The sequence below is a fragment of the Malus domestica genome, chromosome 08 (assembly GCF_042453785.1).
Source record: "Malus domestica chromosome 08, GDT2T_hap1".
NCBI lineage: Eukaryota > Viridiplantae > Streptophyta > Magnoliopsida > Rosales > Rosaceae > Malus > Malus domestica.
Window position 1 is genome coordinate 5,334,493 of NC_091668.1, and position 139,698 is coordinate 5,474,190.

The following is a 139,698-nucleotide window of genomic DNA, read 5'->3' on the forward strand; positions in this document are numbered from 1 at the left end:
CAAATTTGATGGGGATTGGCACCAAATGATTCCATTAGACTTTCAAAATTACCTTCTCTCAATACATGTGGAAGGTATATCGATTTCGTGTTCCATTAATCAAAAATAATTTTTCTCAATCAACATGTCTGTAGTTTCATTGGTTAGGGTTTCATTCAATAATTGAGGGTGAGATGGGTTTTGATAGTTGAAGAAGAGAAATAATACGCTAAAGGTGATTTGGGGTGTATTTAGAATTTTTTAAAATTTTTTAAAACCTAATAAGGTCAAAATTGTCATTATATAGTGGAGTAAATAAGTTATTTAATATTAAATTTTAATGTGGTGTGCATTTAACATTTTGTGGAGTGCTAATATAAAAAACCTTATTTTATTGGAAATAGACTTTATCTTATTTCATCAGACGTTCACACTTAAACAAACTTACAAATCTAAGGCAATAATGACATGTTGAGGATTAGTTCAAGAAAAAATAAAAATATATTTATGAATAGTAATCGTCCGTGCTCTACCTCTTCTCAAAAAGAGTAAACTTGCATAAAAACAATTACTCTCTAGAATGAATAATAACAACAATTTCATTGCCTTACCCTTACGCTTGTCCTTACCCCTTAAAATAGGTGGACTTACCCCCTTATGGCTTGTTTAGGTAACCGTAATAAAAATATGAGGAATCAAATTGATGAGGAATTGAATTGAGGAGGAGCTGGAATGAGAAGAAGTCAGAATTGGATTCCTGTTGAAGTTGTTTACTTAAATGTTCTGGAATCGGAATAGAAATGATACTAATTCTCAAGGTTCTAAAAAACGCTAGGCACTAGTTGGGATGGGGCTTAGCGCCTAGATAGACTAGGCGGATTTAAGTAAATATACTATATATCATTGGTACTTTGATGGATTTGATGGAATAAGATACAAGTTCAAATGATACAAATATGTAGTACTTTAGGAAATATTTTTCAAAAATGATATGAATTTATGGTGCATTTAAGGGGGAATAAAGGTGCCAAATATATGTTTAGAAATCATTTAATTTTGAAAACAAAATATTTGACCAAAAAAAGAAAGTAATCAACAATCTAAAACAATTACATAAAAAAAAAGGGAGGGTGGGAAACTAAGATGCATAGAAGAAGGGAGGGAATAGAAGAAGGGAGGGAGGTGGGGCACCATTAATAACATTTAGTTTTTAAGGTGCTAGCAGTCACCTCCTTTACACGTGTACAAGCAAATAGGATGCCAGGTGTCCCATTTTAATTGGACAATAGTTTAAAATATATTAAATATGAAAAAGTGAGACTTGATAGTGGGAAAGGGATGGTCACGTGGGGTGAGAATTGAAGAGAGAGAAACTCAATTTTCTCTTTTCTTCTCTTTTTCGCTGGAACTTAAAACCCATACTACAAGCAGTGCTTTGCATTCCTCCTTCCTCACTTTGAAAACAGAAAAAGGAAGTGAAACGCCCAGACTCCCTTGGCACCCGCCTCCCTTCCCCGATTTTCCTCCCGACTATAGGTTAATCGCGGCGGTTGACCATTACCTAGCGTCTAGGCCGATTTTTAGAACATTGCTAATTCCATAAAGTTGTTTACTAATTCAGCATAATCGAAATATAAATCAGTATGATTATGAAAATGCCCTTGTTCCAAATCAAATATTTTATATACTTTGTTTTAATAAAATTTGATATAATATATAATAATAAGAAGAAAAAAATTAAATTGTTTTTTTATTTCATAGACACACTAAAATGCTTTTGTTTATTTATTTATAAATTTAAGTATTTACTTTAATATTTAAATTTTCTCGCTCAAATTATAGTTTCTTCTCTTCGGCATATGCATGAAGTTGTGCATAATGTGAATGAGCATGGAAATAAAAAAAGTAAGGAGTTGTGCATAATTAAACTAGGGTTAATGGGTTTATAAAGGATAGTCTTGGAAATAAAAAATGTAAGTGAGGGAATAAAGGGAACAAAAGTGTCATTCCGATTGCCCAAGCAATCAGGATTTGGATTATCACCTACATCTAAGGAATCCCAATTCCACCAGTACAAGGAATTGAATTCCAAAATTTGTGTGGACCCCATTGCTTTTTTTATTCCTCAATGTTTGTACTTCGTAATCGGAATTCAATTCTACATTTTCATTCCGATTACGGATACATAAACACGCCTACGTAAACACGCCCTTAGTTAGCACATCGTCAACTATAGTGTGCACATGTACGTTTAATTCTTTTAAATCCAAAAGAAAAAAAGAGTGAACAAAAGAGAATGAGTTCTAACAAAATAGAAAGCAAAATAATATCAAGATTAACTAAAAATTATATACTCTATATAACTGGAGTAAAAAATGATAATTATTCTTTATGTTGATAGCTACCACTTTCATGTTCATTAGAGCAAGTCAATCCCTAAAAATGAGATGACCCAAAGTCCATTTAATCTACCAAAATGAATAGTAATTGACTTGATTGAACAATAATTGGCCAAGTGTATCTCCATCCCTAAAAAATGAGCTAGTTCAAAGTCTAGTCAATTCATATTAAAATATTATTAATTTGTTTTATATATAATAAAAAAATTTATTTTTATTTTTGGATAGAAATTTTAATCAATCTTGTCACGTCATGTGTCATTTTTTGAAAGTACAATTTTTTTGTAGAAGATGGTTGGGTGTATATAAATCGTTTAATTTTTTCTATATTTTTAAACATTTTTTATAATTTTTTATTAAGTTAATTAATCTGGACCGTTGGATTTCAAAAATGTTGAAATCCAACAACCCAAAAGTGGACACGTGGCCCATTGTGAGATTCTGACATTTTTTGTTTTAAAGTCTGGAATGCGCGCCCACGCGCCCGTGTATCCCACACGCCAACCGCAAAAAAAGAATCAGTTGTGGCTGACATCATGTTGACGTCAAATAGGCCGGTTCCTCACTCAGCACATTCTGGGCCGATCTATTTTGTGGGGTGGAGTGGGATTTTGGGGTGCCAGCCTATTTTTTTACACTTTGGACCAGCCTCCAAAGGAGGGGTGAACTTGCTCTAAGGATTATGTAAGGAGGAATTTTTTTTTTTTAATTTGTGATGTTTACACCTTACATTTAATTTCTACATTATATTATATACAATTATGTATACAGCTTGTAAATAATGTCATACGATACAGTCCCATTTTGTTGAGGGATTCTCAAATAAAATTATTTGAGTGAACATCTTGTGGTGATCATTCTGTAATTTTTCAAACGGTCTAAACCGTCTATAGTTTAATACACCATTCATATATTATTCTTGCAAAAAATAGACAAATTCAAAATTATTAAGACATCTAATTGTACTGAAGAAAGATGTCGCACTTGGTGCGATGGCAAGTGCCTTCGCCCATGAGCAGTAGGTCTCGGGTTCGAGACTTGGGAGCAGCCTCTCTATAAATGGGGGTAAGGCTAGCCGACATTCACCTCTCCCAGACCCTGCGTAAAGCGGAAGCCTTGTGCACTGGATACGACATTTATCTAATTGTACTGAAGAAATTAGATGAATACATTTTTCCAAAAAAAAAAAAACTACTTATTAGCATTTAATCTAACGGTCAAATGGTTTCGAATTTGGTGAATTTTGGTATAGATGATCTTTGAGGGAATAGCTAAAAGAGGGAATGTTGTATTGTTATAATATGGTGTTGGGTCCCTATATGAACGCCCAAACTCTAACCATCTAGTAATTTAATATGGTAGTAACCAGTTGCTAAATTTCAATGAAATCAGAAGTCGTTTGGTTATCGGATTGTCACATGATAAATAGATGCACACAATGTTGTTGATAACAATAAAATTTTCACTAAAATAATTAAAGGGCTAACAATTTCTGATTTGAGTGATTTTACAAAGTTAATCTATTCATGATGACTTGAAAATTGATTTTTGGTACATTTTAGACACTTGGAAACTTTAAACTCAATTTTTTTTTAAATAACCATATATATATATATATATATATATATATATATATATATTTAAGAGTTTTTTGAAAGTTTAGAGAAAGGGAAGGTCACCCAATTATAGGGCCGAAACATACCACGAGCTTCTTTGAAGACTTACTGAGGGGTCTTGGCTTCTTTTTTCGCTTTTACATATCTTCCACCAAGAAAGATTACCGGTGTGGTTCGAATTTAGGCCTTAATCTAATGAAAAAAAATGACCCTTACGAAATCCTTATTTCAACAAAGGTTGATAATCAAAATCTCTTACATGCGAACTTCTTTTATCATTATAGTAATAAATCTGCACATGTAAGTCGTACATAAACCATAATTATATATTGACAAACGGGGTCTCATATCAGTCTAGCAAGAGAATGTGTAACACGTTTGGGTTCTGCTTACCTAATTCTAATTGTTAGGTCATGAATTCGTCCACGTTTTCGTATCAAATACCAAAGAGGAATGCATGGAATTAAATAGGATCAAGCACACATAGGCATCCTCTCTGCCAAACTAATTTCCAGGACTCTTGGCAGCGGACCTGACTTCTCTGGCCTGCCCTGCTACTTCCCATACACTCATATTCCCTCTTATTTGTGCAGTCACGGTTAAACCACATCAACATTTTATATTACTATTGATTTTTATCTTATTATCTCTATAAGAAAATATCAATATAAATGTTGACGTGACTTAACCGTGACTGCATAAAATAGGAGGAGATGAGAGTGTATGAAAAAATAAGAGAGCAGAGAAGCCGGGTCCCTTGGTAGAGCAGCCTCATGGCCACAAGACCGATAATCGCGAGAACAAATAGTCATTAACGCCCTTCCTAAATGCTTAAATATATCCTTCGTAACATCAACTAGTAACTCAATTGATCTCAAACAGAGATACATATAATTAATCGAATAAGGCACCCGACAAGCAAATTATGGCAAAGAAAATCTAAATAGAAAATTCGACCTTAAAATTCGGCGTAAGTTGTTCTTGTTATTATTATTGAATAATTTGATCTGACTAATTGAACCCAGTACATATTTGGCAAATGCTGGAGAAAACAAAACCAAATTGAGCTTCAAGACAGAAGAAGAGTAAGGGAAATGTAATGCAAGGATCCTAATAAATGGAAAACCTATTTGCTTGCTCAGTTGTTCTACCCAAAAAACGAAAGAAAAATGGCCCCATTTACTTGAGGTTTTGACACCAATCTGATTGTTACCCTCTGCGACTCAACTGAAATTCAACGCGGGGGAGGATGGAGAATATGGCTCTTGAAAATTAGATTAACTTATGTTTGAAAAATCAAAATAATAAATATTCAACTTGTCAATTCCTTCAACTCTCCATAATTTATTTTCTCACAAAATTCTTATATATAGTTTATAAATTAACTTTGACCTGCTAGATGTGGAGATCATATTAGTAGCAGACTATATTGATGAGTTATTTATATTGGGATGAGATCATGAGATATACGTTTAAGTTTTTTTTTTTTTTTTTTTTAAATTTTTTAAATCTGAAACACCGTTACATGGTGTTTTCATTCCATTTATATTATAATACTGTTATTTTTTAATATACACCAGAAATTAGACATATCAATCATATCGTTCACATATATTATAACACGTGAAATAATACAAAACGTAACATGTGTTCATACTATCTAGTACGCATAAAACTTTCTCGAGATCATTAAGAAAATAACTTTCTTTTTGGTAGAAAATAAAAAAATTGTCTTGACAAAAAAAAAAAAAATTGTGAGTTTCCTACGATCTTAGTTTCATTGGTTGTCTTCCTCATCTAGCTAACTTTCAATCCGTTCACACTTTGATTGAGACTTCTAAGTAAGTTAACTCAGTCGCTCTAGCTTCTTCTTTCGTTTCAGGTCCCAGCAGATCCCTGGCCACCTCACCCACCACTTACATTTGATTAGTTTAGCCAACTAGGGTTTAATATAATTTTAATTTTTTTTTGTAGGGGTGAATTTAAAGCATTCAATTAATTATTATCTTCGACAATAAAGTTTTTTCTTTCCGCCATGCAGACTAGTCGATCATGTACATTTTGAAAAATTAGATTAAGAATTCGAATAAGGTGCCTTTATTGGCACCAAAACTTTTAAATAAATTAACGCAACTTGATCCACTAAATTCCAAATTCATCAAAAATGAAAGAAAATTAAATTTAATAAGGTATGGTGTACCGGCACATGAAACAAATTCTCTCCATTAATAAAGTATGATGTACCGGCACATGAAAAAATCTCTCGTTTTATCCACTCCACCTGATCTCCAGCGTAGACCTCAAGTCCCACCCCCACCACCCACAACGGCACAATTCCTCTCTCTCACAAATTTTGGGGCGTCGGTCTATCAAAAGCTTTGAAGTTTTTAGTTGGACAGGGGTAGTGTGCTATCAATTCACAAATTTTCATGGGGATTTTGAATTACAAGTGTTCGGAACTTTTGATGGGGATGTGGAAAAGTGTTTAAACATATTACCAGAGGGAGCGCCGTTGTCCTGATTGAAATTGTGAAGAACCACCACGTGCGTAGTTCCTGCAATTATATTTAAAATTAAGAAAACTAACGAAAAGTCCAAAAAAATTTCTCTTTTAATGAAAAGTTATTTTTAAATGTATAGTGAATAGTACCAGGAAAAGTTATAAATGTGGTTTTTCGTTAAAAATGAACAGTACCGAAAGTGTTTTATTAAAACTCCCAAAAAATTATACAGTGATCGTGGAGGTGGTGGGGGTAAGGATGTCCAGGGGAATGGGAAATTTGGAATATATCCATTTTAAAGAGCACTTATTGAAATATAACCGGTTTTTTTCAGTTCTTATATAACTAACCAAAACAATGTTCAAAAGACTTAATTACCCATAGACTAAAACTCTCTTCCACCCAACATTGTGATATTTTTTTTACTTTGAACCTCATCCCTTTGTTGAAACACCAGGGTCCATGCTGCACTACTCTATTAGCTCAACCCAAAAGCAATTAAACCAAGAGATCAACACACCAATCACTTGGCCCCAGCGAGTGTCACTTTTTCTTACCACAAAGGCACAAACCCTGCAGTTAACGTGGTCCACCTTATGACGAGTTTCATGATTACTACCGTAGAAGTAATAAAGTAGTTATTGAGCGATGTGCGAGTCTGGTAGAGGTATTCGAGACTTCGAATAGTAAAATTCATTAATTGAAACGAAGATGAGGGGGGTTTAGAGAGGAGAAAAACTAGAGTTTAGAGGAGAAGAGAGAGTTTTAGTTTTAGGACAGTCTAGTCTTTGAACATCAACTTTAGTTAGTTTTGTAAGAGTTGGAAAAGGTACTTTATATAAAAATACGTGGTCTCTGAAATAGCTATATTTTCAAAGTTCTAAAGCTAGAGAGAACTGAGCATGTTGGTTGGGTAATTAGGGAATCTCGATAAGATATAGATTGCAGTGGACAGAGTGGCATCGTCATATTGTAATCCCTGTGCATCTGTGGAGCATACTCAGATGGACAATCAGCCTTTTGAAGCAGTGCAACAGATTTATTGCTTTGCGGTTGATCGACTACGGACTTAATTCATAAGAGAAAGTACATCCTCTCCACAGAAGTACCATCAGATGATTTGATATATTAGCTCAGGGGATGGGTGGTGAGCTTTTTTCACAATTCACTTTCTTAGCATCAATCAACTCATGACCATCTTTGGAGTACGTGATTCAAACTTAGACGTTTACTCTCCCGAGATTTTTCCGTCCTAAAAACATCATCCAAACGAACACCATCCTTAACAAATATAAAACGTATCTCATCACACATCGATAACAAAATAATTTTTTTCTCCCATATAACTTATGAGACGGAACCTTACTTCTAATCTCCAAATAAAATGGTACGCTAATTTAGAGCCAACGGCCCAATAAATATATCCGAAGGAGTTCGAAACCAAATTTATGGATTCCAAACTTTTGTTCATCTTCCACTAAACCTACCCTTGGAGTTAGTAATAGGACACTTTCTTCAGTAAAACATGTTTATATTAATTAATTACTATTGTGGTGTTTTGGTGGATTAATCTAAGAACAAGTTGCCAAAAAGAAGAAAGGGTTCTTAGAACTGGATCAGATCTCTGTTCACCGTGCTACCAATTTCTAACCGAGAATAGGATATAATGGAGGCAAATGGCGCCATAATGCTAGACCAACTTTTGATATCTTCACATGCGCAGCTCCAGCCTTTTCTCCGTGTGATTTTTTTTAGCTCGAAACTTTTAACTCCTTTCATAACTTTTTGTAGTTAAAATAAAAATTTTAACCGTACTCTTTTCATAAATTTTTTTGGCTCGAACATTTTGCATCATAGTTTACAATAAAGGCTTAAATGTTGAATGGTTCATGTGTTTTAATCATTGGGTTAATTTAGTCTCTGTATTTTCAATTTGGCTAATTTGGTCCTTGTGTTTATTTCTGTTAGCCAATTAAAGACATTTTCATATAATTTTTGTGAAAAAAAATTTATAAACTACTATAAACTTATTTATAAAATTATTTATTTGATTTGAAATATTTAAATATGAAATAAAATAAAAATTAAAAAGAAAAATTATTCTCCTCCCAACTCCTGACCCTTCTCCCTAACACCATCCCCTCTCTTTTCTATGTCACAACCTTAATCATTTTTCAAATTGAAAGTTTTATCTCTTATATGTGTTATTTCTTATTGGTTTGCATTTTTTTGTAAAGAAAAAAGGTAATTGTATCTCTTATGAATTTTTAACATAGATTGAATGAAATGTCCTTAATTGGCTAACAGAGACAAACACGAGGACTAAATTAGCCAAATCGAAAGTATATGGACTAAATTGGCCATATGACTATAACACATAGAACATTTTGACTTTTAAGCCTACAATAAAATAGAAGAATATGCATCAACCCTACACCATCTTCATGTAATGGCAAAAAATCATGCCTTAATTAACCGATATGGTCGATGGACAATAATTAAGTTTTAACGTGTACACTGCGATATAATCGTCACACTTATTTCTCCATCATCAATAAAAGTTAGTACTTGATGACAAAGACCAAATAATTCACCAATATTAATTGTGTACGTTTGAACCCCTTGCAACTTCAAAGTGATTTTAGGGTTCTTGCATGGTGAGTTAGTAACGTATGCCATATGCAAATTACATCCATCTATTATGTTTCATGCGTATTAGCTAGCTGCAAATGTGAAAGAACCTATATTTACTACAAGAGTTAAGTGCCAAGCGACAACTGCAGCTCGTTCTTTTATTGTGAATGGGGTCGAATCGATCGATCGATCGAATTGCAATCATTTCGGTCAAAGAAAAAATTGCAGAAACAATGCAGATTGGTAGCGGAGCATGGTAAATAATTATGGCCGTACTGCAATGATCAAAATGTAGTAGAAAAAATGAGAACATAATAATTAATGTGACCAATAAATTAGAGCCGGCCCTCAGAATTAGGGGTGCAAAATAGCAAAAGCATAACCATAACGAGTTGAACCCAGTCATCATGCACGAAATGGTAGAAAGCCTAAATCAATTTGGAAGAGAACTTTGGTATTATCTTGCACATTTAATATACGTACACATTTTTATTTTATTTATTTATTTATTTGGAGAACCTCGATGGTACGATGAAAATTTATTAATATGGAAAAAAGAAGTTACGTCTAGTCAGGAGAGAACATAAATCTTACCCCTCATAAAGCAGGAAAAACCAAAAATACAAGAAGGAGGAGGAGGAGGGGGTGAGGTGGTGAGGGGGGAACGAGGGGAAGGGACATACTCCTTACCACTATTGAAAAAGAAAGCTTAGGGATCCTTCCGAATCAGAGGCCCTATAAGGTGGCATCTTTTGCACACCTTTAGAGCTGGCTTTGCAATAAATTGGACTCCTATATTTATCTTATAGGTATAGACTATAGTCCATGTTCATTAAACAACTAGAAATTCATGTCACTGGTAGAGTAATCTAGTAGTATTTTTTCTATATGTAATTGTGAAGTTTTAGATTTAATTCATATGAATTGCAAGTTCAATAATAAATTATTGTTGACCTATTGTTTAGTTGACTTATCCCAACTTCTATACCCAATATTGTTATATTAAAAAAAAAAAAACTTTTAGAAACTCAAAATATATCTTATTTTTATTATTCCATTGATCAAAAACAAAATTCATACATTTTACATAGTTGATGATGACGACGATTGAAAATTAAAACAATGGAAAGGGGAGGAATTGGATCCCATCCGCGTGCACTTTGTAGGAATTCATCTTAGTCATTTATCGTGTATCGTACGGTTAGAAATCATTTAAATTTTTTATTTAAAATTAAACATATATATATCTGACAAAAATTGACCGCTTGATATACGATGAACGGTTAAAATGTAAGGATCTAAGTTTCTTATAAAATGAATCCGGATGGATCCTCTTCCGCAAAGGGGATGGATGTGCCTGTGATGGGACAGATTTGACCCCAATTGTAATATTTGATTTGGACGTTGTACTCGGACAAATTATTCAATTATTGGTGCCTTTTCCTTTGTTGTTTCACACGAGAGGAAAAGGTAAATAACTAAATAAATATTGTAGAAGGAAAAGGGCAACAAACTTTCAAATTTCCAAGTCCCTACTGGGAAAGTTAGCTTGTGAAAGGCCCAGGAAAAAAATATTTGGAAATTGGAATGGTTGTTGAATCTTGGATGTGGAAGAATTTGAAGACCTTGTCTTAAACTTTATAGACAATATAATATTAATCCAACATGATCAATTGTCCTGTCCATGATCACATGACCCATGATTAATATTAAACAAAGCCCCCACTTAATCTCTACAGACTACGGTCAATAATTATTACAGGTAGGATCTCCTTGGTTCTTTACAGCACATGCAACCTCAGCCTCAACTACAATTTTTTATTTTTTATAGAAAATATCGACGTTAAATTTTTGTTTATTGATATACTAAATGTATTGTGGTTGAAGTTTTCTAAAATTGAGTTTTTTTTGTTATTTTATCCTTATTTAATGAAGATATTTCATAAAACGATCAAAATGATTGACTCTGAACAAACATAAGGACTATTTTTATTGATTTCAAATCTTAGAAATTAAAGTAAGAAGTTATAACAATCTCTCAGAGACTATCTTGGCTAAAAAGTCTAAAATCTAAAATATAATAGTATAACATTGTATTTTTTAAACAAACGATAGTATCTACACTAATGGGGTAGGAGAGTGAGCTAATTCTTACAATGCGTTTGCCATAATAATGTGGTTCAACTTTGCCTTTGGCGTAGTATCTACACTAATGTAGTGAGGAAGTGAGTTAAGTCTTACAATGGGTTTGTCATAATAATGTAGTTCAACTTTGCATTTTGGCGAGAATCGAGCATAAGACATCTTACTTACAAGTGAAGAAGAATACCATTAGACCATAGTACTAGATGTCAACAGTATAACAGTTATGCTAATTTTTTTTTTCCTAAAAGCAGGTATTGGTAATTAGTATATGTGGTTCCAACAAACAGGTGGATCATTATGAGATTTAATTTAGATCTCTCACCAGGAGGATCCTCTCCCGATCCTTTTTATGAGGATCTTGAGATTCTTCAAATTGTATTCGTTCATCGTATATTGTGCAGTCATTTTTCCTCATGTACTATTTATATTTAATTTTAAATGATTTATGGTCACACGATGTACAATGAATGAACACAATTTGATGATTCTTAGGAGAGGAGCCTCATTCGATCTCTCTACCCTTCACTGTAAGTATACATGATGACACTGATTAAGATTCCAATTCTCTACATAAAATTATGCTGAATTTTGAAAAATATTGAACAGGTGGTCTCTGACAATGTGTAAAATATTGATATGGTTGGAAATAATGATATACAAATTAATAAAAATAATTCTTAGACTCTCTCCTATAAGAAAGAACACAACACGACGCAGCTGCCCCCACACAATAGGAAATAAATCTGTGATTGTCGCTAAAGACTAAAGGAGTTGCAAAAAACAAAGCCAAAGCAGAGACTCTGGTATAGAAAGGGACCGGAGGGGGTAAGCAGTTGCAGCAATAGTAGCTAGCTCCCCAGTTATGGGAAGAAATCCTTGTTGTTCCAAGGAAGGAGTGAAGAGAGGACCATGGACTGCTCTTGAAGACAAAATGCTTGCAGATTACATCCAAGCACACGGTGAAGGAAAATGGAGCAATGTTCCAAAACAAGCAGGTGAATATCCGAGTCGATGATGTCTTTCATTTCTATGTTGTATCAACAACTGTTGCCGTTTGTGAGATTTGAACCCATGCCGGGCTATGACTCTAAATTATCATTCTGATCGTAATCCTTTATTTCTATGATCCGTTAATTTATTTTGTTGAAATAAAAAACACGATGCAGGGCTGAAGAGATGTGGGAAGAGTTGTAGGCTGCGGTGGCTGAATTATCTGAGACCAAGCATCAAGCAAGGCGACATTACAAAAGATGAAGAAGACCTCATCATCAGACTCCACAAACTCTTAGGCAACAGGTCTTGTCTTGTCCTAATTGCTTCAACTCACAATTTTTCTTCTTCTTTTGAAATAGGTTAAATTAACAAAAAATAAATAAAAAAATCTCAATTGTTGAATTGATCAAATTTAATTATCAAAGACATACTACAAAACTGACAACTTCATGAATAGGAATTTAAAAATTGACCATTTCTACAAAAAAAAAAAAATCTTCTTCTTTCCTTTTACTAATTTAATTAGGGTTAAACTTTGTGATTGGTGTAGATGGTCTCTAATAGCAGGGAGAATTCCAGGGCGAACAAAAGATGAAATCGAGAATTACTGGCACAGTAATTTATGTAAGAAACAGCATGAGGATCATATATTATCATGTAGACCCTCCGCCTCCACTGAGATCGCAGACACAGTACAACAGTCAAAAGTTGAAGTGCAATTAGAAAATGACCCCAGTTGCAATAATAATTTTGCATTGGGGTCCTCCATGCTTTGTAATTTAACTGACATCATGGCAGAAGAGTCTGAAACAAGTAGTGGGTCATTACTGTCAGCATCAAAGTCGAGGGAAGAAGATCGTTCCAGCTGCTGGGAAAATATTTTGATGGAAGACTTCCACACGAGGGAGATGAGCCTCTCTGAGTTTCTGGATACTGACTTTACAAAGCTAAGCAATGTGTTTGGGTTTGGGATGTGTGATGTCATGAGTAATGAGGTGTTACTTGAAGGAGAATCTGGCTATGGATTCTGACGATGGATCTTAGATGCATGGCTGCTTAATTTCACTGACTTAGAGGAATAATGGATGATTATGTGCTAAATAACAAATATGTATTTGCCAAATGGCATTGTCGAAATCCTGTGTATTATATAGCACTGAATAAATTAGTTGCCTAGGGCTTTGCTTCAGACTTGTGCTATGCGCTTTAGAAAATAAAAAATGCAAGGAGTTTGTAGCTTCAAGTCTTTAAGAATATATTTCTTTGCATCCCGAGTGAAATTTTATTCGTCGCACAAAGTGATACTGTTTTTAAAACCACAATTTTCTCAATGTCTTTCTCTACTTTCTTACCTCTCCTCTCTTTCCCTCTCCCCAAATCTGATCCTCTCTCACACACTCATTCCTCTCACTTAATCTCTCTTCTATATCTCACTCTCACTCACTATCTCATCTCTCTTTCACTATCTCCTCTAACTCTCTCACACTCACTTCTCTCTCTCTTTCTCTCTCTCTCTCTCTCTCTCTCTCTCTCTCTCTCTCTTGCCAAAATGTATTTTCTCCCCAAATTTTAATTTTTTTTCATTACTATGTGTTTTTGGAGTTAATTAATTGGGTTTGGCGTGGGGTGGAGTTTGGGGTATGCCAATTTTAGGGGAGATTATGCCGATTTTTTGGTATTATTTTATCTTGTTTGTTGGTTATTTGGCCATGTTTGTTTTGTTCGTAGGGAATCATCGAGACTTTGACGGCGAAAGTTGAGGATTAGAACACTATCGGACCATATCTCCCGCCACTACCACCACAATAGACTTGTATTAGGATTTTATTATTGTACTTTGTTAATTTATATGTATATTTTATATATTGAATAATTTGATCACTATTTTTCATATGTAATTTTATTTGAATATATCAATTTAAATTAAAGTAATTAAAAATAAATAAAGTCACACAATTAAATTAAATTAAAAAAGTAGAAATTCGAAACATCTTGCGCTACCAAAAATTTCGTCGCACAAACAATTAATATAATTAAATTGAAATAAGAGAAATAATAAAACAAAAAGTCAAAAACCTTGAGCGACAAAATATTTTGTCGTGCAAACAATTAATTTCGTCACGCAATGTCTATTTAAAAGACTTAAAGCACTCTATAGATGAGTCTTTAACAATGGGAACTTTGAAAGTTGTGAAGACAGAGCCCTAACAAGTGAAGATAGATATGATATAGAAAGTCTATCTTCATCTGCTTTCTTCTCAAGTATGATGTATGATGAAAGAGTTATTAATAGCATTAAAGCAACCACAATGCGTGTGAATTGTGGAGAAGTGACTTAGCTATCCTTGAGATCATATGTCAACTTAAGAAGTTTGAAAAAAATAAAAAATAAAAAATAAAAGAATTGCTTCTAGAAAGAGAGAAAAAGTTATTTCTTACAACGGTATAGGCAAATTAAGGCCTATATTCGAAGGGAGTTAACATTCCTTGGCGGGGATTCTAGTGAGGCGTGAATGCCTAAGAAGATAGATAAAGTCTATCTTAGTTGTTCCTTACTTCTTAAAGTGGAAAATGTGATCGACATAATGATTACATTAAAAGAAACTACAATTATGAAAGAATTGTTGGGGTATGTTAAAAGTAATTTGCTAATTTAACGACATTCAAGATGTTAGGTATGGCAATGTTAGAGACCTTACAAATACCTTTAAATGTGGGAGAAGTCTACTTCCAAGTGTTAGCAAATTATTGAATACATCCTAACCTATGTTTCAAGGACTTAACATTGGAAAACAACTACTCTCATATGATATATAATTTTATAAGATGGATTGTGCACACCACCAAAGATAGTCAACCTAGTAGTGGATCCAATTATAAAAGGATTGACTAGAGAGTCAGTTGATCGTTGAGGGGAATGAATGCAATATAACCAATGAATCAGCCGGACGGAAACCTAACTTAGTTGATTGGAGATCCCATGGTCTAAGTTTAATAGGCAAACTAGTTGGGCATGATTCAAAGAAGTTAACACACTACATACCTCATTCCTATGGTGGAAGAAGTGTGTTGTCTGCAGAAGTTTTAGGGTGTATATTTATACTTAATGACAGTGATATCTTATAAATAAGAGGAGTAGAACAGACTATTCTTAATCAGTGGTCATCTATGTGAGAGTAAAAATGGGTCGCTTCTATGAGTATGAGATGACTAAATTCTCTAAAGCTTTTATGAATTCGGGATTTGTTCAGGACCAAAATGAACATAACCGTATGAAGCGTAATATATTAGGATTAGTGATGTGTGTTGCTTATTGTCTCGGTTTACTATTGCGGTGAATAGTTTAGGATCTTCCATATCCACTGTTTCACCAAGTAAATCCAATAAGTATTCATTAGGCTAGGTTCAAGTTCAAAATACATCTCTCTCGATGCATCCCTTGTCCACCTGTACTCTTAAATTTTTCCTGATTTTTCATTCATGTGGGGAATTGTTGGAAATTATATATTATAATATTAATTTATAATATTTAATTTTTGTATGAATGAAAAATAAGAGTAAAGTATTATAGTTGAAATCAAATTCATGAGTTGCATCTGTTAGTTGGAACTTGGGGCAACAGTCAAAATGTTTCAAAAGGGGTGGCTTGAGTTCTATATAAACTCAATTATTATACTCCTCTAAATAATCAAGAGAATAAGTGTAGAGTTTTCTCCAATGTCTTTTATTCTTTATGTATAGGCCTGGATAATAAACTGTATTATAATGTGATATTATAGTTATTCGATCCCTTAAAATGTTAAGAGAGTACCAATAATTGCTTGATCACTTATCTCTTTTGAATTAAGTTGAACTTACCCTCTAGCTCCTTATTGCATGATTTGGTTCAAAAACCTCAATCATGATTATGTGTGTTTATTGTACAAACAAATTCTGTTGTTTTATGTACTGCGTCTGTTTTCTGGTACATAATTGTGGATTGGATTAACTTTGTTGCTATTATTGTACTACAATTAGGGTTCCCATCCCGAAACCCTAACTAGAAAACAGCTTAGAACCATTGCGAGATCCATAGAGAGTTGTGTTCCTATTCCTAATGTTAAATAAAGTTAAAAAATCATACTACATCAGTCATCTCACAAAATAAATAACAATTTATATCAAATGTTTCCACTTCTAATTGTATTGAGGCATTTCCAGAAAAATTCCACACCTATTAATTGCACTAGTGTTTAAATTGGAACAGTATCAATATGATTAGTGTTGATCTCGGTTAATCTCTCTGAAATTTAACACCTAAACCCTAATTACAAAACAGCATAGTGGAACCAATGCTTGAGAGACAGTTATGAGCAGATTTTCAGAGAATGCAGTGGCTGAACTTGGACATTATTATAACTATAATTGTATCTCCAATGCTAAGAGAAAGATTGAGTTTGAGATCAAAATTTCTGCACCCAAAATGAGTGTGGCATCTCTATGACTCTAATCATTGATAAACATATTAATAAACTTAAACTTCGCTTAATTTATTATCAGAAACTTAATATATGTCAGTTTGTAATTGGGGTCATAGAAATGTCACATCCATTTTAAATGCAAAAGATTTGATCTCACTAAGTTTTATCGCTGTTAATTGTAATCCCTTATTTTATCAATAAAGTTATTTAAAGAGGAAAAAAAATATACCGTGCATGAATTCCAGGCAAATATTGAAATATAATAAAAATATATGATAGATTATAACCTTGGGTGTCCAACAACGATTTGAATTGTCACGCCCATATGCAGTGCCCAGAATTTCACGTAAACGAACAAGCCCTTTCAATGCACGTAGCTGTCGTAGCCCACCACAATCTATATGCAGGAATGGTGGCGGTGGAGGAGAGATTTTCAATATGAATCATATGTCATTATACAAATATAAAATATTTGTGTTAAAAATTAACTATTTTTCTCACCACTAGAACATTGGTGTACCATTCGTATTGCGAGCACACTGAAAAATTATTTTGGTAACACAACATGTAGAACAACTACATTTATATATCGTGGCTATTTTACATGAATGGGGATCTTCTCCGGATCCTCTTTGTGAGGATCACGAGAATCCTTCAATTATATTCGTTCATCGTATATCATGCGGCCAATTTTTGTCATGTACTATTTATATTTAATTTTAAATAAAAATATTTACATTAATGATTTCTCATTACACGATATACGATGAAAAATATGATTGGAGGATCTCCAGAATCCTTACAAAGAGGATCCGAAGAGGATCCTCATTCATTTTACATATGGGAGTAGTTAAGTGCGACACTGTAAGGATTTTTGTGGGATTTTGGGGTAAATGTGACATCGATTGTTACTAATTTATTATGTTATCATACGTAAATGTTAGTCAATATTATAACATAAGATTATAAAACGCCAATCATGTTGTTTGTTTATATATGAGGATGTCACATCCAAGATAGTTTTGTTATCCATTTTAGCCAACACAATAAATAAGGATTCAAGGACACAAAAATAGTTTTCTTTTCATTTAGACCCCGTCAATACTCCATATTTTATGAACAAATCGATTCATAAGAGGATTAATTTTAAAAATCTTGATTAAATACATTACTGATCAAATTAAATATTTTGAATTTTGAAAGCTTCATAAAATGCATATTTTATGAACAAATCAATTCATAACAAAAAGTATCCAAGGCAGTACAAATTTTGGTTAATCATACTTTCAAAGTAGTTATTCTTCTATGTTGATCAACGTGTGAACAAATCATTCCATATCAAAAAGTGTCAAACGTAGTACAGATATTGGCATGTTAGTCTTGTTGAGATGAAGCAAATTCGCACATTCTAATTGATAAAATTGAAAACAACTTCTCATTTTGCTAAGCGTAGTACAAATTCATGCCATTTAGCCAAAATCCAAGTAACATGGCCACTCTTCAGTCTGGCTATGTTTTATAACTATGAATATAATTGTATCGTTCTTGGTTTCAATAAAACCTTTGTCGTCGTCGCTGACGTCAGCGAGTGATAGCTAGAGAGCGAGAGATCAAGTCAAGAAACTGAGGAATTGTCCTCTATGTTTGAGTTCATTCGAGTAAGAGAGGAGAGAGAGGATAAAAAAAATAAAAAAAAAGAGGAGAGAGAGAGAGTAATTGTGTTTAGGAATACATGAACGGTTGAGATCAGTCTCTACCTCATCCAATGTCTCCTTTGTTTTGTAACATATAAAAAATATATTTTTCTTTTCAAGTTTGTTCGGTTCGGGGGTAGTCGGGTAGGGATCCAGATTTCGGGCCAAAAGTCTCAGCCCTACCATCCATTTAAGTTTTGTAGATGTGAATTAAACTAGCTGGTTGACTTTACGCTCTTATTTTCCATGCTTAAACCTAGGCATCTCTTATAGAATATACAAATTAAGGCATTTCACATCTTTTCTTTGTAATGTCCCAATAAAGGAATGTAATTATTCATCTTCGTAGAAAGATGTAAATGAAACATTTATACATTTTTTTATTGGAGATGTTCTCACTCTCTATAAATAATGATAATTTTAAACATCAAACTACCATAAAATGATAATGATTATTCCAACTAATCTAATACCAAGACAAATGAGATATCAATCATCCAATAAACTAATAAACCAAACCTCGGTTTTCTGAAACAAATGCGACAAGAAACAAATAAAAGTTGTGCTGGATTTGGATCTAAAACACACACTAAATTGGGGTCCTCACAGTCTCATAGCAAGAACAAAACTATTTGGAAATTTGTGCTCGTTTGGAAGTAGGGAATAACGCCCTTTCATCTCAGCCACAAAACCGACCAACTTTCATTGTTTTCTAGCCATTTCTTTCACCGTTTGACACAAAATTGTTTTGGTTCCAGGCTTTCAGCTGCAGAATTGTTCGTCTGAATTACAAAAGGTCTGTGCATTTCACTCTGATTTTTACTTTCGTCCCATTAATTTATTTTGTTACACTTTCGTCCTTGTCGTTTTTATTATTTTTATGTTTTTTAAGTTAGGAGCGTTACACCGGTCATCAAATACGACAAACTTCCAGGGTTGTCCAAGTGAGAAGATTGATCGCGTGAAAATGTTAGTGGGTCATGTTAAATACAAGTTTTAAGATAGAAACAAAGCACATGCAAAAAAATCAATTTGTTCATGGAGGCATTTCTTTAAACATGGTGTGTACATGTCAGCAGATAACTATCGGGGACCTGGTCTTCCAATTGCTTTGAGTGGGGGGAAAGAGACTAGCAGCCGCGGTCCGAATCCTAGTGTGTAGCCTAACTCGCTTAATTTTTTATAACATGTATTATGTTTGAGATCAAATTTTTTACACCTAAAATGGGCATGGCCTATCTGTGACTCCAATCATTGACTCGCTTAATTTTTTTATAACATATTAATAAACTTAACTTTGCTTAATTTATTGACAAAAAACTTAATATGTGTCAGTTTATAATTGGAGTCATAGAGAAACCACACTTATTTTAAGTCCAAAAAATTTGATCTCATTAAGTTTTAAGGAAAACTAATGAAAAGTGCTTGAAAACTTTGAGTTTTAATGATAAGGACAAAATAAAAGGTAAAGTGAATAGTACCAGGATTGACTTTTTAGTGTAAAAATGTGGTTTTTCGTTAAAGTGAACAGTACCGGATGCTTTTCGTTAAAGTTCCCTAAGTTTTATCCCTGTAATTGTAATCTCTTATTTTATCAATAAAGTTATTTAAAGAGGAAAAAATATATACCGTGCATGAATTCCATGCAAATATTGAAATTATAATAAAAATATGATAGATTATAACCTTGGGTGTCCAACAATGGAAAGAGACTCTCTCCGGATCTCTTCCACTAAATTCACCCCATCAATCAATCCGGATCCTTTAAATTTGATTCAACGGTTAAAGTTATTATAATTTTTAAAGGGAACCCCTATTTTTAACCGTTGGATCAAATTTCAAGGGTTCGAATTGATTGATGGGGTGAATTTGGTAAAAGTGATCCGGAGAGGATCCCTTTCCTCCAACAATGATATGAATTGTCACGCCCATACAGGCAGAGATGCAGTGCCTAGAGTTTCACTTAAACGAACAAGCCCTTTCATTGCACGTAGCTATCCTCGCCCACCACAATCTATGTTGGAGTGGTGGCGGTGGAGGAGAGATTTTCAACATGATTGTAGCACGCATAATATATTACATGTTATTATATAAATATAAATATTTGTTTTAAAGACTTAATGAATTTTCTCATCATTATAATACTAGTGAATCAGGTGTACCATCTGTGTTTTAAGCACAATAAAAAAAAAATTGGTAACACAGCATGAGTGCCTAGAGTTTCACGTAAACGAACAAGCCCTTTCAGGGCACATATAGCTGTCCTTGCCCGCCACAATCTACGTTAGAGTGGTGGAGATGGAGGAGGGATTTTCAACATAATTGTAACACGCATAATATATTACGTGTTATTATATAAATATAAATATTTGTATTAAAGACTTAATCATTTTTCTCGCCATTATAATACTAATGAATCAGATGTACCATTCGTGTTTTAAGCACAATAAAAAACTGTTATGGTAACACAACATGTAGAACGACTACAATTATACATCGCTGCTATTTTACATGTGGGAGTAGTTAAGTGCAATTTGACGACACATTGCAAGGATTTTTGTGGAAGATATTTTGGGGGGAATTGGATCCTCTCTAAGGCAAGGCCTCGAGATCTTGCTGACCGAACGATACGGACCATTAGAATTTTGATCTAACGATTACAAATAGGAGGGTTCATCTAAAAATTATAATAATTGTAACCGTTTGATTAAAATCCAACGGACTGTGCTTTTGCCTCGAAGAGGATTCAATTCCATTTTGGGGTAAACGTGACATCGATTGGTAGTAATTTATTATGTTATATCATACGTAGATGTTTATCAATATTATAACTTAAGATTATAAAAAGGCAATCATACGTAAATGTTTATCAATATAACGACGTCACATCCAAGATAAATTTGTTATTCTTTCTTGCCAACACAATAATATGGATTCAAGAACACAAAAATAGTTTTTTTTAATTTATTTTTTATCTTAGACAACACTCCTTATTTTCTAAACAAATCGATTCATAAGAGGAATACTTTTAAAAATCTTGATTAATACATTACTGATCAAATTAAACATTTTGAATTTTGAAAGCTTCATAAAATGCATATTTTATGAACAAATCGATTCATAACAAAAAGTGTCGAAGGTAGTACAAATTTTGGTTAATCATGCTTTCAAAGTAGTTATTCTTCTATGTTAATCAACGTGTAAACAAATCATCCATAACAAAAAGTGTCAAACGTAGTACAAATATTTGCATGTTAGTCTTGTTGAGATGATGCAATGTGATTCACATGCTAATTGATACTTGAAAACAACTTCTCGTTTTGCCAAGCGTAGTACAAATTCATGCCATTTAGCCAAAATCCAAGTAACATGGCCACTCTTCAGTCTAACTGTGTTTTATAACTATGAATATAATCGTATCGTTCTTGGTTTCGATGAAACCTTTGTCATCGTCGCTGGCATTAGCGAGTGAGAGTTAGAGAGAGCGAGAGATCAAGTCGAGAAACTGAGGACTTATCCTCTGTGTTTGAGTTTATTCGAGTAAGAGAGGAGAGAGAGGATCAAAAAAAAAAAAAAAAAAAGAGAGGAGAGAGAGTAATTGTGTTTGGGGATACATGAACTGTTGAGATCAAGTCTCTACCTCATCCAATGTCTCTTTTGTTTTGTAACATATAAAAAATATATTTTTCTTTTCAGGTTTGTTCGGTTCGAGGGTAGTCAGGTAGGGATCCGGATTTCGGGTCAAAAATCTCAGCCCTACCATCTATTTAAGTTTTGTAGACGTGAATTAAGCTAGCTGATCAGGTGTTGACTTTACATTCTCGTTCTTCAAGTTTAAACCTAAGCATCTCTTATATAATATGAAAAATAGGGCATTTCACATCTTTTCTTTGTAATTTCCCGATAAAGGAACCTAAATTATTAATCTTTGTAGAAATATGTAAATGAAAACATTTATATATTTTCCTATTGGAGATATTCTCACTCTATAAATTATGAGATAATTGTAAACATCAAACTACCGTAAAATGATAATAATTGTTCCAACTAATCTAATACCAAGACAAGTGAGGAATCAATCATCCAATAAACTAATAAACCAAACCTCGGTTTTCTGAAACAAATGCAACAAGAAACAAATAAAATTGTGCTGGATTTGGATCTAAAACACACACTAAATCGGGGTCTCCTCACAGTCTCAGAGCAAGAACAAAAGTATTTGGAAATTTGTGCTCGTTTGCAAGTAGGGAATAAAGCCCTTTCATCTCAACCACAAAGCCGACCAACTTTCATTGTTTTCTAGCCATATCTATCACCGTTTGACACAGTAAAATTAAAAACAAATTGTTTTGTTTCCAGGCTTTCAGCTGCATAATTGTTCGTCTGAATTACAAAAGGTCTGTGCATTTCACCCTGACTTTTACTTTCGTCCCATTAATTTATTTTGTTACACTTTCGTCCTTGTCGTTTTTATTATTTTTATGTTTTTTAAGTTAGGAGCGTTACACCGGTTATCAAATACGACAAACTTCCAGGGTTGTCCAAGTGAGAAGATTGATTGCGTGAAAATGTTAGTGGGTCACAATGTTAAATACAAGTTTTAAGATATAGAAACAAAGCACACGCAAAAAAAAATCAATTTGTTCATTGAGGCATTTCGTGAAGTATGGTGTGCACATGTCAACAGATACCTACACATGCCAAAACAATATGATGAGTGATACAGAGAGAATTTGTTTGAGTGTTGTTGATGCAATTGTCGAGATACGCCTAGCAGGTTTTACATTAAACATTTGATAGACACAAAAGGAACCCACACCAAACCTTTGGAAATTCCTAAGAAGACCTCACATGTATATTTGTTAGACTCCGTGTAGTCTTGGGATCACTTTGATTTGAATGTCCATCCGCCTCTAAATGTGGAAATCAACTTAGTTGACGAATTGGACGGAAAATGAAAACAAAACTCAAATGCAACCAAAAAGAACTACAAGGACGAAATTGAAAATCCGAGTACAAGGACTTCCAGTGCAATTTAACCTAATTGTTAAACCAACATCCAAAAATCAGATTCAATGCTAATTATAGTTGTTAATTATGCAACTACCCAGATATAATATGCTGATTCCCTACCTGCCTTCCAAGTTCCAAGTTCCAATTACATTTCATTGGCGATATTCCCCCCAATGGAGGACCAGAGAATCAAAATCTAGCCGGCCCTAATTTGTTTTGTAGCTTCATAAAGTGGCATTGCGGGTGCAATTGACAACTAATTAAGGTAATTAACAATACAACCAAGTTCTATGATATCATTAACTAGTGATTAGTTAAGCAAAATCCGTACCTGTCATAACCTAGGTAACACATCACTCCAACTGAAAAACCACCACCATATCAATAGTTTTGCAATTGATCACAGCTTCCCTCTTTTCGGTCGGAGCGGGCGGCCTAGAAGAAAATTTGGACACAAACAAACACTGCTCGGTACTTTTAGCGTTAAAAAGTCATTCATGTTCATCCGCTCATCACAAGTTAATACATGAGAGATTTTTGCACCTCCCCTTTGACCTCATACATTTCCCCTTTTTCTTTTTAACCGTTGGATTGAACACATCATTTCACACACGAAAACTAAAAAATCTGATACCATTTTTTCTGTCGGTTCAATTCTTTAATTTTGATCCTAACCAATCTGTTAAAAAGTTGATTAACAAATTATTCACAAATTTTTAAGTCTTCATATAATAATATTGGATTAAACAACTAAACCAACATATTTCAAAGTCTTCTTATATTAATATTAGATTAAACAACAAACCAACAGATTTCTATGTCTTCTTATAATAATATTGGACTAAACAACAGAACCTTGTATATAAAATCGTTCACTTCCAAAGACAATGGCGCGATAACGTGCAGTTCTGAAAGAAAAGAGGAGAGACAGAATCAAGTGAGTCAGAAATGGGAAGAAGCTCCCGTTGTGAGAAGGATGGACTGCGCAGAGGAGCTTGGACTGATGCTGAAGACCAAATTCTGCTCGATTATGTCAGAGAGCACGGCGAAGGGAGATGGGAGAAACTATCGAGGGAAGCAGGTGAGTTGGCTTCGATTCTACGTACGAGCTTCTTCTTAGTTACAACGCATGAATGTTTATGAAATATGCATTATTCGGTGCAGGTCTGAAGAGATGTGGGAAGAGTTGTAGGCTTAGGTGGTTGAATTATCTGAGGCCTGATATCAAGAGAGGCAACATTACACAAGAAGAAGAAGACCTGATCGTCAGACTCCACAAACTATTAGGCAACAGGTACTTATTGTTACGTAAACCTTGTAAGCTTCGTTAAGTAGTATGTCCTAGTTATGGGTGTTTCATAGTTCTCGGTACATGTAGATGGTCATTGATAGCTGGAAGGCTTCCAGGTCGTACAGACAATGAGATCAAGAACTACTGGAACTCTATCTTAAGGAAGAACGCACAAGAAAACCAATCAGAAAGGTCTAGAAATAAGAGGAAAACCACCGAAGACTTGGCTGCAGAGGCTGCGTCATCAGTAGAGACCGATTCGCATTTTTCCAAAGAAGAAGTCAGACCAACAAACAATGGAATTGAAGAAAAGAATACAGAAGCAGAATCAGATTGCCATAATGGATTCTTACGTAAAACTAGTGACAGTGATATGCCGCGGAACTTCATAACGGATCTCAATGAAGGGCAACTTAGCATATCTGAGTTTCTCCATACTGACTTTACAAAGCTTTGTGAACTGAATATGAAGATTGTTGATTGCATGAATAGCTGTAGAAATGGGTCATTAATGTCAACCCCAACCACCGAAGCTCCTTTGCATTTGGAGGAGTTGCTAAATGATTGGGAAGCTTACGACTTTTATCTGCCCTGAAGTTTCTTTGGGTTCTTGATTCTTTTCCTTTGAGTGTCGATATCAACTAAAATGGCCTAGTATGTTTGCTTACCATGCATCCTTCATCCAATATTTCCCATGTATGGCAAATATCATTTGTGTTTGGTGGTACAAAGGGCAAATTTTCCTAGGCTTTCTTGGTTTAGTTTCTAAACTATACGTCCTTTTTCCGGGAGATAGCTTACAGGATAGGTCTTTTGGGTTTTGCCGTAAATGGAACGCTCTTTTTAGTATTTACTGATTTTGTAAACAGAGAGATCGTTGTGGTTACTTGTCATTTTCATTGCACAATGACCTAATTAAAGCTAAAATGAGTAAATATATACATGAACACGAATTATTAGTTCGATGCATAAGTAGACATAACCAACATTTTCCAATATTAATCAATATGTTATATCCAAAAAGGAAAATTTAATTCAACTTCAAACTCTGTCAGCAACAAACACTACTAAAAAAATGCTTGAAACTCAAGCAAATAGCCAAAAACACATCAAAATTCCAAGGCTAACAAAAGAACTACAGCCTATGATTAAGTGGCGTACCTTCCTAGTTCAGTCCGATGGCTATGCTCTACCTTATTCATCAGAATCATCACCATCCGTGTCTTCTCTTTCATCCATGTTTTCGTCATCCTCATCGTTTTCCTTCTCCTTCCTAGATTCTCCTTGCATATGTTCTACTTTACCATCACCAATGCCATTGAAATCCAACCTACTCAAACCCATTTCGGAGCTTTCAAAATTCCCATTTGGCAGATTATGAGTAACTCCCGTCTCTCTTCCTGCAATAAAGGCTTCTAAAAGCTCCGAATAACCTTGCCTTTGAATGCTAACATCCATGCTAACCGAAGACGAAGATGACGGGACGGTCGGTGTTTTTGAGTACAGCTGACCCAATTGACTAAAATAAGAACAAGTTTTCGACTGAAGAGGACGCTTTTTCGCAGCGTCTTTGGTTTTCCTAAAGTACTTGTTGATGTTCTCCCACTTTTGCTTGCACCTTCTGGCACTTTTCTGATAGCCCATTGAAGCCATTAAAGCACTCACCTCTTCCCAAACATGCCCTTTTGACCCCTGTTCCGCAAATTTCGACTCTACACTACTGCGCACTAGAATCAAAGCCTCGACTTCATTTTGAGGCCATCTGCTATTTGTGTGTTCAGCTTTGGAGGGTGTCAATTCCTCTGCGGTTTCAGGCTCGCTTAAATTATCGGGCTGCAACAACAATGGGGTTTTCCTAGGAGGAAGGTTGACTCTTTGGCCAGTGATTTTCTCAATGTATGAAACAATGAGAGCTTCTCTGCTTGAAGCTATCGCCTGCTCATGGAGTTTGGCAATGGCTTCTCTCTTATGGTTCTCCTCCGCTTGACATCTCCATGCTTCTTCTCTCTCCCTTCTCTCTTTTTCCATTTTTTCAATCACTTCCAAATACTTCTTATGAAGATTCTCTTGGTGATCCACAACCTGCTTCACCAAGTTCTCAAAAAACCTAGTCATTGAACTTAATTGCTCCTTCATTTTCCTCTTCCTCTTCCTCTTCTGAATCTTCGTCACCGACACCTCTTCTCCAATGGAGTCTTCCGATCTGTTATCCACCCTAAATGTATCAGCTGGAGCAGCATTGAGGCCATTAGAATCACCAAAAACCACAGGAAATCCCACATTTTTCGGGCAGTTTTCGCCGGTGAGAGCAGAGCCAGAGCCAGTTTGATTCTGGTTACCCTCCCCCATCTTTGCAAGGTTATAGATTGCTTCAAGCTCACCATAAAGCCTGTGTTTTTCCTCCAAGTCTCTGCATCTCTCCCCTTCTTCCTGCCTCTGCCTGTTGTTTGTTGTGTCGGGGACTACCGTGTCAAGAGGCTTCCAACTGCTGCATTAACACAAACACGTGGGGGGTAAAAACAAGGTCAGCATGAAAAACAGAGAGAACACAGAACAAGTACAACAAAAAAGCACGTAAATTTCTGCAATATCAACAAAATTTACCACATGGGTTCTCTTATAATCCCATAATATTCTTGGGTTTGCCAATTTTTGAATCCTAAGTTATGTGGTCCAGTGTTTTCACTGAGACCAAGCTTGAAACTTAGAGGGCTCGGCTGCCATGGCAGCCTGCTTTCTTCCTGCTGTTCTTCCTGCTGCTGCTGCAGCAATGCTTGGAACTGGAGATGATTCTGTCGTTGAAACAGGTCGTGGGTAATCGGAATCGGTTGAGCTATTTGACTGAGATGACTAAACGGCTGCTGCTGATGAAACTGTTGAAGGAAATGGTTCTGGTTTTGCTTCTGAGGATTGAAGATTGGTAAAACTGATGAACTAGAATCCATGAATTGTTGGTTACCAATCTCTGCTGTTTCAAAATTCGACTGCATATCTTTTTTTCTCCAAATCGAAAACAGAAAATAAAAATGTTTTTGTCGCTGTAAATTTGAAATATTTGCAGCAGGGGAAAGTAGGGTTCTTCTTCTTCTTCTTCTTCTTATTGGAAAAACAAATCTTAACAGAAAGATCTTTTGAAAGGTTCAGAGAGTGAGAGTAGGGAAGGATAAGATTGTGGAGCTCCGAGAGTTCGTCTAGTCATATTATCGTTCTTTGTTTCTTTTTTCGAAATATTTGTTTTGGAATTTGACAATGTTCTTTTGGGTTGTTTGAACAAAATAGCTATTTTGATTTGCTTTATATAAATTTATATAAATTAATATAAATAGGAAAGAAACTAACAACATTGTCGATGTTTTTGTTAACAATGTGATGAAAGAATTCTCCGGTTTAGTTTCTTCGGCACGCGTTTGGCATGCACAGAATGTTTGTTCTGACAATAGTAAAGTTACGCTCATCGCTAACGATCACTTTAAATCAAGTCATTATGCATCACCTGACTTTTTAAACACTGTTTGACACATGTTCGTCATGCGTTGAATGCTATTTGTTGCTCAATTAGACATTTGAACACATCTTTATCGTCAAATTTAAATCAAGTTAGGCATATGTTGTAGCACGTTTCCTGACTTTTAAATACTTAGAAGGCTATATGTGACTCAATTAACCCCATTAGATTCTTTGTCGCCAATTTTGAATCCAGTCCGTATGTGTTATGGCACTATCTGTGAGTAGAGCAATTATCTTCAACCAACTGCATTTCGAATTTTTTTTTATAATTCAATAAAAATATAAATCATGAAATGTTCTCCGGAGGAAATTTGCTTCTTGAAGAGAGATCATTCTTGGATTTCTTCCTCCTAATCCACCAAGGACGGAGATCCGGACCGTTAAAATTTGATCAAACAGCTAAAGTTATTATTTTTAAAGTGGGTCCCTATTTGTAGCCGTTAGATCAAATTTCAATGCTCGGATTCTTGGACTTGGTTCGTTAGGATTAGGAGATGATCCATTTCTTTTGTTCCTCGATACTCCTGATGGATGACATAGTCACGTAGCAACACGTGCGATGGTAGTAAAGAGCTGAAAGGGAAGAGTAATGTTATTCATATCATGTTTTTATATCATATTTCTATATCATCTTAGGTGACATTTGATGTGGACAGCCATATCATTTGAAAAATTTGCAAAACCCAAGGAAATGAAGAAGAAAGACTCATCGTATACCATAATCATCATTTAATTAACTAGTTTTTCTTAATTATTAGTTTATTAAATAATGAACTAAATTTAAAAATCTAATTAATTCAAATGATGTGGCTGTCCACATCAAATGCCACTTAAGGTGGTATGAAAATATGGTACAAAAACATGATATAAATAGCATTACTCGAAAGGGAACGGACGGTAGGCAATCTGATGGGGGCCCACAGTGACACGTGTTGGAGAGTGACGTCCATTTGGAAGCATACGATGTATGTGGCACGTGAACAGGAGAGTACACCGGCCATGCTGTCGACTTGTCTCTAAAGATTAAGTCTAATGACCGGTCGTGATTTCATATCCCATCCAACGGCCAGTATCCAAAGTTTGCAAGTGTCAGTTTGACAATTGTAGGATCGCTGGTAGACGTGTCAAAAAGTGATTGTCGAAACCTTGGCGACAATAGTCGGCTCTCGTTTAGTCATGACAAGGTTATACTGTTATCGTATTATTTTCATGCTACTTGAATTATATATGACGTATAAATATAATTAACAAAAAAAATTTCAATGTTTCGGAAATATGGGCCGCTACAATAAGTGGCATAATACAATTAGTTTGAAATTTAAAAAAAAAATTCATCCAATTGTATTATGACATTTAGTGAATTTGGTTATTTTCTTGACACACTAAAAAATTTCTCATGATTTACACGTGATGTCATGAAGAAAGTATACATGGATGAAGAAAATCTTTTACCTCATTTTAAAGGTGGTTTCTTTTTGTAGAACTGATTTTATTCATTAGTGATTTGCTATCGAAACAACTCACTTTTAATTGATTAATTCTCATGTGGAGCTTCATTTTTTACTACATACTCTACAAGTGGTTTCGGTTTGCCCATAATCGCTCTCAAACGAGTCCTACTGTACAAAACTCATTCAACAATGAAGTTGTTAATGACATTCGAAAATCAAAATGTGAAATTGAAATAATTTTCCAATAACTCTAGGGTACAATCCCTAATGAGGAAAGATTTTAATAAATTAAACTTTGTAATTTTTAAAATTTCACCAAAATAAAAAATAAAAATGATAAAGACGCTTTATTTTTGTCCTGTTATTTGATTTATTTAATTTAATGACTAAAGATAAAACACACTGATAAGAGGCTAAAAATCGTGTGTAAAAATCTCCTCCTTAGAAGCACCTTGGATGACAAGTAGCAGATATACAACCCACTGATTGCATCGCTGTTCTGTTCATCATTTTTTCTATCTTTATCTTTATTTTCAAGTTAATGTAAGTTGCAACTCAGGGTTTAGAGATTTGTATCCTTCCATCTGAAATCGTGTGTTTAAATCTTGGACGCCACTAGGCAAGAACAACCGAAGCTTTAACTGCAAATGGCGTTCACAACCAAATTTAACTGATAAAAGGGGAGATGGGGAAGGTGTGAAACCCCAAGCTAGGTCATGCCCCAAGCTTGTGTCTTAAACATACATACATAAATTGTCATCCCTTTTGTCTTAAACACTTGTCTTCAACCACTTAGTACTACTGTCTAATAGTATTCTTCTTTACTTGTAAGTGGGAGGTATTATCGCCAAATATGAGTTTGAACCATATTATTGCTAGTCCATTAGGAGGCTAGGCCTACTCCTTTTCTCTTAGTGTATATAATATCATATGTTAAAAAAAAAAAAAAAAAAAACACTTGTCTTCAAAGCCGGCTTTAATTTGCTGTCGTGGGTCAAAACGGAAGAACTTTTTATTCGTTTAAACTTTCTCCATCATAGCAGGTTGCCCCACGTGTAGGCCCGACCCTAGCCTAGGGCAGCCAGGGCGACCACACAAGGCCTCAAAAAATTGGGGGCACAAAAAAATTTAATTTCTATTATCATAATGCTATGTCCAGTAAGGGCACGTTTGTTTGGACTCTTTAAGTCTCACTGGACTGGACTGCCTTAGATAGGAGTCCTAGCCCGTGTTTGGCGCAAACAAGGACTATCTTTAATGACGTTAAGTCGGACTCGCTCCGACTAAAACCTTCCCTAGCTGTTCTTAGCGAGGCCGGTCCAAAACTGGAGGATTGCTAATCCCGTCTCTAGCGCCTACGTCGTCTGTGGCGTCGCCCTCATCATCCAGCGAACCCAATCACCAAATCTGGCCTTCTCCTTTGTACATGAGCTGCAACCCCCTTCTCCAGCCACCAAATCAGATTAAATCCCAAATACAGAAAACACCAAAATTTGCGATAAACCCAGAAAATTATTACCTTGGGTTGTAATGCTCTTCTCCATAAATCCGTAGGCATAAACTAAATCGAATTTGGAGATGGAAATCATAAATTCTATTAGAACTTGATTTGGGATTTTTGAGTAAAAGAGATGTGAGAAACAAAAAGAAATACATGTTGATCTTTGAATCCAAATGAAATCAGGTGCAGAATTGGCTTCCTCCTTTGAAGAAGAAAACATGGAGAAATAGGGGAAAAAAAAGAGAGACGGGAGAGGGACGGTTGGTCGGAGAAAAAGGGATAGAAATCAAGGGAGAGGGAATGGAAAATGATAGACCTTTCGAGAGAAAGGCAGAAATATCCTAAAAGAAAAAAATAAATTAATGATAAAATATTAATTGATATGAATAAAATAATATAATATTATAATTTATTAATTATTCTGCTCCTTAGTCCGACACTGCACCAAACGCTTCACTAAGTTAGTCTAGCTTAGTCTAGTCTAAGACAGTCCAGCTTAGTCCCTGCAGCTAGTCCAGTCCGAGACAGTCCGGCGCAACAAACGCCCCCTAAGTGTATAAAAATATAAAATTGGATATTTGTCATAAGTTGTCATTTGCATTAGTGTTTCGCTGTTTTCTTGCAATGGAAATGAACACGGGTTCGAGACTCAAAACTGCCTAATTTTTTATGCATTTATTTCATCTTTGGTTTAAATAAGTAGCTATATTTCTATATGTGCCTTTGACGAAAGTGGTTTTTACAAATTCATTTCAATTAATTACCACCCTTCGGCAAATAATAATAATAATAGTAGCCACCCAAGTTCAGATCAAAATGAGGGCCTTTTTCTTTTGGGAATTTTAACGAAAAACTCCCGATATTATTCACTAAAAAGTCAATTCTGGTACTATTCACTTTTCCCTTTATTTTGTTCTTATCGTTAAAACTCAAAGTTTTCAAGTCATTTTCATTAATTTTCTTTTTTCTTTAACAATGATGTTCTGTTTCAATATAATGTTAGGGTTTAGGGTTACTTTTCTTTCTTATCCAAGAAAAATGAGTTATATTTTTAATAAAATATATGTGGTATTTGGTTTTTCAATAATTTTTTTGGTTCATTCATTGTTTATAACATTATATATAAAAATTAGAGAGCGAAAAATATGACAATTCTTATGAGGCCCCAAGGGACAGTAAATTAGAAAATTATCCCGATAATTATAAGTTTTATACAAAAACACATGTCATACTTTAATTGATTTTTGCTTGTGAAATATTTGTGTACCCTTATCTAATTACAAACCAAAGTGTAATGTTATGACTTAGATGTGAAATCTATTTTTTCGTCACTTATAAATGAGAGGTCTTAGGTTTGAGTTTTTTAAATGACAAGTTCGATACCAAATTATGGCCAACCCATCTTGTTGCTTAGCATAATCCCTCACATCCTGCGATCGTTTTATCAAAGAAAAGTTACATCGGCATGAACAAATATGAACACTAAAACAATTGAGTTTCTTTCTTTTTTTTCTTCTTTTTTTTCCGATGTGGAGTTATACTAGAGCACTTTTTTTGGTATTGCCCCGGGCCTCAAAAATCTCAAGACCGGCCCTACCCACGTGTGAAGCCTAACGGTCACACGTGCTTCATGTCAACCCGTTTGTGTTGTCCACGTATTAGGCTTAAAAATCCACCACACATACTGAGGAGGTGTGTGAGAATGTGATACAAAGTCTCACATGGGTGAGGGACTAAGCCATGCAAGGACTTATGAGAGGTTGCACTCTTCATATTGTCAATTGAATTTACGTTGAAACCTCAACTTTTTTCAGTCATAGCCTTATACTAATTAATCGAATAACTACCTACTTTCTGGTTTATGGATAAAAAAAACTTACAGGGGATGGTGAACCAGTTGTTCTGGTCTGATTAATAGATTGGAAAGTTTAGTCGGACATGAAGGAAAATGTGAACTAGATATAGCTCCTGAATTTCAAAACTTTGCTGGTGATGTTATAGCCAGAACAGCCTATGGAAGCAACTACGAAGAGAAGAAAGTATTTGAGCTCCAAAAAAGCGAACTGTTTTAGTACTTTCCAGGCAAAAGGTATACTGCGACGCACTTATTAAAACCAACAACACTTTATTATGTACTTTTTATTTGCACATTACTACTTGGCTAGGGGCATTCGGTTTTCGCTTTATTAAAGCATGTTTTGAGTTTAAATTTCATGAACATTTCTTAGTCCTAGTTAGTTTTCTCTCTCGGTACAAATTCATACCCACTAAAAAGAACAGGATGAGGTACAACTTGGACAACGAAATCAAAGCAAGATTAAGGGGTATGATCAGCAAAAAAGAGCAAGCAACCATGGAAATGGTGAAGTGGGTGCAAATTATTTGATGAGTTTACTATTACAATGTAAAGAACAAGAGCAAAATAGCATGATAATTGAGGATTGATAACAGTAAGATTGAGCTATGGTTGCAGAAATGGAAACCAAGATAGAGAGCTCGAAGAGAGAGAAAGTAGAGAGGGAAAACTGTATTTTCATTATATCAACAATTATTACAAGATTTGTCTATATAAATACAACCACAGATAGCTAACTCAAGAATCGCCAATACACTTGTGACACATGGCTATTCTATATATTGACACATGGCAACAATCTAATAATATTATCCTCTACACTCTAACATTCCCCCCTCAAGCTCATCCAAGTTGGCAAGAAAAAGCAAAAGAAGATGTCCTACGTCTGCGTGGAAAGAACACACCTGATTTAGTTGCCCTAAATTACATCAAAATTGTAAATCGCTTCCTGCTTAATGTTACATGTACCACAATTACTTGCTATAACAAAACAAAAAAAAAATCATCATCTTTAATGTTACACACGTGGTTAACAATGTGATAAGTGAATATGAACAGCAATTTAAACCCAATTCATTAACCGGATTTTTTGTTGTGTGCAAGTGTCGATGATATTAAAGGAAGTTCTAAGGTAATAGCCGCTCTATACAGGCACACCCAAAACACAACCAATGTAGGAGGCATTTCCAAATCCCAGCTGGGGTTTGAATTTGTGGTGCTGACTATGTTTCTTCACTATTGTCCAATATATTGGGGTGAAAACATCGATGAATTCAATCCAGAGAAATTTGCTGAAGGAGTTTTACCTAAATAATCCCAGAATTTCGAAGTCACCTAAGCTAACTTTTCCAGATTAGCCTGTGCATGGATCCGTGTCTGGCCATATGCGCTTTAATATCACTCGATGTTCGTTGTCAACATTTTTGTGCAGTTGTCACATCCTTTTAAAAGGTCGTACCCAGTGCACAAGGCTCCCGCTTTACGCAGGGTCTGGGAGAGGTGAATGTCGGCTAGCCTTACCCCCATTTATGGAGAGGCTGCTCCCAAGTCTCGAACCCGAGACCTACCGCTCATGGGCGAAGGCACTTGCCATCGCACCAAGTGCGACCTCTGTCACATCCTTTTAGTTATAGTAAAACTAGTTGCTAAATTGAGCTTGACATTATGCTATACGCATGTAGTCTCTATTACAAACTTGGTTACCCGATCACTTTTTTCGCAGGTTTGATGATACTGAATGCAAATGTCTTGCTTCGTTACCCCATCACCTTTTTCGCAGGTTTGATGATACTGAATGAAGTTTTTAGGTTATATTCACCTGTGCTACTTATGTATAGGCACACCTTCCAGAAAACCAATATAGGAGGGCTTTCCATCCCAGCTGCTGTGGTAGATTTGTGTTTTCTACTCTGATTCTTCACACTGATCCAAAATATCGGGGTGGAAATGTTGAGGAGTTCAAGCCAGAGAGATTTGCTGAAGGAGTTGCGCATGGTTTTTCTGTGATAAAAGCAAAGATGGCTCCGGTTATGATTCTTCAACATTTTACTGTTGAGCTCTCTCCCTTATACATTCATGGTCCTATTATGTATATTACTGTGCAGCCACACCATGGAACCCCAGTCATACAGCATAGGATTTAAGATGCTGAAATTGGTGCCCAATAAGTAGATTTGAATAAAGGTTGGATCTTCATGTAAATTTGAGTGCATAAAAGATTGTAAAATATTTAATATCGAGTGCATAAGGTGGAGTTTAAAAATCGCTACCATTTCTTATAATAAAACTAGTTTCAAATTAAGTCTAAAACTATTTTATTTATCGGGTATTGGTCTCATTTTAATTTTCTGCACTTCTTTCATTATTTTTGTCTATTGAATTTCTTTTGATTTATTAAAATTTAAGGCTCTAGAGAGGTGTGTACGAAAATAAATCAGAATATGAAAGTCACTTCTCTTTTAGTGAAGGAGAATCAGAGGAAGGGTATCGAATTTGATCAAGTAAATAATGTGGATAATGTATTGGATATGAATTTACAGCAAATCCAGGAAAATAAACCTCAACTGAAATTATTACGTAGTAAAGGAACAAACATGAAGTGGGATTTTTCCCAGAATTAGCGACGAAAAAAACCCTTACAAATGCACTAATAACAAATTAACAAGTATCAGAAACCCCGAAAAGAATATAAATAAAAACAATGCTCAAATGTCCTGCAAAGTAAACCAACTCTCATCCATTTCAAGGAATTTGTTCAACCACTCCAAATTCAGAGACCCTTCGTCGCTTTTGTCGCCATTGGAGTTGGACATGAAGTTCTCACGATTGAAGGCATCTTCTCTTCCAATTGTCAAACCATTCACCTCCATTACTTTTGATATTCTTACGCTCAGACGACTATTGCTCTGTTTCCGAAACTGCTCTGTTTTGCTTCATCTTTTTGCTCAAGTTAATGAGAGGTTCCAGTAATTCTTGATCTCGCTATCTGTTCAGATTATAGCAGTTCAGAATATCGTGAAAAACAATAGTCTTTCGTTTTTAAAAAGTCACGGCAGTACTGGTGAAGACTTTGACAATTAAATAAGTTTAACTACCTATTTTCTTCTGCCGTTCTAACTCAATAGCCTTTGATTGTCAAAGCCTTTAGCCCGCCATCTAGTTATTATCCAAAAGAACAGGAAAATAACTTGTTACTTGTAAGCATCATCAACCACAACGAAAATCCATCCATTTGCTTATGCAAGCAAAATCTGTTTTTGCAGATGCCATATATTCAACTGCAACTTGCAAGATCACTGCAACGTATCAAATAGTGGAAACATAGTTGAATATCAAAGTGCCTGATAACCTAGATTACAAAATAATAGGAATATTATTAAACAAACAAGAATGTCGAAACGGCTACAAAATCCCAAGAGGCTACATCGTGACTAACTTGTTCTCGACCGAATAACAAGCATGCTACTTATAATAAACTAACCCTAATCCTAAAAGGTAAGAAACTGAAACCCTAATGTTAATGGGCTAAGCCCAGAAAACCAAACATTCAAATAAACCAAAATACTAATATTTTCCAACAAAGATATCATATATGAGATCTCCAAATTAGTCTAATTAATTTAGTTCATCAAATTTGAAAAGGAACTCTTTCCAAAGTTTATGCAGAAAAATATATTGGACGTAACTGTTGGTATTCTCAAAGTTTACTAACTTAATACCAAAAATATTTGGGTGATAAGTTTTCTAATTTTATCACACCTCTCACTATCACTCTCAATACAATTGGACAAAGAAACAAAATAAATGAAGAAGCAAACTTTTTGTGTTGGACAAACTGCACGTCAAACAAGCAAACACTTTGATATATCTAAAAATAGTTTACAAACTGATGGAATAAGAAAGCTTACAAGCTTAAATGGAAAAAGGATTCTGATGGAATGGGAATTCGGATGGGTTTTTCTAAAGCCTTACAAGAGGCTTAATTATACATGCAAAAGTTACAAACCACTCAAGTGCTTTTTAATAAAAAAATACACACACACATGCAATCAATGATGGTGTTTACCATCTTTACACCCTTTCACACATGCACCACCTTTTGATGCACACACATGCAGCTTTTCTAAAAATAGTTTCACCACTTTTCTGAAAAGTGTTCCACTACCTTCGGCTACTGTATTTGACTTGAACTTCCAACACGCCCTCTCAAATCAAAATACCTTCATGCCTAGCATTTCACGCAACAACCGAAATGATTCAACTGGTCGTGGCTTTGTGAAGATGTCAGCTACTTGTTCCTTCGTGTGATAATAGACAAGTTCAATTGTCTTTTGCTTCACGTGGTCCCTTAGAAAATAGAACATGGTATCAATAGGCTTGCTCCTTCCATGTTGGACTGGATTCCTAGCAAGCTTGATAGCTGAGATGTTATCCACATGAATCACAGTTGATTCCACTTGTGGATGACACACCGACTTCAACAGATTTCTTAACCAAATTGCCTCACACACAGTTGAGGCTACAACAATGTATTTGGCTTCACACGATAACAAAGCAATAATTGATTGCTTCTTTGAAGTCCATGAGAAAGTTGTTGATCCTAGAAAAAAACACATAGCCAGTTGTGTTTTTCCTTTCATCTTGGTCACCTCCCCAATCACTATCTGAATAACCAAATAATTTTGCATCTTCACCAAAATTATAAAACAGACCATAGTTTAGAGTACCTCTTATGTACCTCAAAATTCTCTTAGCGGCCAGCCAATGAGACTCCCTTGGTGTTTCCATGTACCGACTCACGAGTCCAACACCATAAACTATATCAGGTCTTGTGATTGTAAGGTACCTTAGGTTTCTAACCAAGCTTTTATACGCGGTTGAGTTTACAAACTCACATTTTCCTTCATTGGACAGCTTCAATCCAGTTGCAACTAGAGTGTTGACAATATTGCACTTGTCCATATTGAATTTCTCCAATATATCTCTCATGTACTTTTGTTGAGAGATGCAGATACCATCACTTTCTTGCTTCACCTCTATGCCAAGAAAGTATGACATTAATCCATTGCCAGTCATCTTAAATTCACTGAACATGGATTGCTTGAACTCACGGAACATTGCTTCGTTGTTTCCTGTAAACAACAAGTCATCTACATAGAGACAAATAATTAAGAACTCCCCTTTTGTACCATTCTTCATGTAATGAGAATGCTCGTATGGACATTTCTGAAATCCATTTTGGTGAAGGTAGTTATCAATCCTTGAGTTCCAAGCTCGTGGTGCTTGCTTGAGGCCATACAAAGCCTTCTTCAAATGATACACCTTTTCTTCTTCTCCTTGTACTTAGAAGCCTTCTGGTTGTTCCACATACACTTCTTCCTTAAGTACTCCATTAAGGAAGGTTGACTTGACATCTAGTTGATAAATTTTCCATTTATGATGAGCGGCAAGAGAGATTAGCAATCTTACCGTGTCAAGTCTTGCAACTGGAGCATAGACTTCATCATAGTCCACTACATACTTCTGTTTGTAGCCCTTTGCTACAAGCCTTGATTTGTACCGATCCACACTCTCATCTGCAGTGCGTTTGATCTTATACACCCACTTGACACTAATAGCCTTCTGATTTGGTGAGAGCTTTGTCAACTCCCAAGTGTCATTCTTCTCGATGGCATGGATTTCTTCCTCCATGGCTATTCTCCAACGATCTTCTTCCACAGATTCATTGAATGAGAGAGGCTCATGGTCTGCATACAAGCAGAAAATGTTGGTTTCTTATTCTTCTTCTTCTTGTTCATATATCTCAGTAAGACTTCTTAGCCTCATTGGAGTTGAGGAGCTGTTTTCTTCACTGGATGTAGGGCCACTCTTTGCATGTCTGTGCAATGGAGTTGTTGTGATTGTTTGAGCAGGCTGTTGCCTGACAGGTGGTACAACTTCTGGTTCTTCAAAATCAGTGGAGATGATATTCTCTTTACTGACTTCTTTATTGTTCCACTTCCATGCATCTTCCTCACTGAAGATGACATCTCTACTAACCACTATTTTGCCAGTTAGTGGGTTGTAAAGTTTGTATGCCTTGGACTCTTCACTATAGGCCACAAACACACATTTTTCACCTCGATCATCAAGCTTTATCCTCTTGGCTTCTGGAACTTGAGCATATGCAACACACCCAAAAATCTTAGGTGTGCAACATTTAGCTTGTATCCACTCCAAGCCTCTTGTGGTGTCATCCTCTTGACACTCTTTATTGGACATCGATTCAACAAATAAATTGAACAAGCTACAGCTTATGGCCACAATTCTTTTGGAAAATTCTTCTCTTTAACCATAGACCTTGTCATGTCAATGATGGTTCGATTCTTTCTTTCGGCTATCCCATTTTGCTGTGGGGTATAGGCAGCAGTCAGTTGATGCCTAATTCCTTGCTCCTTGCAATATGCTTGGAAAGCATTAGAAGTGTACTCTCCACCTCTATCTGATCTCACAGCCACAAGCTTATGGTTACTTTCAGCTTCTGTGAATGCCTTAAACTCCTTGAAGACTCTTAAGGCAGCCGACTTCTCTTTGAGAAAATAAACTCAAGTCTTCCTACTAAAATCATCAATGAAGGTAATAAAATACCTATTACCTTCATAGGACATAAGATCTAATGGACCGCATATATCCGTGTGCACTAACTGTAGTGGTGCTTTTGCTCTCCATGTATCACCAACAGGGAACGATAGTCGTGCTTGTTTTCCAAGCACACAACCTTCACATACTTGGTGTGTGGCTTCAATCTGGGATAGACCACGAACCATTTCTCCACTTGACAATAACTTTAGGCCGTTGAAATGAAGATGGCCAAACCGAATATGCTATTTCCATGACTCATCTTCCATCACACCAATGTTGCAGCTTCCAATCTTTATGTTCAACTTCAACGGGAACATTCAATTCTTTGACATTTGAACACGTGCAATAAGCTTTCTCCTTGCATTCATGAGAGTGAGAAGCATATTCTCCATATGTATAACATACCCTTTCTGGAGCAGTTGACCAATGCTCAGAATGTTGCTCTTCATACTTGGTATGTTGTAGGTATCGGAGATGTATTCTTCTCTACCATCCTCTGGATGATTTTGATCTTTCCTTTGCCTTCAACTGGCAACTTTGAGGAGTCACCAAGACTCACAGATCCATAAGGCCCATCTTTGAGTTCGGCAAAAAACTCTTTCTTTCCACACATGTGGTTGCTTGCACCAGAGTCTAAATACCAAACATCTTGTTGGCTACTGATATCATAGTGTGCTAGTAGGACTGTAAATTCCTCACCAGCATTTCCACTTGATTCTGCTATGTTGACATGCTCACCATTTTTATATGAACATTCATTGGCATAATGTCCATATTGCATGCAACTGTGACACTGGATATGCGTCTTTTCTTGAGTAGATCTCCACTCTTGAGATTGACCTCGGTTTTATGCATAGCCTCGACCTCTTCCTCGGCTACGGTTGGATGAGCTTCCACGACGTGAATTCCATTGTCTACGACCTCCATTTGGTTTGTCAATATTCAACTTTGACTCCAAAGCTTGCTCTAGCGTTGTGGGGTTTGCATTCTTCTGAATGCGTTGTTCATGAACTAGGAGGGATCCTAGCAGTTCCTCTGCAGTCATCGTCTCCAAATTCTTGGATTCCTCAGTGGCAGTCACCACATGCTCAAAGTTGGATGTGAGTGACCGAAGGATTTTCTCCATGACACGAACATCGTCAAGCCTATCGCCATTCCTTTTCATTTGATTCACAATTATAAGTAGTCGAGAGTAGTAGTTTGAAATGTTTTCTCCTTCTTTTACATGAGCAGCCTCAAAATCTGCTCTTAATGATTGAAGTCGAACTCTTTTTACTCGATCTACTCCTTGGTAAATTGTGCTCAAAGTGTCCCCAGCTTGCTTGTTGGTTGTTGCTTCTGCAATCTTCTCGAATGTTGAATCTTCTAATTCTTGATATAAAAGATACAGCGCCTTCTTGTCCTTCTTTCATAAGTCCTTAAGAGTATTTCTTTGATCTGCAGTGTAGGCAGCTTCTTGCTCAGTAGTGGGTTCATCATACCCATTATTGACAACTTCCCATAAGTCCTGTGATCCAAACAATGCTTTGAACTGGATGCACCATCTTTCATAATTTTCTTTCTTCAATGTGGGAACCTGGAGCTGCCCTAAGTTAGATGCCATAGCTACTGCACTTGCCAGAAAGGTAATCTGGCTCTGATACCAATTGTTGGTATTCTCAAAGTTTACTAACTCAATACCAAAAATATTTGGGTGATAAGTTTTCTAACTTTATCACACCTCTCACTATCACTCTCAATACAATTGGACAAAGAAACAAAATAAATGAAGAAGCAAACTTTTTGTGTTGGACAAACTGCACGGCAAACAAGCAAACACTTTGATATATCTAAAAACAGTTTACAAACTGATGGAATAAGAAAGCTTACAAGCTTAAATGGAAATGGGATTTTGATGGAATGAGAATTCGGATGGGTTTTTCTAAAGCCTTACAATAGGCTTAATTATACATGCAAAAGTTACAAACCACTCAAGTGCTTTTTAATAAAAATGTACACATACACATGCAATCAATGATGGTGTTTACCATCTTTGCACCCTTTCACACATGCATCACCTTTTGATGCACACACACATGCAGCTTTTCTAAAAATAGTTTCACCACATTTTGAAAAGTGTTCTAACAATTTTTGAAAAGTGTTCCACTACTTTCGGCTACTGTATTTGATATGAACTTCCAACAGTAACAACTCTGCAACTAGGGTTTCTGATTTTTCAAGGTTGGTAGATATATATATATATATATATATATATAGATATATGCTTTCATTTTCATCCCTAAACCTCAGTCTTTCTGTTCGAATCAAAAGTTTAGAATCTATATCAAATCTCATGCAATAGTTTACTTGATTAGTAAGTAATACTAGTGTGACATGTTCCAAAATATTTAGACAATATACAAGTTTTCTAGAACAACATAACCTAGCTATAGCTCCCTCCTTGTGCTCATCAAACAATCATTTTCGACACGAGCCGAAAATCAACAGGCTAAATGATACTCGAGCAGACTTTAAGCCCGAATTAATTATTATTAACTAACTTATTGAGAAAACACAGTTAGCCACCAAGTTGCAATCCAAGAGATTACAAGATATATAATAATTAATTTGTAAACATGCATCATCAAATGTGAAGAAAATCATATTGCTTCTGGAAGCAAGATCTGATTTGCTTCCTCATGATCGGCTTCGTGAAGAGTTTGTCATAGTACACAGATTCTCAGCTGCCATTCATTATTCAACTGCAAGATCTGCTGCAGATGTTCAAAATCATATATTTTTCTTGACTTTCAAATATCAAGTAGCTAGTGGTTTATATCCCATAAGATGATCCTTCCAAAAGGATATATTAAGAAAACTTTCGTTAAAAATTGGTCAAAGTAACTTGATTCATCCAAATTTTCAAGATTTCTGCAGATAAGTTTATATGTTCCACAAGAAGGACTTGGATTATAACTAATTGTTTGACATTGTCCGAAACCAACTTCATTGTTTTCAACTTTTCATAACTATAGCTATCTCATATGCCGCCAATTTCAAGCTTTGTATCACGCAAAAAGATTGGACAAGATACTACTAGTCTATAATTAGTAGACTGGTGCTCGACATTGAATTGTTAAGTGGGAATCTCATATCGGGGAATTAATTGAGACATTGTATAAGCTATGATCCATGTATTGCGAATTGGTTTTTGAGTGGAAGCCAACTTCAATTCCTTCCCGGTATGAGAGCATGCTATCACAATATCAAATCCCACGCACCACAATATCTTTTTTTTTAAAGTATATTCTGATTATTGAATTATGAAACTACTCCTCGTCTAATTAGCTATTGAAAATGAATGATGATCAAATATGTGCATGTATAAGCAAATTGACTTTGCAATATGAATCATTCATGGGTTTCAAATAAATATCAAATACGCACTCTCAAACTTGATTTGGTGTATACGTACGTTGGATAGAGTATATATACTACAGACAAATATATCTGAAGGTTAATTATATTGAACAATATGTTAGTTCGATAAGTAAGTTTAACACTTCAGTTTAAACCCTTTAATTCTTTGAGATTTCACTTCAGAGAAAGAAACTAAGATTTCAGATAAGGTTTTGATTAATGAGTCTTAATAATGCAATTAAGAACTTAATTAGTCTTATTGGTGGCATATAACAACTAGTAAAAAACAAATCAAATTTTGGACTAATATAAGGGTAAATATTCAAGTGGAATATGACCAGAATCCATAGCAAATCTGGGACATGATTTAAGCAAAGAATTAGACAAGTGTTAGACGTAAGATAATACGAAAGGAAATCGAGGATTAGATTGCAACTGTGGCAGTTTATGACCGTTACTAGGTATAGCTAATTAAGCTAGTTTTTATGTTGACCAAGTCCAAGCGTTTCCAGCTTCGTAGGAAAGAGTATCCTTTGTCATTATCTAGCCAAGTTTTACTAGTTATTGCTATCAATGGTCCGTGAGATCTTGGACCAGGTAGTTAAGATCATATAAATCTTCGACTTTTGATGCATGTCCTTCTCGTTTTACGTATATATATATATCAGCTGCCATATATTCAACTGCAACTTGCAAGATCACTGCAACGTATCCAATAGTGGAAAGATATCATATAGAAGATCTCCAAATTAGTCAAATTAATCAACTTAGTTCATCAAATTTGAAAAGGAACTCTTTCCAAAGTTTCTGCAGAAAAATATATTGGACGTAACAACTCTGCAACTAGGGTTTCTGATTTTTCAAGGTTGGTAGATATATATATATATATATATGCCTTCATTTTCATCCCTAAACCTCAGTCTTTCTGTTCGAATCAAAAGTTTAGAATCTATATCAAATCTCATGCAACAGTTTACTTGATTAGTAAGTAATAGTGTGACATGTTCCAAAATATTTAGACAATATACAAGTTTTCTAGAACAATGTAACCTAGCTATAGCTCCCTCCTTGTGCTCATCAAACAATCATTTTCGACACGAGCCGAAACTTAACAGGCTAAATGATACTCGAGCAGCCTTTAGCCCGAATTAATTATTATTAACTAACTTATTGAGAAAACACAGTTAGCCACCAAGTTGCAATCCAAGAGATTACAAGATATATAATAATTAATTTGTAAACATGCATCATCAAATGTGAAGAAAACCATATTGCTTATGGAAGCAAGATCTGATTTTGCTTCCTTATGATCGGCTTCGTGAAGAGTTTGACATAGTACAGAGATTCTCAACTGCCATTCATTCCAACTGCAAGATCTGCTGCAGATATTCAAAATCATATATTTTTCTTGACTTTCCAATATATCAAGTAGCTAGTGGTTTATATCCCATAAGATGATCCTTCCAAAAGGATATATTAAGAAAAATTTCGTTAAAAATTGGTCAAAGAAACTTGATTCATCCAAATTTTCAACATTTCTGCAGATAAGTTTATATGTTCCACAAGAAAGGACTTGGATTATAACTAATTGTTTAACATTGTCCGAAACCAACTTCATTGTTTTCAACTTTTCATAACCATAGCTATCTCATATGCTGCCAATTTCAAGCTTTGTATCACGCAAAAAGATTGGACAAGATAATAACCGTAAAGCTATATGTTGATCTAGTCAATATAATTAGTAGACTGGTGCTCGAGTTGAATTGTTGAGTGCAAATCTCATATCGTGGGGAATTAATTGAGACATTGTATAAGCTATGATCCATGTATTGCGAATTGGTTTTTGAATGGAAGTCAACTTCCTTCCCGGTATGAGAGCATACTATCACAATATCAAATCCCACGCACCACAATATCTTTTTTTAAAAGTATATATGAAACTACTCCTCGACTAATTGGCTATTGAAAATGAATAAGGATCAGGTATGTGCATGTATGAGCAAATTGACTTTGCAATATTAATCATTCATGGGTTTCAAATAAATATCAAATTATACGCACTCTCAAACTTGATTTGGTGTATACGTGTTTGATAGAGTATGTATACTACAAACAAATATAACTCGTTAATTATATTGAACAGTATGTTAGTTCGATCGATAAGTAAGTTTAACACTTCAATTTAAACCCTTTCCTTAAGAGTTCACATCAGAGAAAGAAACTAAGATTTCAGATAAGGTTTGAAATTAAATAAAATACTACCGCCTTTGATTAACGAGTCTTAATCATGCAATTAAGAACTTAATTAGTCATTGGTGGCATATAACAACTAGTAAAAAACAAATCAACTTTTGGACTAATATAAGGGTAAATGTTCAAGTGGAAGATGCCCAGAATCCATAGCAAATCTGGGACATTATTTAAGCAAAGAAATAGACAAGTTTTAGACGTAAGATATTACGAAAGGAAAATCGAGGATTAGAGTGCAAATGTGGCAGTTTATGACCGTTACTACGTATAGCTAATTAAGCTAGTTTTTATGTTGACCAAGTCCAAGTGTTTCCAGCTTCATAGGAAAGAGTATAACCTGTGTCCGTATCTAGCCAAGTTTTACTAGTTATTGTCATCAATGTTTTGTGAGATCTTGGACCAGGGTAGTTAAGATCATATAAATCTTCTGACTTTTGATGCATGTCCTTCTCGTTTTACATATATATTTTGTTGGGTAATGTAGATATCTATCAATAGTATTTAAAAATCACTCATCTCAATACATATCATACGATGGTTAAAGATTAAAAATTATAAGTTATATGGTGCATATCTATAGTGGCGAAACTATTTATAGACTAGAGGATTTCTAGGAATTTTTGTTCTCAAATGATTTAGAACATATAGAGTATACCTATAGACTGAGAGTGAAGTCATGTACTTAGAAGTTTGTAACACCCCCCCCCCCCACCCAATGATATATATCACTGGCATCCACTACTACATGTCCCTCTTATCATCGAGATTCTACTATCCCGAAATATATCTCGACTATTTCTACAAATCTCTCGTCTCTACACGTATAATGTGCTAAAGATTAGAAACCAAAAAGTTGTTAAGTTGTCCCCGCCATTTGCATGGTTGCATACAACTCAATTACAATCATAACTGACACAAAGTGAACCGTCACGACAAACAAGTTGCTATATAAAATAGTCACGCACTTTAATCATATAGCAAATGAGAACAAAAAAAACTTGATTTCTCCTTTTGCACTTTAGGACCAAATAATAAACCCTGTGTTTTCATTTTCATGGAAACGCACTTCAAAGTTTTCAAAGTAAACGCAATGACAAAAACCTTGGTTCTATCGAAAAAGAACCCCTTTATTTCATTTTCATCGAGTAGGGTTAGATTAGTGATCAATCAAAAGCTTTACCCAATTAATGTACCATTTTCTAATATATCTTTTTGTTGGAGTTACTTGAAATAGTTAGTACCTCGTCAGTGGATAAATTTTTTTTTTTCAAGTTTCCCTCTACTTGTATAATAACATATGACATGTGCCAAATTCCCACACATTGATAATCTTTCAACCATAAGGTCCGATCCTTTATTTTTTAAGAACAAAATGTTGAATTTTAGTTATCGAATGAATGATGATTGAAACGAAGAGGTTTACCAATGGCCCATATTTTGTTTTTCAAGAAAAAAGTGGAGCAATAAACGACAAACCAACACATAAACATCCAAAATAATTACCTAGGTTAAGTTCTTCACTTATATAATCGCATAACCTTTTTCTTTAAGCTGTAAACAACAATTCTCTTTCCAACTTTCTTTTGGGAAAAAAAAAAATCAATAATATATGTTGATGATAAAAGAATTGTAAACTTAAAATTAGGTAAAGGCGTAAGACCTAATTCATGACCTAAGATCTTGAACTTCATAATTTTTACAAACGATTTGCGGAATACGTCAATTATATATCATTCTAAGTAACCATCAAATGTCATCTACAATCTCTATCTTGAGAGATTTGTAGACGAGCCGTGTATGTGGAGAAAATTAGTGTGAGATCCCATATTTTTAGTGTGTATTTGTGTATATTGATTTTACTAGGATGAACCCTAAGTGCTTAGTAAGCATGTTTTTAACCAAGTTAGACACACATCATACCTGATGATTACTGTTACTAGTAAGCTTTTGAGTTGGAATAATGTAGATTAGCACTATGTGTATATTGCATGGAGATGACTAAGTTATGTGCTTAGCTTGCTAGATGATTAAGTTAGGAGGTGGCAATAAAGTTACATGCAAATGGGATGTGTAAGTGAGTCAGGGCATGAGCCGTGGTATATTAGGCAAACTTTTATCCATATTCAGATTATAGATGTGCTTGCCAACATTTCATCCTACAGAATGTGTTGTTTTGCCGTCATTCTTGTACTAAAGGCTCCATGCTTTACTACACGCAAAGCTTTTGAGGAAGTATGCAATGCATGCAGGGTGCTTGCGTAGAGGATGAGGAGAAGGGAAAAGAAAGAAAAGAGAGAAAGTAATTGGTTGTTTTGGTGGGATTTGGTAGATAGTTGTCTTGCTAAGGTTTTATCAAGGTTCTGATTATCAAGGTGCATGAGTGGCTTAAGTAAGGTGCCCTAAAGCTTTTTATTTTTCGAAACCACAAGTTATTGTGGATTTTACTTTATTTCTAAATATCTCTCTATTTTCAAGTTCAGCATGTTTGATTTCGTGTAATTGCTTTTGATGCGTATGTATACATTTTATGTAGAATTACTTGAGGTGTTCATGGAGCATGAGAATTTTAGTGGGTTATCTAAGGGATAAATGGATGCCACAAGGGAACATTAATTTAGAACGGCCAATTTAGTGGTCACGTTGTGAGCTACATATTATCAAAGATAACCAACATGTGAAGAGACGATGTGATATGGCATGATATGTGATGAAGACTTTGATATAATTATACTTTGTTATAGTATGAGTAAAACAGCACGCTTGACTAACATACTACATATTTTACTCATTGGGCAACGGTGGTTGTTGCCCACCCTCATCCTTTTATTTTTCAAATGAGTTATTTGGCAAGGCAAGTGCTAGACAAGCTGGGGTTGTGTTAATGGAGAGATTTAAGGATTTGATTTATTTCTGTACACCCAGTAAAGATTTTGGAGTTATTTTTTTACAAGAGAAGTTTGTTTTTATTTTGACTTTTATTTTTTACTCGTGTGCCTAGGGCGGGGTTAATTTTTCCCCAACGCTGGTATAGGGTGCAACAATTAGGTTTTCTATCTAACCTTGCTTGCACATTAAATGGGGATATGCACCCTAATACGTGTTTTTCATCAGTGTACACATTAGATGGGGATATGCACTATTATAATCAGAGATAATTAACTACCACCATCACACTAATAAACACGAAACCAATTTTCGTAATTTGACCAATAGGATTGCTTCCAAACCAATATCATTAAACCGAATATATCACCCATAGACTACGTCATGTGCTCCACACTAGAATATTAGAATACTCTTACAAAGATTACAACTGAAAGAGAAAAAACTTAATCCGGGACAGTTTAAATGAATAAGAGTACACATCAGAGTCCGGACTGAGATTGCATGACAACATTACCCCTTTTCTGGTTATTCTATTGTTAGAAAATTTAATTAGTTATGCCTCGGATTCGCACTTTGGTTTTGCCTTATGGGCAAGAATGCAAATTGTGGCAGTTTTCATATCGCAGAAAGGGTTTTTAAGTGTGGTGCGAAATAAAATGCTGTACTCGTGCATGATCAAGCTGATCTTGGTCATTCATACTTATACTTGTTGAACAAGCAGAAACGATCAGAACTAACATTCATACAGGTGTGCGACATATATCTTCCTCTCCTTTCAAATGTATTTTTGTTTTTAAATTTAGAAAGTTCGGAGTGCACAGTAAAAAAATTGGAGTGCAAATCTACTATTATTAAAGGGAGAGCAAGAGTTTGAAATTATTATAATAATTTAGGGAATGAGTAGTTTTGAACCCGAAACTCAACATCTTAATCACTAGAATATTTGACCCAACAACACCCTACAGAGCACCCGAAATGCATGGGTATAAAACTAGCTATATAACTTGTAGTATAGAACTCGAACAAACAATTGTCAATTATATGCAAAGCTCCGCCGCATATATATACTTGTGCATGATCAAGCTGATCTTGTTCATTCATACAATATACTTGTTGAACAGGCAAAAACGAACAGAACTAACATTCATATAAATGTCGACTAACATTATCATATTAGTACTTTTTAATGTATAAAACTAACTATATACCTTGTAGTACAGAACTCGATTAAACAATTGTCAATTATTTGCACGCTGAGCTTGTAAAATCTTCTGACTAGATCATGTGATTGACTCCTAATATATAGAAAAATAGATCGTTAAACTTAGGGTTTGACAACACAACAATATATGGAATTAACTAACTCAGAAAACAATGTCAATCCGGTGACTTGTATAAAACAAATGATCAACGTGATCGCTATATAGTTTAGTACCAGAGTACATGTCAGTTTGACATTTGGCATATTAATTTACAAAATAAGTATTTCTTTCATAAAAATAATATTTGAACCAACATAGAGTAACTCAGTGGTTGGAGACAAATTTTAGACCGTATTTCATACAATAGATTCTAGGTTCGATTACTTGCGCTGATGAATGACATGTTGTGGCCAGAGGGAAATTGAAATATCTCTCGAGTCTTCCCGGCCTCAAAAGAGAGTATCGTGGCGAAGCCACGAGCTGATCCTTTTTTTAAAGAAATAAAAAATAATATTTGACCTTTATGGGATAACTCCACTAATACCGCATGTTTTAGCAGGTGTTTTCCAGTGTGATGCTTTGGGTCTGAAATTTTTATTTAATATTTTAGCAGAAGATGTAAACATTTCTATTCGTATCTAATAAAGTCTACTTTTTTACCCCAAAAAAAAAAGGATTAATTTGCTTCTAATTAGTCTACTGCACTTCAGTTCAGGTATCATTATCGCGCGATAAACAGTCTAATATACTTCACTATTTCTTAATTTGGTTGACTTTTGGTAATTATTGTTTTGACTTTTAATGTTTTTATTTCTTTATTTTTTGTCAAATTGACTTTTTATGTTTCAGCAGCATGAACATATCATATAATCGGTTATTACGGGTACAATGTATGACTGCGCATGCCCAACTACATATCTCAACGACTCCGTACCTTCCGGCCTGTGATTTTGTTACAAGCGTTGCTTCATATGCCAAATTAAAAGGAAAGAAAAAGTAGGTTCATAAACAATTAATTATACATAAACCACGACAAGTGGTCTGGTAGAATTATGGTAGAATATGTATACTGTAGCCAGGGGCGAATCCAGGGGGTCCTCCTGGTCCCAGCACCCTACGGAAGTTGGAAGATATAGGAAGAAGGTTGCCAAGGGACCCTATGCCCATCTGGTATGGGACCTGAGCATGTCAACAAACAGTTCAATGAAATGCCCCTTAGGCAGAATTTGACATGCATTGACAAGTGATGCTCAACAGCCATTGGGACAAGCCTTGGCAGCACGCCTTGGTACGTAGGGCTTTACATCATACCGTAAAAATTGTCGATAGAATTCGAAAGATAACGAAATGCCCACCAGATGCTCGACAAAATTCCTCAATAAAAACAGTTCGAAAAAAAATTGAACTCTGCAGGGGCTTGAATCTTTTACATTAAAACCCCATGAGGTTAGACTTCTAGATCCACCATAGATTCCGAATAGAATATTCAAACTATAGAATAATGGAATTATAACATAAGCTGTGTTGACTTAATTAACATTTTTTTTTATATATTGAAGTCTTACAAAGTGCCTGGTCACAACATATGCATAAAGCATTTGTTTCATATTCAGCCTTTTTTTTTTCCCTTCTGAAAAATAAGTTCACCTGGTGATTATGAGATTCGAATGGTGCTTTTGTTTAAAAAAAAAAAAAAAAAAGCTAAAGAGTTTGATTTTATTTTACACACGACAAGATTTCACCACAACTAAGTATCGAGTTTATTAAAAATATATATTATTTTCACATATGTATGAGCCGAACTTGAAATCTCCTATACCAAGTGACGAGCTAGTTTAAAAAATTCTTAGCTGGCTAATAACACATTTATTAATTATTTTCTAGTATAACTATATTAAAATTTAAAACTTTTGTGAGCCAATTACAAGAAGCCATGTGGAAGTTGGACCATGGCAAGTTTATGTAGCCCCTTCTCTGAAAACCTAAATATTTCTTCTATTATTCCAACAAAAGTAAATAAATCTTTCTTCTATTTTAATTACTTAGTCATATGAAATACCATTTCAACTACACTTATTTTTTCAGGTTGATCAATTAGTCTTATTTTATTTATTTGTTATTAATTAACTAACAAATGAAACTCACCTAATAAAATCTTCGTTCGACAACTACTACTTCGTCATAAAATAGTTAGGTTATAGCCAAAGCCGTCGAAGTGCAGCTAATCAGGGTTATTTGAGTTGGTATGGATTGTTCACTTTGCTAGATCAAGACTTATGTTCAAGTCTCGTTGCATGCAATTCCGATTTGTAAAAAATAAAAAAAATAAAAAAAAGGATTAAGACCCCATCTGTAAGTTCCAAAAAGACTTGTAGTATTCCCTGCCTTTGAGGTAAAGTAGCCTCACCTCCACTAAACTTTCTTTAAAAAAAAAAAAAAGCCGTCGAAGTGTACAAGCATTCAGATACGCGTGGTGCTTTTGTTAACTATATTGGAAGATATATGTGTATAAATATCTAATGTCAACAATTGAATAAAAAATAAAATAATTAAGCAATTAAATATGACTAGCAATGCTTAATTAGTTAGGTTAATATAATATTGGCTCATGGACTTGAACTCATCAAATGTCTGTACCATCTGCCTAGAGTCCTAGATATAGAACCAAGTCAGACTTTCTGTTTTCCTTTCGCAATATATAGAGTCTTAAATTCAAAAATAATAGATTCTTAAGTTAATTAAATAAGAGAAAAGTTGACATTTTGGCTGCAACCTTAGATAAATAAACTATTTCCCCTAACTAAATAAACTGAAAATGCCTCACTTATCGAACGCCAATTGTGTTAGCATTGAATAAGAATTTGAACAATTTTTATCTTTGAGTTTTATGCTTGTCTACTAAAATATGAATGTTACAATCATGGACAATTAGCTGAAACTATCATTTTTTTACATTAATTTGGTTGGTTGCAGAAATGATCACTTTTTACAAACGACGACACATATAGATCATATATCGACAACAATAAGATGAGACAACGACAACCCAACGACAATGTAGTGATGACATAGTAAAAATTGATCATTTGTGCAACTAAATGTTAAAAACTGATAATTAATTATAGCTAATTGCCCTACAATCATGTCCTTGTGCTTGCTAATGCACTAAATGTTAAAAACTGATAATTAATTATAGCTAATTGCCCTACAATCATGTCCTTGTTCTTGCTAATGCATATGGTATCGTAAAATTATTGGTTTTCCTTAAGATTTGTAATACAATACCTGAAAATTCGAAATCAACTCGAGATGGTCCTAGTTGATCAGATTCTCCTCTATTTCTAAGTTTTCCGATTCCTTACTTTATATATATATATATATATATGTAACCATACAACTTTTACACATTCTTAAAAAAAATTAAAAAATTAAAAAAAAAAAGCATTAAACAATTTGTGCTTTTCATCATTGGATGTCACATATGAGTGTGTAGTTTCGCAGACCAAAAAAATAGAAAGTTTGTAATTGTACGTATCAAAGATGATTGTTAATTATGCTTGTTTTCTACTGCTACAACTAGGGCTGTTTTTCCAAAAGGATTGGCTCGGAAACCACGTTTTTAATTTTTTATTCGAAACTTCAAAATTGAAAATTGAACACAATCTTCAATTTCAGAATTTTCATAAATTTTTGAATTGGAGTTTTCTTGGAAATTTTATAACATAATTTGAATACAGTTTGCAAGTTTTTGAACACTCTCAATTTTTTTTTGTACATGTAATTTATTGTTTATTTTTTCTAAATATTTGGTATATATTTAGTATAGATTCAAATAATTTGTGGTACACTAGTATTTGTTTTGCTCAAATTGTGGAACACTAATATGGCTATCCATGTTAAATATATAATTGTATATAAGTATGTTTATGTTCGATTCTCACTAAATGCGAATTTGAATCATATTATTGCTAGCTCATTGTGAGACTAAACCTCACGTTGTCTGCCTTAGTATATTTAATATTGTTTGTTAAAACTCCTCGCTCTACCCCTTAGTATAAATAATATTGTTTGTCAAAAAAAGAGTATGTTTTATATAAAAACAATGAACAAAATAGAGGGAACTTTAACGAAAAGCTCCTGGTACTGTTTAATTTAACGAAAAACCATATTTTTACACTAAAAAGTCAATCATGATACTATTCACTTTACCCTTTATTCTGTCCTTATCGTTAAAACTCAAAGTTTTCAAACTCTTTTCATTAGTTTTCCTCAAAATATATTCGAAACTAGCAATAAAATATAAAAGTTAGTAACAAATTACACAATTTGAGTAATAACAAAACACATTCAACCATCGTGTAAATAATAACTAGCTGTCCAAAATAGACGAATAATTAAAACCTGCATGTGACATGCATGCATCATTAAATAACAACAACCCTCTCATTAATTTTGCAACCGGAATTTTTGTAGGTAACGATATAAACCAGAATTTTCTCTTACCAAATTATTATTATTTTTTTTTTTTGGTAAAGCAAATAGGAGGACAAAAATTTGTTGAAAAAGAAAACCAACAACTACAAACGGAGACATAAAGTTTTTTCGCCACAAGCGTCTTACTAGATGATGAGCAACCAATTTTTCGGTATATTTGAAATGTAAGCGCATACAGTGGCGGATCCACAGTGGGGTCATTGGGGTCGTGCGACCCCTTGGAAGCCATGGAAGCAACCTTCGAGACCCCTTGGAGATGGTGGGGCGACCCCTGGTGCGACCCCGTTGCCGTTGGAGTCGTCGGTTTTCTGGGCAGGAGGACGAACGAAGAAGACGAAGGCGCCGTGCGCCAGTTTTGATTTTGAAAAAACCTGGGCAAAACGACGTCGTTTTGGCCCAGGAAATTTTTTTAAATGACCTGGCCAAAACGACGTCGTTTTGGGCCAGGCCGAAAAAAAAAAAAAAAAAAAAAAATTCCCACCGTGTCCCTCCCCATCCCAGCCCTTCCTACCCGATCCCTATACAATTAAAAGCCCCAAATTTTCATCCTTCAACCCTAACTCAATCCCCCCAAATCCTCAACTCCTCTCCTCCATAGCTGCTGCCGCCCCCAACGTGAACTCCATCTCCTCCCTCCTCTGCTGGCGGCTCCAACTCCATCTCCTCCCTCCTCTGCTGGCGGCTCCAACTCCATCTCCTCCCTTGGTTTTTATATTGTGATGTGAGTATTTATTTTGAATATTTTGTATATGTAGAATATATTTAATTAATTGAAATTCAATTCATATTTATCTTGTGAGTTTTTATTGTGAGTTTTTATTGATGGTTTGTTTATATTGATGATTTGTTTATATTGTGAGTTTTTATTGGTTTGTTTTTATTGATGGTTTGTTTATATTGTGATTTTTTATTTTCATTATTTTGTATATGTAGAATGCAAGATGAGATATTTAATTTAATTGAAAATCCAATTCATATTTATTTTGATTATGTTTATGGTTTGTTTATATTGTGAGTATTTATTTTGAATATTTTGTATATGTAGAATATATTTAATTTAATTGAAATTCAATTCATATTTATTTTGATTATATTGATGGTTTGTTTATATTGTGAGTTTTTATTTTCATTATTTTGTATATGTAGAAATTAGAATGCAAGATGAGATATTTAATTTAATTGAAAATCCAATTCATATTTATTTTGATTATGTTTATGGTTTGTTTATATTGTGAGTATTTATTTTGAATATTTTGTATATGTAGCAAGCATTATTATGGAACGGTTTTTTAAGAGAAAGTCATCATCGGGTTCGGGTAGTTCGAATAATGTTGATAGTTCAAATACTGTTGGTAGTTCAAGAACTCCAAGTTCAAGACAAAGTCAGTTAGATGATGTTTTGGGTAATCTTCAAGCGGATCCTGGATTAAGAACTCGAATAATAGATTATGACGCTAATATGAGAGATGAGGTCCGAAGATTATATCTACAAAAAGGACCTTGTCAACCTAGAGGTCATAATTTCCCAATAACTAATATGTCGGGAATTAATCGACGCTTCATTCCCCAATGGTTTGATGAGTTTGATTGGTTGGAGTATAGTGTATCTAAAGATGCGGCATTTTGTCTCTATTGCTATCTCTTTAAAACCAATTTTGAACAAGTGGGTAGTGAAGCTTTCACTGGAGATGGATTTAAGAATTGGAAGAAAGGGAGAGAAAGATTTAAGATGCATGTTGGACCGGTTGGGAGTGTTCATAATAAGGCTAGAGAAGCTGCTACAAATTTGATGAATCAAGCTACACATATTGAAACGGCAGTGAGCAAACACTCTGACCAAACTCGTAAGGCTTATCGCACATGCTTGATTGCTTCAATCAAGTGCACTAAGTTTTTATTGCGACAAGGTCTTCCTTTTCGTGGCCATGATGAAAGTGCCACTTCAAGCAATAGGGGAAATTACTTGGAGTTATTGCAATTCCTTGCAGATAATAATGATAAAGTTAGAGAAGTTGTGATGGAAAATGCTCCGGGGAATCTCAAATTACTAGCTCCTTCCATTCAAAAAGAAATTGTGAATTCATGTGCCCTTGAAACACTTGATGCTATCATGGATGGTCTAAAAGATAAATTCTTTTCAATATTGGTGGATGAAGCACGTGATGTGTCTGTGAAAGAGCAAATGGCTATGGTGTTGCGTTATGTGGATGACAACGGGCATGTAATTGAAAGATTTGTGGGTATCCAACATGTTACCGACACTACTTCAAGTTCACTAAAGGATGCTATTGACACATTGTTTTCTCGCTATGGTTTGAGCATTTCCAAGCTACGAGGACAAGGTTATGATGGTGCTAGCAATATGAGAGGTGAGTTGAATGGCCTTAAAACAAAGATATTGAGAGAACAACCTTGTGCATATTATGTTCATTGCTTTGCTCATCAACTTCAACTAGCTCTTGTTGCCGTAGCAAAGAATAATATAGACATTGCCTCTTTTTTTGCAACGGCTAATAATGTGGTTAATCATGTTGGAGCATCTTGTAAGCGGCGTGATTCACTTAGAGGGCAACTTCAAGAAGAGCTTGTGATAGCTTTTGAAAATGATTGTCTTATAACGGGGCGAGGCTTAAATCAAGAAACAAGTCTCAAACGTGCCGGTGACACACGATGGAACTCACACTATGGTACCTTGATTAGCATCATTTCTATGTTTTCATCCGTGGTTCATGTGCTTCAAATGGTTATTGATGATAATCCCAATGAAAGTGTGGGTGAAGCAAATACGTTAATGAGAGTGATACTTACTTTTGAGTTTGTGTTTCACCTTTTCTTGATGAAAGTCATATTGGGACTCACAAATGATTTGTCACAAGCATTGCAAAGGAAAGATCAAGAAATTGTGAATGCAATGGCTTTAGTGAAATCATGCAAGGAAAAGCTATATTGGATGAGGAATAATGGGTTCGATGCATTGGTTGATGAAGTATCTTCTTTTTGTGAAAAACATCATATTGATGTTCCTAACATGGAAGAGGCATTTATACTTCCAGGGAGGTCAAGGCGTTATGCTCCAATAAAGACAAATCGTCATCATTATCGTGTGGAGCTCTTTATTTATGTCATTGATGAGCAAATTACGGAGTTAGAGGATCGCTTTAATGAGGTAAATACCGAGTTGCTTATTTGTATGACATGTTTGAGTCCGAAAGATTCATTTGTAGCTTTTGATAAACCAAAGTTACTTCGTCTTGCTCAATTTTATCCTCAAGACTTTTCGGATGAAGATCGTTTGGCACTTGAAGATCAACTTGAGATTTATATTCATTATGTGTGTTCCAGTAGTGATTTCTCTCAATTGGAAGGGATTGGTGATCTTGCAAAAAAAATGGTGGAGACAAGGATGCATCAAGTATTCAATTATGTATATTTGCTCATTACATTGTCTTTAGTTTTACCAGTTGCAACTGCTTCAGTGGAGAGAGCATTTTCTGTCATGAATATTGTTAAGGGTCCACTTAGGAACAAAATGGGAGATCAATGGTTGAGTGATAGCTTGCTTGTTTATATTGAGAGAGATATTTTTGCTTGTATTGAAAATGAAGCTATAATGCTTCGTTTTCAAAATATGAAACCTCGTCGTGGACAATTATAGTTTGTAATATTGTTTCCATTATGAATTATGAATGAAAGTACTATGATTTCATTTTCAATATGTTTTTCCATCCTAAATTTTTATTTGAACTTTTACACTGCGACCCCTTGGGGTAAGATTTCTGGATCCGCCACTGAGCGCATACGACATATATCATTACACAATGTTAATTTGCAACCGATTTAAACCTTGAAATGTTCCAATGTTAATTTTCCGAACTCCAAATAATCATGAGAGCACCAATCACTATTTTCATCCGCCTCTGTGCTCCGTGTTCTAGAAACCTTAAACAATCTCTCGAATACGTGCTTAATGTATCATCCAAGAGACGAGTAAAGTTAAGCGAACACATCCCTCAACTTTTCCGTCAAAACTTTTAATCCGATGTGTCATCATAACGTCAATCTTAATCAACAATTAATTACCCTAAACTTACTTCCTCAAGCCCAAGTGGTACAACAAAACACGGCATTTGAAAGGGGATTTCCACTAATAACCACTTAAACCATGTAATCATGCACTACAAGCTTCCAACAAAACAAATATTCCAAAAACTAAATTCTTTTTTTATTTTTTATTTTATATATATTATGTGGAAAGTGGCAGACAGAGCATGTCGATTGGATCTCAACGTCAAACTGGATGTTGAACCTATCCCTCCTGACGTCATTAATTTTATTATTCACTTAATTATTTAATAAATATATCAAATATTTAATTAATAAATCATTTTTAATTCCTCAGGAAGGGTCACACGAGGATCAGCCGCTATTTAAGCGTAAACTCCAAACCGTAACCACCACACAGAGCAAAGCAAGCAAAGACTACCGCTCTCTCTCTATACTATCTGACACGGGATAAACGAAGCTATCTAGAGAGAGAGAGAGAGAGAGAGAGAGAGAGAGAGAGTGAGAGAGTGAGAGAGAGGGGAGAATCGAAGCCTAACCGCCTCAGATATTCTGTTACTGTTATTTTTCCGGCAAAGATGATAGCTTACCTGGAATGCTTCGTCTCCGAATCGAGGCACGACGACGGCGTTTCGAGCCTCTCCAAGGCGCTGGGCCTCCAGGGCACCGTCGCCGACTTTGGCGGCGAAGCCGGGAGAGACTTCGGGGGAATGAAGTCGTTCCCGCCGCTGGCTTTCATCAGGCCGGCCGGCGCCGACGACGTGGCGAGGGTGGTGAAGGAGGCGGCGAGGTCCTCGAATCTGACGGTGGCGGCGCGGGGGAACGGCCACTCGATCAACGGCCAGGCGATGGCGGATCGAGGCCTCGTCCTGGACATGCGTTCGTTGGGGGAGCATCTCCGGGTTGTGAGGGCCAGCGACGGTTCCGTCTACGCTGACGTGTCGGGAGGGGCATTATGGGAAGACGTGCTGAAACGGTGCGTTTCCGAGCACGGGATGGCGCCGCGGTCGTGGACTGATTACTTGAGCTTGACGGTGGGCGGGACGTTATCCAACGCGGGCGTCAGCGGTCAGGCTTTCCGTTACGGTCCACAAACGTCGAACGTTACGGAGTTAGAAGTCGTTACGGGGAAGGGAGAAATTTTTAACTGCTCCGAAAAGGAAAACTCGGAGCTGTTTTTCGGCGCACTTGGCGGACTCGGTCAGTTCGGTATCATCACCAAAGCTAAGGTTCTTCTGCAACCCGCCCCGGACATGGTCGGTATATTTTTTAATTTGTTTCCCAAATTAATTATAAAAAAATGGCTGCATTAAAATCTACGGAGCGTAATTAAGCTTAATTAATTATGTGATTAGGTAAGATGGATAAGGCTGGTGTACACCGAGTTTGACGACTTCACTCGGGACGCCGAGTTGCTGGTGACTAGGCAGGACGACGGCGGCGACTCGTTCGACTACGTGGAAGGCTTCGCATTCGTCAACAGCGACAACCCGGCGGACGGGCGTCCCTCGGTGCCGCTGGATCCGCAGGAGACATTCGACCCGGCCCATCTCCCCCGAACCTCCGGGCCAATCCTCTACTGCCTCGAACTCGCTCATCACTACCGCAACACCGACCGCCCCTCATCCGTCGATACGGTAACTATAACCAACAATTATCTCCTGCTTCTTGCTGTAGAATAACAACTTTGCACCCCCAATTTCTGGCAGTTTTGATCAGATAGCGCTTAATCGTAGTTTGCGTCTTTTACCAAAAAAAAAAATGCAGTTTGCGTCATGGGCGTGGTTTTGGGGGTCCCATGAAAGTACAGTTTTATCTGTGGGGTCCATGCGGTGATGACTGAGTTTTGACCTAGGTGGTTCCTAAGTGGGCCCGCTGCCGCGAGGATTTTGACCTGGAGGAAATGATACATTATTCGTTATTAAATAAATAATAAAATATGTATATTAAAAAATTAATAACTTACAAAATAACATTATTCATCATTTTTCTCGTTAAATGGGAAGTCATGCTCAAAACCGTCCCGCCGGGGCAGTGAAAAAGTCAAAACAGCCCCCCTTCTAGTGTACTCAGTCTCACACGTGTACAAAGCTTGTCGATGGAAGTACGGCTTTATTCCCGTTCGCCATCATCACTCTGTTTCTTTTTCCTACCTTCTGTTAGAAACTTATAATAAAAAATAAGAAAGATTTGAACCCGAAACGCAATATATTGATGTTGAAATTTGAAAATCCGTTCATCGGGAGATCCTCGGCATCATATTTTTCTTCTAATTTCTAAATTTGAAAAAAATAAAATAATATTTATTCATTTTTTCTCGGAAGTGTTTTCGTTCGTCGTTTGGTTCAACTTGAGACTGACAATACGACAGTAGTGTATCTTACTATCTTCCCTTGGATTTTCTGACATGATGCTGATCACAAAAGCCCTTGATGTTGCTCTTAATTACCAAATGACACTCATTCGGGGGTAATATGGTAATTAAAATGCACCAGTAGGCGTCGATGATTGAGATTTTGCTCACGGCATGGTCCCCGCTGTTCCGCAAATGGCCAAAAAGCCGTCGTTTTCTGAAATCTGTAGATAATGAATGTATGTCCTTTGTGTGGTGCGCAATGACGCAATTGCCCTCGCTGTTCGACTTTACTTGCTGAAACCTTTTTTTTTTTTTTGGCAGGGCGTGAACAGATTGCTTGGAGGCCTCGGATTCGTTGAGGAGTTGAAGTTCCAAGTGGACCTCAGCTACGTCGAGTTTTTATTGCGTGTGAAGCGCGCAGAGGAACACGCCAAGGCCAATGGAATTTGGGACGCGCCTCACCCTTGGTTGAACATGTTCGTGTCGAAATCAGATATCGCTGATTTCGATCGGACGGTGTTCAAGAAGATCCTCAAGGATGGGATCGGAGGGCCCATGCTTGTCTACCCTCTCCGGCGAAGCAAGTAAGTTTTTCCCTTCCCTCGTCACCTCTCTATATTTATGATCATTGCAATTTTTAGCGGAAAAAATATTCGGTAGGACAACCAAATCAAGCTAATTAGGTCAATTTCATAATGGGTTATGTCGTGTGCCTGTTGTGTTACACCTGTTTAAGCTTGGACGTATCCATTTACGAAAGGGATTGTTCTTTTGTTGGAGTGTTCGAACATTCAAGCGATGAGATTGTCCTACCAAAATTTTTTCTTTATTATTTTGATATGACGGCGTTTCTTTGTTGACCTTCAACTCTACACGAGTCAATCAGTAAGTCTTAGGTACCACCTTCCCTTATCACTTTAAATCTTAATTTGAAACTTACACACATGCTTTTTCGAGCTGTGTTAACATCAGATGGTCATACATTCTCTTACTTTTCTTACCTCGATGATCACATTAACTTTGGTATAAACCAATCAAAAGTATGTGATATTCGCACCTTTCTACTTTGCTAGATTTATGCTTTATTTGCATGCTATGTAATGTTGACATTTTATCCTCATTTTGTGCTTGTAAAAGATGGTACAGATTATGGACATCATTTTCCGAATTAGATACGCTGACTAAGGGTGAAAACATTTTAAATCGGATGGTGGTTAAATTAGGTCAAATATTTTCTACTTGTAAGGTCATCAAGTGGGACCCCATCGGAGGATTGATGACTGTTGTACCATTTGAACTCTGCACCGGACCCGTAGGAAATCCGGACCCTCATGTGTCCGAAGTTACCATATACGCCATGTGGAGGGCTGGGTAGCGTATAAGCAAACGTAGGAATGACCAGGCCCGGCCGTACAAAGATACAGTGGGCCCCACCCAAAGTAGGATGAAAAAGGGTAGTTCAGTAAATTTAAGCTGGCGCTATCGTATTTTTAGCCAGACAGGAAGTGCTGGAAGGGCCTGCCAAGGGCATGTTGGTCATATGCGGAGAGTTTTTTTTTTTCCACTTTTATGGAAAATTATATTTTATATTCCAGAAATCTTTTGCCATTTCAGAAACGACAAAGAATTTGGTATTTCTCCGAATGGAATTATATTTGATCCTCCATTTTTTTAAATTTACAATAATACCCTCTGGTTTGGTAGAATTATGCAACTAGATTTGATTAATTATTAATTAACACTTAATTACGTGTGAACAGGTGGGATACTCGTACATCTGTGGTGCTACCGGAAAGCGAAATCTTCTACATAGTGGCATTGCTACGCTTCACTCCACCATACCCAAAAGGCCCCTCCGCCGAGAATCTGGTGGCCCAAAACCAAGAAATAATACAATACTGCACCAGAAAAGGGTTCGATTTCAAGCTTTATCTGCCTCACTATCGATCCCAGGAGGATTGGAAGCGACATTTCGGAAGTGATCAATGGTCGAGATTCGTGGAGCGGAAGAAGTGCTTCGATCCAATGGCCATCCTTGCTCCTGGACAGAAAATCTTCTCGAGGGTTCCTCAACCCTAGCTTTAGTTGAATAAATAGTCATTGTCGATGGTTCAGTCCAATGTAATTTTGTTGTCATCTATTTTTCTTTTTTCTTATTGGCGTAATTAGTTTCTACTGGTGGGTCAGTACCCTTGTTGTCAATCGACAATCGACAAAGAATCTGTTGGAGCAATTTAATGTAAAGAAATAGTTTTGAGCAAAAAAATTTGGTCATCTTTCAATTTGTTTCTTTGTAGATGAAAATATTGCCAAAAGAAATGGATGGAAGTATTATCAACTATTCAATGATTTGACCATCATGCTCGTATATTGAAAAGTGGCCAGGATCATCACTTTTGGTTCATTCAATTATCCATGACACTGATGTTGTATTTATGTTTATCGTGCCACGATAAGGAGAGAGTCTGTCCAATAACAAAAAATACATCTTTATTATATATACGATTTCATTGTGGTGAACTCAATTATTCATGACGTTGACGCTTTTGGTATGTGTTTATCATGAATGTTGTGATAATGTGAGATTCTGCCTTAAAACCAAAATAATTGGATGAAAAATACTGCCAAAAGAAATGGATGGAAGTATTATTAACTAGTCAATGATATGACCATCATGCTCCTATATTGAAGTGTGGACAAGGTCATCACTTTGGTTCACTCAATTATCCATGACACTGCCAAAACAGTTATCTAAACCACTTTCCTTCTGCCCAGCTCCCCGAAAACAACGTTTGACTTGCATGTGTTAAGCATATCGCTAGCGTTCCTTCTGAGCCAGGATCAAACTCTTCTTTTGAGTATGATTGGGCCTCGCAATGGTAGAACCTGGTGAACCGGGCGTACTACTTCCCAACCTTTTGTGGACCTTGCTTCTCTTATGATTTTTTCTACTCTACTTTTTTTAATAATGTCGTACTTGTGTTTATTGTGCCACGATAGGGAGAGCATCTATCTAATAATCAAATACACATCTTTATTGTGAACGGTTATGTACGATATTATTGTGGTTAACTCAATTATTCATGACATTGACGCTTTTTGTAAAATATCATGATAATGTGAGATTTTACCTTAAAACCAGTTATATATATTTGATTGTGTTTATCTCTCTAATCACATAAACAAAATCAAGAATAACTAAGAGTCTCTCCGTGATAAGTCCATCTCCTTTTCTTCTTTTGCTTTAGATTTGCCTTTGCTCCCTTTTGAAGTTTAAAACCTTAAACCCTAATGCACAGGCTGAATTAAATTAATTATATTGAACCATTCAATTTAATCCAATTTAATTATGTCCTATATAGGATAATCTAAACTGGTCCTTGATGTTCAGCTGGAGATGATTTGACTTCAACTTGTCCAAAGTGCCACTTCTCTTTCGTTTCAACAAAAAAGAGATGAAAAAAAAAGGGAAGTGTTGCTAATTAGGCGTGTAGTTAGGGCATCAGATTCTCTTTTCATGCATTATAAAAGCTTCCACTTTTTCTCCCAATCGATTTGGTTCTTACTTACCAAACCTCGAGCTTCGCTTTGGTTTGTTTGGTTTCTAGGAAAATCAAATCTATCTTGGTTTTCTCTTTTTATTCCCTACTTTTCCTTCTTCTCCCCTTATTTTTCCTTTTTCCTTTTTATCTTGTTTTTTCCATGAAAAGTAGAGAAAAGTTGGGGCGCGGGTGGCCCCGTATCTGGCTTTAGAAGGCAATTATAAGATCATGATTTCTTGTAAGCTACAATCGAATATGTGATTAGAGGAAGAACAGCCTCGGTCAATTAAATTGCCATGCAAAAAGCATCGTATACGTCCTTTGTAAACGTGCCATGCAAATGAAATCACGTGTTTTACTTTTACTATTTACCTCCGGCGAACCTGAAAGTACTCTGCGTTTTGCATAGCAAAGCTCAAACCATGCATTAAAATCAATAAATTATTGTGGTAACATGTTACGTTGGAAGGTTTGAAGTGTGAACCATGCAAAAGGCTGCAAATATTGGAAAATTAAAGCATGGAAAGGTAACATGTTACGTTGGAATCTAAACCATGCACGGATCGATGAGCTAAATATTTGGCTGTTTACTTTTATTTTGTTACGATGGAAGGGAATCTAACCATTCCAAGTGCTAATCTTTGTTTTGCATGTTAGATTGTGAGTATTGTTGAAGTAAAAAATAATAATAATTAGAAAAAAAGTTTTGTCCGACGAAATGAAGTTGTCTCCTAAAATTCAACGTTAGTACATGATTCATCGCTTAAAATTATGGGTGACGAAACGTTTATAAATAAAAAAACAAAAAATACTTGAAAACCAAATATGATAGGACAAATTTCGTCGTGGAAAGAATTTTGTAACAAAGAGATGTCTTCCCCTAAACCTTAACGCGATAGAACATTGTCGTCTCCTTAAAGTTCTCGCGACGAAAGAGCTTCATCCCTTAAAATCTTAACACGATGAATACCTTTGTCACAAACTTTAGCATGACAAAATTCCTCTTTGCCTGACGAATGAAATTTCCTCAAAAAAAACACTTTTATGTAGTAGTGTCATAAAATGGATAGTTTTATTTATTGATACTTTTTGTATAAGATATGATCACAATTATTAATTTACCACCTGTTAATTTGAGATAATATCAATGTCAATCAGTCATAAGGCACTACCATCCTTAAAACTTTAACAAGTGTCTAACTTAAAATGATTGAAAAATAAGTGAAGAAGATACTTAAGATGGAAAAAGAACTAAATACAAGTCTTCCATCCTCAATACGGAGCCTCTCAACAAGCCTCCATACATGTGAAGGATCTCTTCAGTCTGTCACATGTGTGATTTAATTTTTATACTATCAGTCTTCATGCATGTTAAAATTAAACGTTCAATCAAAAATCAATCGACAACACATAAAGATTTCGAAGATCTTAGAATTTCGATATAGATGCATGTCAAAATTGAATGTTCAACTGAGAATCAGTTGGCAACACGTAAAGATTTTGAAAATCTTACGATTTTGATATAGATCATCACTATTTTTTTTTTATTTTTTTTTAAATACAACGATATATTAAGGGGAGATGGAGTTCAGAAGCCACACACAATGGACAGCCTAATTTGGTATCGAATTCACCATTCACGATTCGAACATAAGATCTCTCACTTACAAATGATGAAAAATATCACAAAACCGTAGTATTAAGTGGCTAGATCATCACTAGTTACGTTAACCCTGAAAGCCTAATGTTCGGTCTTTGATATTACGGCGGCTCCTTGCATGGATTTGTACGCCTCTTCCCAAAGTTAAAGTCCAAAAGGAAAAATCATTGACAATTGAACCAAGATAGTAGATAACCTTTAAGCACGTGAAATTATCGCATGTATTTGACATCTTAATTTCTATTAGCCACAATTAATTCTTCCATCTTGTAGCTAATTTAAGTATTGGATCAAGCCCACCATCAAATATTTGGGCTTTTTATGTGAGGCCTGTTTTGTAATTTTAACCTAGTGAGGGCTTGGGTTTTTGGAGGATTCAAATTATATTTGAAAATTTGAGCCGTTAGTGGGCAGTCCAATGTTGTCCACCATTTTTATGTTAAAGATTTGGGTCAAGATTTTATGGACTTTTGTGGATTTTTCAACATCTTTTTGTCACCATTGATTGTGTCCATTGGGGCCTACATGTTCCCCCTATTTGCAATTTGACCACTCTGTCTAAAGTCCAAGGTTTCCCATATGGGTAAAATGCCTAATCATTCTTAATTATCAAAGTTGAAATTAATCTAACTTTGTTTCCTCAAAGTTAAAAGATAAAAACTTGAGTACAGCAGACTGGGCAGTCGTGTCACGTTGTTGTCGAATTACTCTCACAAAAATCCGATTTTTTTATTTTGATGGTTTTTTCTAACTTTATTGATTTTCATCAAGTTTGTCTGAGTAATTATACTACAACAATTATACGAATATTTGTACCAAAATTGTTTTGAGATTATTGTTTTCTAAGTAAATAGAGAGCGGTAATTGAATTTAGGATACCAGAAGCGAAATATCGCTAAAAACTAGTTGTTGTAGTGAATTGAGTTCGAGATGAGAAGTGTAGATGGAAAGCTGTAAAATTTAGCATATAATTTTTATTTTTCTCATTTTTCCATTTTAGGATATAATAAAGACATTGTGTTGACATATTCTTCTTTTTAGTTAGACATTCATAATCATGCTCATTAAATGCGACCAGATTATTTTGACCCAACCAATATGCTTTCTATGTTATGACCAAAAAGAAAAAACAAAGAACAAATATGCTTTCCATGATTTTTCTTTTAGGAGGGAAAATCATGACATAATATATAGATTTCCAAAAATAAATTATTATTATTTTTTCTCCGAGAAGAACGAACAATTCTATCAATAACCATAATACAACTTGAAATCGAAAAATTTGCCCGACGATTAACTATAAAAAAAAATGTTCGAAATTTAATCCCCAAAACTAAATTGTTCATATCAATTACCTATGAGAATCGAGTTTGACTGGTTAAATTGTAATCTTAGGTTGGAAATAGAGTTTGACGGATTAAATTGCAATCCTCAGGTTGGATATTAGTGAGGAGACTGGTCATCATTTTTTAAAGGTTGAAACTAATGCGATTAGTCATATTAATTATAATTTTGGTTAAAGTTTTTTAGTATTTTTATAATTAGAGTTATATGCAATAGAGTTTGACAGGTTAAATTGCAATCCTTAGATTGGATATTAGTGAGTCTTTTAGAAATGCAAGGAGCATGGTGGGAAAAAAAAAATATAAAATCAAGAAATTGACCATATAAAATAGAAACACAAAAATTAAGAAAACAACCAATGGCAAAAAGGGAAAGAGAAAAATAAAATAAGAAAGAAAAAAATATGAAGAAAAATCAAAACGGCGCCGGACCGTTTGTAATATAAATATTTTTGTTAATCATTTATTCTTTTAAGGAAAGACACTCTTATTGCAAGACTTGCTGTTTCATTTTCAAGTAGAAAAACAAACACACAGAGAGATTATTTTCAAAAGCGCTTTCGAGGGTACAAAAAAGCACCTCACCACAAATAAGCACTTTCAGGAGGATCCCCAATCTGATCTGCTGAATTCTCTGTCTTCCTCTCAAGTTCCCAATTCCATTCTGTATATTCATGTAGATATCGATCAATTCGTATCGAATAACAAAGAATTTTGAAAAAAAAATTCGAATCGGTGGTCCTCACATTTCTAGGGTTTCGCGAGCCGTTTCTGTCATTTCTGCGCCAATTAGGGTTTTAATTTCGGAGGAGGAGCCGGAAGGGGGATGAAGATGCGTCGGATCGCGGCCTAGGTTTGCGGAGGTCCCGAGAGGTTTGCTCTTTCGAGTGCATGAAGATTTGGTGCTGCCTATGCTTCACCCAAGGAGACGAACCAGAAGAGGACGATAGCGAGGCGGAGGCGATCATGAAGGAGGGGGATTTTGGAAATGACGGCAATTCGGAGGGCGCCATCGGAAATGGCGACGAAATTGACGGCAATGCTCAGAGTTTGGGGCTGGTGGGGAATGAGCGCGGCCGTAATGACCATCTGGTATTGTTCGAAGGGATGGTTGAGGCAATGCGTGGTGGTGGCGCTCAGTGGGATGAGTCTGTTTGTGTTGGTGCTCTTGCGTCGTTGAGGGCCTCGATTGGGAACCCTTGGATTTCCGAGGGCGAGAGTAGCTCGGCTGCAGACAATGGCAGTGATCACGATTCGCACCATAAGCGAGCCAAAGTTCAATCCTTTAATCAGTGAGTTTCTCACTGTAGCTCCTTAGTTTTGATCGATTGGTAGATTTTAGATAATTTGCCATTGGTTACCAAAATTTTCACCTTAGTAGTTAGTTGGGGCTGAAAGATTTAACTTTTTTGTTTCATTACGAATAGTTTAGGGGTTTATATGTTTTAGATTATTTGGTTTCAGTATAATTTTATTTTCTGCTGGGAATAGATAACATTACCCTAATGAGTATATGCTATATCTATTATTTGGTTCCATTATAATATTTTTCAGCTGGGAATAACGATACTCATGATTGTCTGCGACATTATTTCTTGCAGTGATTTCCACTATGCAATGGCTATGGCTTCAGGTGCTGGAAATTCCAGTTCATCTGCAGAAAGAGACTACAGAATAAATGAGAGCTCTTTCATTCCATATAAGAGCGAGACATTTTTTCAAAATACTACTCCTAATATTGGCTGTGAGGAGGGCCCCTTTGATTATGGCAGTGGTAAGGATGATGACGGTGATCATAGTGGCACCTCAAAAACAGAAGATTTAGAAGTTCGGATGGATCTTACAGATGACCTATTACATATGGTAAGCATTGCCTTGCGTATATTGCATATAATGAAGGGCTATTATCAGTTTTGGTCCTAAATTTGTTTATTATAAATGTCATTTTCTCCTGATTCTCAGGTTTTCTCTTTCTTGGACCACATTAATCTTTGCCGAGCTGCAATAGTCTGTAGGCAGTGGCGATCTGCTAGTGCTCATGAAGATTTCTGGAGGTGTCTGAATTTTGAGAATCGAAGTATATCTGTGGAGCAATGTGAGTTCTACTTTATTTTTGTGGTATACTGGTAGTAAGTATAAAAATTGAAGATTTATTTGTGCTAACTGCCCAAGTAAGTAGAGAATTTGTACCAGTGGTCACTTATGTGTTTTTCTTTTTCATATTTTGGTAGGTTTTCTGTATGTAATTTTTACTGCTTGTGTTCGGACATGGCTAATGATATGGATAATGCATTTGGGAAATATTCATTTATTAGATTAAAAGTTGGTTGGTTATTATTACTCAGAGTTTATGAGGCATGGATAATGTGTTTGTTGAGTTCATAATATTTTAGTTTCCATTTGTAAATTTTAGTGAAAGTGTAAATTTTAATAAAAGTCTAAATTTATTCTTTGACTAAAAATACTATATGGGGTCAATTTGATATTATATAACTGAATCAGAAAAGTTAAAATAAAAAATTATTTTTTTAACATGTCAAATTGTATGCTTATCACTCATTTTATATGGAATTACAGTTGAGGACATATGTTGGCGGTATCCCAATGCCACAGAATTGAATATTTCTGGTACCCCTGCTATTCACTCGCTTGTTATGAAAGCTCTCTCTTCATTGAGGTAAATTGCTTTTCTAAATATTTATGCTATTGTATTTATTCTTTGATATAGTTTTCAGTTCAAGTAACTTACATTTTTGTTTTTTTTTTTTCTCAGGAATCTCGAGGTTTTAACCCTAGGGAAAGGGCAACTAGGGGACATCTTTTTCCATTCCTTGGCAGACTGTCAAATGTTGAAAAGTTTGATCATCAATGATGCTACTCTTGGTAATGGTATCCAGGAGATACCTATAAACCATGATAGACTGCGTCAGCTTCAATTAACAAAATGTCGTGTTATGCGGATATCCATCAGGTGTTTTTCTTTTTTTTTTTTTAATTAAAATTGAATTGTCACATGCTGTCTACTTGGCTACATTTTTGTGCTAAATCTGATTTTTTGCAGGTGTCCTCAACTTGAAACTCTGTCATTGAAACGCAGTAACATGGCGCAGGCTGTTCTTAATAGCCCTCTTTTGCATGATCTTGATATAGGCTCTTGCCACAAGCTTTCAGATGCTGCAATTCGTTCAGCGGCAATCTCATGTCCTCAATTAGAGTCATTGGATATGTCAAATTGTTCATGTGTTACTGATGAAACTCTACGTGAGATTGCTCTTGCTTGTGCTAATCTCCATGTTCTCAATGCGTCGTACTGTCCAAATATATCTCTTGAGGTTAGTTTGTAGTGGTTTTCGCCATCCTTTTTTTAGTACCAATATTTGTTTTATTTTATTTGACATGCTTCTGTGCCTTGTTTTTGTTTTGAAGTCTGTAAGACTGCCAATGTTGACAGTTCTTAAGCTTCACAGTTGTGAGGGCATCACCTCGGCTTCAATGGTTGCAATATCTCATAGTTACATGCTTGAGGTATGAATCTGGTCTCAAATATCAGTATTGTTTGTCTGTCTCATTGAATGCCTTTAAACATATTAATCTGATTATTACTCATTGTAGGTTTTGGAGCTTGACAATTGCAGTCTACTTACCGCTGTGAACTTGGACCTTCCACGCTTGCAGAATATTAGACTAGTACATTGTCGCAAGTAAGCTCATGTTCTTCCAGTACCCAACACACCCCCCCCCCCCCCCGGTGGAGAGCTTCCCAATTGGAGAGGAGAATTTCTCTTATTTGTTTATAAAATTTTCACCTTGCATGTTTCTTCTGCAGATTTGCTGATTTGAATCTACGATGCATCATGCTGTCATCAATAATGGTCTCTAACTGTCCTGTGCTCCATCGTATCAACATCACTTCAAATTCACTTCAGGTAAGTCTTTTGAAGAACCATTTATATTCTTTTAGTGTTGATTTTATTAGACACATGAAATCTGAACAAGTGGTCTTTGGAATTTGCAGAAACTAGCATTGCAAAAGCAAGAGAGCTTAACCACGCTGGCACTGCAATGCCAAAGTTTGCAAGAAGTGGACCTTACAGATTGTGAATCTTTAACAAATTCTATATGTGATGTTTTCAGCGATGGTGGTGGGTGTCCTTTGCTCAAAACGTTAGTTCTTGAAAACTGTGAGGTTTGTCAATTTATCTCTTCTCATTACCTGAGTTAATACTGTTTGAGATTTGATTACGCTAGCTTATGGGATGGGATAAATTTTGCCGTTTGGAATTATTTATGTATTCTTATGTGACTCTGTAAATTGATGCAATAAACTTGTGAGTTTAAACCATGTTGTCAACAAATGCATGACCTGTTGGTCATTCCCCTGAATCATATTGGGGGTTGTGAAAAACTCTTTGATTATTATTTGTTCCCTGATACTTGGACTGTTATTCAGGGAGGGTTGAACTCATTCTTAATTACTTGTTTGGTCAATTGAGATATCTGCTGGCTGATCTTATCTGCTGGCTGATCTTATGTATACTTCCCTTGGCTGACATAATCTCTTACTTCACCCAGAGCTTAACCGCGGTTCGATTCTGTAGCACTTCTTTAGTCAGCCTCTCACTTGTTGGTTGCCGGGCAATTACATCTCTCGAACTGACTTGCCCCTATCTTGAACAAGTTTCTTTAGATGGTTGTGATCATCTTGAAAGAGCAGCATTTTGTCCAGTAAGTGAGAATGATTGTAAAGTAAAAAGATTTTATGATAATTTATGAGTTTTACAATGTGAATTATGTTGCTCTTATATAAAGCCATGAGATGCGCAGACTCTTATCACACTTTTTTCACTACATGTCAATTCTGACATTAAGCAGTCAATAGAAAACTGAATCTTTTCATTCCTTTCTTCAGGTTGGTCTTAGGTCACTAAATTTGGGAATATGTCCCAAATTGAATGTGCTCAGTATCGAAGCGCCAAATATGGTGCTGCTGGAGTTGAAGGGATGTGGTGTGTTAGCTGAAGCATCCATCAATTGTCCACTATTAACATCTCTAGACGCTTCCTTTTGCAGGTTATTTTCATTACTTTTTAGTACTTTACCTACCAGCCTGCTATGATCCCTACTGTTTCAGTCTCAATTAAACTCAAATCGCTCATAATTTGCACATGCAGTCAGCTTAGGGACGATTGCTTGTCTGCAACAGCTGCTTCATGCCCAATGATAGAGTCTTTAATTCTAATGTCATGCCCCTCTGTTGGTTCTGATGGACTCTACTCATTGCGCTGGCTTCCAAATTTGATTCTGCTTGATTTGTCCTACACTTTCTTGACAAACTTGAAGCCAGTTTTCGAGTCTTGTATGAAACTTAAGGTGATTTTTACAGCTCATACTTTGTTGATTTGTTGTTAAATTTAGCATGGTGATCCTCCTACCATAGGATATTGATATTTCATGTACTTTGAGCAGAATGTGGATGTTTCTTTATTTGAACTAAAATTAGAAGAATCTTGGGCAGATTTTTTGACATGATTTTTTGGATCGTATCTTTTCTTATCTTTTCCCAGGTGTTGAAGTTACAAGCCTGCAAGTACTTATCTGACTCATCATTGGAGCCTCTTTACAAGGATGGGGCTCTTCCAGCTCTCCAAGAACTGGATTTGTCTTATGGAACCCTCTGTCAGTCTGCTATCGAGGAGCTTCTTTCTTTTTGTATGCACTTGACTCATGTGAGCTTGAATGGCTGTGTGAACATGCATGACCTGAATTGGGGTAGCAGTGCCGGGCAACCTTCCCTATCTGGCATGTTTTTACCTGAGAATGTCCAGGTGCCAATTGAGCAGCCAATCCGGTTACTGCAGAACCTCAACTGTGTAGGTTGTCCAAATATTAGGAAAGTTGTCATTCCACCAGCAGCACGTTGTTTCCACATGTCATCTTTAAACCTTTCTCTTTCTGCAAATTTAAAGGACGTTGATGTTGCTTGTTTCAACCTCTGCTTTCTTAATTTGAGGTAATTCGTTTATTTAGTTTGAACATCTCTTTGTATATTTAGTTCTAGATTTTCATGATGTTTTGTCTTGCCACTAACATTTCTGTCTTTTTATTCAGCAATTGTACTTCTTTGGAAGTTTTGAAGCTTGACTGTCCGAAATTGACTATTCTCTTTCTTCAGGTACGCATTCTGCCTCTTATGTTGTTATATTTATACGGATTATCACCTTAAAAAAATATATTTAACTCCATGTAAAATTCATGTTTGACCATACCAACAAAATGTTGAAAGGCATGGAACCTGGGATTTATTTATTTTTTTAAGTGACATGCATTTAGACTTTTTTAATATATTTTTTGCTTTCTATAAAATCATTTTAATTTAGTTTACTGCTGGTCCCTAATTTCATTTTCTTGCTGGGATTTTGTATTAGTCTTGCAACATCGATGAAACAGTGGTGGAAGCTGCCATATCGAAATGTAGCATGCTGGAGACTCTTGATGTTCGTTTTTGTCCCAAGGTTAGTACAATCTTCTACACTCCCCCGCTATATCGTTGTAAGAAAACCTGCCTCTTATAATACAACCTAATACTGTCTTTTATGGTGATTGACAGATAAGCCCGACGAGCATGGGGAGATTACGTGCTGCATGCCCTAATTTGAAGCGCATATTCAGCAGCCTGCAACAGTCTTGATTATAGCAAGAAATGCATCTTTTCTTCCGCGGGGCTTATTTGACTCGGCTTTTAGTCCAGCAAGCAGATTTGGTCGTCCATCCCAGAATTTGTATGTAAATCATATTGTGCTTGTATTTAATTTAGGTATTATATAGGTAGCAGACATAGGCTTCATATGTAATCCATACAATGAGTAATGTTTGCTTTTATGTTGACCTAGTGTTCGTCTTGAATTTGATTTTTCCGCGACGAGTGGAATTCTAGACCATTTGAATTCTGTGTGTATAGGGTACTGAATTTGGTACTGCCTTTATGTATACAATAAATTGTTTTTCTGGATTAATTTTCCTTAGTTCCTGTTTTCGATTTCCTGGAATTTTCATAAGGATTCGCCATTTCTTTACCGTAATTTCAAAAGATGTATGTAGTCGATCTAAATGTTTTGCTGACCAGTTTGCTTCAGGTCCATCATGAAAAACACTTTGATGATCGTCTTGGAAGGATTTGGTTTCAGGTCTTCTTGTAGGAGAGATGCTTCGACATGCGGGCGAAAAATATACAAATCAGGTATGTGTTGGAAGATTTTCATAGCTCATGAGTTTACAGTATTGATTCCAATTGCTTCAGGTCCGGGTCTGAAATATCAAGATCTGCATTTTCTAACGAGTTCCTGTAGGAATCGGCTGCGATCTTCCCCTTGCTAGCACTACTGAAGGTACAGTTTTGAGGAGGCTGCAAAGAAGACGGTTATCAGAAATTGTAGCTTTGTTGTGTATACGAAAGGAGATGAAGATAAAGATTCACCTGTCCAGTGCATTAAGGGCAGTATCAATCTGTGCCTTCATAGAACTGACCGGAGCTCGTTCATTCCTCGTTGCGTGCCAAAGCAAAGAATCCAGCTCCTCCAAGGCCCTTCAAAAAAAAAAAAAAATCCGGGTCTCAAGATTGACATCGGTCATAAGCTTGTTACTGCTCTCTTGTATCCAGTTCAGAAGAGCCATGTTTTCGCCGGGACAGTGATGGTACCTGAGACATTGATCAACATCGCTTGAAGCGGTTTTCCCATTGCCATCATCGTCTGAAGCATACCGCACCACCTATAGTTCCGGTAAACATTTCCGAAGCTCTTAGGAGTTCATAATGTACACAAAAAACTGCCAACTTACATAAAGCATGTAGACTGATGCTACTCGAGGAAACCTCTCAACTTACAGCTCGAATATTTACGCGAAGTGACGCTGCCGGGCCTGAACGCAGCAGAGACCGGCAAGTAGCAAACTGGGGTTGGTCACCTTCCAGAGATTTCTCTGCAGTTGTTGAAACATTACAACAAATTTCTACCACTTTAACGAAGTGACGATACACCAACAACAAAATCTTATTCCATTAAGTGAGATCGGCTGTATGAATCTTAAAATGTCATTGCGTTCGGATAAAGTAACAATAAATCGTCGAAAATTACAAGAGAGAAATTAACGATCAAGGAAAGCAAAGGCAAAGAATATTACCAAAGTCCTTGATTTGTAATTGGGTTAATATGACTGGCGATACATAAGCCTCGAGAGGGTCGAGTTTTTTCCTGAGTTTATCATATTGAGGCATTCCATGGGGTAAAAACCCTTTTTCAGCCTGTAGCGGAAAAATTTAAAAGTACTTTTAGGTCATAAAATAGCTTTCTATAGCTAGAAGCACTTGGGTTGAAAAAAAGAGAAGACTGTAATTCTAACAAAAACACTTCTATCAAAAGCATTTGTGACCACAAGTGTACATCATGTATTCTGAAATGGTGATGTTGAGACTCGTTTGGAATGGCTTCTCTAAAAAGCACTTATGCTTATAAGCTACAAAACTGCTTTTCTAATAAACAAGTTCAACTTTTTGTTAAAAATCAAAATACTTCTTTCTTCTAAATTTTTCAACCAAAAGCAATCAGTTGCGCCTTTCAAAAGGCGCTTTTAGCCCCCTCCCAAAGCTAAACCTTAAAGCATCCTAAAGATGATGCAATAATAGCCAAGCACTAATTAAATAAAGTAAATTGCAACGACCTTTTCACATACTTATCGAATCCGCTGCCGGCAACAGCATCTGCATTAAACCCAACAATACAAGTTTAAGTTTTGATTAGAAAATGTTTAATTTTCTTTCCTGCCAAACAGATAATGTTCGCGTCAGGAATTTTCGTCGGGTACGTTTCCTGGCCGACGAGCGCACAGCTCCCCAGGAGGTTGGCGCCGGTTGAGGCCTGCTGACGGGCTTCTGCTTCACTGTCGGGCTTTGTCGGGCAAGTCTCGTCGGGCAAGTCTTGTCGGGCAAGACTCTTCGGGGAAGGCTCGTAGGGCAAGGCTAAAAGAGAAGGACAGAGTTAACTTTGAGAGGTGCCTTTGTGGGGCCTTAGGTGTAGGCCTTGAGGCTCACAATCAAGGTTAACTTTTAGGTGCTCAGGCGTGCCACTGCCATCTTCAGTATGGCAGATGTGAAATGGATGTCGAGTTTTAGTTGTATATATGTATATACCCGAGAAACCGTGTTAGTTATGATAGGTGCCTTCGTGGGGCCTTAGGTGTAGGCCTTGAAGCTTCCTATCAATAACTAAATCAGTGCTCGAACACATCATATTTGTGCTCGTGAGTGCAGGAGTCTTATCACTATTATACTTCTGATTACCCGAGTCCGAGAGGTAGAATGAACCCAAATAGGTGCTTTTGTAGGGCCTTAAGTGTAGGCCTTGAGGCTTCCCATTAGAGTTCGTTCTTATACTCAAACGTTCTAGACCGCAGAACGGAATGAATCCAAATAGGTGCCTTCGTGGGGTCTTAGGTGTAGGCCTTGAGGCTTCCCATCAGAATCCATTCCATGCTTACGCGTTCTATGATAATCATAATATAATAGAAATAAGACTAAGAGGTAGGTCGATTACTTGCGCCCCAAGTAACTTTGGACTTCTCATTTATCAAGGATTGTCGTGGATGGGTTAAGTCCACATAAGGTTCTTTTTTATGCCTTGAGGCCAAGGACTTTTAACTGATCAAATTTACATGCCCGAGGGCTTAGAACTTAGATCTGGTTTGAACAATGAATATATATTCAAATCGGATCCGAGTACTGAGAAAGCCTTTTAATAGTCATCTTGCTAGAAAAATAACTTGAATATAACTGGAAGTATATAACATATTGCTAGGCTAATGAATGAAAAGACAAAAACACAAAGAAGGTCGGGCAAGGTTTAACCTTGTCAGGCAAGCCTGGTCGTCTTGCAGGTTCCTATCTTTGTGGCTTATTAAGGGTCTGAGAGCTTTTTAGGGAGAGGTAAGGAGAGGAGTTTTAAAGAGAAATCGATATTACAGCAAGGTTGAACAGGGTAGCAGAGCTATTACAAGAGTTTGAGTGAAGGCTTGTCCCGAGAGGGATGAAGGCTTGAGCTGACTACAGCTTCGTTCTGAAGGCAAATCTGGCTTTGAGCAGAGTTTGTGCTTGCATTTGTTTGTTTGTTTGAGTGTCCTTATTCCTGGTTTCTCTTTCTTCTTATATAGACAACTCGGCTTGGTCTCCTATAGCAGCAACCTTGCCCGAATGCGGTTTGAAGGGTGATGACTCATCAGCTATTTTACATGTACTGCCACCATAAAGTACTTTATGGGCTGTGTAGCTGGTCAGTCTATACCACTTGGCCTTTAGGTAGGTAAGCAAGTGGTCTTCATGAGCTGCACCAAGTCAGAAAAGGCCCTTTCCTGCTTTCTGGGCTTTGGCTGGGCTTAGGCCGGGCTCTCCTCTAGGCATCCCTTTGGGCCAGCTCCTTTCTTGAGCCCAAAGTTCAAGTTTTGATCCAAACAGATAATAAGGATCTACGAGGCATACGGTTAGGGACAAGGAGCAAATTAGAGACGACAAAGACACAGAAGATGGAGACAAATCTCCCGCCAATTCGATGGTGGCGATGCGCGCCTTACTCGCCGCAGCCGCGAGTTTTTCGACGCTGCGTCGAGCTTTACGGGCTATGAGAAAGGGACAGTTGAGGAGCTGAAGGGTAGCCCGACTAGGCGCCAGCCTAGGGCCCCACTTTGGGGGGCTCCCAAATTTTTTAATTTTTTTTATATATAGGAAAGTGTTATTGACATTCTAAAAATCTCATCCTACACTCTTCACAAGTGTATTTTTCTTTCTAAATATAGAAAGTTTGTAATGTAGAATAAGAATTTTGGAGTTCCAATCATAATTTTCTATATATATTTATATATATAATTTTGTCGTTTGAGTAAAATATCTAAATATGAAATTATAAATATTTTTTTGGAACTTGCCGTGCAACGTTTTAGGTGGGGGAGGGTCCAAAATATTTCTTTTTAAATATGTGTGTGTATATATAATATATATATATATATATATATAAATATATTTTTAGAGTTTGAATTTAATAAAATATTTAAATATAAAATCATATAATTGTCTTGAAACTTGGAGTACAAAGTGTCTTGGGTGGGGTGAAACTTCAGCAACAATTCAATTGTTTTTTGGGAATTTAACGCACAACATACTGGTAGCAAGTCTGCGCTTGCGAATCATTTCTTTCTCACTCCGTTTATAGAGGTCAAGTACCCGATCAATGCCCATCTTCTCTTCTGCTTCTTTTTCTATAATTTAATTTGTGAGCGTTGTGTTTGTAAATATAATTAGGATTTTCGATTCTAGGGTTTATGATTTGTTTATTTTAATGCATATTGTTTATGTGAAATCAAAGTATTCACTTGTCAAGTGTCTATATTGCAGTTATAAAATTCGAACTTGTGGATGCACTTAATAAAGTGGTTAAATCCCTTCAAGAAGATAAATGGATTATGGGTGCACTTAACAAGGTTGGTTACTTTTGCTTCCTAACTAGTTTTGGTTCAAGATATTTCGAATTTTCAATGTTGAATTTTACCGTATTTTTTATGCGTCTCGTTTTGTGTTGTGTCATTTGTATCAAACTTTTGTGTTGGGTAGTGGGTAAAATTTGAATTTTAGTTTGTTTCTTTGTCAATTTGTTGTTTACAGAATATTGAGTTGATTCCCTAATGCATGGTTGTTTCCCGAATGCATGGGTTGCTTATCGTATTTTGTTAACCATACCAGTTACAGTTGCCTCTGTAGAAAGAAGTTTCTCAAAATTAAAGTTGATTAAATCGTATCTTCGATCAACTATGTCACAAGAAAGATTGAATAGGTTAGCTATTTTGTCAATTGAAAAAGAATTGGTTGAAAAGTTAGATTATGTAAACTTAATTAATACATTTGCGTCTAAAAACACGAAACGTGTAATATTTAAGTAATGTTTGCATATCTTTCTTCTTTGGATATGAATTCTAATGATTTTTTTTATGTAGAAATAAACTTTTTCATGTATTTAGTGAAACATTTTCTTATACATATAAATGTACAATGAGTTGGGTAAGAACTTTAGGACCCCCACTTGAAGGCTCGCCTAAGGCCCCCATTTTCTTAGGGCTGGCCCTAGGTGCTAACGTGCGCGGTGCCGCTCAGTGTGGCCATGCCACCAAAGCTGTCTTAAACAGATTAGATGTAAAGAACTCTGCGAGTTTTATCCGTTTGTACATTTGAGTTGGTCCCTAATAATGAAAATTGATAGAAGTGGTTTTAAGTTAAGTTTGTCCATCATAAATCATTTTTGTCATTTCGTAAAAATTTATTAGTATCCTCGTTATTTGTCGCATGACCACGTTTTTTTAAGGGTGCTTTAGTCAAACTAACCCTTCCTCTTAACAAGAATATTGACATATTTTTTTACGAAATTATCACTTCTATCGATTTTCACGAAATGACCCCTCCACTTAACGAATGATGAGCTAAGGACTACTTCTTTCGATTTTCATTACCAAATATCAAAATAAAAAGTTATGATAATCTCATAGATATCTTGGCTGAAAAGTCTAACAACTAATTAACTAGGTTGTAATTAAATGCTCTTATATTCTCTCCCTAGGCCACCACAATCATCAACTGTCTTAACTGTCAATAACTGCATAGCAACATTCAGTTAAGCCATGTTGTGTACCAAACTGCCAATGATTGGCATCAAATGTGAAGGGGCTGAACTTTGAAGGAACATTTATCCATTGTCCAATAGTTCATTTAAAAGTGTTTTTAGAGAAATATTTTTGGGTTTCAAAAACACTTCGTATGAGCATCTTACAGGATGCACGTTAAGTGTTTTTTTTAATTTTTAAATTTACTTACATATTTACCAATAATTAGTTCTAAAAATATTTTTACTAAAAGAATTTTTACATATTTTAAAAGACTTCTAAACGAGCCCGAAACACGGATTGAATTCGATGACCCGGTTGGTGGCCTACAGCATCCCCACAAGGCCCACAAACACAAGTTTTCTCCTTTCTTTCTTTATAAAATTAATCAAATTTATAAAAAAATTAATCAAATTTATAAAAAAATTAATCAAATTAAAAAAAAAAAAATTAAGAATAAAGGGTCCTGCCTGCCCAGCAAATAATAGCTGTCCAGTTCTAGTAAATCCCGGACCCGAAGTGAAGCCGGCGCATTCCTTACTCATCCTCTCCTCCCCTTATTCTCTCTCTCTCTCTCTCCCGAGCTTCAGCAACGATGGCGGCAAACAGTACATGGTTTCTCTTTCTTGTAGCTTCTGTACTCATCGTTTCAGCTTCAGCTGGCACCCAAAGTAAGTCCCCATCAAGTCCTGCAATAAAAATATATTCAAAGTTTCCATCTTTCTGCATATATTTTATTGCAAGAGAACAATGGAAGTACAAAATGTTGGAACTTTGTGATGCCTGTCTTAGATTTGGAACATATATGTCTAATTGGTACTGATACTAATTGTTGGATCTGCTGCTTTAAGGTTGTTGGGTTTCTGTTTCTTTAGTTTGAACTACGAATGTCTCGTCTTTGATGTACTTTCTCAAATGTGGATGAACTTTTCATCTCTGCATTTCCATAAAAGTCTGAATTTATTGGTTGAGAGTTTGTTGTGGACTTGGATCTTTGGGTCAAAGATCAGAGCTTACAATTATGGATCTTGGATTTTTTTATGTTTAAGGGTATGCTTGAATTTTAGCATAGCCAAGTTGGGTAGAGCGGTGTGATCTCCACTATGCACCCAAGTTCGAATCACCCTTCTCGTAATTTTGATTGGATTTGAGTATCGCTCGAATAAAAGAAAAGGGTGGGTTTGAACCAATTACAATATTTTCTTCCGTTGAAGGTTTGTTTTCTGGGGACCAAAACAGCAGATTAGATTTAAGAGGTGGCCTGTGAGTTGGGATGCAATGCAACTAATAACATTGCCAGATTTTGATTTCTAAATTTGGCGTTGGACCTTTTACATCCTAAGGTGATTCATTTTCCCCCTAATTTGATGCTGTGCTTATACGAATTCGATACATTTTAGAATCTACATGGTTTAGTTTTTCGCTTCCCGCTTTTCACCACAACTCTTGTTAGGTTCAGTTGTTTTGCTTCATTGGATTCATTTTTTTAGCTGCATTGGGTGCAGTTTTCGCTCCATTAGGGTTCGGTTTTGCTTCATTGGGTTCAGTTTTTCGCTTCATTGGGGTTCTGTTTGACTTTATCAGTTACATGCTCTCGGATAGTGTATTCTTGTAAGGATCAAAACATTTCTCCTTAATGGTTATTCATTGTGTCGGTATTATTGTATTTGCGGCTCACAAAAACTTATAAACTCCTACTTATGAGACCATGGATGAAAATTGCAGTCAAAGTTACTAATAACCCGGCGGATAAGCTAGTTGATATAATTAACAGCAACAGAACTGCACACAAAGCATCATCCCTCTACGACAACCAGGGTTTGGCGTGCATTGCCCTGCAGTACATAAAAGCGTACCAAGGTGACTGCGATGCTGTAGGAGGGTCCGACGCCAAGAAGCCTCCTGATTCTGCATTTGCCGAAACATTTGCTCCCAACTGTGGTGTTCAAACCTCAACCCTCGCTCCAATCACTGGTCGTTTAATTGGCTGCCAGTCCAAATATGTCCACGCAGACGAAGCATTTTCGAAAATTTTGATTGAAAACAGCAAGGCCTTGGACATTCTCTACGATAAGAACCACACTGAAGTGGGAGCTGCTGCGAGTGGCAGTGATGGTGGAGCTCCGTATTTCTGGTGCGTGTTGTTCAGCAGCGGAAAAACTAACAGCACCTTTGTAACGGAGGGAGGTGAGGCTAAAATAACAAGGCCCGGATGCTTTAGTGGTGCTAATGACGATTGCAGTGAATCTAATCACCCAGCCAGTGGTGCCGATGCTTGGTCTAGAAGCAGTCGTCTGTGGCCATTTTTCACCACGGCTCTGATTGCAATGTCGTATGCCTTTGGATTGTGATCATGATCATGTTTTTTATGAAAAAAGCTGGATTTGTTTTCTACTTAATTTTGGGGACCCTTTTGATCTGTTGTAATTTGAGTTTTGTCTATCGCATTTGTTGTCTGTAGAGTCTAACGGCGCGATCAATGCCATTCATTTTCTTCAGTTGTAAAGTAGTACATTATTGGCTAATGGCTGGCTAGAAGCATTTGTTCCATATTACATATGAACAATGAACGATCTGTTCGGTTCAAATGTTTTCCTAATTTGGTACGACTGGAAAGATAATGGAGATAAGAAGCTGCTTACTCTTATTTATATAAGCAGATACATGAACTTTGTTCGGTACAACGATGAGAAAATTACACAGCGAAATGAACAAGTACTGCAAACGATTTGAGCTTAAGGCTCCCAGTTCCTAATGGAAGATTTACACTTCAAAATCAAAGCCAGAACCATGAGAATTATCGTTATACCACACGAAGAACCGCCAACTCTGTGAATCCAATAAGGATCAAACCTGGAAAAGCTTCGGTCTAAGTAAAGCGACAAAGCAATGGCCAAGATCAACACCAAGAGAAGAAGAGGCAGCCAAGAAGCAAAGTTGATAGGCTCATCTGGATCAAGCTCTGAATCATCTATAGTTCTTCGGTCGATATAGAGAGGAGAAAGCACGGCTAGAAGGGCTAACCCTATCGCCACCAGCTTATCGTATGACGAAAACCTGCTCGTCCTCCTCGTAGCTCCGAGCTCCATTTTAAGCTACCAACACAGGAGCGGCAGGAGAAACCACCTGCTGTTTTCTGACTTGGATGCTTTTTGAAAGAGTAGAAGTTAGCACCTTAAACATGAAGGCTCAAGTGCAAGATAGAGTGGGAAAGATAAACATGAAGGCTCAAGTGCAAGATAGAGTGGGAAAGATTATTCTCCATTAACAAAAATTTATGAATAATTTGTACTGGCTGTGGCTGAATAATAATTTGGAATCGGATTCCACATGCTTCCCATGAATTTTTCACTCTCGTCTTACTGAGTTGAATCTGTTGAGAGTATCAATTCCATATCAGAAAAATGAGGAATCTTCAATGTGCTTATAAGTAGCTGAGCTATTCCCCACGTTGCCAATTGGTTTTACGATAGAACCTCAACTTTCTTTATGGTATCAGAGCAAGTTGTCCGCGTGTGAAGACTAGCGATCACACGTACCCTACGCCTCCCGATTCGTGTTGTCCACATGATAGGCTTGAAAATTCGCTACACGTATGGGTGTGTGTTGAGAATACCAAACCCACATCGGGAAAATGAGGGGCCTTGCATGTGCTTATAAGTAGTTCTGCTCCTCACGATATACCAATTGATTTTATGGTGGAACCTCAGTTTTCTTAAAAAATCGTTAAAATGGTAGCAAATTTGATATTCATATTTTAATTATTTTCACTCTAAATTGAATATTTTATATTTTTTCTGCACGCTCAGAAACATGCAATAGGCTAAAAGACGAGCATTAAAATCTTCAGCCTAGTTGAAAATAAGGAAAACTAATGACACTACTACAAAAGTGGCTTATTGTGTCGGTTTTATATAATATACTAGCGAATAAGACATTTCCGACACCCTCCTTACATGGTGTTGGAATTAATGTCGGGTATAACCGACATAAACGGTTTATGTCGCTTGTAACTGACATAGACTGTTTTTAAATAGTGGTGTCGTATGAAAAGAAAATCGTGTCGCTTTCAACCAACATAAAGTTAGTGTCAATTAAAAAAAGAATCGTGTCACTTCTACCGACACTAATAATTATATTTAAATATTTTAAAACCTAGTGTCAGTTGCAGCCCACACTGATAATTATTTTTATAAAGGAAGTGGTGAAATCACACACACTTAACTACAAAATTTAGAGAAGGCGTGGGACAAGAATTTTGCAAAATTTCAAACATCTTTGAAATTTAAAAATTTCACAACACTTCGGCACACTTCTCAAAATAAAAGGGAAGTTCAAATTTTATTTATTGGTTTATCTCGTCCCATCAGCTAGTAACTGCAAAACTCCCCCTCCCTAAATCGTGAGAAATTTTTTCGATTTTCTTGCTTCTTTCTTCCTTGTCCACATTGAGTCCTCAAGTATCTCCACCACTCTCTCTCTCTCTCTCTCGCTCTCCCCCTCTTAGGTTGGCTACCGATAAAATCCCAATTCACCACTCTTCTATTTCCTCGGTAACCAAACAGAGAACCCATTTTGTAACGCTCCCAACTTTCTCCTTCAATTTGATTAAAATTTGTTAATTTTGTGTCAAATGTTGACTTGAAACTTTGTGGTTTAGTTTGTGAAGGGAATTTATGGAAATGGACATTGATGAGCTTCTGGGTCGCAACCGGCCGATGAGCATTCCGACGAAGAGGGCGATTTACTTGTGGAGATATAGCAAGTCCGAGCAGACGGGTCAGAATGGGAAGAAGTAGCAGTTGAAGATCCCGAAGCAGCTCTCCAAAGCTTTTTGGGTGCCCGGCGAGGGCTAATTGACGGTGGCTAGACATTGCTTGTGACCGCTAGCATACCGCCTTTGCTGCCTCAGATGAGTTGCTTTTCACTTGGGGTAATTAAGCTTCATCTTTTTTATTTTATTGTTTTATTTTTTTATAAATTTCAATTCTTCCATTTTTTAATTTAATCAAGTAATTATAAATTGTGTTTGGTTTATGTGCATTAGATAACCAGAATGTGTAAGCAATTGTTCAGGAGCTAGTGATTTCGGTTTGTTAGGAGATGGAACGAAGCAGTTAAAAACTGAGACAGACTTTAATTTTATATTTATTATTAATGGTTTGTGGTGTCACTTATGGACGACAATATAATTATTATTTTATTATCAAATTATTAGGTGGTGTCTCCATCCGACATTCATTGTCAGTATTTAATGTCGCCTTTATCTGACCTGAGCCTTGATGTCATTTTTAACTGATGCTACTGTCCTTTTTTATTTTATATTGCTTTTCTTCTTCGTGGCGGATTAAGGGGACTAACGGACGTTAATACCTTTTTCGTGACACTAGCAATGGTGTCGGTTCCCCTATCCGACATTGCAAGATTTGATGTCGGATTTTTGGTAAAAATCCGACAGTAATTGGGGTTTCTTGTCGATTTTTACACCGCCAGTGATAGCCTCTTTTGTAGTAGTGTGAAAAGAGCTTGAAAACTTTAAGTTTTAACAAAAATGACAAAAATGTGTTGTAAGTGAATAGTATCAAGAGTGATTTTTAAGAGTAAAAATGTCCTTAATGTTAAAAGTGAATAGTATCATGAGTGTTTCGTTAAGATTCCCTTGAAAATATTACTAAAGTTGATTAATTTATCCAGAGAAGGAATACAAGTACAGGCAAAACTACCCAAATCAACTTAGGTCTAATGAATAAACCCAACAAAGAAGAGAGGGGGGACTTCACAGTTCAAACTTTTCTCTTGGCATGGCTTTTTATCTACATCATCTTTCTTATGATGATGTCATTGTGATGGTATTCCACATCAATCAAGCACCGTCGTGTGCTTAAACTGCATTCACATGACCATGTTTAATTGGTTGAGGATAGCGCCATAATGGCGTCTCGGTTACAAGTAGGTTTCCCTCCTCAAGTTCTGTTTGGGATAAAACTTGAACTTTGGGTTAAAAGGGGGTTAGCCCAAAAGAAGGTCCAGAAGGAGGAAGAGTCCAAGGCCCAGCCGAAGCCCAGAAGAAAGAATGAGCCTTTTTCCCGACCAAGTGCAGATCATTCAAACCACCTACTCACCTACCTAGAGCTTAAGTGGTGTAGACCAGCCAGCTAATCAGCCCAAAAGTACTTTACAATGGCAGTACAAGTAAAAAGTTGATGAGTCACTGCCCTTCAGATGCATTCGGGCAAAATCAATACTGCAGGCAGCCAAGCCAAATCGTCTATAAAAGGAGGAAGAAAAATCAGAGACAAGGACACTCAATCAAACAAACAAATACAATCACAAACTCTGCTCAAACCAGATTTGCCTTCACGAAGCTGTAGTCAGCCCCCAAGCCTTCATCTCTTTCGGGATCAACCTTCACCAGAAAGCCTTTGTAAAAGCTCTGCTACCCTGTTTAAATATTGTTGTAGTATCGATTCCCTCATGTAAACTCATCTTTCAATCTCCCCTTCTAGCATTCAAACCCTTTGTAAATCACAAAGAGAGGAAGTTGCAAGACGATCAGCCTTGCTTAACAAAGTGAAACCTTGCCCGACCTCCTTTGTTTTTGTCTTTCATTCATAAATCTAGTAATATGATGTATATTTCCATCTGCATCCAAGTTATTTCTAGCCAGTTTATGACTAAAAGACTTCTAAGTTCTAACCATTCGGGCATACAAGATTGATCAATTAAAAGTCCTTGGTCTCAAGGCATAAAAAAAGAACCCTATGTGGACTTAACACATCCACGACAGTCCTTGATAACAAGAAGTCTGAAGTTACTTAGGTCGCAAGTAATTGGTCTATTTTCTAGTTTCACTTCTGTTATATCATGATTGCTACAGAACGCTTGAGTATAGAATTAATTCTGATAGGAAGCCTCAAGGCCTATATCTAAGGCCCGATAAAGGCACCTATCTAAGTTTGTTCTGCTCTGCGGGCTCGGGCGATTAAAGTATAATGGTTGTGATACTTCTACAACAATGAAACAACTAATATATGTTCAAGTATATGGTTAGTTTTGACGGGAAGCCTCAAGGCCTACACCTAAGGCCCCACAAAGGCACCTTTCATAACTAACTTGGTCTCTCGAACATATATATATATATATATATATATATAATAAAACTTAACATTGGTTTTACATCTGTCATGTTAAAGATGGCAGTGGCACGCCTGAGTACTTAAAGTTAATTTTGATTGTGAACCTCAAGGTCTACACCTAAGGCCCTACAAAGGCACCTTTCAGAATTAACTCTGTCATTCTCTTACAGCCCGCCAATAAGCAGAAGCCCGACAGACGATATCAACCGGCGCCAACCTCTCGGGGAGCTGTGTACTCGTTGGCCAGAAAACGTCCTCACTGGAACAAGTTCATTACTCCACACTATTTATAGTAAGCAACAAATGAAAGCATCAATAGAACCACTATCTTTATGCCAGGCAAAAATGTTCTTCAATCTCAGCCAAGTACAAAACAAACAAGGGACTAGCCGGAAGATTAGTGTTTGGTACTCGATATTGCAAGAGAATACAGTGTAAACCTAACTGACACCGCCGGAGCTCTTCGTGGTGTTGTTGTTGCTGCCCTGGAGCCTCGTCAACCATTTCTTCTGAGGTGTAGAGAGGTTGGTAATTCCAGTAGGGGGAAGCAACGAGTTGTTGGGAAGCTCCTGACGCCGGTGACGATGGAAGCTCTGCCGGTAGAGCGGCAGCTGTGCTTGTCAAGGCATTCAAAACCAGGAATGCCAGAATGGGAGAGAGATCCAATGTGCCTCCAAGTGGTGGGATTAGACCCCGAAATATGTTCAAGTACGGATCACTTATCGTGCTGCACATCATATCCACGTCCACATCATAATCATTTCGATGTTTTTTTACCCTGACAATTAGTTATATTATGTTGTCAAACTGTAAATTACGAAAAGTAGAATTCTGGGATCCTAATTCACAGTTTGTTCAAGTAAAATATCGAACATTGATAACCAAAATCAAATCATGACAATACCTGAGGGGTGCAACAATGGCAGGAGGGGAGTTGGGGAACCAGGCGAGGACAAGCCTAACGACCAAAAGAGTGTTGTACAAGTTCAAGAAGTTGGAGATGCCGTTCGCCACCACAAGCCCCACCACCAAATCTCCCGGCAACACCGCCGCAAAATTGTGAGCCGCTAATGTCTTCACCTGCCTATGATTTCTGCACCCAATCTGAACTCAACCATTTTTAGACTACCTTTTGTAGACCATGTGACATAGCGGTTGATGGTTGGGCTAACTTTTTAACAATTTTAAGGAGCCCAACCATTAACCGCTACGGCGAGACTGTAAAGTGTATCGATACTGAAATTAATTCACCTGGTGGCAGATGCTTTTTTCCTCGCGACGGGGTATATGATTTATTATTTGTTTTCCGAATTAGTAATTTGTGGTGAAGTATCATCGTTTTGCATTATTTTTTCATGTCCTGGTTCATAGTTGACATGTTCCACCAGCCAAAAACTCACTAAATGATTTAGTCGAAGCATAGCCGGCATGCAGAGGGGGACGTAGACTGGACTCGGACATTGTCTAAACCAAAAACTATGAACAAGAAAGTACTCCCAACTTTGAAGCTCACTGACGATCCAGGTCCTCTCCGGCCCTATGAAACCAGTATCACTCACTGTAACATGCCCAGTTCTTTTTTCCTGTTTTTTTTTTTTTTCGATTTATCGAGAGGATGAACTCAGTTGGAGGCCTCTTTAGTTGGCAATGGAGGAAGTAGGGCAGCTCTTTTCATACAAGATTTCTTAACTCTCGGATGTTGGAACACTCTCGATATTCTCACTTGTAGCGGAACGCAAAATAAAACACTTGGACGACACAAATAATCTATAGAGCGATGTTTGAATTTTATCTCGTGAAACATGTTGCCTATTATAAGTGATCTAGGACTATTTTGAACACAAATAAACGTTAGGTTCACACTCAGGCGGAACCAAGATCTAATATTATAATGTGGAGAGTTTCGCACATCCAAAAGTTAGGAGAGTTGGACTACTCTCCTGTTATGTATCGAATCTCGATTTTGAAACTTTATCTTACTTCACTTTCAATACTGACATGCCGTTAGTTATTTATACATTCATTTAGTTGTCACACTCACTTTTTTCATTTTTATTCATTAGACCAAATAAATAAAAGAAGAATTAAGGGGCATGATTAAGATTCGATTTCCAGCAGAGTTGTCCTTCCTTTTATTTGATGTTATCTAATATCCTTGTCAATAGGATGTTAAGTTTCTACCCATGTATCCAGCGTACAAAACTTTTCCTTTCAAGATTATTGTAATAATTTCGAACCCTTCCCATTCTCGTTAATAACAATAAATTTATATATATATATATATATAAAGGGCATAATTAAGAGGAGGTGTAGGTTTTTAAACATTTTGTACAATTACAAAAAGGTATTGATATCAAGAAAAATCCATGCAAAAAATGGTAGGATAATTGAGTAAATTTCTCGGTCGGGCCCATCAACTTTTAGTTTTTGCCCTTTTTACTCTGGAGTGGGATTCTCACTGACTGGGCCTATTGGGCCATTTCGAAGTGGTCCACAGAGAAATTTTTTATAGCCGTTAGAAAGAAAGAGCTCCCTGCTACATTCCATTTAAACCGACGGCTCAGATTCACCCAATTCAAATTTCAATTCAATCAAAACCCTCCCCTCACAATCCCTCCGGTCTATATAAACTCTCTCTCTCTCTCTCTCTCTGATCTTCGTCTAAAATTCACAACTCTCTCTCTCTCTCTAGAACTCGCATTCTTGCTGTGATCCGAATCCATGGAAGGTACTCTCTCTCTCCAATTATTTCTTGTTTTGTTATTAAATTTCTGTTAAATCGTTGAGCGAGCGGTGTAATAGTCACGAATGTTTCCGCTTTAATCAGATCAAACGGCGGAAATGTTCCCCCGGAACTGCAAAGACCTCATTCCAGATCTCGACTCCAAGCCCTCTTCGACCTCTGAAGCAGGTCTGTGTTTTTGTTCTATTTTATTCAATTCCCCCCCCCTTTTAATTTTTTTGAATTACAATAAATGTTGAATTTGAGGTTCAGATTCGATTATTACTGCTTCTTATAATTTGAATTTTATTTCCGGTCGAAGAAAATGTTGAAGTGGGAAATTTTCTGATTCGATTTCATCCCTCTTTTACTTGAGTTAAAGCCCTGGAGACGATTACATCTGCAATTATTGGCTTTTTTAATCTCTAATTTTGTAATAAAAATTGGGAACTCTTTCAATTGAACTGTTACATTGTGAATTTCAATTGAGTTGTTCCGTCGAGGGAGATTCTGAGTTGATTGGTGAGAGTAGCACGTCGAACGGAACTCAAGAAGGTTCTCCATGTCAGATGGTCCCTCCAGTTTTGCAAAGCATACTAGAGGCACCATTGTTTTCCCAAATTTCAGTCACCAAATATGTGGAAGTTGGTATCAGACGCGAGTCAGGCGTCACCAATTATACTGTGAATTCCGGTTACATGTAGAATTTGGGTTTATTTTGGTGCCGGTAGCACTGCTCTTAAAATACAAAGGCGCTTGCCTCTTCATTGCATTTAGCAACCCCAGTATTGTTTCATTTCACTCTGAACTCTCTGCCAATGACTTGACGTATTTCCGCTTTTTGGAGAATACATCTCATATGGAAAACCTGTCCTTAATGTTTTTTCAAACAAGTACGTATGTTTCTTTTGCAGGTTGTTTCTTGCCCTTGTGCACTGGATCTTGTGCACCTCGGTGCACCACCTAAAATTTTCTCTGATGTTGCATATTGTTCCTCATATACCAAAAGCTTTTGAATGTGATAGCTTATTCGAAGGAGAGCTGCACTTAGTTGCTGGCCCCTTCGAACATGCTTACAATTATGACTCGTTATGACATTAATGTAGTTCTGGAAGGTTCTGATTTTACTTTTACTGCACTGAAAAATGAGCAGGAGCAAGGCAAGGGCTCCTTGTGAGAGGAGCAGATGTGCTTGAACGCTTAGCCGGTGTAGATTAGATTGCTTTAGATAAGGTAGATTTACATTGCAGAACATCATGATCACACACATAAACTGGTTTTCAAGCTCTTTTATATGTGAATCTGAAATCTCAATCTGAACCTCAACCTTACAGAAGGAAAACCCGCAGTTTCTGGTATTGCATCTTTCAACTATGAAGAATTGCTGCTGCAGTTGCAGACGTTGGGATTGCCCTTCAGCTTCAAATGCTGCTTCTATAATACTTCTCGGAAACAAACTATCACAAGTAATTCTACGATCTCGTAAACAAGCTTACGAGGTTCTTCACATTTTTATACTTAAACCACGGAACCTGTTGGACGGTGACTTGAGCGGCAAAGGTGGGTAATTTCTGCAATTCTTGGCTTTTTTAATCTTTAATTTGTTAATAAAAATTGGGAACTTTTTCAATGGAACTGTTACATTGTGAATTTCAATTGAGTTTTTCTGTCGAGGGAGATTCATAGTTGATTGGTGAGAGTAGCACCGGAACTCAAGAAGGTTCTCCATGTCAGTCCTTCCAGTTTTGGAGAGCATACTGCCTTGCCTTGTCTGATGAAGCCAAGCTCACAATGAATCCCTTTCCGGACCCCGCAGTTCTAAACACCATTCAGCTGCCAAGTGAGCCCTTTTACATTTGATCACTCACGATTATTTTCTAACTTTCCTTCTCTCTTTGATTGTAATTGGTTGTTTCTGGATGTCTAGGTATTGAACATGAACTTTTAAACAAGAACAATAGAGACGTTACAATGAAGTAGTTGATTCATGGGGTGGGAGTGATTTGAGTGGAGTGAATCGGTCCACATGCAGAAGCTTCATCAGAATTGTCCTGGTATGATTTCTAAATACCCATTTTATAACTGCTGCTTGCTATGACTGTGCTTAGAAACATGCATAGGACTTAACTGCTAGATAAACCAGATTAGGAATGACCTTAGAGACTTAGCAATTCAATGATAGGCTAGGATCATATATATGCTTGTCTGCTTTGACTGTCCTTTGCGTGAAATTCGATTGCTTTGAACTGCTTAAATTTTCTACGATATGAATGAATTGCTGCTGGATGCAGGATCCAGTTTTACTTTATTTTCCTTACACGTCTTAAGATGAGATAGGGGGGCCGCCTTGTACGTCTTAATTGCAACCTACGAAAGTCCAAAGTTTTTCAATCAAAAGCCGGTTTATTTTCACAATAGAAGTTTGAATTTGTTTTGAAAAGATGAGAATTTTATCCAACAAAATAAATGCTTTTTTCGAATTAAAAACACACAGCAAACAAGAATTTTATTGCAAACAAGGATTTTCACATCTAACAATTTGTACACACGAAACAAGATAGAAAGTTGAAAATACAAAACTTTAAACTAGTATTACTGAAAGAAAAACATATGTTTTGGATTTTTTTCAAGTTAGGGTTAGAAAATTGGTGGTCAAATTTTTTTCAAGCGCTCTAGTTAACGTTTATAGCTAGACGTAGTAGAAGTTCGGTGGTCAAATCACTTATTCCTTCAGAGCCACTAACTCGCGTGCGCTATCGTAGGATGAATCCAAGTATGGTTTCATCTTGTGATCATTCACCTTGAATGTGTTACCACTTTACTCATTAATAATGTCGACAACCCCATGAGGATAGATGTTAATAAGCCGGTATGGCCCGTTCCAGCAGGACTTCAACCTCATTATGTATTTCGTCCAGCTCGTTAAACTACAATTTACGGTTAGCACCCGCAAATCATAGGCAAAATTTAGCTGTTTAATAGCCCAATATGCCTTCTGCTCTAGCTCCATAAACGAGCGGGTACATGCCATGTTTTCCCATAAACGAGCTGAAAGGGAGACATCCTAATCAGAGTTTTATATGTTGTTCTGTACTCTCATAGAGCATTGTTTAATTTCAGACTCCAGTCTTTGTAAGTGGAGCTGACTGTTTTCTCTAGGACGCGTTTTATCTATATGTTGAAGGCTTCAACCTATAATGGCTACAAGATGGGTGATCCCATATTTTGCAAGGAATGCAGTAAAGGGATTATTCAAGAAGTGCGATAGATAAAAGCTCTTGGAATACCGGAATACCGAAACGCGAAAAAATTGTATGTTAGAGGAAATCCAAGACCACTGACCCTCAAGGTCCTGAAATTACCTCAACCCACTTAGAAACGTATTCCACAACCACAAGAATGTATTGGTTCTCATGGGATCATGGGAGTAATTCAACAACAAGAATACCCAGTTGCGTCATCTCATTCCACTTGGACTGGTTGACCACTCGTTGATAACAATTACAAGCTTGACACCAATTGTTTGCATCGTTGAAAAGTGAAGGCCAAAACAACCCACTTTGCAAAATCTTTGCTGATGTCATCTTCGACCCAAAGTGTTCACACGTATAGTGATGGGCAAACTTCAAAACACTTTCTTGCTTATCTTTTGGAATACACTTCAAATGATCTAATCTAGGGCAATGGCGCAGGCCTAAGAAAATACCTAGGAGCCCAAGGCCCAAGGGTTTATAGAAGGCCATGCATCGATCACACACCTCATGCGTTAGCAGCAGAAGGCCAAGCGTCGACACCCTTTTAACACTGCAAACACTGCTAGACCCTATTCGAGGCATGCTTGAGAAAATAAGCTTCCTATGCATGACTGATGGTGGCTCCATAGTGGCATCCGTTGTTCAAGAAGGTGTTTCTATAGTTATTGGGGTTGGAACAAGAGTTGGGAATGACATTGGAGCCGAACCTTACAAGGTGTTCATATTTCCCATGTCGGTAACTGGGATCCCAACAGCGTCGTGAGGGTAATTGGGATCCCTTGCTCGATATCAACCCGAGGCGACTGAACTTCGACCTTAATGGCCAGAGCAATGTACCATCAGAAGGTAGTACCCAGTCATGCTACGAGGATGACCCTATCTCCAACAGCTTGGCATAGGAAGCATCGTCGAACAAATTCACATAACCTCAGTAAGGTATTTCAAGGGAGACTCCGACCCCTTGAGCCTTATAATGTCATACCGAAACATCATGGCCTTGTACAACCATGGTGACTCCTTGATGTGCAAAATGTTCCTTTCCACATTAAGAATACACAATGAAGTGGTATGCAGAGCTCATATCTGGATCCATCACAAATTTTAAAACTCTGAGTGATGAGTTCATGAAAGCCTTATCCGCATATAAAGAGGTAAAACGTGGAGTGGATACCATATTCCTGATCAGCCAAAGGGACGATGAAAGCCTCAGGGATGATGAAAGCCTCAGGGACTAGATTAAGTGATTCTACACTGACTACGCAGAGGTAGATAGACTAGATGATCTCATAGTCATCACCGCATTAAAAATGGACTACTCATTGAGTTTGAGTCAGTACGAAGCTTCATTAGCCCAAATATGAGTACATCACCCTCGCAGAGTGCTTTGACAAAGCGGAAGAAATAATTGCGTGAGACGAGGAGTATAGGCGGAATGAAAAGCCATCCAAGCCAGGCCCCATCCCAAGACCGCAACCGACAAACAGAAAAACAAGTGAACCCCGGTATGAACCTAAGTGAGGTAAGAATAGGCACCCAAGGCATGTGTATCACTCGGAACCACGCAGCAAGCCTCATATGATAAGTCTTTCTTTACCCTCGCAGGTAGTTTGGGTTCGGATTTTTCTTATTTCACCCTGCTAAATACTTTCTTCAACAACGTCTTGAACGAGATTATGAGGGAAGTATTCTCCTTAATCTCATTCAAGACGTTGTTGATGTAACAATTTAGCAAGGTGAAAGAGGGTAAATCCCTACGAGGTTCCTTGCGTGTGGGTCCGAGGGATCCGCGTGCCTTGGGTGCCTGTTCTTGCCTCCTTTGCGTTTCTACCGGGGTTTGCTTGGTTTTCTGTCCATCGACTGTAGTCTTGAGGTAGGGCCTAACTTGGACAACTTTCCATTCTGCCTATACTCTTTGTCCTACTCGACTATTTCAATTGCCTTGTCGAAGCACTCTATGATGGTGATGTACTCATATTTGGGTTTATGGAGCTTTCTATTAAGCTAGAACTCGGTGGAGAGTCCATTTTGAGCTAGAACGCGAAAGTGATGTAGTCTTTTTTTTATCATCGGGTCTATCTACCTTCGCGTATTCAGTGCGAAATCGCTTGATGTAGTCCTTGAGGGTCTCATCGTCATTTTGGCGAATCAGGAATACCTCCTTATACATTGAGATAGGAGCCCCGCATACCACTTTATGGTTTTTCCCTCAAACGTGGAAGGGAACATTTTGCACATCAAGGAGTCATTATGGTTGTACAAGGCAATGACGTTCTTGTATGACAATATGTGAATTTGTCCGACGGGGCCCTATGCCAAGGCGTAGGAGAAATGGTCATCCTCGTAGCATGTCTACTACCACCCTCTAACTGTACCTGGCTCAGGTCATTGAGGTTAAAGTTCAGTCGTCTTGGGTTGACAGGGGGCCCTGGTTTGGCTCTGCGCACCCCGGGACTACATGACTAGGGATGGGAGGGCTTTCCTCACTCGGGAAGGAGATTCTACGGTTGCTGAGGCTGGAACATAAGTTGGGAACGACATTGGAGCCAAACCTTCGAAGGTGTTTAGGTATCCAATACCAGTACTGGGATCCCAGCAGTGTTGTGAGGGTAATTGGGATCCTTTTCTCAAGCATGCCATATGGGGTGTCGACGCATTGTCGTATGCCAAACAAGTAAATACCATGAGTCCAAGCACCAAGAGGTGGTTCTTGGCGTGGAGGCTCCGATGATTAAGTTAGGAAAGTTTACGAGGAAATTGCTATAATGTATTTCTGGGGTTCTAAGTGTCTAACTTTGGTTAATGAGTCACCATGACCTTGCGGAGTTGGTCCATGTCATTCGACATTCCTCTGAGTTGTCGAGGACATTGAAGACCAACAAATGAACCATTCTGACGTACGTATGCCACATCAGGGAAGGACAATTTGTCTCTTCCTCATCATGGGTGGAAGGCACAGCCATGCTAGTAGGCACAATCTGACACTTGGTGTGGTTGAAAGGGTACGTCAAGGGTTTAGCCCCAAGGAGTGAGTGTATGTTATCATCACTCCGGGAATATGGTATTTTGGGCCTCACAATCTTCACTATCATGAAATTCTAATCGAGATATGAGGGTTTATACCCAAGCGTTGTGCCAGGCAGTTTCACAATACTACTTAGTCAGAAAGGTAAGCCAACCTCGAAGCTAGAAAGATTGTCAAAAGAGCCGGTCGTGTTTAATCAAGAAATGGATTCAAATTCTACAACCAAATAATGACCCCCCGGTCATCTCAATAGAGATAACCACCGGTAAGGTTACGCGAGTCTTTGTCAACAATGGTAGCTCTGTAAATGTCATATTCCTCTTGACATTTGATCAATTAGGGGTCAATAGGTGTAATACCCTAGAAAATTTAAAATATATGAAAATTTAGAAAATTTATCGATAAGTAGAAAATGCGCCTAGTTGATTAAACGTAATTTTATAAGGACGTAGTCATATTTCCTGACATATTTAGATAGAGTTCGATCCTATGTACGCGTAGGCGAAAACCGTTCGTGAAATGAAGTTATAACGAAGAAATTAAAGATGTTTTCGTTGTTGGCGAAGAATAAAAAAAAGGTTGGACGTTGCTAGGTGGCAGCAAAAGAGAGAGAGGAAATAAGGGATACGGGAGAGAAAATAAGAAGGGGAAGGACAAATCAGAAGGGAAAGCAAGGAGGGAAATGAGGGAAGGGAGAAAGAGGAAACTGGCCAACCTGGTTCATCCACCCAACCCGGTTCCTTAACCCGATCCTAACTTCTTTGTCCAACCTCAGTTTGAGGTGATTCCGGTGTTTATGGAAAGCTCTCATCAAGCCCAACATTCCTGTGGTGTTAGATTTCTAGGTTTCTAACCCAAATTCACAAATCGAATGCTCAAAACCCAAGGGTATCCCATCGTCTTCACCACCAAAAGACTTCCCTCAACCCTAGGAACAAGGCCCAAGCCTTGGATAAGGCGTCAGAGTTCATTTTGGTGGTAAATCGACAACTACCCAAATTTTAAGGTTCCGGCGAGTTCATGGCGATTTGAGGCTTTTCCCGGACAAATTGGACTTGGCCACAGGTATGAAACTTGTTCCCCTTATTGAGACCTACTTACCTGTAAAATTTGGTGATTTTTTTAAATAGTTGAATTTTCCGGCAAGTCGGGACGGCCGACTGCCACCTGCGGCGCATGGCCAGAGGCCTGTCAATGTTATTTTAAGCCAAATTAGATGTCTTAATTTTATATTTGATAATCATATGATGTAGGTTGATCATTTGAACCTAAATTTACTATGATATAGTGCTAGATTAATTTAGGAATCGACGATCCGACCGTTGGATCGTCACCAAACTTTGAGATCTTATAATACGTAATATTTGAGGACCTTGGGATCTTACAGATTGGGAATCCAATGAACGGATCTTCCTGAATTGGATTTGTAAGTTTGTAAAATAAAATGTCAACCGCCACTTGATTCTTGATTGGCGGAGATCCGACCGTTGGATCTTGATGAAATTTTAGTATATTGTTCTGGAAGCATAATGTGAACTACAAACGGCTTGATCCTTTCTCAGGGTACGTAGGCAGTCTAACAAGATGGTTAGAGTCATAATAGGATGAATTTAATTTATGGTGGTTAAGAGTCTATTTATTAACCAAGAATTATTTGGGCCTACCTTAGGATTTGGCTTCCGAATTAACTTTTCGGGACGTTACAATAGGGATCTCTTGTGCGAAAACGTGGAACCCCTTTGTTGACCCTAAAAACTACCAACATACGTGGCGCGCAGGCCGAGTAATGTATAAGCTAACTACGTCATTCGGTGAATGCAGGGCGTGCCAACTCGTCGACCAAGCTCCGTCGAGAAGTAAATTTGTTGATGTTGCGTTAGGTGTGCGGCTGACTTCTGCGTCTCACGATTGCAACCGAGGAAGGAACGTGTCTCAGCCTCTTAGGTTCTCGAACCTAAAGACAAGGGTACTATTCTTACGAAGTTCACGAATCGTCGTCGTTGGATTCGGTCACAGTGATGGTATTCGTCAAAGTAAACTCACGCCGAATCGACACCAAAGTGTAAGGGCACAAATACTCAAAGCAGATATGAGTCTTAATAATGAACGTGGTTCGGCCGTCTGAATGTCGAACTCTGAATCTTATTTAAGAGTATCCAATCATAAAATAACTTAGCGTGCAATGCGCCGAGCTCAGTAGGCTGTAACACTTCGCTTCGCCGAGAAGGCTAACGAGATGACCTCAATCGATAAGGATCCAGAAATCCTTCTCGATCGAGACTTGGATAGGTAACCAATCGTCCTCGTCCCAGTGCTGTTGATGCCAACAGAAGATACTGCGAGATCGGCTGATTCTACGGCGATAGAGCTATTTATGCCGACTGAAGATGTCACCGGTTGCTTTCATAGTGCTGTTGATGCCAACGGAAGATGTGTCAGCGAAAAGAGAAAATAAAAATCTCAAAGTTGTTGAGAGAGTTTGCGCAAGGCAGTTGTATGTTGAATTGGAGGGGGCTCTCACGCTGCACAGCGCCTTGTATTTATAGTAGTAATGTACCTTCTAGGTCGAGTTAACAACCTACTCGGATTAGGATTTCTTCTTCTAATCAAACATCCCATCGAGTACTCCTACTCCCATCAGGATCTTGAACCTATCCTTTCATCGAGCCGGATTCACTTCCAGGTTATTAAACTCGCCGAGACTCCTTATTGCGCCAGGATTCGACTTGTCTTGCAGCATAACTTTACTGACCTAGGTTTGGAAGCCCACGAACCAAACGATCCATGGTAACTTTGTCGTAAGGCCTTCCGGGTCGAGAATAATTCTATACTTGGCCCAAACACCCTTATAGTGTTAGGGGACATTCTAGTACACCTGGTTGAAGAGATCAGGGTTCATCCTAGAAAGGTTAACCTAACGACCAGGTTCATAAGTATAGACTGCCCTTCATCTTACAATGTTATCTTGGGATGAACATTTCTCTAAGCTTTCCAAGGAATGTGACCAATGCCAAAAAAGTATTGATCGAAGTTCGATCAAAACTATAAGTTTTGAAAGTGACATAAGCACCCCTTATCAAATCATGGGTTCTCTCTTCAAAGCGACAGTACCACCAACCATTATTGGACTTCTCAAAGAGCACTGCCTATCACCCTTGCTGCAAGGGTTTGAATGGGCAAAGTGGGACTTGGCAAGGCCTCAAGGTTCATGGCCCTCGGCCACTACAGCCTGGGCAACTTGGGTCGTACGAATGGAAAAACTCTTCGGTGAGCAATGGAAAGCCCTAGGCATTTACAACGCATTCACCTCTCATTCATGGAAGTCATCCTGGACCAAGAGCTCCTCCTAGCGGCCTTATGCTTCTGGTGTTCAGCCATCAACACCATGGTCCTCCCTCTCGGCCCCATAGGTCCCATCATCATTGACATTACTGTCATCCTGGGGACTTTCCCGACTGGAATTCCAGTCAATGCCGCCCTCTTTGGGTACCCGTCAAACCTTGACTTGAAGGTGTTTTTCGACAAATGGGCCCTTGAAACGCTGAGTGGTGAAGGCCAAGCACCCTCAAAAGAAGAGGTTCACAAACTTCACAAGAACTTCTTCAACTATAACACCCTCTATCTCTATTTTCCCGGCCGAAGAGAAGAGGCTCTGCAAGAATGAGAACACGAGGCCTTCCTCTTCTATCTCCATTTGGTACAACAAATTTATCTGTTGTACCAAATCCAATAAGTGTCTGGTCGAGAACATGCCAGTGGCCGAAACCCTAGCTAGCGATCACACTCTGGCACTCAACCCGGCCATTCTCGCCCATCTCCTACGATGCTTGGCCGAGACGACCCAACACAAGATCGACCCGTACCAGAGCGGTCCCCTCTGGATATTTCAACTCTGGCTTCAAGTTTACTTTGCACCTCTTCGGCCAGAGATTACCGATTTCTCACCTACGGAAGCGCTCGACCCTCAGTTGGCTTCTCGGCCAACACCCCCTCACCAACCTGAAGAGGTATTCAGATACCTTTTCGCTCTCGACGATCTTTCTAATGACGAGTTCTTGATCTGTCGTCGTCGAGAATACCCTTCGTCGATCAGGCTTCCTACATCAACGTGGGGCGCGGATGATGATGCTGACCTTCGTCAATCTTGGGGGTCCTTCGTGCTTACCCGCGACCTACCCCTCGGCTGCGATGGTCGCCGAGCGGGTTGGGAGGTGTATCATCCCAACTTCCTCGCTCGACAGCTTGGCTACCTCCAAGGTTGCCCGGTCCCCTTTCTCTCTTCACGGTCCGTCTTAAGCCGCCGACGCGAACCCGGTTCTTCAGAGAATGAATGCCACGACGCCAAAAAAGAATTCCAAGAGCGATGCTGAAAATTTCGTCTTCGATCGGTCACTCCAAAATCCCTTAGCACCGATACCTTCGGCGATTGGTGAGAAGAATATACTCATAGCTTCTTCAGCGCATTGGTCGAAGATGTCATTAAAAAGATTTTCGACGATCGTCCCCACAAGGCTCCTGCTACCCGACCCAAAGAGGCTACCCAAGGTATATATAGCTTGCTTTATATATTTAGATATATATATATCCTTATTGTTATTGACTCGGCTTTCAATTCTCAGGCGGCCGAGCGTCGAAAAAGGTAACAGTGGTGGCTGCAATTGCAGCCAAGAAAAAAGCAATCCCCTCTTCCCAGCTGAGCAAACGACCCCGACAGAAGACTGAGACGGCCGCCGCAGTCTCTCGTCCTACAAAACGCATCAAGAAATTGGCAAACAAAGGGCAACGAGAAATTCATGTCATCTCTAGCCAAACGTCAGGAACGGCTACTCCCGACGTTTCTCATTCCGCCCTAGCTGTACGTATCTCGACGATCGTGCAGCCATCTCTGACGAATCAGGCTCCCAAAGCTCGTCCTGACCCTCCAATCATGATCGGGCCAAAGACTGCTCCATTGGTCGAACCCTTTGTTGTTTAGGGGTTGGCCGCTGCACCTATCGTGAAAGAGGCGGCCCCCTTGGCTGAGAAAACTCCCTCTAAAAATCCAAAACACGCGGCAATCGTTCTAGAAGAGAGCGACGGAAGCGACGAGATTTCGCTGGCAGGTCGCCTCCAACCATGCAATCAACCTCCTCTTGCGTCTGAGGCAGCTGTCTAAGTCGGCCCTTCTGCGGCCGACTGTGGCAAACGACCTGTCGTCGAACCAGAGGAGAGTGATGGGAGTGACGAGATTTCGCTGGTGGGTCGTCCTCAACCCCACAGTCAACCTCCCCCTGCGTCCAAGGTAACTGTCCAAATCGGCCATTCTGCAGCCAATCGTGGCAAATGACCTGTCGTAGAGCCAGAAGCGACGACGGAAACGCCCGTTCATCCGCAGGACCAGGACTTCACCATTCCTCCCCAAGAAGCCACATCGACCTTCGTACTTTTCTGTCTTATAGCTCTAAACCAGGAAAATATTAAATGTCAAGTGCCTGCCCACTCTTTTCATCAGAAATTCTACGCGCCGAAGGGTGTTATCTATATTTCTTGGCCGCCTCAGTGGCCATCGAACGTAGATAACCTCCATCGATCGCGTGAACTGAGGAGCAGTCTAAGACACTGGGCTCAGCCCTTAAGTTCTTTAGGTTCGAGCAATGAACCTGAAGATATGGCCGAAGTCTCCTCTCGGCAGGTTTAAAACAAAACCTTCTTGCTATCTTTTTCGTGATGTCTTTGAGCTTAAATTGATTTTTGTGTGCAGCCTTCATGAGAAGTCGAGTTCAAATCTCTCTTATCAAGCACTACCGGAGCGGCTGGTCCTTCGGCCACCACAACTGAACCTGCTGATTTAACTGCTCTAGTTCGATTGCAAGAAATCTTGTCTCTCTCGTCATCACAAGTCCTTGAGCGCAAATGTCTTGATTTGTTGGGTGCATGCCTGAACGATCTCGGAGCTGATGGTCAAATGAACGTCGAGGCTATCGTTTAGGCGTCGTCCGCCTTATAGCGCGTTCGGGAAACCTTTAGTGTCCTCGAGAACGCTCTGAAGGCTGAACAAGATCTAAAAGTGGCCATAGCCATCCAAAACGCTCTACCACCGAAGATCGATGCTCTAAAGGCTAAAGGAGAAGCCTTGGCCGACCTCGACCGTCAAATAGCTGAATTGGCAAAACAAAGGTCGGTTATTGCTTCTGAGCTTGCGAAGGACTTTGAGTCGGGCAACAAAGATTGTTTAACCGAGTATGCGGTGAGCGTGAAATGAATCGAGCAATTGAAGATGGACAAGAAAAACCGGCAGGCCGAGGTTATCATGGGCGAGGTGCGGTGGTTGGAGCTGAAGGCCCTTCTTGGCACTCTTCTTCCTTCTTCGCCCTGAATTTATTTAGATGTAAACTGATCGACCTACTTAATCTGTGTATTCTTTTATCGATCTTAATGAACTGAATTTCTATTCCCACATTTCCCATGTGACCGGATAGTACTTTTTCAAAAACTTCCCATTTATTGGCAATTTGTGATCTAAGCCAGTCCGGTCTCTAAGATGATATGCCCCCTTGTCGTATACTTTATGTACAACAAATGGCCCTTCCCAATTTGGCGACCATTTGCCGAACCTAGGGTCTTTAAGTCCTACAGGCAACACCGTTTGCCAAACCAACTCTCCCTCGCCAAATGTTTTCTGTCGGACCTTTTTATTATAGGCTCGCTCGGCAATTTGTTTTTATGCCATCAGCAAGTTATAAGCATCAAGTCGTGCTTCCTCCAAATCTTCTAACTCTTGTCTCATGGACTAATTATATTCGGCACTAAACAAACTACTTTGTTCAATTATTCGCAACGAATTTATGCTTAACTCGACTGGTAACATTGCATCATGTCCGTAGGTTAGTGCATATGGGGTTGTCCTTGTCGTCGATCTAAACGATGTTCGATATGCCCATAAAGCCTCATTTAACTTTAAATGCCACATGCCAAGCCTTTCCTTTATTATTTTCTCTAAAATGCCGATCAACACTTTGTTACTTGCCTCGGCCTGCCATTTGCTTATGGATAATACGGTGTAGACTGTTCAAGCTGAATTTTTAATCTTGCCGTATACTTTTTGAACCTCTCGGCTATGAAGATTGTGCCATTGTCAGTTATGATCGTTTCTGGTACGCCGAATCTGGTCACAATGTGTTCTTCCACAAAGTCGCAAACTTCTTTAGATGTTAGCTCGGCATATGATTTTGCTTCGACCCATTTAGTGAAGTAATCGGTTGCTACCAGTATCCATGCGTGCTTAGCGACCCCGGAGGATGGTGTGATTTTGTCGATTACGTCCATGGCCCATCTTCTAAACGGCCATGGTTTAGTGACTAAATGTAATGATTCGGCCGAGACCCTTTGTATAGGACCGTGAATCTGACACTGTATGCACCCTCGTGCGAACTCGATACAATCATTTAGTATTCTTGGCCAAAAATAGTCGTGTCGTCGAAGCAACCATCGCATTTTACGTCCAGACTGATGAGCTCCACAAACCCCTTCATGAACTTCTGTGATTGCATGAGCATTCTCTTGGGGGCCGAGGCATAGCAGTAGTAAACCATCATCGCCTTTTCGGTATAACTCGTTTTGATACATGACATAGTTTGTGGCATGAACTCTTGTTTTGTGATCGTGTTTGCCATTGGGATTGTTAAGATACTGCATATTGGGCTTTCTCCAATCATCTGGTATTGCCTCGACAGCGCAAACATCTATAAGGTCTTGTCGGTCTAACAACAAAGGTAAGGACATGACTCTTGTGCGTATCACGTTGTCGCGTCGGAGGACTTGCTAGTTAACCAAGGCCGGGTATAGCTGTCGTAACACGGGTATTTCTCGGCCTAGCTTGCCCCCCAGGAGTTGTGCCCTGGAGGTGATTTAAGCCAACTCGTCTGCGGCGGTATTATGAATCCAGGAAATATGTTCAAATGTAATACCGTCGAAGGATTCGGCCAAATAGCTGGCAACCATATGGTAGGGTACCAGGGTACAACTCATGCATCGAAAAGAACCATTAAGTTGGTTAATCACAAGTTCGGAGTCACCGAGGATGAGGGCACGGGTCGCTCGCAAGTCGTGAAGGATTTCAAGGCCGATGATAAGGGCTTCGTATTCGGCCTGATTATTTGTGCAATCAAAATCCAGCTTGAGCGAAAAATACCAACGATCGTGGTTTGGGGATTGAATGACGACTCCCACGCCAGCCGAAGATGAAGTACTTGAGCCATCAAAGTACATCGTCCAGTAGTTATCGCGCGTGTCAACCATGCCGATTTCGACGTCGTTGCCCCCAAAATCATATGGGGAAGGGTGTTGAGCAAGGAAATCAGTCAGTGCCTGGCCTTTAACAGCTTTCTGGGGCACGTATTGTAAGCTGAATTCGGACAGCGCCATTGTCCATTTCCCAATTCGACCTTTTACTATTGGCCGAGTGAGCATGTAGCGGATGACGTCGGTCTGGGCAATGACCTGGGTGACCGACGGGAGCATGTAATGCCTAAGTTTTGATGCGGTGAAAAATAAAGCGAGGCAAAGCTTCTCGACGGCAAAATAATTGATCTCTGGTTGGTTGAGATTTCGACTCAGATAAAAAATAGCATGCGCTCGACCAGAGTCGTTGTCTTGCGCGAGGAGGCAGCCGATGGACTCTTCGGCCGCCGAGATATATAACTTAAGAGGCTTACCGCGTCGAGGTGGGACGAGGACAAGTGATGTCGTGAGGGAGACTTTAATTTGCGTAAACACCGCCTGATGCTCGTCTTTCCACTCAAATTTATCTGAGTCATTGAGTTTCAATAGCATAGAGAATGCTCTCATTTTACCCGTCGAGTTAGCTATAAATCGACAGAGAAAATTTATCTTACCGAGTAAGGATTGTAGTTGTTTCTTCGTCGTCGGGGGTGGGGCATTAATGACGGCGCGTGCTTTATTTTCATCCATTTCAATCCCACGGTGATGCACGAGGAAACTGAGAAAATTACCAGCTAACACACCGAAGGCACATTTGGCATGATTCATTTTGAGGTTGTGTTGACGCATGGGGAGAAATGCCTGTCGGAGATCATCCAGATGTGTTTGCTGGCGTTTAGACTTGATTACAACATCGTCGATGTAGACTTCGACGATGGTTCCAATTAAATCATGAAATATGGTGTTCATTGCTCATTGGTACGTGACACTGGCGTTCTTGAGGCCGAATGGCATGACAACCCATTCGTATGTGCCGAGTGCCCCTGGGCAGCGAAAAGCAGTCTTGTGCACATCGGCTTTGGTAATGAAAATTTGGTTGTACCCGGCATGTCCATCCATAAAAGATAAGGTCGCATGATTTACCGTAGCGTCGATTAACAAATCCAAAATCGGCATCGTATACTCATCTTTGGGAGTTGCCAGATTCAAATTTCTGAAGTCGATGCAAATGCGTAATGCACCACTTTTCTTTAAAACATGAACGATATTGGCCAACCATTCAACATATCAAGCTATGCAAATGAAACCTGTTTTCAAGAGACGAACCAGTTCATCCCTGATGCCGAGTTGCACTTTGATCGAGAATCGTCAAAGTGGTTGACGGAAGGGTTTACACCCAGGTTTAATACGTAACTCATGCTCGACAAGAGTGCGATCTAAGCCAGGCATCTCGTGGTAGCTCCAAGCAAAACAATCTTTGAATTCCTCAAGTAGGGCACGAAGGTCGGCTTTCATACGTTAGGGAAGCAAAGCACTAATAAATAAAGGTCATGGATCATCGGTCGTCCCAACATTAATTTCTTCCAATGGGTCCTTGACTTGGGGCCGATTACCTTCGAGCTCGGCCGGGGTAGCTTGAACTTTGTCAAGAGATAAGACAGGACCATTATCTCATTCGACGAGGAACTCTACGAGGTTAACGTCTGAATTTGGTTGCTTAGATATAGTTTACCAATGAGCCAGCAGTCATTCCATGGTAGATGAAATTGCGGCTCGACGTTTTTCCCGATCGGTGTCAAACATCAAGGTCGGGGATGAAGTTAGCTAACCCGAGTCTCGCCGAATCCTGGTGGACAGTTTCGGCGCCAACCTCGATAGCTTTCTGAACAGAAATCCAAGTCGGTCGTCCTTCATCATTGAAACCTTGTAGGGTGATGTAGCCGACATGGTTATCATAATACCATGCTTGGATCATGTTAGCTTCGAAGGGTTGGCTATCGGCCGGGTGAACAATGACCGAGTTGCCGTCTCAAAAGACGAGCACTTGATATAATGATGAAGGAATACAGCTGGTTTGATGAATCTAGTCTCGACCGAGCAGTGCATTATACTCGATCTTGGAGTCGACGATGAAAAAGGCGGTCATGTGATTACGACCGGTAATGTTTACCGTTAAAGGAAGCACCCCTTTGGTTTGGGATTTGTCTCCGACGAAACTGCTCATTGTGATCCCAGAGGGAATAAGTTCGTCATTGGAGCGACGTAATGCCTTCATGACGTTTACAGGCATGATATTGACAGTGGCTCCACAGTCGACAAAAACTTTGGAGACTGGATACCCTTCGATATGTGCCGTTACATAAAATGGCTTCAAATGATGAAGGTCGGCCGATGATGAGCAAGGAAACAATTCGGCCAAAGCTACCTTAAGGTTGTCATCTTTTGTTGTCGACTCGACTTCAGCAACAGTTACAAAATCAAAGTGACCGGCTTCCTCGGCAACTACGTGGCCATCGAGGAAATTCGGTTGAGCTGTGCTCAATTGAAAATCAGCGAGCAAAACATGGACCATACTGATTTCCATGTTATCTAGGACCGACGGGCCCATCGGGTTACGATCATCTTCCTCATCCTCTTCTCTTTCATGGTCACCGATTGCGGCATCTGCTTCCGTTAGAGTTGTACTAAGAGACTCCTCTGCTCCTTCTTCAATGGTTTGTTCCCGCGGTGTCTTTTCGGCAGCCTGTTGGTTCTGCGTAGGTGCCTCAGGTGTGTCTGAAATCGGAATTATGCTTGGGATTGGTGCCAGGATACGAGCTTGCTCTTGGTACATTATACGGGCATCCCTGGTGTCTAGATAGGCATCCAACTGTGCGACTCGTGTTATTTCATCAGCCGTAAGGCCGAAGAGAGAAACAGCCGAAAAGACTTCGAAGTGGAATCGTAAATACTGAAGGTCCTCCATTGAGAAAGGAAGGTCGGCTGCATCGATATCAGTGTATGGGTCGACTTCAAAGCCAAGGACTCGAGCTTCTCGTATGTGCTGGAACCTAGCTTTCAATCCTGGGTCTGAGGTCTTCTGAATGATTCGCTCGGTATCCGGGCAAGTTAGGACGAAATCGATTATATCTTGACATGCTTTTGGCAAACCATATAGATCGTTGGCCGAATGTTTTTTATGAAACTCTCGCATATATTCCAAGGCCTCCCTGAGGAATGGTGGATGTAAATTTCGTCGAATTTTGATCAAAGGTTTTTATGTGGTTGGCGGGGGCAGTTTGCTTTCAGCTTATTGCCTGAAATGCTCGAAGCGTGCTTTCATTTCCCCAGGCCGAAGAAGAAGTTTGATTCGTTTATCAGCCTCATCAAATGTGGTTTTGACATCTCGATTGACCAGCCGTTTCCCTTGAACTAGCTCTGTCATAATCGTTGGAGATGGTCGTTCATCGTCATTGGCAACTGTTTCCTTCGACCGTCATTTAGGGACCGAAGTTTCTTGGGCTGCCCGTCGGTGGGTCATGCAATCTATTCTTTGGTGCTGACGTTTCTGGGATTTGGACAGTGCAATGTAGACGCATTTCGAAGAGTGATATGTATACCAACGCTGATCTCGAGGTTCGAGAGGTTTGAAAGTATTTTGGCTCTGCGATGATTCCGAGCTGCTAGAATTACGTATGTAATAATCTTCGTCATAAAACGGAGCATCCAAATCGAGGTGCCGTCTGACTAAAGGTGTCTCTTCCACCTGCATTTTAGGGCCGAGCCTATCAAAAACCCCTTAATGTTGGCCTGCGTTGAGCACCTTTTGCTATGTTACGGCTGTAGGTTGTTCCATTATAGGTGGAGAGGACTTTTCCTTTGGCTCGATGTTGACATTTGCTTTACATTTGCTGCATAAAATCGCCTACCCACTGTCTTCATCAGTGCTTTAATCTGTCATGGGCTTGACAATAGCGGGTTCCGTTAGAGCTATAGGTGATTTATTTGAACGAAAATCAGCATTGAAACGTGGCCGAGAATTCTGATTCAGAGAACGTTATGTTGTAGCGACCTCTGCCTTCCCTTTTCCTTTGTCCCTAGGTAGGCGAACATCTACCATATTTACTGTTGCCATGGGAAATGGGTCGGTATCAACACTCATCTTCTTCTCCGGAAATCTGAGTTTGCCGTTATCAATCCAGCTTTGGATGTTGTCGGAAACACGACGTAATTATTTGTCGTATGTTTGCTTGAATTATGGTATTTGCAATATATCTTTCCTTTAAGCTCTTCGGCCTTGGGAATGGTATGCCCAAGCCGAAGTTTGATGATCTTCGCTGATAACAATTGATCAAAAATTGCATCGGCCTTTGTAATATCAAAAGTATAAACTTTTGACGTTTTCATTGTTTCTTCAGTGGCCGAGCGGGTTTTGACTTCCTTAGAGTCAATTTGAGTCAGTGCCTTGCAAACGTATGTCTTATCTATGACTATCTCAGTTGCGTCCACGCTAACGCATTCACCTTCGGCCGATGTGTAACTGACAGTGGGATTTTTGTAGATCGTCCTTCTGGATGGAGCTTTCGAGATCTTCTCTTCACGGAGCAAATAATCATATTGCTCGACATGCTGGGCTAGTTCATACATATCCTGAAAGTTTGCCCCCAAGAATTTCTTTTTGTATTCTATGTCAAGACCATTCAGAGCAAGTCTGATGAATTCGACTTCGGGGAGAGGTACTCGGCACCAATTCCTAGCTGATTTAAATCTGGTAAGATAATCCATTGGTGACTCGTCGGATGCTTTAGCCATTCTTGCTAACGAGGACACTGACATTTCCATCCCTGGCCGATAAAACTGCTCATGAAATTTCTTGACCAACTCCTCCCAGCTCTGGACAGAATTCGGTGGGAGGTTGATATACCAAGCAAATGCTGAACCGATCAGCGAAAAGTTGAAAAGTTGCAGCTTGTGAAAGTCGCTATTGACATCTCCGCATTGCGCAGTGAAACGAGCCACATGTTCTAACGAGGATAAGGATGATTCTCCGACGAAAAGGTTAAAATCTGGGATTTTGAAACCTCTAGGGTATTCGAACTGTTCCACATAAGCTGGATACGGATGTATAAATTTAAGGAACTTCGGCCCTTTCTTCATGGCCAAATTGATCATCCGTTGGACCTCGGTCATATCGACAGGTGTTGCTTCCACTCTCTGGTCGGATCCATCTGACCTACTATTTGATCCTTCTCCTTTTTCCAAGTTAATTGGTTTGAGCCGAGCAGGGATTGACTCGGCCGGTGCAATTGGTAATAGATAATTTCTTGGTGGCAAGTGTTGGGCAAGATTGAAAGACCTACCGTCGCTGACCTTACTAACCAATATTTCGAGTAATCTGGTTTGTGCCTCACTGGTATTGCGTATCACGTCATGAAGTTTATCGATTCCTTGACTAAACGTCTGTTCAACCGTCCGAGACTACTCGTCAAGTCGTTTTCGAAAAAAACGATCTTGTTGGTGGATCAGATCCTTCACCACCATCCTCATCACAATCCTCTATTATCCCTTCATTGAGAACGCATGTGTTCCTGTTAAGGATTTCTAGACTTCGAAACTGACCGCCGAGATTAACTTCCCTTTCTCGACGAGTCGCGCTCGTGGACTCAGGTGTCACAGCGCTAATGGGATTCTGCGTCTGCGGCACACTTTGTCCTATGTTCTAAATTGGCAAATCGGCTGTTGATTTTCCCATAGCTGTTTTCTTTTTTACCGATCACGTTTCAATTGGCATGAACTTCGTAGTTTAGTACTGGGTCCCACTGGGCGTGCCAAAATGTTGACCCTAAAAACTACCAAGCCTACGTGCGCATGCCGAGTAATCTATAAGCTAACTACGTCCTTCGGTGAATGCGGGGCGTGCCAACTCGTCGGCAAAGCTCGACCAAGGAATAAATTTGTTGATGTTACGTTGGGTGCGCGGCTGACTTCTGCGTCTCGCGATTGCGACCGAGGAAATAACGCGTCTCGGCCTCTTGGGTTCTCAAACCTAAAGACAAGGCTACTATTCTTACGAAGTTCACGAATCGTCGTCGTTGGATTCGGTCACAGTGATGGTATTTGTCAGAGTAAACTCACGCCGAATCGACACCAAAGTGTAAGGGCACAAATACTCAAAGCAGATATGAGTCTTAATAATGAACGTGGTTTGGCCGTCTGAATGTCGAACTCTGAATCCTACTTGAGAGTATCCAATCATAAAATAACTCGGCGTGCAATGCGCCGGGCTCAGGAGGCTGTAACACCTCGCTTCGCCGAGAAGGCTAACGAGATGACCTCAAATTAGGGCAGAGCGGTGTTGGGGACAATTCCTCACTTCCTTCACCGTAAGCTCCAATCTTTTCTATTTGGCCAAACGGTCTTCTCCAAAATCTGTTTGATCTCACGATTCGACACCTCGGTTTGGCCATTGGTTTGGGGGTGGTAAGGTGTGGAGACCTTATGCGTCACATGGTACTTCTTGAGTAATGCCTCAATGGTACGGTTGCAAAAATGAGACCCTCCATCACTGATTAGCACCCTAGGCATCCCAAACCTAGAAAAGATATTAGTTTTCACAAAATCTGCCACAACTTTAGAATCGTTAGTTCGAGTGGCTTTCGCTTCCACCCACTTGGAAACATAATCAACGGCAAGTAATATGTAAGTGAAACCAAAAGATGAAGGAAAAGGACCCATAAAATCGATACCCCAAACATCAAAGATTTCAACAACAAAGATGGGTACCTGCGGCATTTGATCTTTTTGGCCAATATTACCTGTCCTTTGGCATCGATCACATGTTAAACAAAAGGTTCTAGCTATTTAAACAAAGTAGGCCAATAAAAACCACATTCAAGAGCCCAGTATTGTTATTTATTGTCACTACCTCCCCGTGTCAGGATTGGGTAATTTACCCGCCTGCTGCCTTCCTTGGATGTGGTAGCCGTTTCTCAGGCTCCCTCTCCAGAATCGAACCCTAATTCTCCGTCACCCGTCACCACCATGGTAGGCCACTATCCTACCATCGAAAGTTGATAGGGCAGATATTTGAATGATGCGTCGCCAGCACGATGGCTGTGCGATCCGTCGAGTTATCATGAATCATCAGAGCAACGGGCAGAGCCCACGTCGACCTTTTATCTAATAAATGCGTCCCTTCCAGAAGTCGGGGTTTGTTGCACGTATTAGCTCTAGAATTACTACGGTTATCCGAGTAGCAGGTACCATCAAACAAACTATAACTGATTTAATAAGCCATTCGCAGTTTCACAGTCTGAATTTGTTCATACTTACACATGCATGGCTTAATCTTTGAGACAAGCATATGACTACTGGCAGGATCAACCAGGTAGCATTCCTCTTCGACGCCGGCGCCGCATGAGACCGACGACCTTGACGGTCGACGGCTCGTGACGGGCATGACAGTCGTACGCATCAAGTGACAAGGCTTCGATCGGACGATCAAAGGTCGTAAAGACCTACCGCCCCTTCAGCGTTCCGCATCTGAGATGTCGACCGGAAACTCGAGCATCGAAACTGCACCGCAACGAGTGCGGCTCGTCCGGGACACGAGCACCGCTACGATGTCGTCCTCCCGCCGGCAAGGCCAGCAAGAGGAGGAAAGGGACGACGAGAGGCAGCATTCCTTCGCAATAGGTAGCCAAAACAGAAATCCATCTTGCGCGCAAGACGAATCTTGACGCGTCAATGAAGCGGGGTACAAGACGACAGTTAGATGCCGAAGCACAGAGCCTGCCGTCGAATACAACCCAATTACCACTCATATGCCGTCACGTTAGCTAAACCCAGCATCGCCCAACGAAAAACACGTCTCGACTATCGCAACAAAGGGATGCGTCTCGAGTGCAGATACGCCGGGTAGGAGCCGAGCTGCACCGCTAGGCATGAAAACACGTACAAAGGCAACAGGTACGACCGAATAGTTCAACGGCTACCGAGAAGCTTCGTCGACGCCGCACGAACTCGCTTTCGACATGCAACGTGGGTTGGGAAGGAAGTGAGGTGTTACCTCGCTTCACCGTAAGCTCCAATCTTTTCTATTTGGCCCAACGGTCTTCTCCAAAATCTGTTTGATCTCACGTTCGACACCTCGGCTTGGCCATTGGTTTGGGGGTGGTAAGGTGTGGAGACCTTATGCGTCACATGGTACTTCTTGAGTAATGCCTCAATGGTACGGTTGCAAAAATGAGACCCTCCATCACTGATTAGCACCCTAGGCATCCCAAACCTAGAAAAGATATTAGTTTTCACAAAATCTGCCACAACTTTAGAATCGTTAGTTCGAGTGGCTTTCGCTTCCACCCACTTGGAAACATAATCAACGGCAAGTAATATGTAAGTGAAACCAAAAGATGAAGGAAAATGACCCATAAAATCGATACCCCAAACATCAAAGATTTCAACAACAAAGATGGGTACCTGCGGCATTTGATCTTTTTGGCCAATATTACCTGTCCTTTGGCATCGATCACATGTTAAACAAAAGGTTCTAGCTTCTTTAAACAAAGTAGGCCAATAAAAACCACATTCAAGAACCTTAAAAGCCATCATTTGGGTGCCAAAGTGACCCCCACATGCATATGTGTGACAAAAACTTAAAATTGAGTGAAAATCTGATTCATGCACACATCTTCTTACAACCTGATCTGAACAATATTTCCACAAGTATGGGTCATCCCAAACATAAAATCTAGCATCCTTTTTAAGTTTATCACGTTGGAATTTGTTTAGGGTGCTAGGAACTTGTTTAGTCACCAAGTAATTCACCAAATCTGCGTACCAAGGAGCACTTACCTGAATGGACAAGAGTTGTTCATCCGGAAACGTTTCGAAGATGGGAAGAACCTCTTCCTCACGCACCAATCTGCTTAAGTGGTCGGCAACAACATTGTCACTCCCCTTCTTGTCCTTGATTTCGATGTCAAACTCTTGAAGTAGAAGCATCCAACGAATGAGTCTAGGTTTAGCTTCTTTCTTGGTGAACAAGTACTTCAAGGCTGCATGGTGAAAACAATGACTTTAGTACCAATTAGATATGATCTAAATTTATCTAAAGCAAATACAACCGCCAAAAGTTCTTTTTCGGTTGTAGAATAATTCAACTGAGCATCATTTAAAGTGCGTGAAGCATAATAAATAACATGTGGCTGTTTATTTTTTCTTTGACCCAAAACAGCGCCAAGTGCATAATCCGATGCATCACACATCAATTCAAAGGGAATGGACCAATCCGGGGGAGTTATGATGGGTGCCGTGGTGAGGAGGCCCTTGAGATGGTTGAATGCTTGCTCACACGCCTCGTTGAACTCGAAAGGCACTTCCTTTTGTAGGAGACGGCATAGGGGTTGTGCAATCTTGGAAAAATCCTTGATAAATCGTCGGTAGAATCCTGCATGACCAAGGAAAGAACGAACCTCTCTCACCGAAGTGGGAGAAGGTAAGTAGCGTACAAGATCTATTTTAGACTTATCAACTTCAATTCCACGTTCAGAGATTATATGACCCAAAACAATACCTTGTTTAACCATAAAATGGCATTTCTCCCAATTTAACACAAGGTTTGTTTCAACACAACGTTTCAAGATTAAAGTGAGATTATCCAAGCAATTATCAAAGGAATTACCAAACACACTAAAATCATCCACGAATATCTCAATAATCCTCTCAACATAATCAGAAAAGATGCTAACCATACACCTTTGAAATGTGGCAGGAGCATTGCACAAACCGAATGGCATGCGTCGATATGCAAACGTTCCAAAGGGACAAGTAAAAGTGGTATTTTCTTGATCATCCGGGGCAATAACAATTTGATTATAACCAGAGTATCCATCAAGAAAGCAATAAAAGGAATGACCTGCTAACCTTTCGAGCATTTGATCTAGGAACGGTAATGGGAAGTGATCTTTCCTTGTGGTTGCATTTAGCTTCCTATAATCAATGCACACTCGCCAACCGGTTTGAATTCGGGTGGGCACAAGCTCATTCTCCGCATTCTCGACAACCGTCACTCCAGATTTCTTGGGCACACATTGGATAGGTGAAACCCAACGACTATCGGAGATGGGATAAATCACCCCACAATCTAGAAGTTTGATTATCTCCTTTTTCACCACTTCCATCATCGGAGGGTTAAGACGGCGTTGAGCCTCTCTAGTTGGTTTGGCTCCCTCCTCAAGAAATATGTGATGCATACAAGTCGTAGGGCTTATACCTTTAATATCGGCCAATGTCCATCCTAGGTCAGATTTGAATTCCTTCAACACACGCACTAGCTTCTCCTCCTCTTGTGCCGTGAGGGATGAGGAGATGATGGCAGGTAGTGTCTCGTTTTCCCCCAAAAAGATGTACTTCAAATGGCTTGGTAGGGGTTTGAGATCAAGTATGGGTGCCTGAACGATGGATGGAAGCAACTTGTTAGTCAAAATTGGAATGGAATCAAAGTTAGGAGACTTACCACCATGCTTAGGTAGTGACTCAAGGGCAGCAACCAACTCAAAAATTTCATCACTAGGAGGCACGGCATGGCCTAATCCATGTATGCCGTGGGTTACACTAGAATCTGCCCCCTTGGTTGTGAGTTCCATTCCTCGTGTAATGACTTTTTCAAGCGCATCGTCATTCAAATCTTCAAGTATATCAATAGAGAAACATGAATGGTCCTCACTAGGGTACTTAATGGAATCAGAAAGATTAAAATTAACAACTTCCCCATCAAATTCCATGGACAACGTTCCAATATACACGTCAATCTTCGTCCGGGCCGTCTTCATGAATGGCCTTCCAAGGAGGATGGGCAATGAAGGAGCATGATCCGATTCATCCATTTCGAGCACATAAAAATCTGCTAGGAAGACTAAATGATCAACTTGCACCAAAACGTCTTCCAACACTCCTTTTGGATAAGCGTTAGATCTATCGGCCAATTGTATGATTACACCATCATGTTTCAACTCACCTAAGTTCATAGATACATAAATGGAGTATGGCATAACATTTATAGAAGCTCCTAAATCTAGCATGGCAGATTTGAAATGAGTGTTACTAATGACGCACGGAATTGTAAAGCTACCCGGATCTTTGCATTTGGGGGGTAGTTTACGTTGCAAGATGGCGGAGACATTTTCACCTACCTTCACAACCTCCTTGGTTGAAATCCTCTTCCTAGTGGTGCATAGCTCCTTTAAAAACTTAGCGTATCTCGGGACTTGCTTAATGGCATCCAACAAGGGTATGTTGACTTGAACTTTCCTAAGTGTCTCAAGGATGTCCTTTTCAGCTTCTTCCTTCTTTGTTTGCACAAACCTGCTAGGAAAATGAGCATTCGAAGGCACAACATTAGTAGAAACCGAATTTGACACATTCTTACCTTTATTGGATGAATTGGACAGATTTGGAGCACTAGGAGCCTGCGGCAAAGGTGGAACCACCTTTGCCGTGGGTGGCCTTGATTCCTCCTCTTCCATTTGCAAAATTTCATCCTCGTTATGACCTGTTTTTTATGAAGAATCTGCCCCAACTTCCTTACCACTTCTTAGGGTGATTGCTTTGGCTGATTCAAACCCTCCTTTTGGATTTGGAATGGTAGAACTATGAAGCCTTCCTTGGTCTCTAATCTTCCCAACAACCTCGGCAATCTGTCCCATTTGTTTCTCTAGTTGGTCCACCCTTTTGTTTTGATTTTCCTGCCCATTAGTCAAAATGGTTAGTAACTTAACAAATGTATCATTATCCAAAGCATTACCTGAAGTATTTGGGGCAGATTGTGGTTGGACTTGAGGGGGTGCGTATGGTTTGGTGTAGAAACCCGGGGGTTGTTGCCTAAAGCCTCCTTGTGGTTGGGCTTGTTGTGGCTCTCTCCATTTGAAGTTTGGATGGTCTCTCCACCCCGGATTATACGTGTTGGAGTATGGATAATGTCTTGGCTGATTTTGGCTTTGAAACCCAATGGCATTAGCACTCTCCCATCCACCATTCTCGATAAGTTAAGGACACTTTTCGGAAACATGTCCTTGGATAGAACATACGCCACACACCAAGGGTCCTTGAATCTTCAATCCATCGGCCATCTGTGAAACAATAGAAGTAAGATTAGCTAACTGAGATTGAATATTGGATGTGGAACTTACCTCATGAACTTGTTGCCGTGGGGGTCCTCTTTGACCTACACCCTCGTACTGTTGAGCGTTCAACGCTCGATTAGCAATCAAGATTTTTGCAGCAATGGGCGTTTTGTCCACCAATGCTCCACCCGCCGAAGCATCGAGCATTTGACGTTCTAGTGGTAGGAGCCCTTCGTAGAAGTATTGCAAAAGCAATTCCTCCTTCATCTGATGCGGTGGACAAGAAGCAACAAGTGATTTAAATCGTTCATAATATGTAGGAAAAGACTCACCTTCATCTTGTTGAATTCCACTTATTTTTTTACGAAGAAGAATGATGCGAGAAGTTGGGAAAAACTTCTCCAGAAACGCCCTCTTCATACTCTCCCAAGACGTAACTGTTCCGGGAGCCAACTCGTATAACCAATCATTGGCCTTGTCCATTAAAGAGAATGGAAAAGCCTTCATCTTTAAAATACTTCCGTCAACGTTAACCGGAGTCATACTTGAGCACACCACTTCAAATTCTTTCAAATGTTTGTTCGGATCCTCCATGGACAGCCCATGGAACTTTGGAATGTGGTGGGGCAAACTTGACTTAAGCTCGAACTCTTCGGTTTTACCTTGGGCAGCCATGGGATATTGGATACACAATGGTGCGGCATTATCCAAACCCGAGGCGGACAGCTCCTTGAGTGTACGGTTGTCCATGGCCATGCCTTGCTCTCCTTCACCCACTTGTGCCGTGGGATCCTCCTCTTCTTCTAGAACTTGTTCTTCAAGGTCAGGTTCCGGGCTAGGTGGGTTGGACTCTTGTTGGTTCCTCCTTCTTCTCAAAGTTCTCTCAAAATCGTTGACGGGGATTAGCAACAAAAAAAAAAAAACAAGTTAGCAATCTGCAATAGAAAACAAACGAAAATAACAAATAAACAAAAAGAATGAGGGAACTTTGAGAAGAAGGAAGAACTAACAAGAGTCTAACCCACCTAGCCCGGAACCTGATCTTGAAGAACAAGTTCTAGAAGAAGGGGAGGATCCCACGGCACAAGAGGGTGAACAAGAGCAAGGCATGGCCATGGACAACCGTACACTCAAGGAGCTTTCCGCCTCGGGTTTGGATAATGCCGCACCATTGTGTATCCAATATCCCATGGCTGCCCAAGGTAAAACTGAAGAGTTCGAGCTTAAGTCAAGTTTGCTCCACCACATTCCAAAGTTCCATGGGCTGTCCATGGAGGATCCGAACAAACATTTGAAAGAATTTGAAGTGGTGTGCTCAAGTATGACTCCGGTTAACGTTGACGGAAGTATCTTAAAGATGAAGGTTTTTCCATTCTCTTTAGTGGACAAGGCCAAGGATTGGTTATACGAGTTGGCTCCCGGAACAGTTACGTCTTGGGAGAGTATGAAGAGGGCGTTTCTGGAGAAGTTTTTCCCAACTTCTCGCATCATTCTTCTTCGTAAAAAAATAAGTGGAATTCAACAAGATGAAGGTGAGTCTTTTCCTACGTATTATGAACGATTTAAATCACTTGTTGCTTCTTGTCCACAGCATCAGATGAAGGAAGAGTTGCTTTTGCAATACTTCTACGAAGGGCTCCTACCACTAGAACGTCAAATGCTCGATGCTTCGGCGGGTGGAGCATTGGTGGACAAAACGCCCATGGCTGCGAAAATCTTGATTGCTAATCGAGCGTTGAACGCTCAACAATACGAGGGTGTAGGCCAAAGAGGACCCCTACGGCAACAAGTTCATGAGGTAAGTTCCACATCCAATATTCAATCTCAGTTAGCTAATCTTACTTCTCTTGTTTCACAGATGGCCGAGGGAATGAAGATTCAAGGACCCTTGGTGTGTGGCGTATGTTCTATCCAATGACCTGTTTCTGAAAAGTGTCCTCAACTCATCGAGAATGGTGGATGGGAGAGCGCTAATGCCATTGGGTTCCAAAGCCAAAATCAGCCAAGACATGATCCATACTCCAACACGTATAATCCGGGGTGGAGAGACCATCCAAACTTCAAATGGAGAGAGCCACAACAATCCCAACCACAAGGAGACTTTAGGCAACAACCCCCGGGCTTCTACACCAAACCATACGCACCCCCTCAAATCCAACCACAATCTGCCCCAAATACTTCAGGTAATGCTTTGGATAATGATACACTTGTTAAGTTACTAACCACTTTGACTCAGGGGCAAGAAAATCAAAACAAAAAGGTGGACCAACTAGAGAAACAAATGGGGCAGATTGCCGAAGTTGTTGGGCAGATTAGAGACCAAGGAAGGCTTCCTAGTTCTACCATTCCAAATCCAAATGGAGGGTTTGAATCAGCCAAAGCAATCACCCTAAGAAGTGGTAAGGAGGTTGGAGCAGGTTCTTCATCAAAAACAGGTCACAAAGAGGATGAAATGATGCAAATGGAAGAGGAGGAATCAAATCAACCCACGGCAAAGGTGGAAGTACCTTTGCCGCAAGTGCCCATGGCCCCTAAACCGTCAAATCTGTCCAATAAGGGTAAGAATGTGTTAAATTCAATTCCTACTAATGTTTTTCCTTTGAATGTCCCCTTTCCTAGCAGATTTTTGCAATCTAAGAACGAAGAGGAAGAAAAAGATGTTCTAGAGACGTTTAGAAAGGTGCATGTCAACATTCCCCTCCTTGATGCCATAAAGCAAATCCCGAAGTATGCCAAGTATTTAAAGAAGCTTTGTACAACAAAGAAACGTGCCCGGGAGAAAGAAGTGGTACATGTAAGCGAGAATGTCTCCGCAATGTTGCAAAGAAAGCTGCCACCAAAATGTAAAGATCCAGGTAGCTTCACAATTTCATGTGTCATTGGTAATACCTGTTTCAAATCTGCCATGCTTGATTTAGGTGCTTCTATAAATGTTATGCCATATTCCATTTATGCATCTATGAACTTAGGAGCATTGAAAAATGATGGTGTAATCATACAATTGGCCGATAGATCTAACGCTTATCCAAATGGAGTTTTGGAAGACGTTTTAGTGCAGGTTGATCATTTAATCTTTCCGGCGGATTTCTATGTCCTCGAAATGGATGAATCAGACCATGCCCCTTCATTGCCGATCCTCCTTGGAAGGCCATTCATGAAAACGGCTCAAACAAAGATTGATGTGGCCAAAGGGTTAGTCACTATGGCATTTGGTGGTGACATGATTAGTTTTAAAATTTCTGAATCCATTGAGACTCCTAATGTTGTTCATTCTTGTTGTGCCATTGATAAAATTGAAAAGATAGGACCGGACCGTTCAGCACCAAGCACAAATGATGCATCAACAACCATGCAAGACGAGGGAATTGGAGTGGAGTACAAGGACCATACGGCCACTGCCCTCACAATGCTCAAATTGGCCGAAAACACCATGGGGAAGAATGTTCACATTGCTACCACTTCATCACATCACATAGGTAAGCCACCTAATCCAATTCCAATTCCCATTAAAGTTGATAGGTGGTTCCCTTCTTTGGTGCAGCTACCCAAGCAGATCCTCGATGGTGGGCGCATGAACGTGAACCTTAGGCAGCACAACGCACCCATCAACAAACATCACTATCCATTTCCGTTCAAGGATGCAATGTATGAGAGCCTTGTAGAACATGATGTGGAGGAGACAACCCACTATGCCATGGGTTCCCATGAAGGTTGATCAATGAGGCATCGTCCGGCTGCAAGACGTAAAAGAAAACGCTACTTGGGAGGCAACCCATGCATTCGACAAAGGAAGACCTAGAGAGCACTCCAATTCCAGATTTGCGTTCCTAAAACCCTTCTCTTTGTTGTTGTTTCTAATCTGCCCAGTTTAGTTGATTAAGTTGCTGTTTGTATGTTTAATTTTGTTTGGTGTGATTTTATGCTTGAAACATTGAGGAAAATGTTTGATTTAAGTCTGGGGGGGTAACTAAGTGTTTTTTATGCAAATTCGTGGGATTTTATCACCCATTACTTAGAGACTTGTTCATTGCTGTTTTTAAGTGTTTTTAAGCAGTTTTGGTGTGTTTTAGTGTGTGTTAACATAAAACTCCGAAAATCACATAAAAATTTGAAAAAAAAAAGTGTTTTGAAAAGCCTAAAAAGAGTGTTTTGAGTCGTTTTTGTGTGTTTGTGTCTAGGGTACCTTCCAACACAATGATGAGGATTCGGTTTGTAATTGCATGGCTGTTAAAGAAAGTTATTAACATGATGAAAGTTTGAATTACTCTTTGGTTATGCTTGGTTGTGGTTATAGCTTATGAATTCACATGCAATCACAAAGGATAAAAATTAGTTTTTGCAACATGCTTGAAGGAAGGAACTCAAACAAACGCTACAACCTTGTGAGACTTGAGCCTAAACGTTTATTTGGAGAGTTAAAATCTGTGCATTATTGTTTTCTAAGTCGTTGCATGATCTCATTATTCCTTGCTTGGTTACTACTTAGAAGGCGTTTCATCATTTAGTTCCAAATGCTAGAACTCATGCCCATTTCATTCAAAGCATGTTATTGATTTGCATAACACATATTCAAGATAAAGTTGTGTAGTGACCACCACCATAACCAAAAAGCCGTGATTCCCCTATGTCATTATGTTTTGTAGGTTTTAACCTCATTGAGCCTTGTTTAGCCTTTTCTTTGTTAACCCACATTACCCTCACCTAGCCTAGATTAGGACCATCCTTACCCTTGTTCTTAAAGCATAGTAAAGCATAATTCAAATTGAATTCCTTTTGATTTATATATGGCAGAAAACAAGTGTGGGGGAAAGGTTTCAATTTGGGTATTTTGGGTGCCATAGAACACAGCAAGAAAAGAAAAGAAAAAAAAAATGAAATTCGTGGAAAAAGAAAAAGAAAAAGAAAAAGAAAAAGTGTGTGAAAAGAATGAAAAGGAGTTGAAAAGATGTGAAAAAGAGTCCCAAAGTATTGTTTGTTGAAGAAAGGGATCCAAAACTTTGAATTCGGCCCTAAATATTGCTTGAATCCTCCCTTCGTGTTTAAAAGTTGATTTCTGCAATCTAAGTGAATATTAAGTTTCAATTTCATTACTTTGCTTGCTATTGCTTTAAGAACGTTTGTTTTCCCTTACCTTTCTTTGTTAGCCAATACCCCAAGCCCCGTTACAACCTTGAACTTCAATCTTGAGTGTTATGTGTTTCAATTTGTGGAGTTTGAATTTGGTATGAGCATATGGTGTCACTGGTTCTCGCGTCTAAGTAGTAGCATTCCATTCATGAGATCATATCTAAATATGTTTATTAACTCCAGAAATTGCGTTCTTTGTTATACATATATGTGAGCGTTCGTTTCCATATCTACATCAATCTTCTCACATATAACTAGTATAGGGTGTGTAGTTAGAAAATCTGAGTGAAAATTGAGTGCATATCTTGTAAGGAATTGAGTGATTTCTCTAAGGCATGTTACTACATCAAAAACATTGTTTTAATTGATTAATTGTGAACTAGTAAGTGGTAACTATGATTAAGTATGTGCTTAAGTGTAAAGATGACTAAAATCTGTGGGGAATAACGATTTTTAACATGTCATGTGCATTGGAAATCCCTGAGGCAAATGTTGGAAGGTTTAGGTTGTGTTTTATTTGTTTTGTTTTGTTTTATTTCTTTGTTTTGCTCGAGGACTAGCAAAAGCTAAGTGTGGGGGAATTTGATAGGAGCATATTTATGCGACTTAATTGGCTTGTTCTCGTGCATTTATGTTATGTTTCGTTAGCTATTTTAGTGTTTAAAGTTACTTTTGTGTGTTTTCAGATTCCAAAGCCGAAGTGTGCAAAATGATGTAATTTGGAGCCTTTTGGAGCAAAAGGAATGGATGAATTGAAGACTTGAAGAAATTAGGATTCCTAATCAACGAAGGATTCCTAATTGAAGAAGGATTCCTAATCGACGAAGGATTCCTACTCCAAGAAGGATTCCTAATGGAAGATGTATTCCTAATCACATGAGGATTCCTACTCCAACAAGGATTCCTACTTGAAATAGGAAAGTTAAGCCAAAGTTTCCTACTTTGGTTTGATTTTTCCTAAATGTCCCTAAAAGTTCCAGCAATTATGAAGACTTCCTAAGCATTCTAGGACATCAAATACACATCTCTTGCACCTTTTGAACCCTTGCCGCACCCCCCTTGGTATTTCCTCTTCCTTGCCGTGCAAGGGAGAGGGTTATTTCCTTATTCTAAGCTTTAAAACACCTTCCTTTTGTGTTTTAAACCCTAGCCGAATTTCCCTTGCCCTTTCCTTTAATTTTCTGATTTTGTTTCCTATTTCTAGAAGCTTTTGACTTAAATTTCTGTTTACCTAATTAGCTTAGGGTTTTTAATTTCCTAATCCCTTTAAATAAACATGTTTGTGCAGCCACAAACATCCCCATTCATCCAGAAAATAATCATTCACGCCAGAAACTGAACACCACCTTCAACAGCCCCATTCCTTCACCATTCACCCAAAGTTCTGCCACAAAACCACCCTAGCCGCACCACCTATCAACCCTAAACACTTCCATACATCCTCCATCCATTCTACATCATCCAAATACCCAAGAACCTGCCCATAGTCCATGTGCCGCAGCAAAGGAGAGGAAGAACAAATACTTGAAGTTTCTAGCCGTTCAACATCGAATCGTTGGAATATTTAGGTGTTCTCTTTCTTATATTTAGAATGTATGAATCTATTTTCCTTTGTTTTGTGAACATGAGGAACTAAGCCTTTTGGCTAGGGGGTTATTCAATACCATGATTATGCTTGCAAGATGAATTGATTACGTCTAATTGTTATTTCATGAATTGTGAATGCAATTTGCTTAACCGTTTGATTGATGACTTATTTTTGTGTGTTAATTAAGATGGCCAACTTAGTTTTCATGCAGGAATTTGAAGCTAAAACATAAGGAAGTTTCACCTAATAGTTACAACTTTATGTTTGAAAGTAGTGGAGGTCGCTTATAAACGATCGCGTTAAGTGAATTCTTGGCAAACGTTTCATACTCTTCATAGTAACAATTGCCTCGTCAATGCTTATAGTTTTCATGAAGCTTAATGATCTTTGATTGTATCTTTATTGTGCTTTTCACGTAAGGAACTTTTAGAGAATGTTTTTAGTTGTTGCATGTGCATTCCCATCCAATTCACTAATTTTAGGAAAACTTGAAGGTTAAAAAAGTGCTATCACAGTTAACCTAGGGCGTTGAGATTCATAATTCATTGAAAGAAACAATTGGAAATCAAAGTTGAATGCAAGTGTATCATGTGTGGAGAAGAACCCTCTAGTTGATCTATCACCCATCAATTTACTTAACTTTGTCTTAAAATCTGTTTACTTTGTTCTTGCTTTGTTTTAATTAATTTCGTCCAAAATCAAACCCACCTTATTTCTTTGAGTCATATTACTTAGAACTTGTCTTAGAATTTGTTTTTAGGTGTTTTAGGTCATTAGGAAACCAAAATTCGTCCAATTTGTGTTAGAGTCCCAAAACTGCCCAGAAAGTGGTTTTTAGGCAGTTTTGAGTGTTTGGTTGCTGTTTTGATTCTTTTGGTTCGTTTTAGTGTTTTAGAGTTTAGTTTTGCATTCTTTGAGTCTAGTTTCGTATTTTAAACTTTGTTTTACAGATTTGAGTCAGTTTAGAGTGTTTTAGCAATCCCTCCTAATCCCCGGTTTAAGAACGATCCCTACTTATCCATACTACAATTGTCAACAAGAGGGTTAATTTGTGTGTTTAGTTATTTTACGCATCAAATTTTGGCGCCGTTCTTAAACCGGTGCGTAAATTAACTAAACACACAAATTAACCCTCTTGTTGACAATTGTAGTATGGATAAGTAGGGATCGTTCTTAAACCGGGGATTAGGAGGGATTGCTAAAACACTCTAAACTGACTCAAATCTTTAAAACAAAGTTTAAAATACGTAACTAGACTCAAAGAATGCAAAACTAAATTCTAAAACACTAAAACGAACCAAAAGAATCAAAACAGCAACCAAACACTCAAAACTGCCTAAAAACCACTTTCTGGGCAGTTTTGGGACTCTAACACAACTTGGACGAATTTTGGTTTCCTAATGACCTAAAACTCCTAAACACATATTCTAAGACAAGTTCTAAGTAATATGACTCAAAGAAATATGGTGGGGTTGATTTTGGACGAAATTAATTAAAACAAAGCAATAACAAAGTAAACAGATTTTAAGACAAAGTTAAGTAAATTGATGGGTGATAGATTAACTAGAGGGTTCTTCTCCACACATGATACACTTGCATTCAACTTTGATTTCCAATTGTTTCTTTCAATGAATTATGAATCTCAACACCCTAGGTTAACTGTGATAGCACTTTTTTAACCTTCAAGTTTTCCTAAAATTAGTGAATTGGATAGGAATGCACATGCAACAACTCAAAACATTCTCTAAAAGTTCCTTACGTGAAAAGCACAATAAAGATACAATCAAAGATCATTAAGCTTCATGAAAACTATAAGCATTGACGAGGCAATTGTTACTATGAAAAGCATGAAACGTTTGCCAAGAATTCACTTAACGCGATCGTTTATAAGCGACCTCCACTACTTTCAAACATAAAGTTGTAACTATTAGGTGAAACTTCCTTATGTTTTAGCTTCAAATTCCTGCATGAAAACTAAGTTGGCCATCTTAATTAACACACAAAAATAAGTCATTAATCAAACGGTTAAGCGAATTGCATTCACGATTCATGAAATAACAATTAGACGTAATCAATTCATCTTGCAAGCATAATCATGGTATTGAATAACCCCCTAGCCAAAAGGCTTAGTTCCTCATTTTCACAAAACAAAGGAAAACAGATTCATACATTCTAAATATAAGAAAGAGAACACCTAAATATTCCAACGATTCGATGTTGAACGGCTAGAAACTTCAAGTACTTCTTCTTCCTCTCCTTTGCTGGGGCACAGGGACTATGGGCAGATTCTTGGGTATTTGGATGATGTAGAATGGATGGAGGATGTATGGAAGTGTTTAGGGTTGATGGGTGGTGCGGCTAGGGTGGTTTTGTGGCAGAAATTTGGGTGAATGGTGAAGGAATGGGGCTGTTGAAGATGGAGAATTGTTTCTGGCGTGAATGATTATTTTCTGGATGAATGGGGATTTTTGTGGCTGCACAAGGATGTTTATTTAAAGGGATTAGGAAATTAAAAACCCTAGACTATTTTGGTAAACAGGAATTAAGTCAAAAGCTTCTAGAAATAGGAAATTAAATCAGAAACTTAAGGGAAATTAGCCAAAAGGTGCGGCACTAACCTAAAACAGATTAGGAAGGTGTTTACAAGCAAGGAAACAGGAAACAACTCCCTCCCTTGCACGGCAAGGAAGAGGGAAGGTGGGAAAGGTGCGGCACTAATGAGGATTATGCAAGGAATGTGTAATTTGTGTCCTAGAATGCTTAAAAGGCCTTCAAAGTTGCTGGAACATAGGGACAATTAGGATTAGGAAAGGTCAAACCAAAATAAGAAACCTTGGCTTAACTTTCCTACTTCAAGTAGGAATCCTTGTTGGAGTAGGAATCCTTGTTCTTCTAGGAATCCTCATGTGATTAGGAATCCATCTTCAATTAGGAATCCTTCGTCAATTAGGAATCCTTCGTTAATTAGGAATCCTTGGTTGATTAGGAATCCTTGGTTGATTAGGAATCCTAATTTCTTCAAGTCTTCAATTCATCCATTCCTTTTGCTCCAAAAGGCTCCAAATTACATCATTTTGCACACTTCGACTTTGGAATCTGAAAACACACAAAAGTAACTTTAAACACTAAAATAGCTAACGAAACATAACATAAATGCACGAGAACAAGCCAATTAAGTCGCATAAATATGCTCCTATCAAATTCCCCCACACTTAGCTTTTACTAGTCCTCGAGCAAAACAAAGAAATAAAACGAAACAAAATAAAACATAACCTAAACCTTCCAACAATTGCCTCAGGGATTTCCAATGCACATGACATGTTAAAAATCGTTATTCCCCACAGATTTTAGTCATCTTTACACTTAAGCACATGCTTAATCATAGTCACTACTTACTAGTTCACATTTAAGCAATTAAAACAATGTTTTTGATGTAGTAACATGCCTTAGAGAAATCACTCAATTCCTTACAAGATATGCACTCAATTTTCACTCAGATTTTCTAACTACACACCCTATACTAGTTATATGTGAGAAGATTGATGTAGATATGGAAACGAACACTCACATATATGTATAACAAAGAACGCAATTTCTGGAGTTAATAAGCATGTTAAGATATGATCTCATGAATGGAATGCTACTACTTAGATGCGAGAACCAGTGACACCATATGCTCATACCAAATTCAAACTCCACAAATTGAAACACATAACACTCAAGATTGAAGTCAAAGGTTGTAACGGGGCTTGGGGTGTTGGTTAACAAAGAAAGGTAAGGGAAAACAAACGTTCTTAAAGCAATAGTAAGCAAAGTAATGAAATCAAGACTTAGAATTCACTTTAGAATGCAGAAATCACTTTTAGACATAAGGGGAAGATTCAAGCAATATTAAGGGCCGAATTCAAAGTTTTGGACCCTTTCTTCAACAAACAATACTTTGGGACTCTTTTTCACATATTTTCAACTCTTTTTCATTCTTTTCACACACTTTTTCTTTTTCTTTTTCTCTTTCCACGAATTTCATTTTTTTTCTTCTTTTCTTTTCTTGCCGTGTTCTATGGCACCCAAAATACCCAAATTGAAACCTTTCCCCCACACTTGTTTTCTGCCATATATAAATAAAAGGAATTCAATTTGAATCATGCTTTACTATGCTTCAAGAACAAGGGTAAGGATGGTCCTAATCTAGGCTAGGTGAGGTTAATGTGGGTTAACAAAGAAAAGGCTAAACAAGGCTCAATGGGGTTAAAACCTACAAAACATAATGACATAGGGGATTCAAAGCTTTTTGGCTAAGGTGGTGGTAACTACACAACTTCATCTTGAATATGTGTTATGCAAATCAATAACATGCTTTGAATGAAATGGGCATGAGTTCTAGCATTTGGAACTAAATGATGAAACACCTTCTACGTAGCAACCAAGCAAGGAATAATGAGATCATGCAACGACTTAGAAAACAATAATGCACAGATTATAACTCTCCAAATAAACGTTTAGGCTCAAGTCTCACAAGGTTGTAGCGTTTGTTTGAGTTTCTTCCTTCAAGCATGTTACAAAAACTAATTTTTATCCTTTGTGATTGCATGTGAATTCATAAGCTATAACCACAACCAAGCATAAGCAAAGAGTAATTCAAACTTTCATCATGTTAATAACTTTCTTTAACAGCCATGCAATTACAAACCGAATCCTCATCATTGTGTTGGAAGGTACCCTAGACACAAACACACAAAAGCGACTCAAAACATTCTTTTTAGGCTTTTTCAAAACACTTTTTTTTTTTCAAATTTTTATGTGATTTTCGGAGTTTTATGTTAACACACTCTAAAACACACCAAAACTGCTTAAAAACACTTAAAAACAGCAAGGAACAAGTCTCTAAGTAATGGGTGGTACAATCCCACGAATTTGCATAAAAAACACTTAGTTACCCCCCCCCCACACTTAAATCAAACATTGTCCTCAATGTTTCAAGCATAAAATCACACCAAATAAAATTAAACACACAAACAGCAAGTAAACAAATAAACTGGCAGATTATAAACAACAACAAAGAGAAGGGTTTTAGGAACGCAAATCTGGAATTGGAGTGATTCCTTGGGCTTCCTTTGTTGTATGCATGGGTTGCCTCCCACGTAGCGCTTTCTTTTACGTCTTGCAGCCGGACGAAGAACACCTTCACTCCTCCTTGGAACCCACGGCATGCAGTGGGATCTCCTCCACAACATGCTCCACAAAGTTCTCGTAGTACGGCTTCAAGCGATGTCCATTCACCTTGAATTCCTGCCCGGTTCTCAAGCTCCTAATTTGGACTGCACCATGCACAAAAAGATTAGTAATAACAAACGGGCCAACCCACTTGGAACGTAACTTACCAGGGAATAGACAAAGATGGGAGTTGAACAACAACACTTTCTGCCCAATTTCGAAAGTCTTGCCTCGAAGCATCTTATCATGGAATGTCGTGGTCTTCTCTTTGTAAATTCTAGCATTCTCATAAGCTTCATGCCTTATCTCCTCAAGTTCACTCAATTGAAGTTTTCGATGAATTCCAGCTTGGTCCACATTCAAATTGAAAGTCTTGATGGCCCAATGAGCTCTATGTTCTAATTCCACGGGAAAATGGCAAGGCTTGCCATACACAAGGCGAAAATGAGACATACCAATGGGGGTTTTGTAAGCCGTTCGATACGCCCATAATGCATCATCCAACAGTAAGCTCCAATCTTTTCTATTTGGCCCAACGGTCTTCTCCAAAATCTGTTTGATCTCACGATTCGACACATCGGCTTGGCCATTGGTTTGGGGGTGGTAAGGTGTGGAGACCTTATGCGTCACATGGTACTTCTTGAGTAATGCCTCAATGGTACGGTTGCAAAAATGAGACCCTTCATCACTGATTAGCACCCTAGGCATCCCAAACCTAGAAAAGATATTAGTTTTCACAAAATCTGCCACAACTTTAGAATCGTTAGTTCGAGTGGCTTTCGCTTCCACCCACTTGGAAACATAATCAACGGTAAGTAATATGTAAGTGAAACCAAAAGATGAAGGAAAAGGACCCATAAAATCGATACCCCAAACAACAAAGATGGGTACCTGCGGCATTTGATCTTTTTGGCCAATATTACCTGTCCTTTGGCATCGATCACATGTTAAACAAAAGGTTCTAGCATCTTTAAACAAAGTAGGCCAATAAAAACCACATTCAAGAACCTTAAAAGCCGTCATTTGGGTGCCAAAGTGACCCCCACATGCATATGTGTGACAAAAACTTAAAATTGAGTGAAAATCTGATTCATGCACACATCTTCTTACAACCTGATCTGAACAATATTTCCACAAGTATGGGTCATCCCAAACATAAAATCTAGCATCCTTTTTAAGTTTATCACGTTGGAATTTGTTTAGGGTGCTAGGAACTTGTTTAGTCACCAAGTAATTCACCAAATCTGCGTACCAAGAAGCACTTACCTGAATGGACAAGAGTTGTTCATCCGGAAACGTTTCGAAGATGGGAAGAACCTCTTCCTCACGCACCAATCTGCTTAAGTGGTCGGCAACAACATTGTCACTCCCCTTCTTGTCCTTGATTTCAATGTCAAACTCTTGAAGTAGAAGCATCCAACGAATGAGTCTAGGTTTAGCTTCTTTCTTGGTGAACAAGTACTTCAAGGCTGCATGGTCAGTGAAAACAATGACTTTCGTACCAATTAGATATGATCTAAATTTATCTAAAGCAAATACAACCGCCAAAAGTTCTTTTTCGGTTGTAGAATAATTCAACTGAGCATCATTCAAAGTGCGTGAAGCATAATAAATAACATGTGGCTGTTTATTTTTTCTTTGACCCAAAACAGCGCCAAGTGCATAATCCGATGCATCACACATCAATTCAAAGGGAATGGACCAATCCGGGGGAGTTATGATGGGTGCCGTGGTGAGGAGGCCCTTGAGATGGTTGAATGCTTGCTCACACGCCTCGTTGAACTCGAAAGGCACTTCCTTTTGTAGGAGACGGCATAGGGGTTGTGCAATCTTGGAAAAGTCCTTGATAAATCGTCGGTAGAATCCTGCATGACCAAGGAAAGAACGAACCTCTCTCACCGAAGTGGGAGAGGGTAAGTAGCGTACAAGATCTATTTTAGACTTATCAACTTCAATTCCACGTTCAGAGATTATATGACCCAAAACAATACCTTGTTTAACCATAAAATGACATTTCTCCCAATTTAACACAAGGTTTGTTTCAACACAACGTTTCAAGATTAAAGTGAGATTATCCAAGCAATTATCAAAGAAATTACCAAACACACTAAAATCATCTATGAATATCTCAATAATCCTCTCAACATAATCAGAAAAGATGCTAACCATACACCTTTGAAACGTGGCAGGAGCATTGCACAAATCGAATGGCATGCGTCGATATGCAAACGTTCCAAAGGGACAAGTAAAAGTGGTCTTTTCTTGATCATCCAGGGCAATAACAATTTGATTATAACCAGAGTATCCATCAAGAAAGCAATAAAAGGAATGACCTGCTAACCTTTCGAGCATTTGATCTAGAAACGGTAATGGGAAGTGATCTTTCCTTGTGGTTGCATTTAGCTTCCTATAATCAATGCACACTCGCCAACTGGTTTGAATTCGAGTGGGCACAAGCTCATTCTCCTCATTCTCGACAACCGTCACTCCAGATTTCTTGGGCACACATTGGATAGGTGAAACCCAACGACTATCGGAGATGGGATAAATCACCCCACAATCTAGAAGTTTGATTATCTCCTTTTTCACCACTTCCATCATCGGAGGGTTAAGACGGCGTTGAGCCTCTCTAGTTGGTTTGGCTCCCTCCTCAAGAAATATGTGATGCATACAAGTCGTAGGGCTTATACCTTTAATATCGGCCAATGTCCATCCTATGGCAGATTTGAATTCCTTCAACACACGCACTAGCTTCTCCTCCTCTTGTGCCGTGAGGGATGAGGAGATGATGGCAGGTAGTGTCTCGTTTTCCCCCAAAAAGATGTACTTCAAATGGCTTGGTAGGGGTTTGAGATCAAGTATGGGTGCCTGAACGATGGATGGAAGCAACTTGTTAGTCGAAATTGGAATGGAATCAAAGTTAGGAGACTTACCACCATGCTTAGGTAGTGACTCAAGGGCAGCAACCAACTCAAAAATTTCATCATTAGGAGGCACGGCATGGCCTAGTCCATGTATGCCGTGGGTTACACTAGAATCTGCCCCCTTGGTTGTGAGTTCCATTCCTCGTGTAATGACTTTTTCAAGCGCATCGTCATTCAAATCTTCAAGATATCCCTGCGCCAAAGAGTTAAGTATATCAATAGAGAAACATGAATGGTCCTCACTAGGGTACTTAATGGAATCAGAAAGATTAAAATTAACAACTTCCCCATCAAATTCCATGGACAACGTTCCACTATACACGTCAATCTTCGTCCGGGCCGTCTTCATGAATGGCCTTCTAAGGAGGATGGGCAATGAAGGAGCATGATCTGATTCATCCATTTCGAGCACATAAAAATCTGCTGAGAAGACTAAATGATCAACCTGCACCAAAACGTCTTCCAACACTCCTTTTGGATAAGCGTTAGATCTATCGGCCAATTGTATGATTACACCATCATGTTTCAACTCACCTAAGTTCATAGATACATAAATGGAGTATGGCATAACATTTATAGAAGCTCCTAAATCTAGCATGGCAGATTTGAAATGAGTGTTACCAATGACGCACGGAATTGTAAAGCTACCCGGATCTTTGCATTTGAGGGGTAGTTTACGTTGCAAGATGGCGGAGACATTTTCACCTACCTTCACAACCTCCTTGGTTGAAATCCTCTTCCTAGTGGTGCATAGCTCCTTTAAAAACTTAGCGTATCTCGGGACTTGCTTAATGGCATCTAACAAGGGTATGTTGACTTGAACTTTCCTAAGTGTCTCAAGGATGTCCTTTTCAGCTTCTTCCTTCTTTGTTTGCACAAACCTGCTAGGAAAAGGAGCATTCGAAGGCACAACATTAGTAGAAACCGAATTTGATACATTCTTACCTTTATTGGATGAATTAGACAGATTTGGAGCACTAGGAGCCTGCGGCAAAGGTGGAACCACATTTGCCGTGGGTGGCCTTGATTCCTCCTCTTCCATTTGCAAAATTTCATCCTCGTTATGACCTGTTTTTTATGAAGAATCTGCCCCAACTTCCTTACCACTTCTTAGGGTGATTGCTTTGGCTGATTCAAACCCTCTTTTTGGATTTGGAATGGTAGAACTAGGAAGCCTTCCTTGGTCTCTAACCTGCCCAACAACCTCGGCAATCTGTCCCATTTGTTTCTCTAGTTGGTCCACCATTTTGTTTTGATTTTCCTGCCCATTAGTCAAAGTGGTTAGTAACTTAACAAGTGTATCATTATCCAAAGCATTACCTGAAGTATTTGGGGCAGATTGTGGTTGAACTTGAGGGGTGCGTATGGTTTGGTGTAGAAACCCGGGGGTTGTTGCCTAAAGCCTCCTTGTGGTTGGGCTTGTTGTGGCTCTCTCCACCCCGGATTATACGTGTTGGAGTATGGATAATGTCTTGGCTGATTTTGGCTTTGAAACCCAATGGCATTAGCACTCTCCCATCCACCATTCTCGATGAGTTAAGGACACTTTTCGGAAACATGTCCTTGGATAGAACATACACCACACACCAAGGGTCCTTGAATCTTCAATCCCTCGGCCATCTGTGAAACAAGAGAAGTAAGATTAGCTAACTGAGATTGAATATTGGATGTGGAACTTACCTCATGAACTTGTTGTCGTGGAGGTCCTCTTTGGCCTACACCCTCGTACTGTTGAGCGTTCAACGCTCGATTAGCAATCAAGATTTTTGCAGCAATGGGCGTTTTGTCCACCAATGCTCCACCCGCCGAAGCATCGAGCATTTGATGTTCTAGTGGTAGGAGCCCTTCGTAGAAGTATTGCAAAAGCAACTCCTCCTTCATCTGATGTTGTGGACAAGAAGCAACAAGAGATTTAATTCGTTCATAATATGTAGGAAAAGACTCACCTTCATCTTGTTGAATTCCACTTATTTTTTTACGAAGAAGAATGATGCGAGAAGTTGGGAAAAACTTCTCCAGAACGCCCTCTTCATACTCTCCCAAGACGTAACTGTTCCGGGAGCCAACTCGTATAACCAATCCTTGGCCTTGTCCATTAAAGAGAATGGAAAAGCCTTCATCTTTAAAATACTTCCGTCAACGTTAACCGGAGTCATACTTGAGCACACCACTTCAAATTCTTTCAAATGTTTGTTCGGATCCTCCATGGACAGCCCATGGAACTTTGGAATGTGGTGGAGCAAACTTGACTTTAGCTCGAACTCTTCGGTTTTACCTTGGGCAGCCATGGGATATTGGATACACAATGGTGCGGCATTATCCAAACCCGAGGCGGACAGCTCCTTGAGTGTACGGTTGTCCATGGCTATGCCTTGCTCTCATTCACCCACTTGTGCCGTGGGATCCTCCTCTTCTTCTAGAACTTGTTCTTCAAGGTCAGGTTCCGGGCTAGGTGGGTTGGACTCTTGTTGGTTCCTCCTTCTTCTCAAAGTTCTCTCAAAATCATTGTCAAAGTCCAAAATATGCTCACGAACAGGTTTGGAACTTCGAGTCATGCTCTAGTACCTAAAAACAAAGAAACAAAACAAGTTAGCAATCTGCAATAGAAAACAAATGAAAATAACAAATAAATAAAAAGAACGAGAGATTAGCAAAGTTGCTAATCCCCGGCAACGGCGCCAAAATTTGGAAGATCTGCATGTTGGTGTGATGACAAGTGCTTTCGCCCATGAGCGGTAGGTCTCGGGTTCGAGACTTGGGAGCAATCTCTCCATAAATGGGGGTAAGGCTAGCCGACATTCACCTCTCCCAGACCCTGCGTAAAGCGGGAGCCTTGTGCACTGGGTACGACATTTTTTAATTGTCGGAGCCCCCAATACTGATCAAAGAAAGCCTGCACAGGAAAAATACTGAAAATTAACCAAGAAAAGACGTTTCGTAGCATAGGGAAGTGAAATGGGAAGAATAACTTACTCCAGTCTGCATATCAAAGGCAAGAACTACTTGCTCATGGGTATTCCCCTCAGATATCATATACAAAGCTCGCTCCGCGAATGATCCCCTTGCAAATCTTCAAGAAGGAGCCGAGATCTCTTCGGGAAAGGTATCCTTCGAGTGAACTACTGTTATAGTGGTCGGACCCGACCCTTCCATTCTCAGATGAGCAGAGCCGTTGACCACCAGTCTTTTAGGAACCGGGGCTTCTGGCTCATTTGTAGCCGAGCAATTTCCCGATGATTTGCTCATGTTAGCTCTTTAGGGGGTGCACTAAACCAACCAATGAGGAAAACCATGATTACTAAGCTGAACACCCGAGCTATTCTAACAGCAGTTGACTCATGATGTTGGGGGTATGATCGGCACTGTGATCACGAGTGTTATAGTGGGAGTCGGTGCTGGAAGAAGAACGTCTTTTAGGCACCTGCGACCGAACCTAGGGGACTTGTAATACGTAGCACTCGGATGCATTAGGAAAGCCTTCATCTCTCATCTTGCTGAGGGTTACATGGTCGACATATTGCTCTTATTCACTATAGCCAAAGGTAAACCCTTCCTAGTTACAAATGACATAGGAGAATTCATTAAGTCCACTATTGGTGGTCAAGTGTGTGGCTGATGCGGAGGAATAATGGATGACCCGATCAAAGGCATATCGAACGTCTCAGAAGAGCTGACTTGGTAGGTAAAGATGGTCGTGTCATCACCAGCTAACTGTTCATAGTCGTACGTTTTGCATTCGTCACTTTTCGAGCCTGAGGCAGTCGACATAGCGCACACACTTGGATGTCTACAAGTAGTGTCACTATCTCAGAATTGGAAAGATGAGGAATCATTACAATTTAAGGTGCAAGTGCTTGAGCTTAGTGATAAGCCGAAGCAAGCTGTTTTTCGGTATGGTAGAAAATTATGAAACCACATGACCTAATTGACTTTGTAACCTACTCAACCCTACCATCAAGGGTATCAGAGTTAGTCTCACCTGCATAAGAGTACATTGGCGGATACCGAAAACAGAAAATTCTACTACTAAAGTTAGCAAACAGAATAAAGTGATTTCTATAATTTACGAAATGCAAAGAGCGTGAGAAGAGGAAATCTTACTTGAAAAACAACGTCAAATAAAGAAGTCTTGAGGAAATAGCACTTCATATCATTGGAGAAGTTGTGGAAGAAAATCAATCAAAACAAGGGTTTATATAGCCCTGAACGTATGATCTCAGTTGTTGATAACGAAATGCATGGATGCAAAGATAGCAACGTGTGATAATTCATTTATTTATCTAGGTCGAAGAGACGTGAAGTGACATCACGGTACTCGAGGCAACACCTATCAGCTACACGTTCAATAGGGACTTAACCGTCTCTTAACTGTTGCCTAATACAGGCCGACTAGCACGACAACAAGCCACAAGCCGATCGACCATTGCCGATCCGAGCATTACAACTCTATGTCCAAGAATGAACCTTTGACCAAAGAGTTGTGAGACTTGCTAACGTTGGGCACTTTTAGGCCCAACCAATGGCGCAAGCCAAAGGAAATACCTAGGAGCCCAAGGCCCAAATGGGTCATAGAAGGTTGGCTCGAGCACTCGAGGTGGCCGAGATAAAAAAGGAGTTGCCCGACCGCATAGAACATATGGGCAAACTAACAACTTTGTGGCTCAAGTCTCTAAGGGCATAACTACTCGAGTATCATTTGGGCTATATGGTGTCTCGCAGTCAGCAACAGAAAGCTAGGAAGAAACATAAAGGTAGTCGCGATAGTGCTCGGCGAGACAGAGCAAAGTAACCAAGGTCCGAGTAGGTGGAAAGGTGTTAGTGAGTTAGTATAAGTTGTTGGCATATTAAATGCCATTTTAAGAGGCTCCAAGACTGAGATGCCTATATAAATAGATGAAGTCTTCCAATATGGAGGTCAGATGAATAGGAGAGAAAAAAGTGATTGTATGAGCCGAACACTATTTAGTCTTAAAGTCAATAGATTATAACCAATATAGTGGATGTAAACCAGTTTTGAGAGATGAAACACTTATATCTTTGGGTCCATATCCTAAGCCCATCACAAGCGATTTAATTAAGTATTAACACCTTACAATTTTGAACGTTAACCTTACAATTTTTCCTTTGCTGAAACGTTAAGTCTGGATGTACAACTCCCCTTGCAAATAATTCACAATGTCAGAAAACCAAGGTGGCTATGGGCAGCAAAAAGTTGTTCATTTGGAAAGCTTTCACTTAGTTGGAAGAATTAATCATGATAAATGATCACCCACCACGTTCGCACTACCTTTCTTATCATTAATCTCTAAATTGAATGCTTGAAGTAGAAGAACCAACGAATTAACCTTGGTTTTGCATCAGTCTTAGACAACAAATACTTCAAGGCAACATGATCAGTTTAAATTACTTGCGGAAACTTGTTTTTTTGTTGTTCATGAACTGCTCTAATAGCATAATATGATGCATCCACATCATTTCGAAAGTAGGCTCCAATCAGGTGCGGTGATGATTGGTGCAGTGGTCAAAAGCGTCTTCAACTTGTTGGAGAAATCCTTGATGAATCATCTGTAGAATCCTGCATGCTCAAGAAATGATCTCACACCTTTTACAATATTGGGGGGGGGGGGGATAACATCAATCTTGGCTTTATCAACTTTATTCCCTTACTATTGTAATCTATACACAGAGTAATACAAGGGAATCATAATTCTACATAAACCATATAGAAGGCTCTGTCAACAGATATGTCGCTTAGAAGGCTCTGTCAACAGATATGTCGCTTAGAATTATAGCACACCCGAGAAAGAAATATTAACCATGTCCCTCGTTTCAGTTCTCGGGTTGGCTACAAGTTACACATCTCAGCTATCGTGCTTGCCAATTACCTGTAGTCGAACTAACTTTGGTTAACTCCTTACATCACCATTATTAATTATACGTACAATTAATCTCTTCACGACTTAAGTGTAGGAGTCAAAGTATTTTTTTTCGGATGATTTATTATTTTCTTTTCCTAATTAATAATTTGGGGTGAATTATCATCGTTTTGTATTGATTTTCGATGTCTTGGTTGATAGTTGACATGTTCCACCAGCCAAAAACTCACTAAATTATTTAGTTGAAACATAGCCAGCATGCAGAGGGGGGACGCAGACTGGGACTTGGGCATTGTCTAAAACCAAAAACTATGAACAAGAAAGTACTCCCAACTTTAAAGCTCATTGAAGTTCCAGGTCCCCTCCTCATGGAGAGATATTTCAATGTATGCAGAACTAAACATAAGCGGTGCGTCTTTTGTAATTATACAAGTGGAGGGAAGGATTTTTTTTTTTTTTTTCCAAATGTCCCTCTACTTGCATGATGACATATAGTGTATGTGCCTTTGTTGTGAGCACACTAAAATATCTCTCCTCCTTATGAAACCAATATCACTCCTTGTAACATGCCTAGTTTTTTTTTTCTTTTTCTTTTTTCAATTAATGCAGAGGATGAACTCAGTTATAGACCTCTTTAGTTAGCAGTGAGGGAAGTAGTGCAACTCTTTTCATACAAGATTTCTTAACTTTCGGATAGACCTGGCAAACGGGCATTGTATGTCGTGTCTTTTTTATGTCATACATGTTATCTTAAAGGGTTGTGTCATGTCAAACCCGTTACCTTAACAGGTTCTTGACAAATGAGCCAATAACGACCCAATTTGTTAAGGGCCGTGTTATTTCATATCGGGTTAACAAATCATGCAAGAAATTGTCATGTCTAGTGTCTAGATCTTGCAAATGATATCTTATCGGATGACCTTATAACTACCCGACTTGTTAACGAGTTCTTAATATGTGACCCGATAACGATTCAGCTCATTTACAAATTGACTTGAAACTTGTTATTTTCATGTCAAATTAACCGATCGTGCAAGAAATCGCCTCACCTATTTTGGATGTTGCAAAATCCTCTACATTCTCACAGTGGCACTCAAAATAAAACACCTGGACAACACAAACAAATTATATAGCGACGTTCAAATTTTATCTCGTCTGTCATTGCCTGGTATAATCGATGTAAGACTATTTCGGATACAATTTGACATAGATCCTGTTAGATGCTTGCTTACAGGTGGGATAGTGGCCTTGAGCTCAATATTTGAGGTTTCCAATTCATGGCTTCAGATACCGGTGGTCTGTTCAAGACTTCAAGTTGAATAATGTGGTTGGTTAAGTCAAACACGTTCACAATACAAATAAAGTGACATTGGGCACATACAATCCTTAGGCTCACACGTAGACGGTATCAAGATCTAATATCATGATGTGAAGAGATTCGCACATCAAAAAATTAGGGGAGTTGGGCCACTTACTCCCCTATTATCTATTGGATTTCAAATTTGAAATATGTTTCGCTTTCATTACTGACATGTCGTTAGTTATTAACATTAATATTATTTTTTTTTAAATACCAACTAGTCGCTTTGCCACGGCAGTCTACCATTTCGAAAATTGGAATTGCTCACAGAGGTATTTTAATCTCTTTAGCGATCATCAAGTGATTCATCAGTAATAGAAATCAAATTCAAGACATGCAGTGTAAATTATAAGTTTTTAAACATTTTGTACAAATACGAAAGGTATCAAGAAAATCCAAACAAAAAATGGTAGGATAATTCAGTTACTTCTCGAATTTTTTATGGGGAAAAAGCAATAAATTCGTGTTTTGCTTGTGTTTCGTTCCACTAGACAGTCACTTTTGCATATTGGCAGATATTTGATTCTGAAATTATGATATTCTTCTTATTATTATTTGTGGGTCGGGTGGTGAAACCTTTGAGAACAACATCGGGTCGGGCCCATCAACCTTTAGTTTTTGCCTCTTTCCTCGCGATCATGTGGGCTCATTAAGCTTTAATATACACATTTAATTGGGCACGTGAGTGAGAGCAACTGGCGTTGAGATAAGGTTTTCTCTAATGCACATTTAAGTTACACATCTGAATAAGGAGCGGTTAAAACATTTAGTCAAATGAAAGACTATTTTTCAAATGTGTAGGTTTGATAAAAAGTGCAGGTTAGATTTTGACCCTTGCAACTCATTATTTCTAGATAAAAACTTTTCTGTTTTTAAAGATCCAGTTTAAACTCAAATTTAAAATTTGCAAACATATGGGAACACTATTGACCTATTAATACAATTTATTTACACCTATGCCACTCATACTTTATGGTCCCTTTTTCAAATTCCTAAATTTATGCCAAATTAAAAGTAGTAGAAAAAGTGAAATAAAATGTACAAACTGTTTGCATTAATTGTAACCATGTCAAACTATAAAAGTAGTTTTTTTTTTTTGTGATATACTTTGTAGCAATTTTATCCATATTAATTGGTTGGTAAATTAGTTTGTTCCAATTATTTAAAAAAAAAATACTACACCTATATTATATATTTTGAATCAAATAAGATTACTCTAACTTGTAGGTAAATTGTTTTCTATGTATTATTATATATGTTAGACACGTTTTATTGTTGTATAAACATGAGTGGAACATAATATTGTTGATTTTATACATCAAACTGCATTTCTTTTGTTTTAGGTAAATTATTTTTCATGTACAAGTACTTATGTTAGGCACGTTTTGTTGTTGGTACATACAATATTTTGTATCATTGTAAAGAAAGATATTACACTACACCCATGGTATAATTGTTTTAGGTAAATTATTGGAAATTAATTTGTAGTTAGGTAATGAACATTTTGCATCATTGGAAATGAACATTTCAAATAGTAGGTAGGTAAATTAATTTGTTCTAATTATATTAAAAGAAATTACACTACAACTAGTTATATTTAATTTTTCCAATTATTACAAAAATTTATACCA

General features: G+C 38.3%; 8 protein-coding genes, 1 long non-coding RNA gene and 1 pseudogene across 16 annotated transcripts; 7 read left to right on the forward strand and 3 right to left on the reverse strand.

Annotated features, from left to right (window-relative positions):
- Positions 1-11,928: 11,928 nt before the first annotated feature.
- LOC103410662 (transcription factor MYB1-like) lies at positions 11,929-13,510 on the forward strand. The gene is made up of 3 exons (XM_008349341.4): positions 11,929-12,269; positions 12,441-12,570; positions 12,818-13,510. The coding sequence occupies exons 1-3, from the start codon at positions 12,137-12,139 to the stop codon at positions 13,296-13,298; spliced, it is 744 nt and encodes a 247-aa protein (XP_008347563.3). The 5' UTR covers positions 11,929-12,136; the 3' UTR covers positions 13,299-13,510.
- Positions 13,511-24,285: 10,775 nt separating this feature from the next.
- LOC103440945 (transcription factor MYB8-like) lies at positions 24,286-25,320 on the forward strand. The gene is made up of 3 exons (XM_008379643.4): positions 24,286-24,515; positions 24,599-24,728; positions 24,813-25,320. Exons 1-3 carry the CDS (start codon positions 24,383-24,385, stop codon positions 25,318-25,320), a joined length of 771 nt encoding a protein of 256 aa, XP_008377865.3. The 5' UTR covers positions 24,286-24,382.
- Positions 25,321-25,713: 393 nt separating this feature from the next.
- LOC103440903 (trihelix transcription factor GT-2-like) lies at positions 25,714-28,172 on the reverse strand. 2 transcript variants are annotated; one of them, XM_008379600.4, is made up of 2 exons: positions 27,330-28,172; positions 25,714-27,213 (listed from the first exon to the last, which is right to left on the reverse strand). In XM_008379600.4, the coding sequence occupies exons 1-2, from the start codon at positions 27,713-27,715 to the stop codon at positions 25,920-25,922; spliced, it is 1,680 nt and encodes a 559-aa protein (XP_008377822.3). In that variant the 5' UTR covers positions 27,716-28,172; the 3' UTR covers positions 25,714-25,919. The 2 variants fall into 2 exon arrangements, with proteins under 2 accessions (XP_008377822.3, XP_008377823.3); XM_008379601.4 differs by having other exon boundaries at positions 25,714-27,210; positions 27,330-28,108.
- A 26,995-nt stretch (positions 28,173-55,167) lies between these two features.
- On the forward strand, positions 55,168-58,407 carry LOC139197984 (uncharacterized). Its single transcript, XM_070826207.1, has 2 exons — positions 55,168-57,057; positions 58,291-58,407. Exons 1-2 carry the CDS (start codon positions 55,168-55,170, stop codon positions 58,405-58,407), a joined length of 2,007 nt encoding a protein of 668 aa, XP_070682308.1.
- On the forward strand, positions 58,297-62,650 carry LOC103440905 (cytokinin dehydrogenase 7-like). Its single transcript, XM_008379603.4, has 4 exons — positions 58,297-59,209; positions 59,309-59,590; positions 60,631-60,893; positions 62,070-62,650. The coding sequence occupies exons 1-4, from the start codon at positions 58,532-58,534 to the stop codon at positions 62,386-62,388; spliced, it is 1,542 nt and encodes a 513-aa protein (XP_008377825.1). The 5' UTR covers positions 58,297-58,531; the 3' UTR covers positions 62,389-62,650.
- Positions 62,651-67,327: 4,677 nt separating this feature from the next.
- Positions 67,328-74,996, forward strand: LOC103440907 (F-box/LRR-repeat protein 15). Of its 5 annotated transcripts, XR_011583576.1 has the most exons (20): positions 67,328-68,146; positions 68,456-68,717; positions 68,817-68,949; positions 69,432-69,531; positions 69,628-69,825; positions 69,916-70,186; positions 70,281-70,379; positions 70,467-70,555; positions 70,681-70,780; positions 70,870-71,040; positions 71,427-71,579; positions 71,764-71,924; positions 72,026-72,224; positions 72,419-72,864; positions 72,963-73,026; positions 73,280-73,366; positions 73,462-73,633; positions 73,988-74,091; positions 74,201-74,632; positions 74,739-74,996. XR_011583576.1 is itself a non-coding variant. In XM_008379605.3 (17 exons), the coding sequence occupies exons 1-17, from the start codon at positions 67,746-67,748 to the stop codon at positions 73,540-73,542; spliced, it is 3,015 nt and encodes a 1,004-aa protein (XP_008377827.3). In that variant the 5' UTR covers positions 67,328-67,745; the 3' UTR covers positions 73,543-73,867. The 5 variants fall into 5 exon arrangements, 1 of the variants encoding a protein (XP_008377827.3); XR_011583574.1 differs by having other exon boundaries at positions 73,978-74,091; positions 74,201-74,996; XR_011583573.1 differs by having other exon boundaries at positions 74,201-74,996.
- LOC139197985 (uncharacterized) lies at positions 74,033-78,132 on the reverse strand (annotated as a pseudogene).
- Positions 78,133-79,972: 1,840 nt separating this feature from the next.
- On the forward strand, positions 79,973-82,132 carry LOC103440909 (uncharacterized). The gene is made up of 2 exons (XM_008379606.4): positions 79,973-80,215; positions 81,270-82,132. The coding sequence occupies exons 1-2, from the start codon at positions 80,140-80,142 to the stop codon at positions 81,893-81,895; spliced, it is 702 nt and encodes a 233-aa protein (XP_008377828.3). The 5' UTR covers positions 79,973-80,139; the 3' UTR covers positions 81,896-82,132.
- Positions 82,133-89,310: 7,178 nt separating this feature from the next.
- Positions 89,311-98,170, forward strand: LOC103410646 (uncharacterized). 3 transcript variants are annotated; one of them, XR_011583700.1, is made up of 6 exons: positions 89,311-89,408; positions 89,508-89,591; positions 90,556-90,635; positions 90,737-91,242; positions 91,330-91,456; positions 97,500-98,170. It is a non-coding gene; the product is annotated as an uncharacterized lncRNA (long non-coding RNA). The 3 variants fall into 3 exon arrangements; XR_011583699.1 differs by lacking the exon at positions 97,500-98,170 and having other exon boundaries at positions 91,330-91,571; XR_011583701.1 differs by lacking the exons at positions 90,556-90,635; positions 90,737-91,242; positions 91,330-91,456; positions 97,500-98,170 and adding an exon at positions 89,725-89,866.
- Positions 98,171-110,234: 12,064 nt separating this feature from the next.
- Positions 110,235-115,381, reverse strand: LOC139197986 (uncharacterized). The gene is made up of 6 exons (XM_070826208.1): positions 115,285-115,381; positions 114,197-114,414; positions 113,493-113,749; positions 112,870-112,926; positions 112,367-112,494; positions 110,235-110,671 (listed from the first exon to the last, which is right to left on the reverse strand). Exons 1-6 carry the CDS (start codon positions 115,379-115,381, stop codon positions 110,235-110,237), a joined length of 1,194 nt encoding a protein of 397 aa, XP_070682309.1.
- Positions 115,382-139,698: the final 24,317 nt, after the last annotated feature.

Coding starts and splice junctions, on each gene's coding strand:
- LOC103440909 (XM_008379606.4), top strand. CDS start 80,140: ATGGCGGCAAACAGTACATGGTTTCTCTTTCTTGTAGCTTCTGTACTC. Junction 80,216..81,269: donor AGCTTCAGCTGGCACCCAAA/GTAAGTCCCCAT, acceptor TGAAAATTGCAG/TCAAAGTTACTAATAACCCG.
- LOC103410662 (XM_008349341.4), top strand. CDS start 12,137: ATGGGAAGAAATCCTTGTTGTTCCAAGGAAGGAGTGAAGAGAGGACCA. Junction 12,270..12,440: donor CAATGTTCCAAAACAAGCAG/GTGAATATCCGA, acceptor AACACGATGCAG/GGCTGAAGAGATGTGGGAAG. Junction 12,571..12,817: donor CACAAACTCTTAGGCAACAG/GTCTTGTCTTGT, acceptor TGATTGGTGTAG/ATGGTCTCTAATAGCAGGGA.
- LOC103440945 (XM_008379643.4), top strand. CDS start 24,383: ATGGGAAGAAGCTCCCGTTGTGAGAAGGATGGACTGCGCAGAGGAGCT. Junction 24,516..24,598: donor GAAACTATCGAGGGAAGCAG/GTGAGTTGGCTT, acceptor TATTCGGTGCAG/GTCTGAAGAGATGTGGGAAG. Junction 24,729..24,812: donor CACAAACTATTAGGCAACAG/GTACTTATTGTT, acceptor CGGTACATGTAG/ATGGTCATTGATAGCTGGAA.
- LOC139197986 (XM_070826208.1), bottom strand. CDS start 115,381: ATGGAAGAGGAGGAATCAAGGCCACCCACGGCAAAGGTGGTTCCACCT. Junction 113,750..114,196: donor CCCTCACGGCACAAGAGGAG/GAGAAGCTAGTG, acceptor TATTGCTTTCTT/GATGGATACTCTGGTTATAA. Junction 110,672..112,366: donor TGATCGATGCCAAAGGACAG/GTAATATTGGCC, acceptor GCCAAAGGACAG/GTAATATTGGCCAAAAAGAT.
- LOC139197984 (XM_070826207.1), top strand. CDS start 55,168: ATGGAACGGTTTTTTAAGAGAAAGTCATCATCGGGTTCGGGTAGTTCG. Junction 57,058..58,290: donor TAGAGGATCGCTTTAATGAG/GTAAATACCGAG, acceptor TTAATTCCTCAG/GAAGGGTCACACGAGGATCA.
- LOC103440903 (XM_008379600.4), bottom strand. CDS start 27,715: ATGCAGTCGAATTTTGAAACAGCAGAGATTGGTAACCAACAATTCATG. Junction 27,214..27,329: donor ATTATAAGAGAACCCATGTG/GTAAATTTTGTT, acceptor GTGTTAATGCAG/CAGTTGGAAGCCTCTTGACA.
- LOC103440907 (XM_008379605.3), top strand. CDS start 67,746: ATGAAGATTTGGTGCTGCCTATGCTTCACCCAAGGAGACGAACCAGAA. Junction 70,380..70,466: donor CTCATAGTTACATGCTTGAG/GTATGAATCTGG, acceptor TACTCATTGTAG/GTTTTGGAGCTTGACAATTG. Junction 71,041..71,426: donor TAGTTCTTGAAAACTGTGAG/GTTTGTCAATTT, acceptor TACTTCACCCAG/AGCTTAACCGCGGTTCGATT.
- LOC103440905 (XM_008379603.4), top strand. CDS start 58,532: ATGATAGCTTACCTGGAATGCTTCGTCTCCGAATCGAGGCACGACGAC. Junction 59,591..60,630: donor GCCCCTCATCCGTCGATACG/GTAACTATAACC, acceptor TTTTTTTGGCAG/GGCGTGAACAGATTGCTTGG. Junction 60,894..62,069: donor TACCCTCTCCGGCGAAGCAA/GTAAGTTTTTCC, acceptor ACGTGTGAACAG/GTGGGATACTCGTACATCTG.